We start from the raw sequence: 121,896 nt of genomic DNA on the forward strand, positions 1-121,896 counted from the left end.
ACCCAAGGTCACTCACGGTCAGTGGGTGCTGCGCTGTGACTAGGGGTTCTGAAGAAAATATATAAAATATGAGTACCATTTTACTTAGATCATTTCTCATTAGTTAAAACATACTGTCCTTTCTAATAAGCATTTTAATTTTCAAGACATTTAATAGACTACATGGCATGCACACATCTAAAACCCCCAGTTATCCACAACTAAAAAAACCCTAAAATTTCAGCCTGTGTAATATAAATTGAAAGCCAATCTAGCTAGCAGCAGTTCCACAAATTGTAACTACAGTTCTGTTAGATGGAGACTATTTTCCATAAGGCGAGCCTTACAGAATCTACAGAAAATTAGCCTCCAAATTTCTAAAATTTCCTAGAAATTATTTAAAAACTAACCATAAATGTGCTAAATGTCTTAAAGCATAGAGAACATATATTAGTCTTTATTTGATGACTTTGGTCTTGCCTATGAACATCTGTATGTACCCTACGCTGCCATACAGTGAGATTTCAGGGTTTGCGCCCCTATACCCTCACATACCCTCATACAAATGACTCCGATGGCTCCAGAACAATGCACTTGGCCCAGGACAAAGCAAACTAAGGTCATCAGCCAGCAAAGAGATGGATTCTCATAACGTTGAAAGTTTGATCAAAAGATGAGCTACTGAAACCTGGTGGATGAAAGGGAAGAATCAAGGGTTATTCCCAAGTGCCTGGCAAGAGTTACAGGGTGGAGAGGGGTGAAGGATGCCCTGTGCTAAGATGGTGAACTCGGAAGAGGGAGGTCGGCATACAGCACAAAAATAGTTCCATTTTAGACATACTAAATTTGGAAACCTTGTAAGGCATCCAAGCGGAGCTCTCGAGTTGGCCATTAGATCTAAGTTGTGAAGCTTAGACGTGGGGCCTGGGCTGGAAAGATGAATTTTAAAGTTTCCAGCATACTATGGCAATCATCAGATTTGAATGAGATCACCTACACAGGGGGCGTCCAGTGAGGAGAAAAAAGCCCTTAAGACTCGTCCTATCAGAGGGCCTGGGGAACTCCATTAAAGGCTGAGTAAAGGAGAATTGAGTCAATGAAGGAGACTGAGAAAAAATGGCCATAGAGGTAGAAGGAATACCAAGAGTGTATGGTATGAAAGCCAAAGACAGAAAGTGGTCAACTGTGTCAAATGCTACTAAGAGATGGAACAGGATAAGAGATGGAAAAGAATCCACTGGAGTAGGACCATGGAAATCATCGGTGACTCTAGCCAGAGCAGTTTCAATGGGGTAGTGCGATGGAAATTATATTACGGTAAGTTGACGCATAAAGGGGAGCCGGTTCTGGCCATGGCAGAGTATCTTGTACTGGATTAACGCTACGGCTGAGGCCATTAGGAGAACTGGATAAAATATACCAAACAACTGCTTGACGCTGAAGAACCAGCAATATAGGTGCTATAATCCTTGAGAGAAGGAAGCATAGAAGGTGAGCTCCACGTCCCCCCTGGATTTTCCTCTGAGGTAGTTTTCCACATTCAAGCATGGGGAAATAGGGCCTAAGTAGACAGTGGCCGTCTTGCAAGGGCAGGACAGAAACAGATTTCTGAGAGAGAAATTCAGAAAAGGATCCCAGCATGGGGTGGGACACAAACATTCACCCCATAACACCTGCTATGTGCACTGGGTAAGTAGAAGAGTTGAGCTTGAAGGACAGGTCTCTATGAGTCCAGAGTTTAATGACTGCTCTCTCTCCTGCACCATGCTGCATCCCCCCTCAGCTAATGCCCTTACCTCCAGAGCTAATATATTCCCTGTGCTCTATCATAAGGGAAAGCAAACTAGAGCCTGCGGCCCAAATCTAGCCCACCACTTGGTTCTGTAAATAAATGTTTTATGGAACCCGGCCGTGAATATCTGTTTACACATTATCTATTGCTGCTTTTGCACCACCGGGGCAGAGCTGAGTATGTGCAACAGACACCATACAGCCAGCAGAGCCAAAAGTATTTCCTCTTTGCCCCTTTACAGAAAAAAGTTTGCTGACCCACATCCTAGCTCATTGCAAAAAGAAATTTGACTGTGGCAATTTATGAAGCTCTCTTTGCTACTGACTTCTTCATCAACTGGTTAAGAACCGTTGACTTATCACTCCTTAATATAAAGTAAGTGACGGTGCTGGTGCTCTGGGAGGGAAGACAGTGGTTGGCTTGGAATCAGAAGCAGTACAGCTTCAGTCATAGTGACCGATGTACACAATTAATTTTAGACCTGTAGAGCAAAATGGGTCTCCTGGGATAGAATCTTTTAAGAACAGGTAGGTGAGTAGACTCACATAGTGGATCTTGTTCCTCAGAGTAAAACCCAAAGGTCTAGCTCCCTGTTATCTCCCTGAGGTAGTATCTTTTCCTCCCCCTTGCTCATTCTGCTCTGTGCACACCATTCTTGCTGCTTCCTACTGACTTCAAGGAATCTCCCATCTTAGAGCCTTTGTACTGACCACTCCCTTGGAACCACTATTTCTTCTGATATCATTTTAGCCAAGGACCTCATCTCCTCCAAGTTTTTGATCAAATATTACGTTTTGCATGAGACCTACTCAGATATCGTTGACAACGCATTCAATCTGCCTGCCCCCACTCCACTTACTATTATTTTTCCCAAAGTTGTTTTCACTTTCTCTACTTTGTAATATATTCAGTTATGTTTATTTTTATTGTGTGTCTATCCCCTAATAGGGCCTAAGCTCTAAGAGGGCAGGAATTATGAAGATTTTTTTGTTGTTCACTGATGTTTCCAAAATATCTAGAAGAAAGACTGAAGCATAGTTCCTGCATATCATATATTTATACACTTCTTGAATAAATGCACGTAATTCACATTTTGTTGCAGTGTCATGGAAATATTTTCAGGGCAATTAGGACCTATCATTTGGGGACTGGTCCATGTAAGTTTGACTGAGAAAATCATTTTTCCTTTCCTTCCTTGTCATAATTGTCCCTCTCTTTCCTACCCAACAAGTAGCAAGTGTCTCCCAGAGATTTCTGGTGAATGAGATTTTCATAAGTAAAGTCTTCTAAACAACTCAGTAACCAAAATATCAATACTTCAACAAAGCTTTTAATCCAAGTTCAAAGTTAGCCCCTAAAAGCTAGACATTGATGTCAAGCCCTTAGGGTTAACCTAGTAGTGTGGAACACTAACTTTCAATGCTATACTTACATCTAAACTCAAGTTACATTATAAAAAATTCACTACTTGATATCCCTCATTTGTGTCAGAACTGGTTGTTCATTCTAAATTAGTTTTTTTCCCTCCTTCCAGGGTATCATAATGTTCTTCATGCCTTATTTCTATTATAATAAAAATACATTAAGAGTAACCATACACAACTTCTTGGCGTCACACCAGGTCTGAAGGCAGAAACCGGCACCACACATCAGAACAATTACCAACAGCAAAGTCATTTTCAAAGTTCTTGACGTGTTTCCTTCTCACTACACAGAAGATTACACAACACAGAATTTTCTATGCTGTAATAAAATCACCCATTTTCAGCCTTTTAACTGATGGAGAAAATGTTTTGCTCGAAATGAAAATAGAAATTGTAAGTGCGAGTAGATTAATTCATATCTAATTATCCACTTCTCAGTTTGTAGAAAGGCAATCCCAGGATGTTTAAGTTGAAATATTCTGACTAGAAATCCATGTAATAGAAGCCTGATTTTTCTATAGAAAATATTTCTTATTGTTTTGAATTGTAATCCAAATTTCCAAGTATAGACCTATTGAATAAATTTCCACATCCATTCAATTTTATTATTTAAATATATCTCCAAGATGGGGAGGCGGGGACTCATCTTACAATAAAAATCTTGGGTTGACTCTTAGAACAACTAAATTCTTGCAGATATTAACTTAACGTGTTCCCTTTTCTAGCATTCAGATTTGAAACAACCTATCTGGTTTAGTGAAAAATAAGCGAGAATTGTTCAAAGCACCATGTAGGGTTCAGTCACATCTCGGATTATGGGTCTCCCAGAAACATCTCCTCTGGGATCTGCCCTGGCTCTTCAACCAACTAGATATGACCTACAGAGATGAGCTCTAGGGAAAAAAAACTAAGGAAATGCTATCAGACCCTTCTAAATTTGTATTCATAGAACTTCCATTATCATGCATGGTGTCCCAAGATGGCAGCACAGTGACTTGGGTATTAAGAAACTGGAGACAAATGGAGAAAGGACACAATGATCTGCATGAATTGCCTTTATGTAAGATGCTCTCCATTTGTAAAAGTCCATACAAAGTACAAACAACCACTAGGAGTCATAAAAACCATATACGTGCAATTGTTTAGTTCCCGCCAAGATAGAGAAATGGGGACCAGATTTACTTTTTTTGTTTTAAACAACAACAAACAAACAGATAAGCTATAGAAAAACAATGGTTTTCAGATACTGAACAATAGGCAGCACCAGACCACAATCCTTGACAGAGGAGAAACAGGTGAGGCAACTAAAAAAAAAAAAAAAAAAAATGCCTTTCCATCTGAATCTCTGACAAGTGGAAATAATTCACAAGCTCCAAGCAAATATCCTCAATCATTTTTCTTTCATTTTCCAGAATATGGAAAAGCATCCCCTCATACAACAAATAGGTATGGAGTCTCCAGTATGTTACAGTTACAAACACTGAGAGCTAGTAAGGGAGACAAGCAAGAAACAAGTAACAACGAAATAAGTAATAAAATTTCAGCTGATGAAGAGTATAAAGTAAAACATAAAATAGTAAATGCTTCATAGGGACCGAGGACAAAGCATGTGCCTGAATAGATGTGATAATCAGGAAAGTCATTCTTAAGAGGACATTTGAGCAGAGACCTGAAAAATAAGGCATGGAGAGCTAGAGAAAGAACATTCTAGATACAGAAAACATGACATATAAAGGCCGGGAGATGAGAATGCGAACGAGACAGAAAATATAGTGAGTGAAGGGAACCTAGCAGAAAATGAGTCTAGGATGGCAGGTTAGAGTCAGAGCATGGAAAGCCTTGGGGGCCATGAAAACCTTCGTATTTTATTCTCAATGAATCTGCTTTAAATCTAGGAAAGTTTTGAGCAGGTAAGCGACATGATTACATTTCTATTAAAAAAAAACTCACCCTGGCTTATCGCAACACCAACAAAATGACCGAAGTGGAAGCGAAGAATAAGCTGACCTTCCGCAAGTTCACCTTCCTCGGCGTGGACCTCGACCAGTTAGTTGCCGGACATCCGTCCCAGGAGCAGCGGATGCAGCTACGCAGCGCCCGCCACTGAGACCCGGCCTGCGGAGGAAGCCGCACTTGCTGCTGCAGCGCCTGCGCAGGCCAGGGAGGAGGCACCGCCCACGGAGAAGCCCCAGGTGGAGAAGACTCCCCTGCTCGGAGGTGATTATCTCGCCCGAGATGCGGGGCAGCATGGTGGGCGTTAACAACGGCCAGACCTTCAGCCAGGTGGAAATCAACCCTGAGATGATCAGCTTCTACCTAGGCGAGTTCTCCATCACCTACAAGCCCGTGAAGCTCGGCTGCCTGGCATCAGGGACCCCACTCCTCCCGCTTCATCCCCCTCACGCAGCCTGTGGGCCAATAAAGACAGAGTCCCCTTAAAAAAAAAAATCACCCTGACTTCTGTTGGAGAATGGATTGTATTGGGTTAAGAGTAAATACCTAGAGACCAAATGGAAGGCAGTTTTAGGAGGAGGGCCAGAAATGATGGTGCACCAAAGTGGCAGTTCTAGATGTGGGGAGAAGTAATTGAATTCAAAATAGATGTTCCCATTTATACTACAATATATGCTACATTGCAGATGCTGTTCTAAGTACTTTCACACAATGGCTCATTGATAACACAACTACCGTATAGGGTAGGCACTATAAATAGCCCCATTTTAGGAGATGAGGAAACTAAGGCACAGAGTAAAGTAACTTGTCAAATATTACAGGCTGTTAAGAGGCGAAACCTGGTTTTGACCTCAGGAATCCAGCTCTAGGACTCCTCTCTTAACCATCACAGATACTGTAGCACCTACAGGCGATAACTGCCAATTTCTCACTTCAGTCACTTGGGCTTGCTTTTGGTTTCTCAAATATGCCATGTGCTTTACTCCTTCAGGGTCTTCACATAAGATTTTCTTTCCCTGAAATGCCCTCCCCACCCCAGATTTATATTTTGCTTTCCTGGTTTTTTTCTCATCCTTCAGGCCTCCCCTCAGCTTAAATGTCACCTCCTCAGGGTGGTCTTCCCATTCCATTAAAAGTAAACACCCTCCCCCCTCTGTTATTCTTCCTCACAGTGCTCTGTTTCTTCCTTGGATGAAGTAGGAGGGAAGAACAGGGATTTGTATTTGGACATGTTAAATGTGAGATATCTATTAACATTCAAGTGGAGATGTAGGGTAGGCAATTGGCCATGTAAGTCTGGAATTCAAGAGAAATATCCAGGCTGAGTCATAAACATATATGGTCTTTACAGTCAGAAGACTGGATGAGATCAACAAGAGAAAGAGTATAAATAGAAAAGATGTGGAGGGACCAGCGAGGGAGATGCCCAAGGAGTAGAAGAAAACCAAGTTAATGTGATTCCTGGAAGTCAAGTGAATGAAGTGTTTACAGGAGGAGTTTAAATGACTGATCAACTGGATCAAATGTACCTGGCATAAAACAAAGCCGTTGTGTCTTCTGTGGCCAGAGGACCTTAGGAAAATCTTGCTTTTTTTTTTTGTAAGGATTGGACTAGGAAGAGATTTTGTTATTTATTTATTTGTTTATTTATTTATGGATTGCCAACAAGAAAGACCTGGGGTCAGAAAGGTCTGTAGTTTCTAGCTATATTTATAACTATACATATTTACACCTATGGTTAAGTTTGTTTTCATAACAAAGATAAGTAGCCTTAGAGATTGCTGCTCTTGTAGAAAACTAAATACTGATGGTTAGGGTTTTAAAGATCTCACAAAGATGGTACAATGGGCTAGAAGTGGATTTTACTGCCAGTGCCCCAAGTTGCAGGTAGGTGGCCGAGGAAGTCAGAGCTGTTATTTTCATAGCAGTATGGCGTAATTTGTACTGGAGAAATGCACGCTGCATGATTCTGGAGGCTTTTCTGCAATTCACAGTGGTACGTTCATGAATAGCTATTACTTTGACTGTCCTTTTTGAAATCTGCCCATTTCGTCTACTCTTTTACAAGCATCATTATAAGTGATGCTCCTGCAGGATCCAAAGTGTCAGATGGACAATTTCAGAAGCAAAGACCAGGAAGGAAATTAGATAGATACATATAGAGCTAGGTATTTTATATGTACATATTTATTATATATTATGTTCTGTATTATTTATATGTTACATATGTATTATATTCACTGTAGTGTGTGATATATAAACTACCGGTGATACACATCCCATTGTTCTAATGGGGCTTTTCTCCATTAAAAGAAACATCAAGTGATCAAATTTTATAAGATAATACTATTCCATTTGAAACTAAAATCTGCTTTCACATTCTTTCAAAAAGAGTCACCGTTTCCACTGAGGCGTGTATTGGCAACCTCGGAGTATTAATCCAGTAAAGAAGATTAAATATTAGTAGAAGTGTGGGATAGATCATTTTCTTTCTTTCTTGGATTTAGAGCTTTGTTCTGCTTTTCATTCTGAGTACATGAGGTGAATGTAGATGGGCCAAATAAAATTAGACATATTAGCATGTCATAATTAATATCAAATGATGAAAAATAATTTTGGCAGGCCAACTTGAAATGAGCTTTTTTGGACCCATGCTAATTATCTGTAGTTTCAGTTTTATTATGAACCAACAACTGCTGGAGATGACTTCAACTGGCTTCACTTGTGCTTTAAATAATTCGTGTTTAATAATGTATTATGCATTACACAGATATTCCTACAGAACCCGAGTTTCAATTACCTGTCACTTCAAATTACAGGCTCCCAGTAATTAGTTTCTGCCACATAACACATAATGGAACAGACCAAAGTTTATAGAAAGTGGGAGCAAATCTACTGAGCCAGTTTGGCATGAGTAGATTTCAAAATTAACCAATTTGTGTACCTTTTAATATATATCTCCGCAGGAATTAAAGAGTCGTCTGATTAACCTTTCTGAGTCTCCCTTATTTGTAAAAAAAAGAGATAGTGAAGATAGTGTCTGCCTCCTAGAGATTACTCATTCACCTTTCGAGATAAAGGCATGTAGTTCAGTCACCAGGATTTCATCAGTGATCTGCCTTCAAACACCTTTATATCCAGTCACAAATTATTTCTAAAAGCAGAGCCAACTAGTACATGGTATTATATTTAGAATAAAATCTGAAGCCTTTATGTGACCCATGAAGCCTTCTATCAACGGTTCTCCAACCTGAGTGCGCATTAGGATCACCCAGGGGGCTTTAGAACAGATTCTGTGAGAGCAGGGTTTGGAGAGGTGGAGAGGATTGGGAAGGGCGGAGGGCCTTGCCTGACTATGCTTTGTAAGTTTCCCAGCTATGACAGGTTTGAGAACCACTGCCGTACATGATCATGTCCAGAGCTACATTGCCTGTGAACTTATTAGAAATGCAAATTATCAGGCCCTACCCTGGATCAACTGAATTGGAAACTGGGAGCTGGGCACAACTATCTGTGTTTTAATAAGGACTCTGGCAGACTTTGATGCCCGCTAAAGTGTGAGAACCGGCGCTCCAAGCTCTTACTATTGAAAGTGTGTTTTATCTTCCAGCAAAATCAACATCACTTAGGAGCTTGTTAGAACCCCAGACCCATCTTGAACCTTCCGAAGCAGAATCTGCATTTTAACAAAGTCCCCAGGTGATTTGCAGGCACATTCAAGTTTGAGAAGCACGACTCTAAGACACTGGTTCCAGCCTTGGCTACAAGTCGGAAGCTTGGTGGAGCTGTAAAACAAATATATAGATACCTGGTGTGCTGAGCAGGCAGTTCCTGGTTTTCCCCCTTTTGACACAGAGAGCTCTTCTTTCATGGTTTGGAATAAGCTTTCACGGTAAGAAGGGCTCTTCTCCTACCAGTGGCCTCCTCTCCTGCCCTTTTCACCAGAACAGCTTCAGAGGGAATCACATTGGCTGAAATCGCTAAAATTGTCTGACTCCTGCCTCTGTCTATGCTCAGAGGGCCTCGCAACGTCCCTAGCTCCCAAAGTGGCCTCTGGTTCTTTTGGCGTGTCTCAACATTCCCACTGCTGCCTGGCCTGCAGCCACTCAACTTTCTCTGCTTTTCTCCCCCTAACTATGGGCTTGTTTTGTCCCTAAAGTACAGCACTGCATAAGCCTTGGTGTCAGAGTCTCTAATAAAAATAGAGCCTTCCTCTATGTCTCATGGGGTAGACATGGATGGGGTAGGTACCTGTCCTCTCACTTCCTCACCTGGAAAAAACAAAGAAAAAAATCTTTGCCTTAGTTTTCAGCAAAACCAAAATTCCCCGTAGAAATGTATTCATAAAACTTGATTCCTAAGAATAATCTCTTCATGGTGTATCAGACATCACCAAATCCTAAACACCAGTTAGGTACAGTTAGGAGCCAGCAACACTGTGTGAGCAAACTGAGTACCATAGGGACCAAGTCTCAAGAAGCCTCGTAGATGGTAGATGGAGGTGCTGGGGCCTGATCCTACGCCTTCTGATTTCAGGCAGATCTACTTTCTGCCACACCTAATCTGCCTCTAGTGCCTATGGTCCGATAATGACTCCTCCCCCTGACGTCACCCTCTGCAGGGTCAACTCAGGATCTTTCAGTGGCTTTCAGGATGTGCAGGGGGCTCCGCCATCCACTTGGAGCATAAGTATTCAGTTCCCAACTCCCAAACAATGAACTGGGAGACATAAGAACAGAAAGTTCAGCCCAAACATTGTTTGGCACCATGTCAGTACACTGTAAATCTCCTTACAATATGGCGGAAAACATGACTTTAAAAGAAATATCTGAAGCAATGTATTCAAGACAAAGGCCCTTATTTACCACAGAATTATTACAAACAACTTGTTGCTTAGATACAACTCTTCCTCCCTACCCCCAAACATTTATTCCCATTCTGAACTTACAGGCTATTTCTAGCTGCCAACACAGCTTGCTTTACTCTGAAACGTCTTTAATCCTGAGGCTGATCATATATATTTTCAGTGTGTCAGTATAGGTGTAGGATGTTCTCAATTTATTTCTGGAAAGCTGAAAATTTTCATTTGCCGGGAGTAACTTCTAAAAACCAGAAGAGCCTTGTGCTATTGTCAGAACAACATAATAAAGTCTGAAATGAATCTAAGAAATTAAATAGAATAGTTCCTGGAGTGTAGTTCCTGCTCAAAAAAATATCTGTTGAATGAATATAAAAGTGAGTGCACAAATGAATAAATGTGTACTTTTAAATCTGTACCCTAAATCTAATTAAATTTTTAAGGGTTATGAAAATTTGGAGCACATTATTTTCATGTTTTTTCTGCTACATCCTCTTTGAAGCAGTAAATTGGGTATTTTATTTAATCTCGACATTCACTTCAAAAATCTACATATTCACATACATACATGTGTCTCAGGACACATGATAAAACATACCAGTGACTACTCTGAATGCCGTAACATGGCTGTATCTGCAAATTTCGTACAATAATTTCTTGATCTCCAGGATCAAGTTAAATGGCTGCATGGAGATTTGTTCACATATTGCTGGAAAGCAACTTCTGGTTCTCTTCTAACGGCAAATATTTACTTTGGTTAAATAGGCAACAGTGAAGGTCACAATGGACTGACATCTAGCATGAAATGACACTGACATTCACTCTGACTCTGCATGACTCTGCAGACTTAGATAGATACAAATTGCAGCTGCGCTTTTCCAAACATTCACGTGATTTTCTAGAAATCCCAACAGCTTCTCATCTGCTAAACCATTCAGTCAGCCACTAACTTAGGTGACAGACAACAGTGGATGGCATATTTCTGGAGCAAAGAGTGGTGAGAGACAGAAAGAAACGGCTTCACGTTTTTCTTTTTCTGATGCTGCTGGTTAATAGAACTGCTCAATGAATATAACATAACAGGCTCTTGGTGGTACCTGAGGCAAGGAGACAAGGGATTTCTGTCTTGGTTTCAGTATGGTGTTGTTAACTCATCCCACTGACCTTAGTTTCAACAGGCTCCCCCTCTGTCTGAGGAGTATCTGCTAAATGTATTAATGAGCTCCTGAGTCAGGCTTTCTGGGTGCACATCCGAGAGTATGCGCTAGGAGACTTGGGGCTGTCAGTGTAATCTCCCTGGGCCTCTGTATCTCCACCAGGAAATAGGAATGACAGTAAAATCGACATGAATATTAAGAGAGGTGATTTAGTCATATTCATTTAGCAAATATTTATTGAGTACCTGCTGCATGCCAGGTACTATTGCAGGTGTTAGGAACATGGTGATGATCGAGACAGAGGAGTCCCTGTACTTACGGAGCTTACATTCTCATGAAAGAAGACAGATGGCAATTCGCTTATGAGAGTGACTGACACCCAGTAAATAGTACCTTCACCACATAGCTATTGAGCACTCTTTGGGGCGGTATGGGTAAAAAATAGTGACCTCAAGCAAATATTCTCTTGAACATTTATTTTCCTATTTGTGCTTTTCTGAATTTACCAATGCATTTACAATGAGCAGGGATTACTTAGGTAATAAATTAAGAACAATAAAAGAGCAATGACATAATTTAACAAATACCTAAAAAGTGTTTTCATGGCATCTAAAAATGAGAATTATGATTCAGGAAATGATTCAACAAACATTACTTGCCCACACGGTTTTCAGCCGGGATGCATATCTTCCAGCTTTTGCACAGCGGTCCTTTTATGCTGGGCAACTTCAGCATCTCTCATCCTTTGGTCTGGTCTCCATCCTGGGCCTCCTCCTTTGGATGGACAGGACTGGTATCTTTGTGTTCAAGGCCTCAGCTAATTAAAAATCCTTCTAAATGATTTCATTTTTCATTCTTACACAATCAGAAACCCCCAAGCAACTGATATTTGCCCATTGTTAGTGAGATTCAAATATAAACTGTCTTCTTTCTTTAGCGTGAATGCTTTGTAGCATTTCTACTTTCCCTAATGCTGTACTCAAAATGCTATAATTAATATTTTTCTTTTATCCTCTTTCATAATCAGAGCATCACCAAATCCCAATGCCTGCTTTTTAGTGACATGTTTTTTCTCTGCCTAGATTAGTACAACCTCCGAAGTCCCAGCAAGTCTTCTTCCTTTCCTAAATCCTTATCCAAAAGCATAGTATTGTTTTATTACTCTCATTCTTCTGGAATTACTTAGCTAATTTTCTTCTATTCATTTTACTGGGTTACTTTTTTTTCTTTCTTGCTTATGTGTTCATTTTTAAATTCCCAAATGACTCATTTTGCCCTACATATCCTTATACAAAATAAAAGAATCTGTTAATTCACCTCACATCTTAAGGTAGAAGAGACTCCACGGTAAAAGTATAAGTATTGCCACGTATGACACAATGATATTACTTACAAAAAAGCCTATGTAAACAGATGTTCCCACCTTTAGTTTTAAGAAATTGTACTTCCCTTTAGTGCTCAAACAATATTTCCAAGACCACTTGTTACTTGACAAAAAATTTAAACATTTTAGCAGATTCCTTCCAACAGATGTTCCCGGCACACTGCCCAGTCCCATAAATCCACCTGGCATGTCATTCTGACCCCAGCCAGCCTTCTGGTACCAGGCACATGACTCTAGATCCCATCACGCCATCTGTACTTGGCTTTCTAAGGCTGCTGCTGATCTCTTTACCTCTCCACTCTTCCCATAGGAGGGCTGGCCTATCCCTTAACTCTGAAAAGCTCAGTTAAGCCCTAACTTAAGAAAACTATGCTGAGGACGTGAGGAAATGTAAAGAATTCTAACACAGATAAATAACTCAGAACTGTGCGGTTTATCAACTACTTCCAGAGTTTACAGGCCCCTCCACAGGTGGAGACCTGTTTCTCTTAATTTCAGCACATCTACTCCCAGGTTGCTGAAACTAACTTCCCTCCTCGACACAGGAAGGCCCTTCTGCCAATAATTTTCCACTCCTTGGAATCAAGACCCTAGAGAAGGTAAACAGAATATTTCTCAAAGTAAAAATTTACTCTAAAAATACACCACTTTGCATGAGAAGATAACATCCACTTTATAATGCAGAGCGACTCAGCTGCTCCTTTTACCAATTCAGTCCAAAGTAGGAGCTTGGTCTTAAACTTGTGTAACTTACAGACCCCCCCTGGAATGGCTCCTCCAAAAACAAAGGGAGGAAAAAACTTCTCTGAAAGACAGAAGCAGACCTCTATCCAGAGAAACAAAATGGTCTGGCAACTTTAAAATACCAGTCTCCCTTCCTTTCTCTTCCCACTTTCCCCATGTGTGGTCATAAAACTTCTAAAATATTGGGGTTTTAATCTCACAATAAGCTATGCACATGTAAACCTTGACACCTACTCTTTTCTTTGCTCCTTATTATAAGACAAGTATTGATCACTGAACTTGACTGTGATTTCAAGCTGAGAAGTATCACATTTAACTTTGGAAATCAAGCCAGAGAACACAGCCTTAGGACCAAGCAGTCTGCAGCGTGGCTATGTTTATGCATAGCTGAGGCAGAAAAATGGCTGGCAGTTGCAACAAGCACATGTTTAGCTTTTAGTGGCTGTAAGGAAGGACTAAAGATATAACCTCACAATAAGATGCCATGAAAGAAACCAAGAGAACCAACGTGGTCGCTTCCAGACTGTAATGTAGCATGCCTGTCCTGTGATTGATAGGAACTGTGTTACTTCCATAATTTCCCTGAAGCACTGCATCTAAAAACACTTTGTCAGTCAGGAATCCAGTAGGAAACAGATGACACAATCAAACTGGGTAAGATGAAGAGAGTTTAACGAAAGGACTATTTAATATACAGATGGGTAGCTTAAGGAAATCACAATTTATAGTGCAGTACCCATGGACCAGTAATAGTGGAGAGCTCTTACTCCCTCAGTCCTGAAGGGTCAAGGTGAGAGAGCAGTAGAGAATAAGAGGTAGAGAGGGCTATGTCGAGATGGGTGTCAATCTCCCAGGGCACAAAGCAGGAGGAGAAGGGTAGAGAGTGTATCTGGAGGGGTAAACCCTCTGTCCCATTAAGTTAGAGAACATTTCTGGTCTTCCATTTTTACCTTGTACACAATCGCTACAAGGGGAACCTGACTTTTCATCAGAGACTGAACAGGAAGCCAGACTGATCTAATTAGAAGAAAAAAACTTAAATTTAATTGATTAAAACTTAAATTATTTAAATTTAATTGTTGATTTACTTAAGATTTCTAAATCAGTTCCTCCATTCTCAAGCACATAATACCTAGACAGTCTTTTTCCCCCAAAGCATTTTGCTATGCATGTAAAATTAATTTCATTTTGTAAACAATAGCTTCTGGAGAATTTTGAGCTGTAGAACACCAAGCTCTGATTGCACATTTGAAAAAGTACTCTGTAGTAGTTTAAAAGATCATTTTGAAAGTGATGCATCTAGAGACAGTAATACTATATGAGATTTGTGGACAGCTGGGATAGAGAGAAGATGGTAATATGAGAAACTTTTGGAGGTGGAATTAATAGAATTTGGTTCTTGATTGAATATGGGCATAACTTAGGAGTCCAGGATGACTCTTAGACTCCTAGTTTAAAAAAAAATGTGTAGACAATTAGTAGGATGGGTGGATAATATTTCAATTTGGGACATATAGAACTTAATGTACTGCTGAAACCCAACCAGCTGGATACATACCTTTCCCACAGAAGAAAGAGATATGGAAATTATAATGTAGGAGTGAGTTAAGGCCTATGGTTATGGTTGGAATCAGGTGAAGATGGAGAGCAGAGCAAAGAGATGACCAAAAATGGAGACTTTAGCAACAACATTTTGAGAATTCAGATCTCTTCCATCTTTAGTGCCATTGATAATCTTTCCCATCAGATAGTCAATTCCAGTGAGGAGAGGGACTTGGCCTATCTTGTTTATAACAGTAGCCCCGATATCTAGCAGAGTGCTTGACACATGGTAAGTCTCAATATACATTATTGAATGAATGATGAGTTCAATCTGGCTAATGGACATTGGAGAGGGTCATCTGATTTAGGAACTGGAGTTATTTATAGATCAATTCACTCTGAAGGATTCTCCCATCTAGACGTCTTTTAGGGCTCCCCACTGAATTTGAAGTTCCTTTTCTTGGCTAGCTACTGTTAGGAAGTTTTATCTTTTTTGCTTCTATTATTTCTCAGTTTTTAAATTTGTCTTAATTCTTTCATTTCAAGCTTTGTTTTAGGTCTGTCTGTTAAGAAATGATTATTTTTAACCATGCCTCTTTATTCAGCTTTCCCTGTAGTGAAAGCTTTTCTCACTTTTTTCTTGTATAACCAGAGGCCCATTCAATATTGGGAAAGCAATCACCAAACATGCTCACAAGTACAGATAGATAATGTACTAAAAATACTTTAAAGACTGTGTATCTTAAAGCAGTGGTCTCCAAATCAGGGTTGCTTGATCAGAACTTTGCTGATCTTAAGTGAATTTTCAATACAGGACAGGAAGTAGGAACCGGATTAGCCTTGAGCTAATTGTCCATAAGTCATGTATCATGCAAAATAAAGACTCTGGGGGGGTGGTGTACATGGGCACACAAAAGGAAGAAATTTCCATAACTTCAACGTTTTTGATATCATCTTCTTTATACCAGTTCTCATAAACTTTAGAATCATCCTGAGTGCTTGTGAAAACCCAGGTTGCTCTCCTCATTCCCCAACATTTCTATTTCAATACGGCAGGGCCTGAGGATTTGCATTTCTTACAAGTTCCTAGGTGATGTTAATGCTGTTGTTTCAGGAAACAAGCTTTGAAAACCGAAGGCTTTAGACTCCGACTTCATAAAAAACAACCACCATATCGAACACACCTTTCATCCATCCTGAGTCTTAGGATGCATTGACATGGGATGTAAAAATTATGAACAGAGAAAAGGACGAATCAAAATGAATGACTCTGGTGACAGTGTACAAATCAAAACCTTTTTTAAGTCAGGTGTTTACCAAAAAAATTTAAGAAGGACTTCATTGAGATGTCAACTGAAAGGTAATTGAAAGTAATTTTTGACAGACCACTATATGATTTTTGACATATAATTCAGAAAGAAGTTTAAAAATATTGAGTAGCTCTGCATAATAAAACTATCATTTCCATTTACTTATTTAAGTGAGAAAGTTTTCTCAATGTTTAAATCTGTAAGAATAAAATAGGAATAGAATTGATGCTAAGCCATGACACATTCTAGTCTTAGGTAATGTTTACTCATGGAAATGTGATTTGGGAAAAACAGCCCTAATCATCTCATTGAGATACATTTCTAATAAAATGTTACAATTTGTGTAATTAGCTTTCAAATTTTGTAAGAGTGTAATATTGCTTTGAGCAATTGTATATCTGTAAATTACAAGGATAACTTAATCCAGGAGAGGATTTTTAACTTTTATACCTTTACGTTTATGTTCATAAGACAAAATTAATTTTCCACTTGAAAGTACAAGTTTTGATGTATATATGGTGATAGCTTAATCAATAGAAGACTTTCAAGCACATAAACGTATAATATTTAGATACAATTCCATGGGGGAACTGAAATAAAAAAGCAAGTCCAAAAACAAAAACATAAAATATCTGACTATTAAAAGAGTATTTTTCTTCAAGTATTTTTTAGATGGATGATAGTGGGAATCAAACTATTACAGTATTTAGAATCCACTGAATATATTTAAGAGAGTGATGTTATGTGTTTATTTTAGAACAGCAATATTTAGAATATGCCAAAACTAAAATCCTTTACAATTGTTTTGCTTTATGATGAAAAACATTTTGGTTGACAACTTAAAATGTGATGGATACATAGTTTAACATTTTATTTTAGAATACACACTATCAAAAAATTACTTACGACTTACTGCCTTAAGGCAATCAACTTTTAATCTTCAGCAGGGATCATTTGATGGACTCAGACAGAACTGTGAATTTAAATTCCAATGAAAACCCAGGCTTTGCCTATTCTGTAAACATCTCAACAAAAACCATTCTTGTTCTTGTTTGGCATTTTCTCTTTCTTGTCCAGCTGGGATCCAAACACTCAGAAATGAGTAATAACGGGAAAAGATTATACACTCTTGAACGGCTCATTCAAAGACCTTTATAAACTTTGTATATAGACTTGTTTTAGAAAAGAATCATTTGGGTGAGTTCTGGTTTGTTTAGCAAATGGGAACCGCAGCACAGTTAAAAGAAAAAAGAAAGGATGTACAAATGGTACAAAACCATCACTGCAGGCCTTTTCCTTCAAAAACCACTTCCCTGCATTTGTAATACTGGGAAACATAAAAAGAAACACATTTAAAAATGTTGAAGTCATCACTGAGTCTTTAGCTTCTTGATAACATCTTTTGCTTTTATCTAAGATATATTTTCTCTTGGAGATTGTTTTCTTGGGAGACAGTCTTGCACAGGCATGCACAAAATCAACTCTGAACTTTTTGAAAACTATTTTATATTTTCTGTCCATTTTCAAACTCCACAACTTTATTTTGCATGATATATGACTCCTGCACAATTAGCTCAAGGCTAATCCAGTTCCTACTTCCTGTACCGTAATTGAAAATTCACTTAAGATCAGCAAAGTCCTACTTGCTATCACATTAAAATGATGTATTTCTCCCGATACAATCTCTCATACCTCTTTTCCATTTCAGCTACCCCATAAAACCACCTCTTCTTCCCCTGATAGGCAACCTAGCTTTTAGAAATGAATAGAAAACCACCTCTGGCTGACTTTGAGTAGTGCTGAGTCTCCTTAAACTTCTCACTCTGTTCCAGCATTGTGGGTAATGGAACATCCCATAGACTCTATTATTTGCACCTAGATCAGTAAAAATTTATCTGATGGATTTATAAACATCTAATAAGGGTGTATATGCACAAGTAATACAAATTCTTATATACGCCCTTGGGTAATTTCTATTTAAAGTTCTATATAAAGATATGACAGATTGCACATTAAAAGGACAAGCTAAGCAAGAAAAAGAATCTCTTCTGTATCTATTCATGCCTAACTTCCCATATATTTTTGACATTCCAAGAAAGAAACCTCAAAATAATTTTCCACTCACCTTTGTCCTTTATGATATCTTCTATACAACTGCAGAATATATAATGGATTTGTTCTTCCAAATTATCAATAAAGATATTGAATAGAATGGGCTGTAAAATAACTCCCATGGGATGCATCCAGTATAAAAATCTTACATTGGCAGAGACCTGTCTAGCTCATTTACTGTTGAATCTCCAGGGCCTAGTACAGTGCCTAATACATAGTAAGTACTTAGTAATAGTGAATGAATGAAAATAAAGTGATGGATGAATATCTGGATGGATAGGAACTTGGTGTTTTTGACATCTTCTGATCTTTTTTTTAGATATGATCTTCTAGCCAGTAAATTAACCTCCTAAATGTATAACAATTGAGAACATAACATTTTATGTTTTTATTGAGAGTATTATGCAGGTTCTGGAGATTACCTGCATCCACTACCAACAAACTATGTAACTTGGGACAAATGACTTGAATTCTCTGTGCTTGATCCCTCATCAATCAGACATTAACAGCCTCTCTCTTAGGCTTGTTGGGAGATGATATACATAAAACACTTGGCCTGGTTAATAGGAAGAATTCTGTAAGTGTGACCTGTCACTTTTCCTATTGCATGTTTCCTTCATGTTTGAGATTAATGCCTAAGAATGTATATGTAAACATTATCAGAATTACTATCTCAATTTTTGCAGGGACATTTATAATCACCTCTCTGCTAGCCATAAAATCATTTCATCCAAGCCAGCAGCTTGTACTTCATGATAGATCTAGAATGTAAAAATGTTCGTGCACATTAGGGTTTAAAGTTGTAAATAACCAGACCAGTCACAGTATAGTAAAAGAAGGATTTTAGGTTTCTTTGGCGAAACAAAAGCAGGTATAAAAAGTTACAAAGATTTTAGATTTTCATTCACAAAAAAAAAAAAACAGTCATTCACATTTTACACTATACACGGTATAATATAAATACAGGAACGTATTATGTGCATTGTAATGAAAGAGGAAAAACTAAAACCTAATAGGTAGACACAGAGTTGTTCTGTGCTCTAGAACACCCAAAGGTGGATCACATTTAACGCAGCAACCAAGGGAACTTGCCTAAAGACAGTGTGTATGATTGTGGCTACTGTGGTTCCTTCTAAGTCAAAAGAGGTTCTGTGAAAAAGAATCCATGTTGGGTCTGCTCTTCTTCTATTTGCATTTTATTTGTTGTCTTCTCAAGATCATTCTAACTAAAATTAGGGAAAGACTCCTAAATGCTTTCTTCCCATTACAGGGTTTTCTTTAAACATTAAATTAAGTGGATAATGATTCAGAGTCATCTTCAGCAGTCATTTTATTCAAATTAAGGGGAGAAAACAGGGTGGGAAGAGATAGGGAGAAATTTTAACACATACACTCCACCTAACAGGAAGCAAAGCCCACACTATTTCTATATATATGCTCCTTGCTTAGAATGGGCAAACATCATTTGCTGAAAGCTATACACTTTTCCACTCTTTTTATAATAAACACTTGATGCATTCTATCCATCACATTATTTCATCAGGGACAGAGTACCTAGATTATATTGTTCCAAACTGTGTGAGGGAAGTATAAAGGCTAACACTGAAAAATAACTAACATACTATGTCAATGTTCAGGTTTGGGGTAAAATAACATCCAATAAATTAAATCAGTATGGCTTACTTCATTTATTTATGTATGCTTCACAGCTGCAGCATTCATACATGAACATTCAAAACTTTATAAAAGATTAAAATGGTTATATATACAAAATTTCTTTCTTTGAATGTGTGTTGTTTTAACAAACCCCCTCCCTCCAGAGCCCTAGGTCTATATCCATTTGAAATGTTGTTGATCTGTAATCTTGCAAGTTAGTGTTATAAAAAGCCATTAAAAAGGAGACCCAGTTGAGTTAATAATTAGCACTTTGACCCCTAAAAAATGCTCCTAGTCATAGAAAAGTCCTCCATTCAGGCCTTTCTTGTAAGTGAAGAAAAAGTAATGCAGCAAAAAAAGAGTTCCACGTTGCAGTCTCTAGTTCCGTTGGGATCCCATTAGCCAGCCAGGCTTCAGCATCACATGGAAGCCGGTTGTACCTAGGGCAGAAATGGTGCAGCGACCTACAAAACTTTGTGTTTGTTAATTGTCCAGGAAAAGCCATCCTCCATCTTGCTGACAAAGGGCAAGGGAAACCATTTCCAGCCTAAACAAACTACCAAAAGCAGCCGAACAAATGATTAAAGACCTGTAAGGCTCCATAATCATCATTAAATATGCCCGAACTCAGTGTGACTTTTTATTTTATATACAGGATTAAAATCAACATTAAATCATCTTATTTACATTGCCATTGGTGCTGAAATGGAGCTTTTTAAATAGTACAGTAGGCTGGTATACATTATAAAATGGTCTGCACTGGAGGCAAATAGAAAACTAAAGAAATTAGATAGTCTGGAAATGGTTACATTCTGCCCTTATTTTCTTTCCTTCTGTTTGCTTTCTTTTTGAATGCCAATACTTTCATTTAAAATGTTTTCGAGCACAGCAACCCAAAATGACTGGACGGTGGTCCAAAAATCCAAACCAACTGATAATACTTCTCGAGGTGATAGGAAAGGCACAGGAAGTTAGGACTTTGGCTGAAATGATGAAAACACATGTTCGCCATTTTAGGGATCAGCGCCTTGATTCTTGCCACCTCCTGCTCCAACGGTGATCATGTTTTGATGTATTTATTGAATTGTCCTTTGCTGATGAGGAATTTTTAAAGTATTTCTTAGAATAAGTCCTTTGGTATGCAGATGCTACATGGAAGGAAAGAAAGAAAGAAAAGAAAACACAACAATATTACTTGCTCCATACCCTAAACTACCAATACCGTAGCCGTAAAATGAGGGTGTCTAGTAGTTGTTATAGCATGGTTGTCCATTCTTTCTAAAGGACCACTTACGGTTCAGGCAGGTAATTTTAGGCATAGCCCATCTTCCATTTCCTAGGCAACGGATGGTTGGAAGGTGGCGTTGAATGAAACCATCTTTGCAGTGATATCTAATCAGGGAGTTGATTTCATAACGAGGTTTCATCTTTCCAAAGGTCTTGGCATTTTCTACAACAGGGGGCTGGCCGCAAGCAACTAAAGAAAAGTAAATTGGGTTATTTCCAAATAATCTAAGTATTTCTATTGGCATGAGTTTCTCTTTTTTTTTTCTCTTTCCTTCTTTATTATACCCAATCAAGCACCTTCAGCAGTCATTTAGATTAAGAAATTGAATATTTTCAAGACAAAACTAAACAGTAAGCCTCTGGGCCTAGTTTGAATCTCCGATTCTGTATCTTGAATTGTGCTTTTTTTTTTTTTTTTTTTTTTAAAAAGAACCATAGGGCATATGGTCATACATTCATCTGTCCATTTGGAGGTGCTACTTTTCCAAAAAAAATTCTAAATTAAAAGGAATTTGGAATTTCCTGTCTCATGCCACCATGTGGCCTGTTGATGTTGTCTTCACCACCATCCCGATGTTTTTATTTATTACCCATCTTCACTTCAAATAAGATTTGTAATAATTAACTATTATTGTCACTTCCCCGAAAAAAACTTACAATCTATAATAACATCATAGCTTCAAAATGTGGACAAAATATGTCCAGAATATGGATAAAATATGGACCCTTCAGTATAAATATCTCCAGGTTCAATTATGTTTATTTGCTCTTTTCTGTCTTCTGTACAGAGACAGGAAGCAAGTCAGGACATAGTATTCATGCTTCAATTTCGTAATTACCTTATAAATATAAATTTCAACTCTTAAGCAGGGTAAGTAAAGGTAAATCTTGGAATATATAACCATCATTTTTAACCCACAATAAAAAATTCTGTATATCAACAAACTTAGTGATGGTAGAAATAGTAAAAAGGAAATAGTAGTAAAAGAAACCTCACAATTTTGAAATTCAAGAAGCTGGGAAAATTGGTTGAACTGAATTTGTATTAATTTGTAATTTTATTCAATATTAGTGTACTTGTTTTAAATGATATATTTTAAAAATTAACTTTTATTAAGTGATTGTGTTTTGCTATATATCTCTAATAAAAATATAACTTAACTTCAATATAATTTCCCTAAATGACATTTCCTATCAATAGTTTACTTTAAGAATGCCATCATGAGGCCCACCTGATAAGCATGTCATATTCTCTCACGAAATAATGCAAATCTTCAATGGGAGGATGATTACCAGAAACCTCGGTACCAAGATGTTTGGATGTCAAAAGTTCACGAATATTAAATTTATTTACATATTCAAAAGGCTGTTTATAACCATATTCTTTTGAAATGACAAATGTAGGTTTAACTTAAATATTTAGTTCCTTTAATTTACTTCTGCCTGACAAAACAGCTTAGAATGTATTGACCCATAGCAAACAAAACTGTCTTTAATGAAACACAATCCAAGCATATATTTTCGTTCACATAAGAAATTGTCACTCAGATAGACATAACCTAAAAATAGATTATAAAGTCCTACTATCTATAACTAAGAAATTAGAAACGTTTGTGTATGTATTTGATTTTTACAAATTCCTAGAGGATAAACTGAGATTTCTATAATAATATGTCATTTTCAATTAATAATCTACACTACGTATATAGTTCAATGAAAACCTGCATCTGGATATCTACACTTCTTTTATTGTAATATGGAAAGTCTATACTAGGGTCCAGATACTAGCAAGTATCAGATAGAATGAGATGGAAGTGATACGGAAGGTTAAAAATTATCAATTAGATAACTCATTATACTTGATTCTGACTAATTAAAAGTTGTCTTTAAATTTGAGAGGAAAGCAATATACAGATTTCTTCCAAAACTATAAATGAAGACTTATTATAAAGTTAAAATAATTCAGGGAGTGTGGTACTGGCAAGGACAGGCAAACAGACCAGAAATAGATCCACATATATATACTTGATATTTGACGGAAGCAACATGGCAGAGCAGTGGGGAGAAGGTAGTTTTTTCACTTGGACAATTGGGTATTCATATGGAAAAAAATATGTATTTGGTTCCCTACCTCAGAGAATCCATGGGAGATCAATTCTAGATGGTTTAAATATATAAATGTAAAAGACAAACTATAAAACATTTAAAAACAACATAGGATAGCTTTCTGACTTTAGGATAGGTAAAGATTTCTTAAGACACAAAAAGGTTTAAACCATAAAGGAAAATTCAACAAAATGAAGAACTCTGTTCATTAAAAAATGCCATGGGGAAAGACAAGCTACAAACTGGGAGTAGATATTTGCAACATATAATTGTCAAGGGATTAATAACCAGGACATTAAAAAAAACTCTCACAAATCAATATATAAAAGAGAAGCAATCAAGTTTTAAAAATACACAATAGACATGAACAGAAACCTTACAAAAGAAGAGCTATAAATAAAAGTATATGAAAAGATATCCAGGGAGAAGTATCCAAGACAACGCAAATTAAATCACAAGAGATAACATTTTATACCCACCAGATTGGCAAAAATTTCAAAGTCCGTTAATATCAAATGTTGGAGAAGATGTGGAGTAATGGGACCTTTCACACACTGCTGGTGGGAGTGACAATTGGTACAACCACTTTGGAAAATAATTTGGCATTTTCTAGTGAATTTGATAGTACCTGTATCCTATGACTCTGCACTTCACTCCTGGAAAAACACCCTATGGAAACTTGCAGAGATCTACCACAAACAAGTTCAAGAATATTCGTAGAAACATTGTTTATAATAGTGAAAACACTGAATGTAACCCAAATGTCCACTGGCAGGAGAACTGATAAATAAGATGTTATATAGTCATATACTGTAATACTACACAGCAGCCAAAATGAAGAAATACAGCTACATGCATCAACATGGATAAATCTCACAAATATAATGCTGAACAAAAAAAGCAATGCACAAAATACAAACAGTATGATTCTACTTAAAGTTCAAAAGTGTACAAAACTAAACAATTTGTTTACAGATACAAGCATATGTGATAATTCTAAAGAGAAAAGAAGGGGAATTAAGTCATTATCTATGGCTGGATTGGGGAAGTAAATGGATGGGATTGGAAGGAACCTGCAGGATGCCCCAAAGATGTGTAGATAGTATGCAACGAGGTGGTTTTTTTTTTTTTAAAAAAAGTCTTTTATATATAATATAATCCTCCTTTGCAAGTATTTAATTAAAATGACCTAGGTCTGTATGTTTAAAGATGTCTAAAATATCTGAAAGGAAAAATAAGTGTCATTTATAAAAGTCTTCAGACATTTATAAAATTCGTAACATTCCCCAGAGTACTGATTAACAAAGAATTAAGTCTACACAAATAAAAATCAGACAGTAGGGAGATAAAATATATGAATCATTTTGTTTTGTTTTATTTTTCTCCTTTAATGAGGTAGACCTAATGTTTTGTAAATTTTTCCCCATTGGTAAATGTCTACCATGATGTTACTTTTGTGAATCCTTTTTAGATAAGGCAGTGGTTCTCAACCTGGGGCAGTTTTCCTCCTCTCCCTCCTTTCCCAGGGATAGTTGGTGATGGCTAGAGACATGGATGGTTGTCACAAAGCAAAGGAGGATGTGGAGTGGAGGAGAATGTTACTGGCATTCAGTGCATAGAGGGCAGAGATGATGCTAAACATTCTGCAATGCACAGGACAGCCCCAACAAGTAAGAACTGTTTGGCCTAAAACGTTAATAGTGCTGCTGCTAATAAACCCTGGCATAGGAAAAAGCAACACGGGAAACAAAAGAATGTTTGGATCACAAAATGAAAAGCATGACTCCAGGGAACATTTGGAGATCTAAGAGGGCAAACACGACATTTGGATAAAGACAAACAGTTCTTTAAAGACTTCTTACACTAGAAACAGGGAAAAGAGCAAATAACTTGATTTGCTGTTTTCACAAGTTCCATCGCGTAAGTGCGGAAGTAACGTACATAGTCAGGAAAGCTGCTCACACATGAAAGATATTCAGAATAAATTCTGCTTTAGACAAGAGAATGGCAGAGTATAGTAGTCATGGATAACAGCTAAGTTTCATCTCAGCTTTGTGTATCTTACTGTTCTCTTTCTTTTGATAGAATTTCTCTAGTGGTGTTTGTCTTTCCTAAAATATCTGTAGAGTGTATTTTTAGTTTTATTATTTTTATATTCAAAAATAAGTCAAATGGATTTTGCATTTTGCATTTGTACTTTGTATGTTTAATTGAGGTGGGTAAAATCTGGGTATAGAGATTAAATACTCATGTTCTAACACCATTATCAATTGCAAATAGGTTTATAAATTTTTATGGAATTCCTATTTTTTAAAGGAAGAAGTCTATACAGTGTGCCTTAGAATTCAAACATATTGGTCAATGATAAACACTTTCAAAAATCAGCTTTCTTAATTTTATCTGTTTAATATCAACTAAGCAATTCTCATTATATTATTAACTTATAAACATATTATAAATGTTTTTATTGTATCATATTTTGAAGGTTTTCAACAATAGATATAGGGATGGCATTTTTGTTCTATGGTTTATGTGTACAGATGGAGCTTCTAAGGGAATGAGTGAAAAACTCAAATGTCTATAAAGACCAGGAACTTAACCAAAAAGGGCGAAAGGTCTGAATGAGGACTGCGATGAATTGGAGACCACAGTCCCACCAAGGGAGGGTGGTAGTTTTCAGCTGCAGTATATAAACCACTGATAAATGTGAACATGGGCCAGAGGGCACCAGGTGTTCTTTTTTTTTTTAAGTAAAAACTTCACATTATTTTATGATACATACCAGTTTTTTATTGTCGACAACTAATTAAAAATTTTTTTGTTTCTTTAAATTTTTTATTTATTTATTCTACAACTAATTTTTTTTTTTTAATGCTCTCCTCATGAAAATAAACAGGTTTATAGGCCCTTGGGCTGGCAATTGTTTTTCTTAAAAATACTGCCAGGTAGTTTTTCTACAAAAATGCTACATTGTTCTCTTAAGCACTTGAAATCTAAGGTGAACACATTACTGAAAACAAACTTTTCAATTATATTGAAAAATAAACCATTCCAGAGCAATAAGACATGCCATATGTGACATCCAGCTTATGTCTTAATGACATTTGGGCTTCCCTGGTGGCTCAGTGGTTGAGAGTCCGCCTGCCGATGCAGGGGACACGGGTTCGTGCCCTGGTCTGGGGAGATCCCACATGCCGCGGAGCGGCTGGCCCTGTGAGCCATGGCCGCTGAGCCTGCGCATCCGGAGCCTGTGCTCCGCAACGGGAGAGGCCACGGCAGTGAGAGGCCCGCGTACCGCGCAAAAAAAAAAAAAAACCAAAAGACCACAAAGAATGACATTTATTCTTCCTGAATTTGCTTGATAATTGAAATGCAGATTAAGTATACATTATTAATGGAGTAATCATTACCTGTTCCTTTCTTGCAGGTATAGGTGAGATGGTAATTGCAGGGAACATCATTCCACTGGCCATTCTCATGCCATATAATTACAACACAATCTTCTCCAGCAGAAAAGAAACTATCTGGCTGATTGGGCCTCCAGTTCTCATATTGCTGTAAAAATGGAGGGAGAAGATAACTATTGACAGTCAAAGAGAAGCATATTATAAAAGCGACAGTGTCATTACTGCACGATTAAATTAGAAGGGACTCAACAATTTCTGTTGGACCATCTGGCTGAAATAATTCTGGTGGTAAAGAAAAAGACTTTTACACTCTGAGTGGAAAATGTATATATCTCAAAGTCTCTCTTCAACAAATATATATATTTTTTCCTTTGGCGATGAGATATATCTAAGGAATCAATGCTCAATTTAAGAATTTTCACCATGTCATTATTATTAATTGTAACAGCATTAATGGAAGTGGAACAACTAGAGAAAAAAATTCATAATCTCGTCACTCTAATCTGTCATGTTTTCTTCCAAACCTTATGTGCACATATAATTTTATGTAGAGGTGATTATAGTGCAATAAAATGGTCATTCCTTCTTTTATATTTTTACCACTATAAAGTACCTTTGTCTTATTGAATGCAATTGTTTTCATCCAAATTCTTTGCTATGTTGATATATATATAAATTGATATATTTGCTATATTTATTTTTCTGTTTACCCGATATACCTATGCCCATCATTTTATATTCAACCTTTCTGAGTAATTCTGTTTTAGATACGATTCTTATGTGCACCATTCAGTTGTGTTTTGCTTTATGATCTAATCTGGAAGTTGTTTTAATAGGAACATTTATCACATTTATGCATATTAATATACAAGATAATGCTTTAAAAATGTCTTACTATAAATATATGTTTGCTTTTCTTTAATGTGTGTTCAGATAATTAAAAGGAATTTTATTGACCTGATGTTTTTCTACTGGTTACCTTTATATCTACATCTTTAGATGATACCTTTTGATTCCCTAGTTTGAGCAATGAGATTTAACCAGAAATACCTTTTGCCTTCCATCACAGTAATACATGTCTTTTATTCAGCACCAGTAATGAATGAAGCCCTCTTCTGGCACTTGGTATGCATTATCTCTTACAGTAATCCAGCAAGACTGGGAATAACTTGAAACTTAGCAATGTTAAACACCCAGGACTTTTAGGTTTACATTCAATTTTTTGTTGCCTTAAAATGTGACCTCCATATCAACCAATAATTATATGAAAAACATAGTCCTTATGCCTATTCAAAAATAACAAACTTTAGTGAGATGAAAATAATATTGGACCATAAGTAAGAGAGAAGCTTTCTAGCCTCTGGTCTCTTAATTAGAATGTGATATGGGACATGTTTGTTCATTGTCTCTCTGGCTCAACTTGGGTATCGCTTTCCCAATATGCTTTGCCTACTGTCATGTTTAAATCACATCTAATGCTGACCAGACTGGTGGAGACAAATTTCCTTCATATGAAAGAAATACGTATTCAGATTTATGTGACACACAGATTTATGTGACAATGAACTATGTGACAATTCAGATTTATGTGACTGTTTCTTCTGGGCCTACAGATCTATTAGTCTTTCCTTGAATTAAATTTAAAATAAGTCTGTGTGTAGAAAACAAACTTATGGTCATCAAGGGGGAAAGGGGGAGGAGGGATAAATTGGGAGGTTGGGATTGACATATACACACTACTATATGTAAAATAGAGAACTAATAAGGACCTACTGTATAGAACAGGGAACCCTACTCAATACTCTGTAATGACCAATATGGGAAAAGAAACTAAAAGAGTGGATACATGTGTATGTATAACTTATTCACTTTGCTGTACACATGAAACTAACACAACATTGTAAATCAACTATACTCCAATAAAAATTTAAAAAAAAAAAAGAACCAAGGGGGGGAAAAATGAGTCTGTGGTTGAAACAGTGAGTTAAGAGATTTTATTTGAAAAAGACAGAGTCAGAGAAGAAAGAACTGTATATGAGTTAAGGCAATTGTTTCCAATTCAGAGCACGCCAAAAAACAGTCCTGCTAGTTACTCCCAAAAGCACCATGGTTATCTTTATGTCTTTTAAAAATGTATAATAAATATACTAGAGAATGTCTCTAATGTTTCTTTCTTCTCAGAAAATAATGTGGTTTTTAAAGCTTTAAAATATGGTAAAAACCTAGATCTTTGATAAAATAATTTGTGAGAAGAAGACCTTAAGTTTGAAAACCTCAGGATTAAGAGACCTTCTACTTTTCCTTCAATCTCTTTGCTTAGCTTTGCTTTGAAATGCACCTCAATCATGCCAAAATTAAGATAGGAGACAAGAGACCTCTGCTATGTAAAGAAGAGTCTCTGAAAAGTGATAAAACTTCAAAGAACCAAGGGAAGCTTAATAAAGACTTTTTTTCCAAAACACAGAATTAAGGGTGTTTTTATTTCTCTGGTGGAAATCCAGAAATTATATGGATTTAAATTCAACTCTAGTAGCCTGAATGGTACCACTGAGCTACCCCCTAGGTGGCCCTGGGAAAGATGCTCAGAGGACCGTACTCACCAAAGCACTCTGTCTGGCAGGTCTCCCTGCGACTGGGAACTGACATTTGATCTGACCTGGGTTTCTAATTATTTCTTTATTTTCCTTTTCTTTGCTTATTTCCCTTTCCTTACCATCTCTTACCCTCCACCCACCAAGTCTTATTTTTTGCCTTTTTTTTTTTTTTCGGCTACCCTCCTTTAATAGATAACAGAAAAGGAAATGGAATAACAATGCAGATATAAATGTCACATTCAGCCTGCTGCTGCTGTATGACTAAGCCGTCTTTAACAGATGAATTAAAGCAGGATAAAATTAAAAATTAAATTAATAAAGAATAAGAATTCCTTAAAACTAACAAAGATATAAATTGAATACTTTTTATGGTGAGAGATCCCAGAGTTCCTCATATACTTAATTTGGATTTTGGAGCTCAATACTTTCTAGTTTACTTTCTAACTAACCTCTTTCAGGAAACCAGTGAATGTCCTCAAAGGTGGAAAATTTTCCAGCATCCCAATACCATGTGTAAACTGTGCAGTGCTCCCCTTTCCTTGGCCTTACCACACTATTCATCTCCCTTGTTTGCTTTATTTTTCTTCATAACACTTATTACCTTCTAATATCCTATGCATTTTACTTACTTATTATATTTTTTCTCCTTAGTAGAGTGTAAGCTCATTGAGGACAGGGATTTTGGCTTCTTTTGTTTACTCCTGTATCCTCAGTGCCAGGAGCTATGCCTGGCACATAGCGGTGTTGTTTAATAAATAATTTCATATTTAGAAATAATGAACCCCAGAGTGTGCTGCGCTCCTCCCTATCCATACTTGCCCCTGATCGAAGATGTTGTTTGCTGCTGGCAAACAGCAAGCAAGACAATCACAAAGTCAGCAGAAGTAAATAACCGGTCTGCAAAACAGTTGGCAATACATACCAAGAGCCTTAAAAAGTTCCTACCCTTGGGCTTCCCTGGTGGCGCAGTGGTTGAGAGTCCGCCTGCCGATGCAGGGGACACGGGTTTGTGCCCCGGTCCGGGAAGATCCCACATGCCACGGAGCGGCTGTGCCCGTGAGCCATGGCCGCTGAGCCTGCGCGTCCGGAGCCTGTGCTCCGCAACGGGAGAGGCCACAATAGTGAGAGGCCCGCGTACCGCCAAAAAAAAAAAAAAAAAGTTCCTACCCTTGGACTTCATAATTCTACTTCTAAAATGCTATCCTAAAAAATAATCAGAGATATGAACAACATTTTATCTAAAATATTACACTAGCAGTAAGTGGGAAAAATCTATAGAGCGAATATATATTCAATAAATCATGGTATAGCCAGACAAATGGGACATTATATAACCATCAAATATCTTGGCTTTGAGGACTATACAAGGAGATGGAAGATACTAAAAGAAGTGTTAAGTTAAATAAAAAGCAAAGTCCTAAAAATGTACAATAATCCGAATTTTACGCATACTCTCGATGCAGTTGTGTGTGTGTGTGTGTGTGTGTATGCAAAAGACCCAAAGAAAATGCAGTAAAATGTTATAAAGTTTATATCTAGTGATATGAGACTAAGGTAATATTTTATTCTATATATTCTTACAGATTTTCCAACTTCCCTTGAATGAGCATAAATTATTTTTCTAATCAGTAAAAATGAACATTATAACATGAGCTATGCAGCGTTCAGAAAGAACTTACCGATTTCTTAGCTAACACTTTTTAAATCTAACCTCAACAAACATCACTTCAAGTCATCCAAGTCCCTCGACTGCCATGTATTTTGCAGCTGACATTTCCTCCTGATCTGAACAATAACCATCTCATTTTCACACTGAAATGAGATTCTGATTCCATGCCACCAAAGTAATTCTCAGGCCTTAAGCTTCCCAGGCTCAGACCTCTGGTAAAAGATTTAATTGTTTTGGGTGGGAATTGCCTTTGGCTCGCAGCAGTGATCTGTGTTGTTGCTTGGCAGAACTGTGGCTTAATGGTGCAGGACCAAATTTTAAGTCTGTGGTTTTTGCAAGAATGTTTGATACCCACAGGCATGTCACACTATTACCTCATATCTGATTGCTCCATTGTGCAGATTTATTTTGGCTAGGATGCTTTGATTTTGCTCCATGTTACTGCCAAACTGACTTAGCAAAGGAAACTCCAGTTTTCTGAACAACTTTCTTTGTTTCCTCCTGAATTCTTATAGCCTTATTTAATATCACTTGCAGAGAAAAAGAGTAGAAAAAATAAATCATTGATTTTAGGTTCAATAATGTATTTTTTTCACTAAAGCTAAATGTTAGGAAGAGAGCTCTCCTCAGGAAATCAATTCTGAGCTATAAGAATGTAATCGAGCCTCTCTCACATAGACGGTGTCTCATACATACAGAAATGTAGACTCTTGGAATGAGCAGAGAAAAATTCTCTGCTCCCATCTGGATTTTTTTCTCCTCGCTGGAATTATAAGCAAACATCCTGGGTGATCTAGCCCAGGTCGACCCTCTTCTAGGGCTGGATGGGCAAACTAAAATTATTCCAAAAAGCCAGCATGGCTTGGGGAGAATCCATTTTAACACTGTTGACAAAAATAAATGCTGATTTAGCCTGTTTTTGTCTCAGAGACTCATGTTCTCAATTCCAGACCTTGAACTCTCGTTGTTTCCCCCAGAGACCAGAATTAGACCAATCCCATGTCTGAAAAGAAACCCCTAGATTACTGTGCATTTTTTGTTCTCTTTTGATGGCAGAGAAAATTATGACATAAAAGTCACATAGTTGATGTAAAGGAAAGCCAGCTCAGATGTAAACTTATCTACATGTTCTATAACAAACATGCATTTTATTAAGAGGTAATTTTTTATACCTAGTATGAACTGCTTAATGCTGTACACTATATGAAAAAGTTACTTGTAGTGTTCCAATTAAATGATTATCTCTCTGTATGTGTAAAAAAAAAAGTGCCCCAAAAGACAACCATTTCAACTAAACTGGATTTATTAACTTTTCAATTATTGTTTTCTCTTTCCTTTCCCCCCAATCAGATTCAAGCAAGTTAGCTGCCAAAAGCATAAAATGATTTTTAAAATCCTGGCCAAAATCTAACAGCTAAGTACCATTCTCTTGAATGAAAATTGTCTCCACAAACCAGAGAATTCATTTTGAACCAATCCTAATATGGAGAGGACAAAGTCGGAGCAGACTGAAGTTATTCATTACAATCTATCAAACTTTACAAATGCTTAGATTATTTTATTCCAAATAATCTGTATTTTATTGTCAAAAATTTACTTCTGTCTTATATTAACATAAAAGCGGAGAATTATCCTGCAGGTCTTCTGGAGCACACGGGACTCCCCTGCCTGCCAATATTCCCCACTCTCGGAGAGTGACCTCAGTTCCACAGATCTAAGACAAACTTGACTTAGGTGTCTCAAACAGAATGGCTGAAGAGTTATTCTCTCCTTCCCAGCTCTTTGCAAAGTCTCCAACTTAATTCAGTCAACATACCGGGAGGGAAAAGGTGTGTGTTGTGTTTGGGGATGGGGGTAGGGTCTCTGCTTTTGAAAGTTACCAGCAATCTACTAAAGTCAGACAGGGTTTACATCCTTTCAAGGAGACTCTGATTATATAGTATTTAGGAGTCCCAACTGTCATTCAGAGATATCAGATGATCTTTTATCTTTAAAATACACACCACCATGATCCATGGCCCTGAATCTCAGCAGATAACTAGTATCACAAGCATGTACAAAACAAATGGAAGAGAAAACTCTAATGTACTTGAACTAGAGGTGGATCACTGTCTTTTTTCTAAGGTGAAAGAAGTGTTGTTTCATAGACTCGCAGACATAGAAAAGAAACTTATGGTTACCAAAGGGGAAAGGGCGGGGAGGGATAAATTAGGAGTTTGGGATTAAGAGATATACACTACTGTATATAAAATAAAGAGCAAGGACCTACTGTATAGCACAGGGTACTATGTTCACTACCTTGTAATAACCTATAATGGAAAAGAATCTGAAAAAGAATACACACACACACACACATATAACTGAGTTATTTTGCTGTACGCTTGAAAGTAACACAACATTGTAAATCAACTATACTTTGGTTTTTAAAAAAGCATTATTTTGGAAATACACAAGATTTAAAAATAAATCAGGTACTTTGCTTTGCTTTACAAAAGGAGTTTGCTTGGTTCAGCTTTGAGCACTGCTTTCAGTTCAAGAAAGGAAACGAGACCAACCAGTATTAGTCAGTTAACTGCTGTGACAGTCACGTCCCAGCTGGTCCTTTATATGATACATATATAAGCAAATCGATTTATGAGGAAATATGCAAGCAGCTGGATGGTGAAAAGAAAAGGCTGGATCATGGAAGGCTCTTGAACCGTAGAATGACTTACCCTTCATGCAACATTCCAAAATAGTATTTGCTTTTCCACATCAAGATTTTTTTTGTCTTTAGAAGATAATGTCAATTCAAAATTCAAAACCCTGAAGATAATAAGGTCATGCTTCAACCTCTAGTAGAGAAAGAATTCCCGGAACATGAAAGAGTTTTGTTTTTAAATCCCTTTTATCAGAATTTAAAACTAAGAAGTTTTCAGAGCAACTGGACTTATCAAAACTTAGTTGATAACTAGCCCTTCTCCATAATATTTGACCCATTTCAAATTCTTTTCATTGAGATTTTACGATTTAATTTGGTCAAATAGCTATAAAGGATAATCGATGGGCACTAACTAGTTCTAAACAGTTAGACACTCTGTTTAGAATCTCTTGGTTTCTTTTCCTCTCTAATAAAAAGAAAATGGAATTTTCACACACTAGATAAAATTTAAGTTCATCTTTTTGTGGGACACAAATTTGAGATTTACTACCATCACACACACATACACACCCCCCTACAAATACAGTATCTCTTGGCAACAGGGAAGGATATATCTAGGATAGACCTTTGGGAATGCCCTTGTTCACACAGACCTGTGTAGCAGAGAGGTCCCCACCATAAATACGATAGAGAAGGTCCAAAATGGTTAAATAGTTAGTAGAATAAACATCAACAGACCCCTAGAGATGGGAAAACTGAGCTGTCCATTGGACAAACTTGCCAGCTAACTGAACGATTTTTACATACTAGCCAGCCATTGGGTACAGTCCAAATTTGTGCCTGAGCAAAAAGTACGAAATATTTCATATCTGTGGATCTTCAGGGTCTCTCACGTATATTTGAATCTTGAACCTGCATCTGCCAGGGGCCTACTCTATCATCGACCTTGTACCTACCCACATATTTACCTATAGTTTTTCAGCTTAGATTGAGTCACCTTTTATTCTTTAAAATTCACTGTAATTTAGATGATCTTAAATTGCCAATTAAAGGCTTTATGTTTTAGAACTATTATGAGTGTTGCCAAGTATGTTTAAACAATTAACCGCACACATTCCATTGATAAAAACCGCTCTCGACATTTGTCCAGTAAAGCCATGCTCTGACATAATATATTATGGTAATTGTTGGGAGAATTTAAGGCTTCAAGCTATAATTTGGAGTTTTTTTCCATGAACAGTCCAGTCTCTGCTTTCTACCTACTCTCTATTCCCCCAAACACTGCTGATTTAATTCACTGTAAAAAAAATTTTCATAAGAAAACCAAAAATGTCCTCTAGGTTCACATGCCAAGGGAACCAGCCAAGGAAAACTTTCCACTGCTATTACTGTGTATAAAGTGAAGATACGGGAAAGATTGGTCCCAATGCTTACCTCAGTTGCTAGGATTTTACTAAGCATGTGACTCCATGTATTAGCTTTACGCTGCATTTGAAAAATCATCTCATTTCACATTTAACTTTCTGGTTCATGATATAATGCAATTCATACTAGAATTTTAAAACCCAAAGCTATAGGGACTTAATTCACAGAGAATATTATTCCTGCAGAGACCTAAGCAGAGTTCTGGGAATGTGAAGTTTTGAAACGCAAAATACTATATGGCCACTAGGTGGTGATATCCATCCATCATTAGATTTTGAATTACCAACTAAGTCACCGTTAACAAAGCAATGTAGACGTCCCCCCCACCCCCGCCCCACCCCAAACCATGATTATTTCCTCCATATGGAAAAAAAGATTAAAGGATTATCTGTGATAGGTTCCCTCAGTTTTGTGAGGAAAAGTAAGAAGAGAACACTTTGCTAAAAGATAGACCTCAGCTAAACAGTATTTACCAATCCCATTCTATTTAGCTACAGGCCAATGTAGCTATAATCTGAATTTTCTAGTTGACTAAAACGTTCGACTACAATATTTATTTTTTTCTATTTGTCCTTTTAAAATTATCAGATGATTTGCATCAACAGTGAAGCTGCATCAGAAGCAAAGCCTATAATAGCCACCTAAAATCCTCAGGACAGGGCAGATCGTAAATAAACACCAATGCACACAGTTAATGTCTGCATGTGATTCAGTCTGTTTGTAGGTAAAAACTTATGTAGATTAGCTATAAAAACATGACACCTGTACTAAAAGCTGACTTCTCTGTGTTCAAACTCCTTTTATCACCTGGAACTGGTAGCGCCACTGCTGTACTCACATGGCCACAAATAACATCCAAATGCAGTCGATGCCAGGGGTAAGCAGATAACCACCAAAGGATAAAAGCAAACTCCAAATAGAAAACACAGCCCCTAGAGGACGGCTTACCCTTTTGAAACATATGCTGATAAGAAACCACCTTTGCACTAAATAAAGAACTCAGAATAACCACTCTGGGTTTATCCCCCGGCCCTCACCTTTCAGAACACAGGTCAAACAGTTATCTGCCGGGAGCTTAGAAGGACTGCTTATTAGAGAAATCAAAACATGTGTTAACTTTAAAATGCCTTTTTTCCCTCGATGGCTGTGGTCACAAGAGGCATTTGTTTGCAGTCTGTGGGGGATTATATTTAATGTTGTTTTCTTTAAATTGTTGGGGCAAATGACCTCACTGCAAGGTAGAAATATACCCTCCTCTGATCTGCGTACTTGCTGCGGGTTACTCTGGTCTGGGTCCTTGTTTATTTATGTTTTAAAGGAGGTTATGGTTTGGCTGTTGTCTTTTAGTTGAACAACCAAAAGGAAAAGAGCAGCTTTGTTTTAAAGGAGAAAGAGACGTTTGTTTTGGTGTCACTGCCCAAGGCTGGCAGCCTGGAGTGGGATCCTACAAACATGAATATGTCGAAGGGAAAAAAAACTAACTCGGGGTCTCCTGATAGCTGTGAAAGTGGCAATATGCCCACTATTTTCCTAGCTGGCAAATCTCTGTGCGGGAGAGAGAATCTGCCAGCTCTGGAGCACAGCACTAATCTTGTGTAATAGCATGAGCTCACTGCTCTACAAAGTAGTAATTATCCACAGCAGTTTCCAAAGGATGTGAGTTCCTCCCACTCTGAGAGCACTTGGAGACGGGGTCCCAGGCACAGCCCCACTAAGCCACTTGCATTTAATCCCCACCATGAATGGTGCCAGTGGGTTCCTTCGCCCCAAGTTTGTTTGTACAGGTCTTCAGTCAGGAAGTATTCACGATCCAAATGCAACTTGAAACTGCCAAACCCATTCAACATTTTCTTGGCCTTTTCCATGGCTATGCATTGCCTTAAACTAATTAGCAATTAAATTTAAATAACCATGTGTGATTTTTAAGGTTTCACAGAGCACTGTTGGAAAAGCATCTGTGAAAAGGAACTACCACGTTGATAAATGCTTCTTTTTTTCAAGGAGAATCTTGTCAAATATGAAATGATTTTCCAGTGGTGGGTAAATATTGTTCTTCCAGCTGTTTGCCCGTCAATAGCCATCTGCACTCAAGGAAGGGAAAGGCGGAGAGGAGGGTTTTGTATTCTAGAACTACACTATGGCTCGATAGATTTTATGTGAAGAATCAGAAGAACCAGTTCTTGGTTTCAAATCAAACTGAACTGCAACACAAGTAAAAATGTTCACTAAGAGCTCAATGGTCTTTCAGAAAAGAAACTGAAAATTCTTCTACTGGTGAGTAATGTGCTAAAGAATGAAGAAACAGCATATGTTTTCCTTGGCTTTTAGATTAATCTAATGAAGCCTGTGAGATTTAACATAATTAAATTAATGTTGATATGCAGTGTGACTTGCTCACAGAGAAGTGGCATTTGACTTGGAGCTAAAACCACAGCACAGCCAACACACACCCATCTGCAAACACTTTACAGGAAGTCTTCTAAGATTTTCAGGTAGAAAAAGTAAAACTTAAGGTTTTGGTTTTGTTTTTTTTGTTTTTTTCTTGTGGTACGTGGGCCTGTCACCGTTGTGGCCTCTCCCGTTGTGGAGCACAGGCTCCGGACGCACAGGCTCAGCGGCCATGGCTCACGGGCCCAGCCGCTCCGAGGCATGTGGGATCTTCCCGGACAGGGGCACGAACCCGTGTCCCCTGCATCGGCAGGCGGACTCTCAACCACTGCGCCACCAGGGAAGCCCCGGGGGTTTTGTTTTGCATCATTATTTTCTGCCAAATCATTCGCAATCCTTCAAACCTACAAACCAGCTTAGAAAACACAGGGAATTAGTTAATACTCTTGATTCTCTTTTCAATGTCCAAGACATCTGGGAGAGGGAGGAGGATATGAACCTTTGTGTCTATGAAAGGGTAATAATAATACATTCCTGCAGAAAAAAGAATAATGGTTTATGGCCTGCGAGTTACTCCTTTTTAGGTGTCTCTTCCTGGGTTAAGGGCTATTTCTTTATTGTTTCTACCTTTTTAAAAGCTGGTTTTTTTCTCACCATACTTTGCTTGACAGACTAACATGTTTATTTATGAAAGGAGAAAATGGGTCTCTGGATTTAAAGTCAATTCCACATCCAATTTGGCTATTTTCCTTCATTAACTCTGCAGCATAACCAGGAGGGCAAGTGGGTGTCCCAAATTCTAGGTGTGGCAGTTTGCCAATGCTCGACCATGTTTATCAAAGTGAAAAAAAAAATAAAAGCCAAATTCAGTTATCTTCCAGAAATATTTTTTTCAAGTAGCATTTTTTAAGCACAAAAGGCTATCAGTTAGCCTTTTGGAATCTATATCCTAACTAACAAGGGGCAAGATAAGTTGGTTAGAGCTAGAAAATAAGACATTTAAGGATCTGTGAATTAGTAACTTGTTTGAGAACTTTCTGACTAGATCCAGAAAGTGTGCAGAGGAAAGGAAGTCTCTGTTTTCTCCAAACAGGACATTGGAGAGTGAGAAGGCCGTGACTACTTCCCAGGAAGCTGACAAGCCAGCAGCCTTGCATAGGTTGACACTGAGTGCTGACAAAATAGAGTTGACAGATGGAAAATGTAAAAGAGATGTAGAAAATGTTCTTTTTAATGTATAAGGATAAAGTCAGAGGGTTTTTTGGTTGTTTTTTTCCTTACAAATCAAACTTTCCTAAAGCTCCTCAACATTTTAAAAAGAGAACTGGATTGTCAGTTCTACTCAATCCTCAACCTCTGGACAATGCAACCTAAGGTGACATTTTCCTTTGAAGTAACTTCATCTGATCCACTGAAGCGTCCGACCCCCAGTGGTGAGGGTTGAGCTTTGAGGTGCTCCGGGAGCTCACTACAGAGCACACAGAAGGGAGCAATACAGACCTCGGGAGAATTGCCACTGCGAGAATCTTATTCCTGGGGCTCAGGGAGAGGAGGGGGCAAGACGGTAACAGTTTTAAATCTCTGAGGTCCACAGCTTGATTTTAAACCATTGGTTAGGGAGTCATGTTATAAAAAGTAGTGAGATTAAGGCACCTACCGGTTTCCAATATTTCCCTAACTGTGCTGTCCATGGACACACCACAGTCTGTAGTTGAAAAGCAAGTTGTAAAAATGACCTTGCCAGGGCTTCCCTGGTGGCGCAGTGGTTGAGAGTCTGCCTGCCGATGCAGGGGACGCGGGTTCGTGCCCCTGTCCGGGAAGATCCCACATGCCGCGGAGCGGCTGGGCCCGTGAGCCATGGCCGCTGAGCTTGCGCGTCCGGAGCCTGTGCTCCGCAACGGGAGAGGCCACAACAGTGAGAGGCCCGCGTACCGCAAAAAAAAAAGATTTTGCCAGGGTGTATATAGGTGGAGAAACATAAATGATTCCATAGTGTTCCCTGATGTCTGGCTCCCTCTGTGCTTGAAAGAATGGACTCAGATAGTGGATAAATAAAGGAAGACCTGTCCAACCTTAGGCAACCAAGTCATCCTTGGTCAAGCAACCTATAAAAAATGAAATGAGCTGAGAACACTTAGGAGTGAGATTTCCTTCTGCTTGTTTCACTACATTTTGGATTGGGATAATAAGGTTTTTTAAAGTCAAAGTTTTGAGTAATTGTCAGTTTCCTAAAACTTCATGGAAAATCTGCCCTGATATAACTTAAAAACCTTTGAAACGTTTGCTTTCCGTCTCCTCTTCCCAGAGCTTATGTATTCTTGGGACAACCATGGACAAAACTGTCATCATTTCCAGTAGGAACATCTGTTTTCCTTTGGGTTAATAACTTTTGTAAGATGCGTTATGCTCAGCTACATACTTCTGTTTCTGAGAAACATTTGTTTTCTTTTCATCATATTTGAAGTACCACCTATTATGTTTTAATGTTTTTCATAATGATACAACTTTAAATAAAATATTTAATTTAGATAAACAAGAATTGTCATATAGAGATTCAGCCAAAAGACTTAATTGGTCCTTTCAGGATTGAAAAGATAACAAAGTGAATTGGTTGAGCAATGTATGGATATTGATTATCATTCAAATGTCTATTTTTGTCAACCACTCTGCTAGGTGCAGAAAAAATAGAGATGAAAGTTAATCCCTGCCTCAGAAAGCTCAGTGTCAGGAAATTAACACTATAGAGGCCAGTGGTAGGATGGGAAGAGGGTACAAAGGGCTTCTAGAACACAGAGAAGGAGCTCTTAGTCACACCCAGCTAGGAAGGCTTCCTGGAAGAAGGTGACTCTTGGTTAAGCAAGGTATTCAAACATTTATCAAATGAAATTAGGACAAGAGGTGAGAACATTCTAAGCACGAGGGCAAGTGGATGCAAAGACCAGCAGAAGTGAGATGTCATGGCTTATTCCTGGAACTGTGGGTATTTTGAGATGAGACAGCTTAGGAAGTAGCAGATGGAGTAAGTGGGCTTGGTATGCCTTGATAATAATTACAGAATTTTATACTGAAGGCAAGAGGAAGACATTTGCTGAATTAAAAAGGGCGTAACAAGAGTTCAGAGCAAGGGGAGAGGAAGGTCACAGGCACTGAAAAACAGATCTAGGGGAAAACACTTCAGACTAGTCATTCATTTAACAATAGGTTAAAGAAAGAACTTAAAAGTCAGCTAATAGTACAGAAGCTAGATAAGAAATGTTTGTTCAAGTTCGCCAGGTTTAATGTGTATTTAACTTGGATGGTTTAACTTAGTGTCTTTGAAGACATTACTTGGGTGACAAGTAAAGTAATTCATTATTGAAGTTATTTGTCAGGCTTTCTAATAAGCACTTGGGGCATTTTGCTGTTAGAAATCTATAGTCAAGTTAAAGAATGACCGGTGAGTAGAAAACCAAAGGACAAACTGAAATGTGACTGCTTAGTAGGAAATCAAGTGACAAAGTGAAAACTGAAATGTGTTAAGAGAAAATAACCTTAATAGAAATCACAAGGGTAAGGCTAGAACCAATTTTGTTCATGAGTATACTTTTGTGAAATTTACTGGGTAAACACCCCAAATAAAGAATAAAAAAGATTTTAAAGATCCAATAAAAGCAAGAATTTGGCATTTTATTAGTGATATCAACATCCTATTATAGAAACCAATAATGTGGGATGAATCCATCAGAATCTGAAGAATAAGGGCAAAGTAGATAACTTGGCCAAATAAAATTATTAATTTAGTATAAGCATATAAATTGAATTAGTCTAGCTATAAAGGATAATCGTATTAAATACGATACACTACAAATTTATTGGAAGCAAAGTTTAATTATTTCAAGAAAAGAACTGATTGAAATTGAGACCTAATATTAACTCATTTATTTTTACTCTAAGACTGAATAACAAAAGATAACATACAGTAAATATCAAAGGTTCTTTTTGTATTAATACTGCTCTACCTCCCAAGAAGGATAAGCTCTAATAAACCTTTCAAACAAAAAATGGGGGTGGAGGGGAGAGGGGAGAAATCACTCTAAAACATAAACAAAGTTCTTGAAATTGCACGCAGTCAAGTTAACACCATTTCCAATTGTAAGCAGATACTGCTTTTCCCGATGAAGAGTTTACTATTAGGGATATTTTCAAAAGCAAGACACTTGGAGTAAACAGCGAAACAAAGGAGAACTATTTTATTCAAAGGCCTGAGCACATATGGAACCTGTTAAGGGGATGGTGGCTGCAGAGAGAACTACAAACAAGTTTAAGAGACACCTAGGCTGTCTCTGAAAGCAAGGGATGGAGGCAAGCGTGGTTAGAAAAGCAGAAAGTGGGCCAGAGATCAGTCAAATGGGAGGGAGACAGGCTGTTGGGCAGATGGTCTCTTCTGTTCCAAAATATTCAAAGTTAAGGACACTCCTTAGCACACTTTTATTTTACACAAAGAGTGAATTAAGAAGAAACCAAGGGTCCGTCAGAGTTTTTCCTGGATTTACTTGTGTCCTTTCTTTGATAAACTTTGCCTTGTGTATGTAATTCATTTGCTGCCCTCTTCACATTGAGGCCCTTCCTTGGTGCTCTCACCATAACCCTTAGGTTCCAATTAGAAAATGTGAATTAATTAAGGGTAAGTTTCTTGTTTATGTTGTATAGTTATCTATCTTAGGTTATGTTATCTTCCTCTGAAAATCTCATAGGAAGATCAATATTTCTCCTTCGACAAAGTGCAATGCCCACTTATTTACCAAATTTAGGACCAGTCTAGACTATGGAAATTGTAATTAAGTTCTTTTTTTCACAGTATATTTCACAGCACAGTCCATTAAAAATTAATGGACACAGACAAAATAATGAGTTGAGTTGGCTTGCTTCAGCATAGTGGAATAATGACATGTGATGAAATCAAGCACACCCGGATGGCACCTGCCAGGCAAGATACATTCCCGAAGATAATTTACAGACCTCACTCATCTGCCAGCTATAAGCCAATATTCAGTCCCATTAACCAAGCTCACAGGGGGCATAGGGCCTTATCCTACACACCTTCTGAAATAAAAATCAGGCAAGAGAACCACTTCTCTGAAGAGCTGAATTGCTACTGGAGAGACCAGAATAGACATCTAGTAAAACAGAAAAACGCTGAGAATGAAAATATACAAATCAATTCTATATAACCAAGGACAGACTGGAAACAGTCAGGGACTTGGCCTATCAGGTCAGTATGTTGCAAATGACAGACTTTACATTCACTTCACTGTGGCAAATGCAACTATTTTAGGCTCATGGCAGGACCATACAGGCACCCAGCCAACAGTTACACTTTGAGATAAGTCGTGGTCCAGGTCTGCAAGGCACAAGGAAGTAGCAACTGCAACTGGCCACCTGAGTCCTTGGCATTCTAGCTTCTGCACCACAGCTCACAAGAGCCTGTACTTTTACTGGACCACTTATAAGGGAAAGTCTTTGGGAGGAAGACTTAATATTGGGTATCCTAGACCTAATTTCTCCCACAGGAATGAAGCCTCCATTCAACAAGGGAAAACTGACTAAATGCCTATACTTTATAATATACATTAATAAAATTATAAAAAGTCTTAACTATCTGTAATATAAAGGAAAAAACCCTTTTAATTTTTATGTTCACTTATAAATTAAATTAGTAAAAACAAAATTTTCTATCTTCAATGAAAATGAATACATAAGAAGTCATGCTATACCAACCACTACTAATCTGACCAAGTTATCTCCCTGAAATTATTATTCATTTCAGCAAAATGAAAACATACAGATACAACAATTGCAGATATATCATCCACCCAGGACAATTAGAAGAAAATGAGACTATTGATGTAGGAGATGTAATCCTATACCTTACGGGGAATATATTTTATGAACAATCTACCTTCCCTACTTCTTCTGCATCTTGCCAAATAATCTACTTATGCACACAAATGACAAACAGTGCTGACTGAACATAAGGAGTGATGACAGAGAAAGGGCAAGCCAGCCTTTATTTTAGGGTTCCTAAAGGCAAAATGTGATAAGGGATACCCTTTTTAAAGTCAAGGAGGTACCAGCTAGGAGAAAGCCTACGGCTTCACCACTTATAGCGTTGTGACTGTGGGCAAATAGCTTAGCCTAACTGACCATCCCTTGCCTTACCTACAAAACGCTTAATGCCTCTCTTAAAGTTACTGTGGAGAATAAATGAGTGCGAAGCACTGAGTACAAGGAGTGACACAGACATAAACTGAGGGGCACGTCCAGGAGAGCACAGAGAAGCTTTCCTGAACAGGCAGAGCAGAACTTCTGAAAATTATTCGTTTGGCCTCTGTTCTAGAATGAACTTTACGTTTTGCCAAACTCATTAAATCCAGATGAATGGCAGTAATGAATGAAACTTAATTTTTAAACTCTTCTTGTGTATGCTTATTTTCAAGTCTTCCTCTTGTTTATCTCAGTTAGAATTGAATTTACACCTGTCTAGCCCAGTGGATCCCAACTCTGTCTGCATTTTAGAATCACACAGGGAACACTTAGAAAATATAGCTGCCAGAGGTTTTGCTTTAATGAATTTGAGCTGAGGCCTAGACACCAGTTTTTTAATTATGCTCCCCAGGTGATTCTAATGCACAGCCCGAGCCCAGAACCACCACTATAGCTAACCACACTTGAACTAGTTCTAAAGAATTAGACTTGTGTATTTACTAGTAGTGACTCAAAACAGCTTCACCCATCCTGACTTAAGAACCTTATGGCAGCTTACTCAAGGATGTGGGTATCAAATCACTCCTTTCTTCAAGAAGTAGAAAAAGCTAAAAAACCACATAATTAGTCAGCAGAGTGAATGGAAATTTACAAGATCATAATTCAACAATCTTTTTTAAGATGTAAAAAATGAGCATGTTTGCTTGGATAAAAATGAGCCATGCTTTATAGCAGACTTCCAGGGCAATTATGTAAGAAGAAAAGGTATTTTTTAAAGGACCTTTTCTCTTATGTGTATTATTTTCCTTTTCGCTTTGAAGCTATACAAAACAAAGATAACCATCTGAAATACAGACCTGAGGCAATTCTGCTAAGCCTGCGGTTTTCGGGTTCAATGGAAATCGGATACACTATTCTTTTAAGAGAGCCACCTTGATTGGAGCCCTGGTAGATGGATCAGTTGTCAGGGAACTACCTCTATTTTTAACCCCCGTCTAGTTCACCGAGTGACCCTGAGCAAGATATTTAACTGGTCTCCAGTCTAACGGTGCCTCTGCAATCAACACACAGTACCAAGTTCTAGAATCAGTGTCATTTTCATCAGTAACTTACCAGTGTGCTGCCATCGGTCCAACGGAAGTCATGTTCAAACATCTTGTCATTGAGGCCTATCCACTGATAATCATGGCCCACACCTGAGAAGGGGAACAACACAGACATTTTATTATCTTTCCCACATATGGACGAAATGTATCAAAGCAAACTATTTTTGGCATGAATCATGCATCCTCTTTTCTGGCTGGATTTCTGTTTAGTTGCTCATAAAAATCTTTCATGGTCTTACTATCTTTTGTTCTTCTGCCCAATGTGTTTTAAACCAAAAAGCTAGTTTGCAAATATCGTGAAACATTAAAATATCAGACGTGGACAAGTATTTCCCTAGCAGTGCACGACAATTAAGCATTTTTTTCCATCTTTACTCATGATACAAACTTTCCACTTACTTTTTTATTAAACTGTGCAATTGGCAAAAATTCAGTGAACCAATAAAATGTGACAGATCTCACCCATGCTAGCCTCATTTTGGAAGCCACATGTTTCTTCTCAAAGCATTTTTAATGGTGAACACCTAGACTGGACAGATCTGCAAAACTTCCTCAAAAATAATTACTTTCCCCATGAAATGAGTCACAGGCAAAGACACCATGAAAAAAAGTTAAATGAACCTCTACTGAGATTGCAAATTAACAAACTTCTAAGAGATAGCAGGCATCACGAGAACATATTTAATAGAGCATCAAACAATGCTTCATGAGCAAAAAATTTCTACATATTTTCTACATAAAAGCTAGCTGCCCTCCTCTCTTTGCTATAGTCTAAGGAGTTACTAAACAGCTCTGTTAATAAGTTTCATTAGCTTTCAGTCTCCCTCAATTCATGTTCTTAATATGAGGCCCACTTTCTATGGTCTAAAATAATTAGAAACTTGGATGAGAACCAATTATGCACAGAGGATAAGATTAGGGTGCTATTTATAATTCAATTTTAATTACTGGGATAAAAATAACTGAACGCAATTTTCTCTTTTACTTTAGACAGCATATGTACATATTCAAAACAGAGACCAAAAGCCTGGCAAGAATTAGACTGGAAACATAAGAGGTGGTCATTTCTTTAAGTCAAAATATGATCAAATAGTAATTTCATATGATTTGACCTATAGCATGCTGTTTCAACTATTACTGCTGGCAAACCGTGAAATGCCTTTCTATGTTACAGTTGAATGTTTTTCAAAGTAGGGGGCTCATGTAGTAGAGATGATTTTAGTTCACAGATGAAGGATTTAATAAGTTGAGTAACAACGGAGAAAGCTATTTGTTTTCAGTTAGATACAGGAAAAACTAAGAAGGTGGTAAGAATGAATGAAGCTTCAGAAAACCCATGTATATTTGGTACATACGATTCACAAACATTTGTTCTTCATGAGACAGAATGCTTGTGAGATGGGCGCCCTGCAGACGGCATTCCCGTTCAGCTGCATCCCACGTACGTCGATGGGCAAAGTACTTGTAGCACTGTCCTTGAAATTTGTGCCAGCCATAGTCACATGTCTCCGTGTCTGGGAAGAAACAAGGCAGGGGCTTATTAAACTCATCTATGTCATTCAGACTTGATTCACCCATCCAAAAGTTCACAGAAGACCCAAGCCAATATCAATGCAATGTCCTCGAAGCAAGGGATTCACAAATTTTGGTCATGATGACAAAGAAATTATGATAAAGGGAGCCCAAATTATTCCTGCCAAGTGGGTGGCAATACATCTTAGGACTGGAAAGGCACTATCAAACTGCTCTTTCCCTGATGAAAGCCAGTTTCAGCAGGAGAAAAACTGGAAAAGGGGCCATTCAAAACCTCCTAAGACTGCAGTGTCTACTGACTCACTTGTGAAGCAATTGGGGCTAATTCCTTGCCAACACAACTTTTCTAAAGAGCATCATTCAAGTGATAAGATAAGAATTCTGGTTAAAAGGATTATGAATGCTCTATTTGCTTAAGGACTTCAAAGGCTCTGGAAATAGTCCTTTCCCACTTCCGGAAGAGAGAGCTGGATGGCCACAGCCTCTTGTAAGATTTACTAAGAGAAGAAAAAAATTCTTCATCAGTCGGCAGCTTCTGGGATATAGCTAAGGACTGTGAGCCTTTTTCCCAAAATGAGAGGGAATATAGGTAACTCCCAGTGCAAAAGCATCGGGATTTGAAGTTTATCAAGAATGACTTTAATTTAGTACCCCTCATCCCATCACACCATATACACATATGCATATGTGTATGTGTATATAAATATATATTTTTCTCTTTTGCAACAAGCACACTGTAACCAGTATCCTGGTGAGATAAAAACACTTTTCAAATATGTCTAAATTTTGCACTGGCAGTAAGCTTCAGCTATAATTTCTAGATTGCCAGTTTTTAAGTATTTCATAGGAAAGCTGTCTTGCTCATAAAACTGCATTCTCTCTTTTTTTTTTTTTTTTTTTTGCCGTGCCACACGGCATGCAGGATCTTAGTTCCCTGACCAGGGATCAAACCCGTGCCCCTGGCAGTGGAAGCGTGGAGTCTTAACCACTGGACCACCAGGGAAGTCCCTAGAACTGCATTCTCATTGGCAATCTTCCCTTGGACATGCCCACTCACAGGTGAGATTAAACTGTATGTTAGTAATCAATAGAAACAATCTTAACTTTCACGAAACATCTCACAAAGATACTGAACTAGTTACGTGTAAAAACTAACAAAACTGCGAAGTTTATGAAATTGGAGACACTGTGAAAACTCCAGGTTATCTCATGATCATCCTCCCCTCCCCTAATTTTACTGGTTGATGAAGATAAAACTCTACTAGATGAAATGAATGCTCGTTTTATATGTCTGACTTGGTGGTCAAGTTGAAAGTCATATTGTCTCCTGATTCTCACTGCATTTCCTCCTCGTCCTGTAATTCTGGGAAAGCTTGCATGGTGAGAGAGTTAATTTTTTCCTGGCTTCAGTGATTTAGACCATAATCATACAACAGATGCAGCTTATCTCTGAGAGCAGTCTTTATTTCAGTTTAGTCTATCAGGCCTGTTGCTTAGTTAGAGCCAGCTGACTAATTGATTTAAACAATGTGCACCGGAAGTTTTGAGTTATATTACAGAGTTGTTTGGACACCACCAAATTTCACAGGAAAGGACTCAAGACACAGTTAGGTGGTTTGGTATCACAGTAGCACTTGGCACCCAAGAGTGAAGCCTATTTTGGCTACTTGGATGTAGTGATTTTTTTTTGGGGGGGGGGGGGAGTTCCCATGGAAGATTTCAGAAGTGAGGTGGGAAGAGTGGGGAGGAAACAGATCTTCACATATGAAGGGGTTAGTTTATAGGGGAGGAGAGTTGGAAAATTTTTTAGACTACCCTTACTGACAAAGTCAATGATATGATATTGTAATAGCATAGCTTCCCTTAACCTTGGAAATGATCATTTGTTTGAAGACACGCAGTTTAAGCTTCTGGAGGAGCCGTAACTTACTGAATAATATATCAGAAAAAAATTATTCTATACACTCTTATCCTCTATTAACCCAAATGGTTTTAGTCTGGTTTTCTTTCTTTGTCTTTTATCACTGAGATAGATTAAGTATTTTTCCTCTCACACACAAAACACCAAAGGATCCTAAAATTTAGACGCATGACAACGACATTGTTATAATGCCTTCCTCAATTAACAGGTGTGTATATTCCTATCAGGACATGGGTCCAAAACATAGAGGCAGTGGTTCTGCTAAAACCAAATAGGGACAGATTATTTATCTGTACTCTCATAACTTCCCAATGATTGTAAATAATGTGCAAATCATACAACAGACGAGTTTTTATTTTTTAAAAAAGCCAAATATCCACACTGATTCACCTAATTTTTGCTATTCATGAATTCATCACATATGTAATTAAGGACTATGTATCAAGCAGCATCTTCTAGGAGGCTATTCTGAAAGGAGAATTTCAGAAGCAGTCTGTTTTTTCCAACTTACCTAAAAATAATGTGACATACATATCATCTATTAAAAGGCAACTCTTTTGGATTGATGTTTTCTTAAGTGTTATCCTACATTGGGAAATATTTCTTATACTTTAAAACTCACATAGCGCATAGGTTACATTACAAAGTCCCAGATTTAGTTTTGCCTGTGTGTTTCGGGGGAGGTGGGGAAGGGTACGACAACACTTGTTTGTGACCACAGAAGCTGAAACTGTCACTCTTAAACAATCTCACTAAAAATCTATTCTCTTTATGCTATATAGGTAATGTTTTCAACACTTCTGACATGTAGCCCTCAAGCCTAAAGAAACTGTCAACACTTCAGCACTTCTGGCTGGCAAGCTGTATCTTGACTTTGGGGGCAAACTGTACAGAACTGTCTCTCCAATGTTCTAAGACCTTCTTCTAGATATTAAGATCTGTTATCATTCCACCAAATGTGTCCCCTATTTCAGAGTTATTGGGAGTTGTGAAGTTTCTAAAGCAGAGAACAGAATAGGTCAGCTGAAGAAACAACACAGTCATCACCGAAATTTGGATAGAAAACTGTTTAGACAACAATACTGCTGTTAATGAAGAAAACATTTGTTCTTAGGCAACCTGGAAAGAGGAAAAAAAAATCAGTGTCCTGGCAATAAATCACAGGAGCACAGCTGCATCTGGTAAACAGACTGGGATAGCTGTTTCTCAGCAAATAATGTGGATGAAAGTTAAACTTGCTTTAAGATAAAATAGAATATACCTGACAGTTAGGTGGTACCAGAAATGGAGAAAAAAATTAAAATTTTCCCTTTAATATTCTTTTAAAGAGAAGAAAAAGGTAATTGGTCCCAAACTCCCTTCCAAGGATGTTGCTGCTGAATCTATCAGATTCACATCTAAATAAAATGCTTATATTTAAAAGTTACTTTAGAAGAATGAAGATACTGAGAAAAAACTGGGCTTTCCAAGGCTACTTAGGTTCATTTTGCCCACTGTCTAATTTACTAGCTGTGTGACTTTGAACACATCACTTTTCCTTCCTGAGCCTCAATTTCTGGCCCACTTAACCCACGGAAATACTGCTGTTAACCAAAGGAAATGGTGTACCCTGGAGGCATATGGTAAATTATAAAGTATCCAACAAATACTATCTCTTTTTATTCCCTGCCAAGAATTATGCTGGGTTAGGAAGATCAGAGACATTGTTTTATTCAGAGCTCTATCGCCAGTGCCCAGAACAGTGCCTGGCAGACAGTAGGTTCTCAATAAACACTTGTTGAACAAATGATTTTTTGAATCACTCCTTATACTTGGAACTAAGCGAAGCCAGAATCGTTTTTATCAATAAGATATATGAATGTCTCAAGTATCTCACCCTTTTGTTTTCTTCAACAAATAGCATCTTTCTCACTGTTTTTCTTAAAGAAGAGGATCTTGTCTGGTCAATTATCATATTTACCTTTTAAAATTCTGAAACAGACCCATCCTATGCAATAAAGAAAAAGAAGAAAAAACAACCCTAAAAAACCCAAGCATCGCCCATCCCCTTCCACTGGCAATTCAATGCATGCTCCTTTTACTTTTGCTTTAATTGTGGTGCCATCCAGATTAATGCTGCAAAGCTGAATGTGAAGCCAGACCCAACGTGCCTGAGTTATTAGACACTCATTTTCGTTTTGTCTGGTGGAATGGAAGTTTGGCATTAAGCACTTTTGTCAAAGCCAAACCACCGTATGACTTTAAGTAGAGGAAATCGATGGTCCAAAACTGAGTGTGCTGTTACCATTAACCACCCAAGGGCTTCCCTGGTGGCGCAGTGGTTGAGAGTCCGCCTGCCGATGCAGGGGACACGAGTTCGTGCCCGTGTCCGGGAAGATCCCACATGCCGCGGAGCGGCTGGGCCCGTGAGCCATGGCCGCTGCGCCTGCGTGTCCGGAGCCTGTGCTCCACAACGGGAGAGGCCGCAACAGTGAGAGGCCCGCGTACCGCAAAAAAAAAAAACAAAAACAAAAACAAAAAACCACCCAAAATACATCTCATGTTGGCCATAAAATGCAAATTACAGGGATCACACGATTCAAGCCATCATGAATTTAAGCCTTTCTTTCGTTCAGAAAAAGTAGATGTTTCTTCAGTAGGAAAGAAACCTGGTTCACAATATCTTTTCTGTATTATTTGCCAAGCCAAGACGAACGTATTCACACAACTGTATTAACTCATTCTCCAGAGATGATTGACTATGAACAATAAGCCCATTGAGTCTCATGTGCTTAGGGGGAGAAAATAAAGGCAACTAACATTGAATTCAATACTCCTTGGTACAAGCCACATACATGGATTAAAATCAATGCCTAATTTGTCCCCAGGAGGAATACATACAACAACATTCCTTTAGGTGGACAGATGTCCTTAAATTCAGCTCAGTGTGCCTGTCTGCAATTCCATTCTATCAGTAAAGCAACAATGATCAAATCAACACTGTTGTTCAGATGTTGTGAGCTACGAACACATCAGGAAACTAATGTATTTAGGCAACCTACGAATTTCCTCTGCAAAAAAGAATTTGCAACATGGCCAAAATTGCTCAAAAAAAAAAAAAGGGCTGTCTAGAATTAACAGTTGAAGTATCAACCTGTTCATCATACAAATGTTGCAAGAGCTCTTACCTTGCTCGCAAAGTGCACCAACGTAGCTTGGAAGGCAGAGACACCTGAAGGTATTAAACCCATCGACACACGTGGCTCCATTGCGACAAGGATTAGAGTGACATTCATCAAAATCTGAAACAAAATCATAAAAGGCCACAAAAGTACTTTCAAAACAGGTCAAAGGATCTTATTTAGTATAAGATTGCCAGGTGAAATACAGGATAGCCAGTTAAATTTTAATTTCTGATTAAAAAAGGAGAAACTTTAGTATGTCACATGCTTTATTTAGGGCATACTTATACTAAAAAAAAATCTTTTTTTATCCAAAATTCAAATTTAACTGATCTTCTAATATTTTTATTTGCTACATCTGGCAACCCGAAGAAAATTTCAAATATATTCAGAGTAGGGTCATTATCTCCATTGCTTTTAGATGAGTCACATGAGTCCTAAAACCAATAAAGAATCCCCCTAGCCTTCCCACTCCCTACCCCAGCTCACACTCTGATAACCTCACATGTGGAACACTGAAAATGCTTAACGGAGCATAGCCTCTGGGCTCTTCCCTCTCCAATATATACTTCACTCTGCTGCCTGTCATCTTCTTTAGACACAATCAAGATAATTTTACTCATTGGCTTCTAAACATTCCAAGGGCCCCAATTATCCAGGGCAGTGGTCCTCAAAGTGTGGCCCCTGGACCAGCAGTATCAGCATCACCTGAGATTAGAAATGCATGTCCCCAGGCCCACCCCAGACCTCCCGAATCTGATACTGTGGAGGATGGGAACAACACACTGTAGTTTACCAAGCCCTATAAGGGATTCTCACGCATGCTAAAGTCTCAGAATCACTTGACTAGAGGATGAAGTAAACCTCTTCAGTACATTGGATCCAGGACCTTCCTAGACCTATCTAGATCCAACCTGCTTTCCAATACTCTTTCCCAATGTTTCTCTCTCACAAACCCCTAGGTAGGCATCCTGAATACTCGTAGCCCCTCGGATGCATTCTGCAGTTTGTGGTCTCTGTGCTTTTGTTTGCTGCGTTGAGTCCCCCTCTCCCACTTATCAAAATCTTCCCCAACTTCAATCTGTATCAAATGCAACCTTTCTAACATAGACCTCTATGATCTCTTGTGATGAAATGAATGCCTTTATTCCATAGCATTTTGTAATTCCACCAAAAATTTAATTAATCTTTATATTAAGTATTAAAAATGAATATACAAAGTAAATTAAATTTCTAAGAGGTATATACTGTATTCTTTCCTAAAGAAATGGCCTTAGGAAAAATATTATATAATAATGCTGGCAAATACTTTTATAGTGTTCACGAAGTGCCCACACTGATCTAACAGCTTCACATATAATAACTCATTAAATTATTTTTAACTGATTGTAATGTGAAAAAGAATGGGGGCAACAGAAATGTTTTTATACACATATATGTAAATTTGATATTTAAAATATAATTACTTCTTAAATGTTATCTATTGCGATCTCTATATCCTCACTGATTAGTACACAAATTGAGCTTACTAGCTCTGTTGATTTTTTTTTTTTTTAAAGATAAGTATTCTTTTAACATGAATGCTGGGGGTTTTATCTCAATACTGCTGTGTAATCTAAAGTGTAATCCATGGGCCTTCCTTATTTGATCATTATGAGTAAACCATTATGGTGCTGCCGGAAGGAGCACCTAGTCGGTTGATCCCATCATTTCTTTTCTAGAGTCAACATCTATATTCAACCAAATCAAAACTGGGGTCCTTTTTAAAAGAATTTTTTAAGGAAAAGGAAACCTAAATAAGAATGGGAGTAAAAGGAGCTGATTTAGTAAAGAGACAGTGATATTCTTTGGAACCCAAAAGAGAGGAGGAAGACAACAATGTCACAAGGTCTTGAGGAAGAGGTGGGTGAGGCTGGTCTCTGGGGACAGCCAGAGAAGAAGCTTTCCTTTTCCACATGACAGCAACAAGTTATCTCAAAACAGAAAAACTCCCTATTTTTTAAATAGAGCTTTCTTACAAAATTTGTATTTAAATTGATAATTTATTGATATGCAGATGTGGGGACAGATCAACATATTTGTCAATACTTAACACTACTTTACATTTGTAAAGTCTATGTGTAAAAAACACACAAAGACACAGCTGACCCCAGTAAGCTTCACTGAGTCTTGGGTATATCAACAAAATTCAGTAAATATCTATCCCTCTTTCCCACACCCTACTTAACTTACTCTAAGATTTTAATTTCACTTAACATGTAATTCATCTACACATAGGTTTCTCCGAAATCCTCTGATTGATTCAAGCAATATAAATTCTCCCCCAGTACATCTTCTGGAAAAGCGCTACAGTCTTTCACGCGAGAACATCTTACCAAGTTCACACTGGTCTCCACTGTATCCTGGCACACAGGTGCACACATAGGAAGTTTCAGTAGGATAACAGGTGCCCCCATTAAGGCACGGGTTCGTTTTGCAACGATCAGGTCCTACCATGTTCAGGAAAGAAAGAAAAGCAATTAGGCTCATCTCTACATTTCAACATATTTTAGCATAAAATGCCACTTCTCGCTACCATAACATAAGCTTTACCATAGCAATTTAGAGATACTACACATTCAAAATTAACATTAACTTTTCTCTCTGGAGTGTTTCTTGGCATTATAACTAATTATTACAAATTGCATCTATTCATTTCCGGGATTCAACCATCATTATTTTAAACAATATTTTATTAAACAGTATCTGGCAACTAATACATTCTACTGCAGATTTAGTTGGCATGATAATGGCAATTGATTTTAGTCAAAATGATTACACGTATGTGCACGGTGAATGGAAAATGTATTCTTTTAAACGAGGTTAGTTCATGTGAAATGGCTGGATACACAGAACATGCATTCTTTTTAGCATTGGCTTGTTACCATCATTTGAATTATTATTGCCTTTTACCACTTAATGCTCAGAAACTTTTTCTTCGAAAGTGTGCACTGAAGTCTCTTCTGCTACATTAATATGCTTTTTCCAAAAACACGTTCCAAATGTACTCCTTTAAACTATACTTGAAGAAAAGCAACACATGGATTAAACTCTACTGTATAAAAACAAACCCGAATACAAAAACCTCACCTTAAATGAAACCCCAAATTTTTATTACAATTTTCTTATTAAAACACAAAATTGACACTCCTAGCGGATCACTATAAAGGCCAGAGATACAAATTTATGAGGTGAAAATGGTTTAATACGTATTTTCTAAATGCAAGTACTTTTACACTATATATTATTCTGTAATATATTATTATTATTCTGTAATATATATATTATTACATATGTTATTGTGTAATATATATATTATTCTGTAATACTGCATGGATAACTTTATTTACATTAATAGCTTATATATATTATTTGAATACTTTTCCATAATTGCTTGTTTCAGATGTTTAAGAATCCAAATGAGAGTTAAATGTTTTACAAAAGAATTGAAATAAATAGGTCATATATGGAATAAAAATCATATTGTCAAAAATTGAAGTCCTGAAAGAATGTACACGAAGAAAAGATGTCTACTTATGAAACATGAATATTTGGATAAACAGGTACTGCTATAGAAGATAACTGAGCCTTTCCCACCCAGGAAAGTCAAACTCACACTTTCTGAGTGTTAAGAAAATTCTGGACTACTAGAAAGACTTGATAGATACACATTCGCATGTGTGGGTTCAACATGATAATTAGGTTAATTCAGATGGTTGCAACTATTTCTTCAAAAGCGACCCCAATTTTGCTAAGACTCTCCTATAGTTCTAAAGATATTTAAAATCGCCCTGGCCATTTTAGCCTTCTGCTTTTGAAAGCACACTGCCTAGATGACAAGGCTATGGTCAACAGCATATCTACATGCCGCTCTTAGTGCAAAATCCAAACGACATTTAAGTGAAAGGGCTTGGTAAAGTGCTATGTGCTACACAAATGTGAGGTACAGCATTATTCCCGCCACAGACATGAGACACCATGCGAGAGTATGGGACAAGGACTTGACAAGGAAGGGGGCTGTGAAGTTAAAGTAGTTTAGATTAGAATAGTTTTGTTTTTGTGCATTTTATTCTCCCCTAAACACTCTGTAGTCATCTCTGAAAGCTGAAACTGCAACAGATAGACCAGGCAATCCAACAGGAGCTACTGTTTACTGAATTAGCCTAAAGTGACAGTGTGTTTTGCAATGAAGACGCAAGCTCTGATTCTAGGTAAACATTGTGGACTGGATAACTGGTATACATTTCTCATTCATTTGTCAAATCTAACTCTCTCTCTATATATAGTTATTACCAGTGATTTCTATATCGTATTTTATCTAACCTGAAGTATATTTCAACTAAATTACAAAAGAATAAATATTGGCCAGATTACTAGGTTATCATTTACAGATTAAAGAAGGAGTGACAACAAAAAAATCCATCAGCCACCTTTGATCAATTTTATTCACGAAATACTTCAAGTCATTTATGAAAGTTACACTTTATGACTATTTCACTCTAACTGAAGCACAACAAACTGAAGCATTAGTAGCACAAAAGATAAGTTTGAAACAATCAGAAGAATAATTCTAAGTACAGCCATGCTGTAAAACATATTCATTAAAATATTTTCATATATTTGATATCATATAAATATGATATCAAAATATCATATTTTTGGGGCTTCCCTGGTGGCGCAGTGGTTGAGAGTCCGCCTGCCGATGCAGGGGACGCGGGTTCGTGCCCCGGTCCGGGAGGATCCCACATGCCGCGGAGCAGCTAGGCCCGTGAGCCATGGCCGCTGAGCCTGTGCGTCCGGAGCCTGTGCTCCGCAACGGGAGACGCCACAACAGCGAGAGGCCCGCGTACCGCAAAAAAAAAAAAAAAAAAAAATCATATTTTCAACCAACACAGTCCTAGAAGTACTGATTTTTTTTTTTTCTAGGTAGCAACTAGGTGGTGATAGCTACTTGTGGATTCCACTGACATTGTTATTTCCATTGTTCTTGGAAAACACCATTAAAGTGAACTTTTCAACATTATCAAGCTAGAGTAAAAGGAAAATAAATTCTACACAGTAAACATTCCAAGATTTCTGACTTACATATCATTAAATATCAATTATTCATTTTTATACCACCAAAGACCAGTAGAAAAAACCACCTACTTTGGAGTGGGGCTGATTTGGGTTCAAATCCCACTTTTGCCATGACGTGTGTGGCTACAACCCCGGGCAAATTACAGAACTTCTCTGAACCTCCACGTCCTACCCTTTTAAATGGGGATAATAACGTGTGCATTGTAGCCTTTTTGTGAAGCTTAAATGATATAGTCTATATGAACCAGCATCAAATTCGTGCTTCCTGTCCATTCAGTAAAAAAAAAACAGAAATTTCTCTCAACAGGCAGAGCTTGAATATATGCTGGATGAATACTCCCTATGGCTAGGCACTGTGTTAGAAGCATTATGTAGAGCACGGGAGCACGGGAGCACGGGAATTACACAAAAGTATGAACTGATAACCAATATTGCATGAACTATGTGAAGTGTTTATTAAAGTTATTTACTAGTCTCATTTTTAAAGACCTGACAGATTTTGATATTGCCATAATTGCACCCATTCATGAGAGATTTTTCAAAAATAAGATGCTTTTCCTGTTTTTAAAACTAAGATGTATAACTACGGGATATAAGACAAAGCAATACTTTAGTTGTGGGTAAAACCAAATTGAATTTTTATACCATTAACAATTTCAATTTTTCCATGTTGCAACTGTATGTTGTTTCTTACACCCAGAAAAATACAAAGCATATCTTTAAAGCCCCCAAATAGTCTATACTTACTTTCATTGCATCTCATTATGGAATCAGTACTATGGCCTGTCCTGCTGTTACATGAACAATACAAAAACCTTCACTGATTTTAACATCACAACAAAAATTATATACACATCTCTGTTAGGACCAAGGGACTGTTTCCAAGCTGGGAAACAGATTTATCAGTGTTGTGCCCTTACCTGGTAAATAGATTGCTGTGCCTTCCACTGACTCTTCATTAATGCCAATCAGGAAACTGGTTTCATTAGAAGTTTCCAGAAGGGAAAATGATGGTGTTGCAAGCTCAGTATTTAACTCTGCGGTGCTTAGTGTCGCCTGATTATTAGAATCAAGAATCCTCGCCGATACTTGCTGTTCTGGTGCTGCTACTGTGGAATCCTCCCCTCTGATCAAAGCTGCTTGTGTTTCAGGGTTTATTTCCGGAGGAGAAGGGACGGTGGGCCTCTCAGAAGTCTGTGGGCTGGCCTGAGGCACCACACCTGCCTCGACCCCATAAATCACAGAAGCAGAAGTAGAATGTGGCCACAGTGTAGCACCTTCTAACACCATTTCACTTACAGCTGTGACAACAGTCCCAGCCTCAGGTGTTTCAATACTGGGAAATACCTTGACTGTGTCTCCAGAAAGTTGAACACTGGTTTTGTTTTGAGAGTCTTGGGAAATCTCAGTTTCTTCTTGAGCAATGAATTCTGTGGCAGAAGCCTCCATTTGTTCTAATAATTTAGGTTTACTTTCATCTTCTGAAGGCTCTGTGTCAGGAGATATGGATGGAGGCTCAGTTATGTGAAAGTCCTCTTCACTTGAGGGTTTGAAAGTCACTTCAATATTTGCAAGTTTTCCTGGGGGTACTGGGGATGTGCTGGCGTCTGTACTTGGCAGAGCTCTTGGCTGGGGGTCCTCTGTGTGCTCAGAGGCTCCTCTGCCTAAGTGGACACTGAGTGGAGGAGATGATGGTGTCCGAGAGAACAGCTTTGCAACAGCTAAAACTGCTGATGTATCCGTGGATGCTGGGGGCTTGGATCCTTCCATCACATCAGGTGCCTCTGTTAAACTCTGAGCCGTAAGGTAGGCAGTACCAATACTTACGTAGCGGGTAGGATCTATCAGTGCCTCCTCAGCCCCGGAAGAGAATTCTGGTTGAAGAGAGGGACCCACGTGTTTCTTTTCTTCATCCTCATTCTGTGTCCTTTCCAAATGGCTCAATGTTGATATTATTTCACTTTGGTCCGCAATAGCTTGACCGTCAGACAAAGTGCTTGATTCAAAGATGTCATCCAGGGTTTTTGCTTCAATTTTTGGTTCGTCAATCTCTGGATTAACTGTGGCAGACTTACTAGGAATGGGCAGGGATGTTGCTGTGGGAAGCAAAACATCTAATTCTGTTTCTGGGCTAGGGATGGGTATCCCAGGTGTGAAGATAAAGCCCACGTGATCTAACTGACTTCTGTTTTCAGGAGGCATCGATTCGTTACGTGTTGCCTGAGTGTAATTAGCCAGAAGAGTATCACCAGAGGCCTCAAAGTTTTCCTCAGTTGAAGAGAGGTTAACAGCTGCCTCAGACTTCTCTAGAACTTGAGTGCTGTCTTCATTACTGCCAGGTGGCCCTGAGGGTACCTCTGCATCTAAGTCCGTTTGCATTCCAAGGATGTCTTCATATATAGGTTTAGTGTGATCAATATCTATGATAGTATTTTTATCTGATGTCAGCTCAGGTAGAATTTCAAGGATGGTACTCTCTGTAATTGTCAATATTAAATCCTTGTCCTCTTTGTCCAGATCTATAATAATATTTTCAGTGGCTTTTCTTCTGTCAGGTTTTAATGTGGAATCCTCAAATCCCCCAAAATGGTCTTGGAAACTGTCTGCAGCACCTTCTGTGGACATTTCATAGGACATTGTACTTGACAGTGTGCTAGTTGGACCAGGGGAGCTTTCATTCTGCTCTGAATGAAGAAGCAGCACCATTGAAGCTGTTGGGAATCCATCAACAGTGACAGCTTCAGCACTTGGAACCTCAGAATGTTTTTCCAGGGATCTATCAGAAACAAATGTGGTGCTGCCTTGCCTAGTTGCCTGAGTAGTTCCAGAAGTGTGGACTAAATCAACCACATCCAATTCCCCAGATCCTTCTCCAGAATGTTCATCAAACCAGTCAGATGGTTTTGGTGTTGATGTAACAAATCCTTTTGCCATTTCAGGACCATAAGTTCTAGCCAGAAAATCAGTGGAAGAGGTTGCTGTTTCTTTAGTTTCTGCTGTTGAAGTATTCTCATTAGAGACTTGATCAGTCGTAGGCTGTGGTCTCCTAGTCTGGATTTCTTCTGCCCGACTGTGTGTCTGATTTTGAGGATGTTCCATGTCTGCAGAGAAAGTGAGAGTTGCTGTGAAGGGTCCTTCTGTTGTGGTGTCACTTAAAATTTCTAGTAAGGTTGTGCTGGATGCTGTCTCATTGGCTTCGAACATGCTGTCTATTTTGGAAATGAGTGGTCTGATTTCATTTGCCACATTTCCCATTCCCTCATAGTCTCCAGTTGTGTCATTTAAGATGCTGGTTTCTAAACTTTGCACTTGAGAAGTCTGGGGATATAATGTGCTAATGACCTGTTCTATTTCAGTAAAATTCACTGATACTGTAGTAGGCAGAACTTCTTCTCCTGATCCCAGTCCAGAGAATAAAAGATCCGTATCTGACTCTTCAATTATTGGTCTCATAACTTTGGGAAAGGGTTTTATACTTTCTTTCTCTTTGATTGTTGAACCTGTAATTACACTTTCAGCTGGTATTGATTCAGTCACTGAGGCAGTAGCTAAGAAAATATGGGATTTTTCAGTAACTTCAGGGAGAGTAGTATACGACTCTAAGCCCTCTGAATCCAGGTTTGGAGTAGACACGTCAACTGAGGAAATGCCTTCCCCCTCCATTTTCTTATTGTTACTGTAAGTTTTCTTTGTTGTTAGTGTAGAATAATCTGTGGTTCGGAGTCCAGTTTCAGGAAATGTTTGTGAATCGAAAGTTGTTTGTTCTGGTGCAACAGATCTTTGAGGGGGTTCAGAAGACTTTTGTTCTTGAATCTTTTCCTCTGACACTATTTGACTTTCAATTCCTTGCCTTACAGGGTTGACTTCTTTCCTGGGCCATAATTTGTCTGGCTCCATAGTTGGAGGAAAGTCCATTGAAACTGTCCCATTGACCTTCACTTCCTCCTCTTCCTTTGAAGCTTTAGTACTTTCAGCTTCTTCTGTTGGCAGGATGGTCGATCTTTTATCAGTTTCACTGATATCACCTTCTTCACCCAATCTTTGGTCAATAAATGGGGAATCGGTCCCAGAGACTTTTCCCACAGCCCTGGGAAACACTTGGTCAACAGAGCTGCTTACTGAGACCAATTGCTCACCTGAGCCCTCAGCTGAGGCTGTGAACTCTTCCCAAGGGAAGGCTGAAGTGCTGACCAAGGTGCTACTAGGCTCTTCTGAGTCAGCTGTGTGATTACTGTGGTCTGAGGTAGGTATTACAGATGGTGACATCTGGGTATCCTTAAATGCTGCATCCCCAGAGCCTTCCGTTATTAGCGTTTCTTCTTTTGTTATGGGATGAGATACTGTCGAGTATTCTTTGAAGTCACCACTGAAATCTTCCTCCAAAGGAAAATCTGTAGAAAAGCCTTTTATTTCTGCCCCATGAGTTGGCTCTCCTGAGATCTCTGAAATCATGTTTCCCTTGGATGTTTGGCTTTTAATTTCAGCAACCTCTCTGTCCATTACAGTACTCAAAACTAGTCCAGTTGGCTCAAAAGGGAATACAATTTCCACATGTGGAGACAAAGTGCCAGCTGCTTCCTTTCTGGCTTGAATTTCAGGCTCTAAATTTAATGAAGAAACGGTGGTGGTTTCTGGGTCGGCAGCATCTTCTCCAGAGCCCTGCTCCATAAAGACAGAGACGGGGCTACCTGGGACGGTGGGCGGCACTTCCCGAACCCCAGGTTGACTGCTAAGGCTGGGCTCAGCAGTCTGTGCCCCCAGATGGTCTAAAATGTTTGTTTCTGTAAAGACAAGAGTAGAATTTGCTGTTTCCGTTTCAGACTGTGTGGGTGTCATCCAGGACATAAAACTCTTCCTGGTACCAGATACTGAATCACTAGATGTAGTTTCATTTGAGTTTTCTAATTCAGAGGGTAAAGTTAATTGATCTGATCTCTGCGTGGGCTCATGTACCTCAGCTGTAGAAGCCGTACCTGTAGTTCCCTTCTCCTCATCTTTCCTTGTCTTTCCCTCAAGAGATGTACTGAAAGCCCACTCAGAAGTGTCTGTCTCCCTTGCAGATTTGGTAGGCACTACTGCAGAAGATTGTTCAGAAACCGAATATACGGTGGTTGCAGGAACATCCAAAAGGCTCTCTGTGATCATTATCTTGCTAGTGTCTAAAGTAACGAGAGAATCTGTAGTATTGTTCTGTGATAAATCAGTTACCATGGCAAACATTTTATCTTCTTCTGCTTCCCCAGAGCCTTCTGGAATCGGAATTGAAGGACTTCCTGAGAACTCTACAATTTGTCTAGGGGTTATTTCCACCCAGCTTTCTACTGTGGACAGCGGCTCATCAGGCCGTGGAGTCCCTGTTAAGGTAAATGATACATCCTCTGAAACATGCGCTGATACAGAACTTGCAACTATACTTGGAGTATATGTGGTAGAAGTACTTTTTTCTGCCTCTTCACCAATTGTTCCTTCTGTAGCCCTTGAAAAGACCATTTTTTGAGATTCTTGGTCAATGGCGGCATCTCCTGAAGACTCTTCAGGAAACAGAGGTACTGATTCAGTACGTTCATGTACCAGATTATCAAGGTCGGGATTTTTCTCTGTGATTGATTCTGGCCCCTCTGTGGCTTCTCCCTCACGGCCTGGGGCTGTGGGGAAAATATCAAGCTCACCACTTGAAAAATGCTCTGGTGTTTCAGGGTAAATCTCAGGTCTCCATGTAATTTCAAGGGATTCAGTTGTTTCTTTAGACTCATTAGGTTGCATGGCAGTAGGCATTCCAGTTTTGGTGATTACAAACTGATGACTATCACTTTCACTGCTGTCTGAAAAATTTTGAGAAGGTGCAACACTTTCGAACTGGCCACGCCTAGCTTCTGCCGCTTCTGGGTCCTTGGGCACAGTGGTAACTAGATGCTTTCCATTTATGTACTGCACAGATGGGGTGGTCGTGACGTCAGTAGCATTGGCACACTCCTCGTCTTCCCCTTCATCCTCTTCACTGTGGTATAGATCAATTTCAATTAGCTCAGGTAAAATTTCAGCAATTAGATCATGCTCTGGATCTGTTTCTTCACTACAAGGCTCATCTTCTTTAGATTCTGAATCTATTGGATGACCAAATACCCTCAAATCACTCATTCGACCTGAAAAAAACAAAGAGTTTTCACAATACTTAAATAGAAGATTTGGCAGTGTACGACAGAAGAAATCGATAGCTAGGCTGGCTGATCACAGTCTCACACAAAAAGGATTCAAATCTTTTCACATTAAGAGCAATCACCCTTCTATACATGGTTCTCAGTCTTCGAATTTGCTGTTTGATATTAGCAATGGGAAAAATAAATCTAATTTAAGATTGTAGCAACGGGTTATGAAAACTCTTCAACATGTTTAACACAGCAATGTCCTTAAAATGGAACAAGGAATCACATACACACATTGTAATCATGAAATATAGGAATTCATCTTTGTGTGACCTGAAAAAAAGTTAAAAGTTAAGACCACTTCACCAGATCATACAGAAAAAGTAACTGATTGCTGTCCTTAATGTAGGAGGACGCTTAGATGCGCTCTATTCAATAAGGAAATGAGAAGCGATTCCTTCTGGCCTCTTGTCATAATTTGTCCTAGAAGACTGTTTTTAGAAAAGCAAAAGAGAGATTTCTTTATAGCCCTTTCACAGTGTGATGACAACCCCACCCCAGTGCAACAGTGAGACAAGACTTAGCTGCATAGGTTGCAGGCACACCCCATACACAAGGGCAGGAAGCCCTGGAGGGAGAGGGGGGTCTCCATGCAGGGATGGCTCACTGAAAGCACCAGGAAAGAAGAGCCCTCCACACCTTTACACCTTTATCCTTCATGAGAGGTGACCTGGATTCGGTCAGTTATCATTCTTTTTATTAACCTTTTCTCCAAAGGAAGTTCAGAAGTCACAGCTAAACATTAGAACTAGCATACTTTAAATAACACTTATCCTCAGAACGTTTCCTAGATTGTAGATTGCCACAGGGTACCAACCACTAAGCCCAATTGCCTTTTCTGTCTCCAGATATCCACCAGCAAAGCTCCTTGTCCAAACGCCAGGAGGGAGGCCATTCTGCACCCTCACTTTCATCACGGAGGAATTCAGTCATCCTAAGAGAGGGTCCTGTCACTGCAGCTGTCCTAGTCTCAGTGTCACGGCAGTGCAAAAAGGTACCTGTGGGTGTGCTAACCCAGGAAGAAGACAAAGAGAAGCACGGGGGATGGCCCCAGGAACACTGTCACAGAGTTAACTTTCAGCCTAGCCCTGATCCATGCCACACACACTTAGGCTGAACCTGAGAACTTAGAGGGGGAATAATTACGACGGAGGCACCCCTGCCCCCCATCGGTAGGGAGATGGCTCCTGTTGTAAGAAGCTGCTCCCGGGATGCCCCTGGTGGGACAGCAGTCAAGACATGGCGCTCCCAAGGCAGGGGCCTGGGTTCCATCCCTGGTCAGGGAACTAGAGCCCACATGCCACAACGAAAGTTGGGGCATGCCGCCACAACAAAGGCTGGGCGCAGACAAATAAATAAATCAAATAAATAAGACAAATAAATAAATAAAATAAATAAATTTTTTTAAAAAAAAAAATCCGCACCCTTCCACGCGTGAAAGGATCAGTATCTAGCATTTACCGATGTCAAAAAAGAAAAATACTCTATTGAGAAGGTAGCAATATTGTTTATATTCTTTATGTCAACATAAATATATAAGAAGTATATGAACTATCAATAAAAACTTTACGGGGCTTCCCTGGTGGTGCAGCGGTTAAGAATCCACCTGCCAATGCAGGGGACACAGGTTCAATCCCTGGTCCGGGAAGATCCCACATGCCACGGAGCAACTGAGCCCGGGCACCACAGCTACTGATCCTGAGATCTAGAGCCCGTGTGCCACAACTACTGAGCCCACTTGCCTAGAACCCATGCCCCACAACAAGAGAAGCCACTGCAATAAGAAGCCCGAGCACCACAAGGAAGAGTAGCCCCCGCTCGCCACAACTAGAGAAAGCCCGCGCACAGCAACGAAGACGCAACACAGCCAAAAAACAAGGTAACTTAAAAAAAAAAAAAAAAAAAAAAAACAGAAACTTTACGGAGCTCCTTCTCTTTTTAACCATGGTTTGCTAAAAGAAAACCCCAAAGACCACAAGACTTTTATGTAACTGGAAAATATACCATATTTACATTTATCCCTTTCACTCTAATAAAAACAAAAAAGAAAACTCTTTTTTTTTTCTGTATCCCATTTGCATGTGTTGTCTCCATAAAACACTATTTGTGTTGGAGTGGGATACTCTTCCCTATATATCTATATCTATATCTATATCTATATCTATATCTATATCTATATCCATCCTATTTAACTTTTACACACTACAAATCATTCCTTATATCTCCACCCCATACATTCAGCCTTTCAACTATGTAAAAAAAGGAGTATAGGTATTCAAATGAATGAAAAATATTTCTACCATAAAGAGAAATGAGGTCAATACATAACTCCAGTATATTATAAAAATATAAAATGAATACAGATGATTTCTGCCACTGATGTTACAACTACACCTAACTGCCAAACTTAAGGAAATGGCTAAATGCCTCACCTTTTTTTTCCCAAACAGAGTAAGTTCGTTCAATATTAGATCACTGAAGTTGTTACTGTAATCTTATATTGCCTCATGGTGTATATATTTTAAAAGAAAACATCTTCAGATGATAAACACCTTTTAATATGGCTTGTGTTGAAGGCTACCTTTCACTAAGAAAAAAGAATGTGAGAGACTATATATGCATGTGCATATATAGGTATATGAGAGAATACATCTTTAAATGCTTTCTGTACAAATGAATCTCTTGAAATATCACATTGGAGTCTTATCTAATCACCAAATCGAGTAATCTCTCATTGTTAATACTACTTGAACATAGTAGAATTAAGCCACACTCAGTTAAACTATTCTGTTCAACTCTGTAGGATTTAACAGGAACTTCAAAAATACGCTTATCTTAAATTGCTTATAGTGTCGTTTTACATACAACCCTTTTCATTAGGTTTCACTAGGTGTAAATGAGAATTCACTATTAAGAATTATCACAGGGCTTCCCTGGTGGCACAGTGGTTGAGAGTGTGCCTGCCGATGCAGGGGACGCGGGTTTGGGCCCTGGTCTGGGAGGATCCCACATGCCGCGGAGCAACTGAGCCCATGAGCCACAACTACTGAGCCTGCGCGTCTGGAGCCTGTGCTCCACAACAAGAGAGGCCGCGATAGTGAGAGGCCCGCGCACCGCGATGAAGAGTGGCCCCCGCTTGCCGCAACTAGAGAAAGCCCTCGCACAGAAACGAAGACCCAACACAGCCAAAAATAAATAAATAAATATTAAAAAAAAAAAGAAAAGAATTATCACACATACAGTTGCTAAATTCCCACAGCATCTTGTATTTAAATACAGAAAGACTTTCAATAAGAAGCATGGGTCTGTGTCAAAAATATAAAAAATCCCCACCACATTTTGTGCCTTTTTACAAATAGTGGAGATTAAACTAACCATTCAGCCAAGCTTCTCCAGCCAAACACAAGGATTAATAAGGAAATAACTGCTTGGTGTTCTTTAGTTATAAACTCGTAGGCTAGGAATAGGGTAAAAATACTCAATGTTATTATAGATTTATATGGATTTCTAAATAAATTCCTTACTTTTTTAGAAAACAAAACTGACATAAACATATCCTATGATCTTCTTAGTGAATAATTATAGATAGAGGTTTCATTAAGTATCATGTTGGTAGCTCTAAAAATAAGTGGGGTGGAATAAAGCAGAAAGAGAAAAGACACAGAGGCATGTCAGTGTGTCAAATGTCAGCATGTCAAAGGAACTGACACCCTGATGCTCACTTACATGTTTTACAAAGGAATGAATAATTTTGAAATAAAATGTTTTTCTAGCAAAGAAAACAAAGAAGTCATTGTAAATCAACAATTTATATAGTAATTTCATTGACTATCAACTCTTATTGTCTACTTAATTCAATTAATTAATGTCCCTGACATTCACTATATATTCTCTAGTTTTAGTTCAATGAACAAAGGATAATATTCTTTTAGTCCATTTTCCACTTGGGTAAGGAACTCTGACATTTCTTATTGCTCATAAATCTATGAGGACTTCTTAGTATTTTAGACCATTGTATTAGAAAATTTCACCAAAAGACTCAAATGTTAGATGGAATACATTTTCTAACCTAAATAAATATCACAATATTTCAATCACAGCCATACAAACACAGCAGAGAGTGGTCTTTGCATATACTTCACAACACAGCTCGGCATCATACTGGTTTTTGCACGCAAAATTAAACGTATCACCACAAACATGCATGGCACCCAAACATGTTATCTCCGCAGGACCAACTGATTGCACAAAATTTACTGAGTACCTATTATCTATGAGACTATATGGCAGACACATGTTTACCAACTTTACAGAGACCTAAGACCTCCAAGGGTATCTTCTAAATCTCTCTCTTTTCTCTCTGAAACAAATACTCTTGCCAATAGGTTAGAGAAATGACCTTACTATAACTCTTTTCTCCCTATTTTTTTTTAAAAAGGACACTTTTTCAGTGTACATATTGAGAATGTACCAATCATTAAATTAAAATTAGGATTCCTTTTTCCACTTGCCTTACAAGCATCTGATCTGACTTGCCTCAGAATGGTAGAAAACACAGAAATACTTTAAGCTGTTTCATCTTATGCTTCTCATGGTACCTTGAAGCTGGCACTGACCAAAGAACTATCAGCACATCGTAATAAACAGTGATTTTAAAAGTGCTCATTGGATATGTACTGTAAAAATATTTCACTAAATGAGAATTCTTAAATAAAACGAAGATATGAAATGTGAGTTGGAATTAGTTTCCTTTTTCTGAAGGAAGATTCCCAAGGAATCTTCTCACAGTTAAGTTACTAGTATTTATTATTAAAATAAGTTGTGTTCCAAATGGTTTCTTCCATTTTCTTAGTATTGGTTTGAGGGTGACGAAAATATTCATTGCCCAGGGCTTTGAAGATAATTTTTTCTGCCAACAGATTCTCTACAGATAAATCTACATTTCATTCTCAGCGTGGCTAGTTTGTTTCCATATTTTTTAAATTTCATTTAACCTACCTAGTATAGATAGGTGAATTCTTTCCTACCACTGCCACCTACATCTCACCCATATTCCTATTTGTTTATTTAGTTTCTGAAATTACTTCTTCATCCCCCTTTCTTGTCACCACCATCACCCACCACGCATGCTATGAGAGAGTTGCAAGAGCTATAATTATTGCAAACCAGAAAAGTTTCTTTGTAGGGTGTGGCAGGGGGACACCTGTGCTATTGTGAAAGCAGGTATTTCATTACAAAGTTGTGATCTGCTCTACTTTGTACCAACAGTGCAACCTCAGGGAGTAATTAATATTCCCAGCTCTTAGATGAACAAGTCCTTAAAAAAGATGGCTCTATTTTAGAATTTTATTCTAAGGGTGATATAACTTTTATTTGGATTGCAAGAGTCAAACCGCAAAACTCCACAAGGTGTATATATAATCTTTTCTATGTTTACATGAATGTATTTTAACAGCTTGACTTGAATATACCGGTACCACGGTTAATAGATTTTTATAAATGGCATTTCACACAAAGCTTTACTGCTAGCAGACCTCAAATTATTCACCAAGTATTTTTAAGTACTTCATGGCAGAGTTTTGTAGACATAGCACAAGTCTTCCAGTCTTACTGTTAGCAGACACAAAACATAGTTGCTAAGATGCAGAGGCAGCTGGCTAAAGTTCATGTTCTCTATAGGGAATTTTACAATTTAAGAGCTTTTAATTAAATGTAATTATATACAAATCTACTCAGCAGAGAGATATTAGGATCACATTTCTTTATTAAAATAGTTTTCATCTTAATGTGCATCAAAAAATATTTTGGTTCTTTATTAAAAAAATACAATAGACAGCCATACTGAAGTATTTAAGAAACACTTATAGAACTAAAATAGAGAAAACTGGAAGTTCTCTAAGATGTTTAAGCTTTCTGACACATACCTATGAATCTAATAACCAGACATAAGCAAATGCTTCAATTTCATTCACCTTTTGATATGTTCTTAATTAAAATAAAATGCCAACTGGCACCTTATAAAGCAAAGAAAACCACCTAATGTGCATTTCAACTAGATTGTCTCAGACATCCTAAATTCCCCATCATTTTCAAAATTTGAGGCACTAAAAATGGTGCCAACTCAGGATGTTGAAAAAAGAATTGACATTAGTGATCAAGATATAAACATCCTCCCCAAATCTTGTCAGTTGTTTTTGCGTACTTAATTACATTAATAATTGAAAAATCACGTGATATTTATATCAATACCCAATTCCTCCAGAAGTGAGAGATTACGCTAGAGGCTGGGAGATCAAGATTGGATTCTGTCGGGCTTCCCTGGTGGCGCAGTGGTTGAGAGTCCGCCTGCCGATGCAGGGGACACAGGTTCGTGCCCCGGTACGGGAAGATCCCACATGCCACAGAGCGGCTGGGCCCGTGAGCCATGGCCGCTGAGCCTGCGCGTCCGGAGCCTGTGCTCCGCAGCGGGAGAGGCCACAACAGTGAGAGGCCCACGTACCGCAAAAAGAAAAAAGAAAAAAAAAAAGATTGGATGCTGTGATTTGCATCTCCCTATTAGCTCTGCTAGCTGAGGTTCATTTGGTGCACCACCCAAGCATGCTATCTTACACTGACAGCTCCCTCTTGCTGAGCGAGGAGCTCCATATTTTTCAATTCATGAATTTTACACCCAGAAAGGGTAATAAACAATATAAGTGTTTCTGATGGCCTCACTTTTGAGGCAGACATGATATGGGGATGATAAATGGGAATCAACTCTTTTCCCAAATTCAGATAATCCTCTAATAATGCTGTTGTTTCAAGTGGAAAGAATGTGTTTAGATACAGTCATCTGGTCTAAGTGCGCTTAAGGAGTTATCACTGAGTGTGGGCTTTTCTTGCTTATAGAAGAGGCCCAAGGGACTTCCTAACTTCCAATTTTTAAAGAGTAAGGGTTTTCCTGGAGAGCTTAATCAAGTAATTTTGGGCCCTTCAAGCATTTTTGAACAATAAGATAAAGAGCTATATGAAAGAAAATCCAGGTTATTTTGGTTTCTAAGTGTTTCTTTGAAAGCAGAACAAATAAACAAAAACCAACCATACCGCAGTACTTTTCTTATCTTTTTCATGTTAGTTCTCTAAGGTTGTCAAAGCTTTTCATAGATAAATAGATGCTAGAGAGATAGATAATAGACAAATAATTACCAGATGTCCTAACACCAGAAAAGTACTTTGGTCGAAATCAAGGATTTAAAATTTAAGTAAAAAAACTTTGACTAAAGTAAAACAAATGCCTCTCATAAATACATACATACATACATATATACATTTATATGTGTGTGTGTGTGTGTATATATATATATATATATATATATATATATATATATACACTTCCTTTTAAGCCCCCATATTATAGCTACTAAACTTACCAAACACCATTTTATTTTAATTACACCATCCCTTCTTCAAAAGTCATCTCTGTCACCTGACCTCTTCAATAGGGTGTTCAAACAGCTCCATCACTGTACACACATTTATCCTCTGCCTTTTTTCTCTGTTCTCATTCTCTGCACCTCTAAGTTGGATGCAGAGAATCCATGCCCCCATCTCAAGATCCTCCTCATTCCCAACTCACGCTTCTGTTCAACAAGAACACTCCTGCCCCCAACTTGGAATCTTCATAAACCCTCCTTTGAACTTCATCCCTGCATTTATGAATGATCCAGCAGAAGCCCCTAGATATCTCTTCACTAAAACTCATCAGCCCAAATTGGCTGTATCTTTAATTTGTATGCCATAGGACTTATGTCATATTATTCTTATTTATAACTTCTCAGTTGTTACTATATACTTGTTTCACCTTCCTTACTAACTTCTATATTCCATAATTAAAGTGAAGGGATCCTTTAATATGTAATGTTCTCCTTACACTAGCCACTTAGCCCTTCTTTTGGGAATTTAGTTGGATGAATGTCTACACATTTATTTATCACCAAGAATGGAAAATTTGGGGCTTCCCTGGTAGTGCAGTGGTTAAGAATCTGCCTGCCAATGCAGGGGACACAGGTTCGAGCCCTGGTCTGGGAAGATCCCACATGCTGTGGAGCAACTAAGCCTGTGCGCCACAACTACTGAGCCTGGGCTCTAGAGCCCATGAGCCACAACTACTGAAGCCCTCGTGTCACAACTACTGAAGGCTGCACACCCCAACTACTGAAGCCCATGAGCCACAACTGCTGAAGCCTGCATGCCTAGAGCCTGTGCTCTGCAATGAGAAGCCTGTGCACCACAAGAAGGAGTAGCCCCTGCTCGCCGCAACTAGAGAAAGCCCATGTGCAGCAACAAAGACCCAATGCAGCCAAAAATAAATTAATTAATTATAAAAAAAGAATGGAAAAGTTTACATTTACTACTTTTTGATACTTCCTTTGAAAGACTTGCCTTTTTTTTTGGACTGAAAAATTGTTGTTTTTTGGCTGCAATAATAACTCACATTCTGAGATACAACTAAAAGAGCATACAGATAACTCAAATACTAAAGACTTTTATGGTTATAAAAATCAGATAATGTAAATATGCAGGCACAGTCTCAATATTCTTTTCATCATTCTTTTTCTTTCCAAATCTAGAAGCTGTATAGGCTTATCACACTGTTTTTCTCGAATGTAAATATATAATGAACAAATTCACTTTGGCAGTATAGCCAAAAGGGTCCTTAAGCTATAAGCATATTTATTTCCTTTTAATTTCCAGGTTGATAGAGAGAAGGTAATATGGGTACAGCAAAGTGAGGTATGCAGTTCCAGGTAATTCCAGATGTATTCTCCACTCTTCCCTATCACTTTTGATTCAATTACAATTATTCTGAGACTTAAAGAAACATATATTTCAATGATAGTTAATTCTACTTTCTTCCTTACTTACAGATGCCAAGGTTCGTCTAACATTTGTGAGAAAAGCTACACTTCTCAAAACATGATCAAAGACCACAGTTTCACTCAGGGGAGACTAAATTAAGCATATTTTTTTTCCTCCTTAAAAATGTTAAAATACAATTTAAACTTCAGAGGCTTAAAGCAGCCCCTTCCCCAGGAATGTCTATATTTCAGCCTCTGTCTGAGGTCAGAAAGCCTTTACTTTACCAGTAGAGTTCAACATTCTCTAGGCATCAAAATCACATGCATTTAACAATACAGATACCTAATATTAAAAAAAATTAAATAAAGCAAATTTAAGAAAAGAAACCAAAAAAAAGTACAAAGGCCTAAGCCTTATCACTAGAAATTCAGATTCAAATTATCTGGTGGAGGATGGGGTAGTGGATATTTTTATCTGGAGGCTCCCTGGTGATTCTGATATAGAGCCAAGGTTGAGAAGCAGTGTGAGCAATATTTATGCCCTGGGAGATTTCTTGGTGCTCCTCAAACTCCTATACAGAATGGCATCATTGTTGGTCAGCTGGCTGATGCCTGGTTGGTGCTACTCTGGGTCCTCCTGAGTAAAATGGATGGCTGCTCAGTGAGGGGATAAATGCCCAGAGTTTCCTGTGAGGTCAATTCTGAGACTTTGCCTGCTAAAAGGTGCCGCTTATATTAACTTACTTCATATTACCTCTATTTTTCCTTCTATTAAAGCAACCAACTAGTCTTTATTGCATACTCTTGTTGCTTACTAATTATTTCAAGTTGCCTTCCCAACTAAGCTAATGATGACATTATTTTCTTTCCCCCAGCCACAGAGTAGCTTGATTGAACGACTTTATTTCAACAAGCCTTTAAAGTATTTCCTGGAGGTGAGTGTGAAGAGATGGGCAGAGAATGTTTTATCTGCGGAGAGTAAAATTGTTCCCCTACAGAGCAGAGCAAGATAAGATCACAACATAATAAAAAATGATAATTCTAGTATATTCCATTGTACTCTACAAAAGCATACATTAGTATATTTTCTTTTCCCTTTCTCAACTTAGAAAAACCAAAACCTACTATGCGCAGCATACGGCCAAAGAAACTAACTCACCCTGTGAGACGCCAGGAATACTGTGGTATTAAAATGAAAAGATAAAGTCACTAGAAGCCAGTCAAGGTAGTGTGTGCTGATTATATACTGGGGGCAAGCAAGTCCGGGTATAGTACTGTGACACAATACGTCAAACTTTCATAGACACAGATGCTGAAATACAGTTAAACTTTTCCTCTCACTCCACAGATCCTTTCTTTCCAGTTTCAGATCTCCTACTTAGACTTCAAATTATTTACGGAAAAATGCTTTATATATTATCACAATAATTCTAGCAAGTATTTAGAAGGTTCACCATAATTTATTTTCCTCCCCCAAATCAAACCACTCTTTTTAAGAATAATTACAGCCTTCATGCCAACAGATCAATGTTTCCCTCCTGATCCATACTCAAAGTCTAAACACTGGCATATCTCTCTAAGGAGCACACTTTCTAATGCAATAAAATAGGTTCTCAATTGTCCATATGATGCCCTAGGTTGAAAGAATATTCTACCTTTTCTAATGCCTCAATTATGTTATTAAAAAAAAATCAAAGTACTTCCATACAAATGAAAAAAATTATACAACAGTCTTCACTAAAACACATCCCCACGCCCTCAACCAGGGCCCCATTCTTGGAATCCTTCTATCAATAAAGCCACTTATTCACCAGCTTTTCCATTTGTACGTGACAAACTGGTCTCACTGAGGTGCAATGTTATAAATTTTGTAAACTGACAAAAATAGGTAATGCCTTTTTCAATATAAAATATTCACTTTAACTCATTAAAATGGAACCTCACAAAGTATTTCTTTTTCTATTTCTTTTATCCCTATTTCTCCTCTCACCACACATCTCTCCCCTTGGCTACGCCCCTCCCCCACCCCCCCAAAGTTCTGAACACTGTCTGGGCCCGTGAATACATTTTTTATTCATTGCACAAATGAATGATCTAAGAGCTATTAAGAAAGAAGAATGTAATCCCTGTGTAGAGAACTGGGGGGTTTCCTTGACAACAACAAAAAGACAGCAGGGAATGCCCATGTTTTCTATGAATATGCAAGAAGAGGCCTGGCCCAGCACCTGGAAAAATTTGTAAAGAATTCGTAAAAAGATCTTTTCTTTGAAACAAAATTAAATTGGTAGTTATTAAAAATCACGAGCCCAATCTTCACACATGAAAAAGAGCAGAAAGTTAATGAATTCTACGTGTAGATACTATAGAATCAATACTATAACTATATTTAAATTTTAAATAAGGGCTGCAGCTGCTTCTGATTTGCACTCAAAATGGCATCATCCTAGACAAACACAATCCATAGAAGATTAAAATTTTAACAAGCTCTTGCAGTTAAGCAGATACTATAGTATAATTATATTTGGCTCCCTGGTATAAATCATCTTGAATTTTAAGATAATTCCATTTTTAACCTATTTAGTACAAAACCGTCTAAATCTTCCTACATTTAGAAGTTCAGAATGAAATAAGTGCTGAAGCTGAGAGGGAATTAATTTGTACTAAGTCATTGCCACGTGCCAGGCACTGTGCTTGGTGTTTTCAAGTCACTTAAGGAGCGTTAAATGTGCAATGTGTCTGCCACCGTGACTGGCAAGCCCTGGAAGAGATCCTTTCTCCTTTAAGCAATCTGGTGAGTTTGTAGTATTAGCATGTATTTTTAATGATATAACAACTGAGGTCTATGGAGATCAAGCAATTTACTCAAGACCAAACAGGTCACAAATAACAATGTTGACCATGAACCCAGGTCTGTTTCCAAAGGTTCTTTCCACTACATCAACTGAGTCTTCCATGTATCCCATGGAGCAAACCAACTACTTATCCATGGTCGTTCAGAATATCACAGACAGAGTGTGCTTCAAAAATCCAGTTCTAGCGTAGTACTTAGTGTACGGCAATTATCTGACTATTTGTTGAATACGTGTATATTATATATATGTTTGGATACATACATGTGTTTATATATATATAATCATCTTTTTATTTCATAATCCCTGTGGTTTGGAAAAAAGAGTATGGGTCAGAATTTAGGAAATATTATTCTTTTTATACAATAATCACCACTACATCCATTTTACTGGCAAAAAATTCTGACAGAAAATTTGAGAAATTCCTGGGGTCCGCATTGCGGAGAATCAAAGGAGAGACTGACTCTAGATTCCCCAATTTACAGCACCTGCTTCTGTAATATTAGTGATTCAAATTTCACTTGAATTAAGATATCATAAACCTATAGATCACCGTTTAAAACGTGCAGCCCACTCTTTAAAAAGTAGTTTTCTGTCATTTAACTTTACAAGTGTGTAACTCTGAACCGTGATACTTCATAGGGATGTATTTTGAAAAGTTCAATGTATTTAACTTACAGAAGACACTATCTTTATCAAACAGTATCAATCATTAAAAAACAGAAAAATGTGAGAACAATCCCTCCTGAGGAAGTTGCCTGAATATCTCTGGTATCCATGAATCTGTATAGGTTTCTAGGTGAATCCTAACAAGGCATTCATCTTCTGAAGGAGGGACGCCCACTCTGTCATCCCAGCCCTATCTGGAAAAATGCCTGATTGTACTTGGGGCTCCTTAGCCCCACTGGTGAGCCTCTGTTGGGAAGCAATTGGCTAATAACCAGTTTCTGGTAATTTATTTTTGATCTACCCCTCCAACAAGGACTAACTTATATATCTTCCTCCTCATGAACTATTCTCTGAATCCCCTGCCTTCATTGATTCCTTCTTTGCTGACCTCATCTGCCATTCACAATTAGTACCTCATACCAAGTGCGTAATTATGTGTTTCTGTACTGCAATTATATTTGATTGTGTTAATACTGGCTCCCCAAAATGCACTTAAAATCCTTGGGAGCAGGGACTATGGTTTATGTTTATTTTGTGCCCCTTTTAATTCTGTTAAAGAACAAGGTATGTTGTAGCTTTACCTGAAGAGACCCCTTGATTGACTGCACTCTGCTGGAAGACAGTGTATGCCTTTCTCTAGAGGTCACTGCCAATAAGAACTAAGTGGTATCTGCCTTTGGTTAACGCCCTACCTCAGTAGTAGTTTTGATAATAGCAACTTATAATTGCAAATGCCATTTTCAGAAAGAATAGACATTGGTTCACGTTAGGAAGAAGACAACAAGTTCCTTGTAGCTATCTATGGAACATCTCTTTTATTAGTAAAACTCAACCTGTGAGAAATACAATTTCAATTTCTTAAATTTTTCCTTGAGATTAGTGGGTTAATAAAATATTTATAGAGCACTTAAAAATTTGAGAGTCGGGCTTCCCTGGTGGTTCAGTGGTTAAGAATCCGCCTGCCAATGCAGGGGACACGGGTTCGAGCCCTGGTCTGGGAAGATCCCACATGCTGCGGAGCAACTAAGCCCGTGCGCCACAACTACTGAGCCTGCACTCTAGAGCTCGAGAGCCACAACTACTGAGCCCGCGAGCCACAACTACTGAAGCCTGCGCACCTAGAGCCCGTGCTCCGCAACAAGAGAAGCCACCGCAATGAGAAGCCTGCGCACCGCAACAAAGAGTAGCCCCTGCTCGCGGCAACTAGAGAAAGCTCGGGTGCAGCAACAAAGACCCAACACAGCCAAAAATAAATTAAATAAAATAAACTTTTTTTAAAAAAAGCTTTAAAAAATTCAGACTCTATGTATGTTTGTATGTGTGTCTCTATGGGACCGTATGTGTTATACATACAAAATATTTCACTTAGAAGGACTTTGTAAAAAGGTAACTTTTGGTCTGTAGTGCAGTGTTAAGCTCATTAATAATTTAGAAACATTAAGGTCAATTCTGTTTTTCCTACTATAGAAGCGAAAGGAAGATAGACAGTCTCTTCTTTTTTCACTATTTGACTAATAGAAGAACTCAATCCTTTTCTAGACAGCCAAGAAGAAATGGGGGAAGCCATCCTAATTCCCTGCAGAAAAAAATGTGCTTCTCTGGAAGGGAGCCACAGCTGGAGCCCAGCAAAGGGAACCACTCAAATGTGCAGGCACCCGCCCCATCCATCCACTTTCAGGGAAGTGCTCCAAAATTCTGCAGGAGAGAAACAGCCCAGAATCAGAGCTACTGATTTCAGCATGCTGTTCTCTTGCCATAGCAGGTATCTGAATAGCATACACAGTGTCCCATATTAGCAGCAAACTAAATATAAGCCATCTGCTTTAAAACCAATAGAATGCCAGCGAGAAGCCAGTCTTTCCAGAGTCTATGTTCTTTCAGAAATTGATGGACAGGCTGGCACCTGAGCCAATAGAGTCATTATTCCTGTGAGTTCATCAGGGGAGAGAATTGCCTCACTGCAAAAATGCTCCAAGGAGCGCCAAGACATAGACCAGTGCCAAAGTGTCAGACCCAGTGTGCCTCCGTTTGCCCATCTGCGATACTTTCCCTACTTGCCTCACAAATTATCTCTGAGGTTTAAACATGATAAAATATGTAAAAAGTGGTCTGAAAGTATCAAGCTCTAAGTGTGTGCTTGATGACTTTGCTCTGCACATACTCTGACATGTAATTATCTATGATTTTGATTACACATAGTTATCAATAAGATTGAAGCTAGATTTGCTTAATTTATTTTATACGGGATCATACAGAGTTATTCAAAGGTAAAAGTTAATAAATGTGTATCATTATAGTGATAGATGGATAATTAGGCCAATTTAGAAAATGTTTTTACTTAAAAAAATCAATTCATTCAGGAATTAAATGTTGCTGCTTATTTTGAATTACCTACATGTTATCATTCTCTTTCTAGCTGTGTTCTGAGGTACATGTTACTTTAGAAACTGTCACTGGGGGTGAGGGAGAGGTCCCAAGAAAGTGGACCTCCTGATACCCTCCTCAAACACTAACCGGAACAGCCACTCTTTTTATCTACTCAAAATATAGAGGCCCTGAATAACATTTTATTTGAAGAAAGGAATCTGATCCTGTAATTAAAACTCTGAAAATAATTTTCCTACATAATAAATTCTATAAAAATGAAAAATGTGATTTTAAAAAATTATATGAGGCTATCTTGGGCTAATATTACCTTTTAAAACATGACGACCGTACAATCAATGGTATAAATATCGGCGTTTACCCAGATATCCCCTGTTCTCAGAACTAACGTCCCTTATTCTTTACCCTCTCCTCAACAGCATCATATTCAGAAAATAAATCTTTATCTCTATATACATTTCTCAAGTGTACAAACAAAAATGCAGATGGGATTAATCATATGGGAATTATTTCTGAATGATGTCAGCAATAAAATACCATAATTCTCAACAAGGAAACAGAGTAAAATGAACTCTAATTTAGAGGCCAAAATTATTCTTCTCAAAATCTCATTAATCTTTAATGCCATTTCATTAATAATTTTATCAATATTTAATATATATTTACCATTTTAGTTTAATATTGGCTTAATACCTGTCTTACACTTAGATTTGGATAGATATACATTATAAAACTAGCAGAAAGGAACACTTGGCAAGAAAATAATAACAAGCAGGCCTGAGAAATAGTATGTAGTATACACTTGTTTAAAACTTGTTTAAAAAAACTAATAAGCCACCTATTTTAAGGTTATAACCATGAACATTTGCATAATAATGTTAAATTTAATATCTGTACACTTCCACATTATTCTCTGAGTTAAAGGTACAGTATATCAGTTTTTAAAAACATTCAGAATCCTGTTACACTAACTTGTGACATTTCAGATGATTTCGAGAAGCATTCTTTAAAAAAAAGGAAAAAAAGTCCAGAATTGATAAAACTCTTCCTATGCCTTTAAACTCTATAGACTTCATATATGTTCACAAAGAAAACCTTTCAATAATTTTTCAAATGCAGGTGTGCAAATTACTCCTGAAATAGACAGGAGTCATATTTCCAGTATCCCCTGAACCACTGTTAAACCCACCCTATAGCATTTTTCAGCTCATAAAAGTTTTATGAGCTGAAAAGTTCCTTCAGATTTTGTTTAACTGCTAACTACAGTTGCTCTCTAGCAATAGCACCCTAAGTTGCTATTAAGATCCACTGGAACAATTATAACATAAACATGTCCTGCATAGCATGTTTTGTTTCATAATAGTAAAATTTTTTCTAAAAAATCAAGATATATGTGAGCGGCTGAGTGCAGCAAAAAAATTATGAATGCCTTGGTTCAGTGTAGCATGCGTGGCATTTTTGCTTACTTGAATATACAGTATGTGTAGAGTTCAATTTTATGTTTATGAATAGATTTATATAAATTTGTACATGTACCAAGGATTTTCCAGTTTGGAAAAATGTGCCTTAATACATAAAAAGGTTGGTTTTCCAGGCACATATGTATTTTTCCTTATTAATGTACACCTGCCCTAAAACTCATTAATTTAACATCTGCTTTAGGGTTTGCCCTTGTCAAAATGAAAAATCCTTGAAAAATCAAATTTTTCATAGGAAACAAATGAGTATAAGTAAAGCAGTTGGATCTGAATCAACCTCATTGTCTTATCAAGACAATAAACAGTGTTTTTATTCTTAAGGAGAATGGCATGTATAAAGCACACGGAAAAGCCAGGTAGATGAGGGGGCTGGGGTGGTGGGAAAGAGAGAGAGATGGAGGGAGGGAACTAGATAGAGACATGTCCTATCCTCACCCCCAGACCCTGCACCACTCACTGGAACCCCGTGCCGAAGGAGATAACCAAGTATTCCCTTTCCACAGTTTTCTGACCCATTGTTATAAACGCTGAACGAAAATTAGTTTGAAGGGAAATCATGGTCACATGTTTTAAAAGTGGAAGAAAGAGGAGGAAACACCTAGTTGTGTTTCCCAGACCCAGCTGAATTAAGCTGACAATTCAGATAAAAATACATGCTTTGTATAAATGGTTTCTGAGTTAGGTTACTCAGACCCTCCATTTCAAGTAAGCATTTATAAACTTAGATTTTGTTTTTCCCTGATGACTGCCAATTCTTCCACGGAGATTGACTTTCACTTTTTCCATTTTGTAATTTGATCACCCTCACCTGAACGCAGTTTCCCATTTAGAAGAGTTTTTAAATGCGGTACATTTTTTTACTATTTTCTATATCATTTGATTCAATGTAGTATCTACACTAACAAGAGAGTAATCTAAATTGGGGAAAACTTCTGTATAGTTAGTCATTCAAGTATTATTTTTTTAATTCTCAAATTAAGCGTTCATAGTAATCCCTATGCTTCTCTTCAATTCTTTCTTTTTCACAGTAATATCTTCTTGTCACTTTTCCAACCCTACTAACAGGAATCCTCATTCCCACTACTAGGCAGCTCGCCTCCTCTCTCCAACTCCAGCTCCAAGAGGCGGAAGAGGAATGTAAGAGGGAAGAAATATGTTATGGTTTCCAAGAAACAGCATTATTAGCAGGAAAATAATGCTCCAATCCTGGCCTGGTTCAACGGTATTGGGAAGTGGAGATTAATGTCAATATTCTGGGAGTGTATTCTCTCCTCTACTGTTCACTGCCCCACATGAACTTTTACACTGAGAAAGTTCTGGGTGATAGAAGCCAAGTTACCATCTAACAGCACTGGAAGCCAGCTGACTTGACATTAGAGCCACCTGTGTTCCCAACAGGTGCACCCCTGAGCAGGCTAATGAGGGTAGCATCCCTCTTAAGAAAAATGACACCTTGAGGGGTATAGCCCAACATTAAGAGAGAAAACCTGCTCAAGATCATTCTTCTAGCCTGACTTCTCAGAGCCAGGTCAAGGAAAAATGAGTATTTATTCCTTTAATCCACATATTAAAACTAAAACACAGCAACTTAACTAAAATCAATGATCTTCTAAATTAAAAAAAGACAAACAAACCTGAATAGATCTACTGTATTGCATACACTATGTATTTGCAATTCAGCTTACTGAATTTAGAAGATACCGTTGACTGACCTTTAGGCAGGAATAAGTTATGTTTGTTGATAAAAATTGCAAGTATTAATCAATGTAAAGAAACAGCTTTTAAGAAATTTGCCAGAGAGATATATAAAATATTTGAACAGAATAGAAGGCACTGTGAATATTCCTAGAGATAAAATAACTAAATCATAAAATAAATAAAATTACAGCCTGGTTTTTAGGGAACAGAGGTAATGCTGACATATCCACTTTCTGAAATTATATTTGACACAATAGATGACAGCATTTCCTAGAACTGAGCTAGACTGTATTTGTTGTAAATATGTAAAGCCTCATTAAAATACCCAAAGACTACAGCTTGAAAATATATTGAACTTTCTTTAAAATAACATTTAAACTACAGACCCACATTACCCACCCTAAAAGTTGTATGATAAACCTGCAAATCATGGAAGAGAAAACCCAAAACAAACCTTTAGATGTCTTTTTATCAGCCCTAGGCATATGCAATACGGTTTTAGCTGTCCACAGTGTAAGTACTGAAGGTTAATAGTTAAAGACCAATGGAATGTTAACACAGTCTAGTACTACACTTGAGTAGTAACACATGGAAAGACACTGAAATTAAAACATTTTGTTCTGCATGTTCTGAAGTGATGTAACAGTGATGATTTGGTTATATTAGATGACAAAGCAGGGCTTCTTATGACTTTTAAAATAAAATAATATCTAACATTCTTCCAATTGTTTAACATATTCTTCCAATTCTTGTACAAATACATGAAGCTAAAACAGAATTTTTTCACACTCCAGTTATCTTCTACTGGCAGCATTTGGCATGTTGATATTTTTTTTCCAAAAGTAATTTTCAAGATAAAATGCTGGTTGCCTTGACTGGTATGTCTAGAAAGCAAAGACTTACCTGTCTTGTTTTCTCTGACCTCTATAATATAAACATTTATGTCAGGGTGGAATTTTGTCCCTGCTGAGGGTTCTGGAGTGGAAAGTGCCTGTGGTCTGAAGGCTTCTTTGCCTTCCACAGTGGGTGGTCTTGTTGGCTGTGTGGCAGAAGGAGTACTTGAAGTTGTGAAATATTCTCTATCAATATCTGTTTCTGTTTCCTTGGCTACAATATCCTCAAGGGTAGTGGGAGGAACACGAGATGTTGATTCTCCAATGATTACCATGTCACTGGTTGTTTCTTCATCAGGTTCTCTGTCAATGAGAGGCGGCTTCTCAGTGGATGCTGAAGATGTGTGAAGTCTGTCGACTGAACTGAAAACAGTAGTGATATCACTTGGAACCGTGGCTTTAACTGTTGAAAATTCTGGGAGTTCTGTGGCCTTGGGCTTTTCGAATAATCCTGAGCCTAAATCTGTATAATCTAGGGATGTTTTCTCTATTTTCTCAGTAGTGGTTTCTTCTATAAGCTGGGTAACACTGGTGCTAAAAGGTGATACAAATCCCCTTGGACTGGTACCTTCTGTTTCATATTTTTGTTCAGGCCCTGGGCTTAAAGATACCTTTGGCCCCATGCTTGGTATTAGTGTTACCACACCATCTGTTTTTGCTTTGGGCTCAGTGACAGCACCAGGTGGATAAGACATACTCTGCTCAATTTTTCCAGTTGGAGTTGTTTCTAAAACTGGGACTCCCTCAGAACCTAGCACCAATCTGTCTTCAAAGCCTGTATATGCTGACCCATTGCTCTCTTGTTCATCCAAGGATGTTGTTGTCTCCTTGGCTGTGTCAGCTGTAGAACTGGGAGGAGGAACTGGTTTCTCTGGAGTCTCTTCTTTCCATGGAAATTCTTCCTGAGTTGTTTCCTGTGCAATTTCTGTTGTTGTTCTTATAGTTTCAGGATAAATAGTAGCCTCAAAGTGAGTCTGATCAGTGACATGTATGTCTTGAGAGGGTTCACCTAGAACTTCACCTTCTGATGGAATGGAAGGTACCAACACTCCCCATTCTGTCTTGGGAATTACAGAAAGAGGAATGGTATGGGAAGTGTCTACATAAGTAGTAGGCTCCTGAGTGCTACTATAATTAAAAAATGCCGATCCTTCCACATCTGAAGTGTATGTAAATTGGGGGACAGTAGATACAGGCTTAGAGACATCCATATCTTCTCCTTCATCCAAAGCACTTCCCTCTATGGTTGCATGAACAACTTGGCCTTCCATGCTTGTGATAGGAGAAACTCTTTCTTCAGTCGTAGAATCTCTCAAAGTTGACTTTTCTGTGATGCCAATTGATGTAGTTGGCCAAAATCTGACTGTGAATTTTTTATGGTCTGTTGTGTCTTCCTCAGTAAGCTCTAATGGCTTTTGAGTACTATCTGGGATACGAGCGAACTCATCTCTTCCATCTTCAGTAAAACCTGGGATTTCTTTATCCTTTCCACTCACTCCCATAGTGGTGAGTAAGGCAGGGGGCAATTTTGGAGAGCCTGCATGTTCTGTGGACCCTAAAGGCTTTGATGCTGTATTATCTTCATCCAATGACCATTTTGATACAGTAACCACCTCCACATTTAAAGTGCTTTGAGTCAAATGCACTGTTGTAATACCCTCATCATACTTTGTGGTATCTTGATAGCCATCTGTTTCTAATCCATTTGGAGTTGTCGTAAAGTCTTTCTCCACACCTGTTGCCTCCGCCGGTACCACACTTAGCTTTGTTGTTGTCAGGGCTGGGGAATCAAAAGATTTGGTCATTCCCACTGAATACACTGTATGATGAATTTGCTCTGAAGAAGCTGTAGGGAACTTCATTCCAGAGAAGCTTTCTTCCTCTATTTTTTCTATAAATGAATCTTCGGTGATCTTTTCCTGTATTTCATCATCTGTATAAGTAACTGTTCTCATCTCTGGTCTTAGTGTTTCTGTTCTTTCTCTTCCTGTTTGTGGAGAGGGATAAATAACTGTGGATGTTCCCTCAACTAGTCTTTTATCACCAGAATAAGGAAACAATTCTACTTCAGTATGATGGTGTGATGGGAAAGGTGTGGTGGACATATACTGGTCAAGAAAATCTTCAGCTATCCTACCATTAGTTTGTTTCTCTTCCCAGTGGTCCATGGATGACCCATCACTGTTGGGCATAGTTACAGGTGAAAAAATCGTCGATGCTGAGACTGACTCCACCTCCTCTAGCTGAGTGCGGATGGTGTCTTCTGAAGTCTTTGATACTGTAATGACTTCAGGTATTTGGCTAAAGACCGAGGTACTCTGACCAGATCTAACTGTAGATGTTCTGTCTTCACCATCATCTTCTCCCAAGGTGAACCCATAGTGGCTTGTGGTCACTGATTCAGAGACTGTGCTTACTGCTTTCTTTTTAGTTTTGGATTCCGGGGTCATGGTTGTAGATAAAAATGGCGTTTCAGGTACAGTGAATTCCTTGGAAGGAATGTGCTTTGAGATTTCCATTGATGTTACCAAGGGACCCACTTCTATTTGTTCAATTTGTGTAACTGATTCTCGCATTTGTATATCTTCCTTGACACCATCCCATGAATCAGTAGCATGATGGAAGATGACAGTTGTACTTTGGGGCACTTCCTCCTTAATTTCAGATATGTCTGGCTTTCCAAGAGGTCCTGAAGCAGAAGGTGAGTAATAGTCCATATCCCAAGGCTTCTTAGTACTCTCATCAGGTGCGGGTGATTCTGTGGCTATTCTGTGTGTGATAGTTAGAGGTTGAACTGTGGCTTTCTGTTCAAAATTGGCTATATTTCCCACAGGAGGGAACTTTGTTGTAATGACAGGTAATTCAGTGATTAAAGGGACGATTGGTGTAGTTCTGTCGGGTCCCATTTGTAGTTCTTCCGATAAAGTGGGTGAGGCAGTTTCTGCAAGCGTATTCAGTTCGGTGGTTGTAGCCTCTGATATATTCTGTTTAGCTAGAAAAATAATTTCAAAGAGTTGATTAGACAAGTCACTAATAAAAAGTTGTACGTCCAGTGTGTTTGTTAAGTGCTGTTGTGTACTTTGGGGCAACCCCAAAGTGTTTTCTGATGGAGAGGAGTCTAAAAACTATACGTAAATTAATCTGAAGACAGACAATTGAACATCTAATCATCACAAATTGATCACTTGTTTTATATTGAAAGGGTTAACACTGGTTTTACCCATAGGTATGAATGACTGTTCTTGGCTAAGGGAAGTGAATACTATGTAGTTTTAAGATAAGGAGAAGTTAAACATAAATAAATAAATAAATGCAGAGTTTGTAAACAGTAGGTATGTTATTTATCAGAAACTACAGCACCAACTTGAAGTCTAGTAGGAGAACTTAGTGCTACTATTCTGGAGGCTTCTGTCTCTAGCTACATAATGTCTCTGGGGAGAGGGAGTGCCTCAGATTGCAAAACAACAAAAAAGCCACATCAAATGTACCCGAGTTACATATCAATGATTACATTGTCCATAATGTGGAGGCTTTCATAAAAACAGGATATTAACACCACTATTCACTTGATCCCCGGTGTTGGACATTTGTCTTCATATTCCTTTCAAATCTGCAGAGTAGCCTTGTTTATAATAAATAATAAAATGCCTCTGGCCGAGGCTGCTTGGCATTTGTTGTAGTTCTATATCTTGCTCTATGTTCTACACATTATGTTTGTAACTCTTAAGGGTCTTAGTTCCAGCCTTACTTTTAGCAGGAAATGCAAACATAGAACAGGAAGTAAAGTACCCACATGATATATTTTAGCTCTGTAATTACAAATCACTGGAAACAACCCTGAGCATCAGAAAGAATGGGCTCAGGCAATATAAAGTAACATGTCATCATAAAATGCTACATTATAATGCCTCCAGATTTACAGAGAATGGCCTGGCCTGTTTAAAGAAATTTAAGTTGTGTATAAAAGTGACAGTGTTGTAGATAAGATTCCATCTCAACATAAAGAAAATGCAGCAGCTTAGCACATAAAGATTTTGTTATTCTTTTTTTTAAATTCAGATTTTCAAAAATCAAAAACGGATTGCTACTAGACTCAGAAGGAACTGATCTGAGGAAATCTGTAGTCATTGTTTTGCTACATCCTGTATGATTTAAAACTAGTTGTATGGGTAATGTCTGTTCCCCTGATAAAAGTTGTAATATCTGTAGTATCTGTAATATCTTGTGGCTTACTCTTAATAATCCCCAAACCAGAGTCCTTGGAAAACAAAACTGGATACTTTTGATCTCCAGCTACTCCATCAAAACTTAATGATATCAGGGCACTGAAACTGCTCTGTATGATACTAGAATGGCAAATACATGTCATTATATATTTGTCCAAACTCAGATCGTACAACACAAAGAGTGAACCCTAGTGTAAACTATGGACTTCGAGTGATTATGTTGTGTCCATGTGGGTTCCTCAGTTGTAACAAACAGACCACTCTGATGGGGGATGTTGATAATGGGGGTGGCTGTGCATGAATGGGGACAGGGAATATATGGGAAATCTCTGCATCTTCCACTCAATTTTACTGTGAACCTAAAACTGCTCTAATAAATAAAGTCTATTTTAAAAATTTAATGATAAAATGATGTGATTTTGTTGTAAATCAGACTTGAGCTGTAACAGATTCCTCATTTTTTGTCTGGTATGAGCTGTTATTAGCTGTTGTCATTTCCCAGACCATTTTAAAGCCCAGATTCATCAATTTTATAACAAAAACTTGGGGGCCATTTCATTATAATGTAGTTAAAAATTCTTTAGTCTGCCACTTTTTATCCCTTTGTATTAAAACAAAACTAAACAACAGAACAAAAAAGAATCGCACTCATCAAAAACATGTTAAATAACTTTTTTTTTCCTTTTTTTTAAGAAAGCTTTTTCTGCATTCATTTCCTGGAGGAAGCTTTTGTTATTTTGATTGACATGAACAACTTAAGGAACCTAAGTGAGGTTGACTATTTTTCTTTTCATTCAATTCTCTATCCTCTGAATTCCATAACTGTTACCTCATTTAACTGCCAAATATCATGTTTGTTTTATAACTGCATTCTTTGGGGAAACAGTAAAATGTACATATAGAGAAAGTTCCCATGGAAACATAATATAAACACTTAGCACACTGCACATTAGAGAAAATTTAATCATATTATTATTAACAAAAACAAAAAAGCTAATTTTGCTTTTTCCCTCTGAGTAGTTCCATAGCTGATGAAATTCACTTAAAAGGAGGTGATAACTGCAGTAGGGCCAAAAAAGGGCCTGTGAATCAGGTCTTCCTATGCTCCAACCCAAGTTCTACGTTAACAACTTTCCACAGTGCTATGAAAATACTTCTATAGCATTTTAAAAATGAACGACTCAGATTTCAAAAACTACGTAACTGCCTGTCATTATCAATTATTACCGAACTGTTTGGTGTTGCCTTCCTCTAGGCCCGGAACACAGTAATATGACAGTAGTATGTCTCAGAGAATCTCCTTTACAAAGCTAGGATCTATGTGACTTTGTTTTCAAAACCAAGGGTTTTCAATAATTTGAGAGCCCTGTTTAAAAGTCTGCTTATAATTAAGTTGATTAATTCTACTATTTGGAATGGAAAACCTCAGACTTCCTTTTGGGGTTGGGTTGCTTTTTCATCAACTTAACAGCTGATTTCCATCACAAATCAGTATATCTGAGCATCTGCACCATTTGCTTCAACCATTCCAAAACAAAGGAACTAATTTTAAAAAACACAAATATCTACAAAGAAATATCTTAAGAATAAATGCCAGTGTATTAATGATGACTATTACAAAGGTGAAAGCACAACTCCAGATTATTCTAAAAGTGTCTCTCCAGAAGGAGGATTCACATGGAGAAACTTTTGCCCTGGAAAACTACCAGTGTCCCTTCAACTCCATTATCGAGGAAGCCAACAGAAAGCAGCAGGATTCTTTTCCCACAAAAGCTCCCTTCCAACATTTGCAGCTGTCTGCCACACAGATGTTTCACATCACTGTACTTTATGGTATTTTATATCCTATGGACTATCTTCTCCAGTGCTTCTGTTGTGAGACATGAGGCAGATTTTCCTAATAAAAGATAAAAACCCTATTAGCAGCATGATGGTTGATTTAACTTATACCCATACTGCCTACATTATAGGGAAATCACTGGATATTCAATAAGTTGATTCCGGGTTCATGGTTGAGGAAAGAGTAAAGTTTGGAACAATGAGATTAGAATTCAAATTAACTTTTCAAGTTTTACGAGTGATTGAATGCTAACCAATTCAATTCAATAAACAGAGACATTTAAAAAAATACCAGTTCGGGAAGGATAAGTTTTGACACTATGGTCAGATTATGATCTAGGGCACAAAAAATATAATATACTGACCATAGGTTAGAAGGGCAGGTCAATTGTAAAAGTGGACAAATATATAAGAAAGATGGCATAGGATGTGGTGGGTACTTACTTAGCCTTCTCTAGACCACTATCTCTAGCTCCAAGTTTAATCCAACAGAAGGATGTGAAAAACAATGAGGGTTCAAAGCAAGATGGCATAGGTGATTAGAGGCCTCGAAATTAAAATTTCAGAACAAGGAAATTGTTTCAACTGAGGGAGACACTGAGGGACAACCGAACAGTTGTTTTCAATAGTAGAAATGCTGTAATTTAGATTTTGGTCTCCAACTTAAGAAGGAAAGATGAACTCAAATTCTAATGCAAAGGATTTAGATAATTGGAAAAACTGAGAGTGATAGTAATAGGATATTGGAATGGGTTTTCTAGGAAACATTCCCTATCTCCCTCTCCTGGAGATCTTTAATAACATTAAATGAGAGGTTATTATGAGTCATCAATAGTTTTGATTCACTTAAATTGGGGAGTATGGATGATCCTTCAAAGCCCTGCATAACTATTTCATAGAACTTGCTTAACTCTGAGGTCAAAGAAAAATGAAAAGTGCACAATTTAACCATCAAGGGGAAATGTACAGGAAAACTTTATTTCATAAGGACATTAATTTACTTGTTTTTCAGATTCTAATTATATTTATCATCAGCCATTGTTAATGTTCTATTCAGTGATTTTAAAAGGAAAAGAGAATTAGAGCAAAGTGAGATTTGGTATTGTTTATTCACCATGAAGTGGCCTTAAAAACACTGTCTACTTTTGGTAAAAGCAAACAAGAAAAATATCCTTATATTTCTAAATTCTTCTACTTAACCAGCCAGCTGTACATCTCTGAAATCACTTTTGGAATTGTCCTTAAGGCCATAACTCTTACCAACTTTAACTACATAAATTTAGTCACTACTCAACTATGTGGGAAACTGGACAGCAGGCAAGTCATTTTGAGAATATTTTTCAAAGTAAAAAATTGTATATTTTAAAAGAATCTCTGAAAAACGAATTAGAAATTTGGGGAGGCTGTTGGCATTGTGTGTGGTTGAAGGAAGGCTTTTATGTATGACTAAACTGTCTTAAACTTTTATATGCTGAATAAATTTTGAGTATGGTAGAGTCTTACAGAAGGACTAAATAAGAATCTAGCCTTTAGCTTAGATGGGGAGAAAAATGAAAATTTGAATCCATTATATTTGCCAGTTATATATTTCTAAGTTATATAGATTCAGATGAATTAGGAAGAAAAAAATGGACCTAAACTTTCAAATTTTATTCATATTTTATATAGATTTTTACTAGGTGGTTATTTTATTTGAATCTAACTACATTGTTATTTTGTACATTCATGTGAATTCCTTATTTAAATAAATAATTTAAAACACATCAGGATGAATTCTTTGCGGCTACAGACAGGCTTTGGCTTAAATTTATTCTCAAGGAGAACAAAAATGTTTAAAAGTTTTCTAGTGCCACGTTTATAATGCACAAGAAAATAAAATCAAACAAGGTAGTCATGCTGGATAATTCAACTCCTTCCTTACTTTAACCTCTCTAACCCACCTGTCCCCATCCCCTCTCCAACACACACACACAGATTTGATTTTCTTCCTTAATCACATCAGTCACTTAGTGTAAAACTGATTTTAAAGCTTAAACTACTTGAAAATATACCCATAACCCATTATGGGTATATGGCTTAAAGGAATGATATCTTTCTACTTCTAGGGATAAGGTTTTGTTACTATTGTTGATGTTTGTTTGTTTTCCTAAAAATGATTAAGACCTTTTCTGTAGTTTTGGGGCCTGGGAAAAAAAACTAATATTTTCAATGGCTTTTCATGGCCAGCTTGTATCACACTGATACACAACACGTGGCTTTAACACTCAGAAAGTTGAGTTTACAGGAAGAGATCCAAACAGAAGTATCTTAGCTGGGAAATAGCAGTATGTGAAACCATACCTTTCTGTTGCACTAACATCTATTCTCCTGACTACTCAAGACATCCCAGTTCTGTGTCTTTTTGGTTGATGAAGAATGTCTGTATATTTCACTTCAGAAACCAATTACAAAATAAGCTAGTGTATTTTCTACTCATTTCATTTACAGTTGACCCTCCATATCCATGGGTTCCACATCCGAGGATTCAACCAACTTCTGATTAAAAAAAGTAAAAAGTTCCAAAAACTCCAGAAAGTTCCAAAAAGCAAGACTTGAAATTGTTGTGTGCCAGCAACTATTTACATAGTTGGTATTATATACTATTACATAGTATAGGTATTATAAGTAATCTAGAGATGATTTAAAGTATACAGGAGGGTGTGTGTAGGTTATATGCAATTATTACTTTATATAAGGGACTTGAGCACCTGCGGATTTTGGTATTCCCAAGGTCCTGGAACCAATCTCTCATGGATACCAAGGGATGACTGTATGTATCGCTATAACAATCTATATTGGAAACTTAGTAAAAAGTTCTCACTGTATTTCAATATAACGTGGCTCTATCTTGAACATACTCAAGGTCACCAAAAATTCTAGGAGATATTTGTTTTGCTGGCACAATACAGATCCTACTAAATATCACAGTGAGACTCTGGATTACTCGCTTGTTTAATTAAGCATTCTACAAGCACTATAGCATGTGACGACTAGTGCTAAGATAATTTAAGGACATCTGAAGAATTAAAATAATTATATCATGAATATTGAGAAATGTTACTTAAAATCCATTTTAAGTAGTAAACCTGACTGAAGATAGCCTATTTATGTTAAGGCTTGCAAAAAACATATACTGTACTTCAATGTGATACTAGAGAATTAAGCATTAGAAGGCACATATTTCCATTATTTGAAATAAAATGAGATAAAATAAGATTTTTATTTATAGCATGGTTCATTTTTAGGTGTTATCCACGTCAGCTCCAAGTACTCACCTGCAATTACTGAAATTTAAATCCTCCGCCACTTAAAAGAAAGGGTGACAGCAAACAAAGACGAAATAAACAGAATTCAAGGATTCAACTCAGCCACAGTTGGTCCCAGCATTATAGCGTCAACAATCTAATTGTATTCAAGGACTGCAATTAATGTAAAATAAGTACGCAGAAACATGTTCTATGGTTCTAAGTGCAATGCATCACAGTTAAGGCCTTCACCTGACATTTCCTCATCCTCTCTAAAAACACCATTTGTCAAATTTCTTGTTTTAACCGTATCACTGCTGTTGCATTTCCTTGGTTTTGAAAGTCACTGAACTGTTTCCATTCCGTGCACACACTGCAAGACATGGAATCATTCCGATGGCTAGTTGAACATCAATTGCACGGCTTCGCAGTATTTTTTTAAAAATCTGTAATGTTTAAAAAGGTACCAAACACTTACGTTTAAAGCAGTAGGCATCAAATCTGCTATCAGGGAGAGGGAAGCCTGTCTGGTTCTCAAAACGATACAGGGTTCTCACCCCAAGTAAACCACCTCCACACTGGGCCCTGGCCACAGTCACAGGGTGGCGAACGCTGGCGTCCGACAGCCACCCGTAATCACACTGGTCGAAGCCGCTCCTCCACGCCGCTTGGAGCTCCCCCACTGTTGCCAGGCGGGCATCTCGGTTTTCACACCCTTCTCCAGCTTCCTCAAAGGTGAATTTATTGGGAGCAGTGATGTGGAACACATCACCTGCAATCAGAAGAGGAAAAAGGGTCTAAATTGTACTATTCAGTCCCTTTCTGTTTATGGGAGATGGGGAAAAGCACGTAATTCTTTTTTTCATGGCAAGGTAGCAGCTTCTATACTTTAAAGCAGAAAACTCAATGTTACCTCATTTTGTTATTACTAGTGATAAGAAATAACACAATAAAAAAAGAGAACACACGCCAGAAAAGTTTCATTTTATATACATATATTCCCATAGGCCGTAGAAGCAGTCATTTGATAATAAAGTTACAATCAGTTCTTTAAAATGAACAAACTTTTCCAAATGATTCTTTGGTTTACCAGACAGGAAACGGGTTTTCTCTTGAATGTAAAAGGCTATGAGGTACTTATTAACATTGCATGTTGGAAAGAGAAAGTTGCATTGAAATGTCACTGAGGTTATTTTTCTTTGTCTACCCTAAAATCAACTAGTAATTCTCTGACTCTCTCATCTATCTCTACCATCAAAATGGATTAACTCCCATCAAAGCAAACAACAAAACAAGAAGACCTCCAGGGTTTGAAGAGGGGGACGGGAAAGAGGCAGAATGGAATGCTGTTTTCTGCCTTCCTGTCCTAGACACAGGGCTGCCTTGATAGTTATGCAGGTCATGGCCTACACTTGGGCAGGGCTGAGAGTGTACAGGGGCCAGTATCCCATTCAACCAGCCAAAGGTACCAAAGCCTCCGTGGAGGAAGGGGCACCCTTTTTCTGCTTGCTCTGCCCAGAGTGGATACCTTTTGCAATCTGTCTGCCCAGAAGGAGCGCCCTTTGTGGTTCTCACAAAGTTACTGTATGTGCTAGCAGGGGCTCTAACTAGGTTGGAGAGACTCTTACATTTGCTTATTGATGAACAAAGAAAGGCAGGACATTTACTTTGTTCATCGCCAGGCTCAATTAGACCCAAGTAGTATGTTCATTATCACTTAACATGTCACAATAAAGTATTCTGGAAATGCCAGAGAGTTTGTTAAATTGGAATTTTACTTGGGTAACTAACATAACAACTTGCTGAAATAAATGCAATGTGAATTAAATGATGCTTTTCACACATGAGCACATAAGTGGCTAAAGGAGACAGAATTAGAGAATACCTAAGCAGATATAGCAGGCATGGGGAGGAGTATAAAATGAGGTAGAGAGGAAGCTAACACATTGATAGCCCATTATTACAGCAGCTGTGGGTCCTGTTTCTATCTCACTGAGGCCACTCTCTGATTCTATGAGACATTAGACAGCTGGGATGCAGAGCTCTCATGATTTGGATCTTCACCTAACTAAATCCATATGTAACAAGGGATTGTTTAAAATGTGTAGAGCCATTACTCTCTGTGCGTGTATCCTAGCTTTATAACACAAGAAAAATCAGTCGGGGGAAAAAGGCCAAATCACCCATATCAGCTCTTCTCACTGCAAATCTAAAAATGCTACCAACGAAACTAGGCCAAATCCCAATAAGAGTTATTTGAAGAAGAGAAAGAAAAATGACTTTTACCTGACTGAAAAAAGCAAGGTAGAGGTGAGAATGGGTTTTTGTCCTTAATTACCTAGGCTGGCAAAGGACAGTAATCTCACATCCAAAAATATACTATAAGAACAAAGATTCCCCCTCTCCATTCCTAGCATGTCTCCCTTCCTGCTAAGTTTTAAAAGCTTAAGGGTCACAGGACCAGTTGCATAGTATGTACTTAATAATTTGTTAAATGAATGGCATTTCAAGTTCTTGTTCAGAAACAAGGGGCCCTTTTTCTTCCATCCTTCCCAAGCAGCACATTAAAGAGCACTAACTCTGCTGCAGAGCTTTGGGTAGCTGCTGTCTGGGACAGGCGATTCACTCACCTATGGATTTGGCTCAAAGCAACCTGGGGACAGGCAGACAAGAGAGACTGCGTCACCCCAAGCAGCCTCAGCAGCCCCGTTCACCTCAGCATTACACTTGCATTTGGCCTGAAAGGAATGTAAGTGTGGAAGAGGGCAGCAGGCCAGCACGCTTCCTTCCAAGGTGGAACACTTGGATTTGTTATTACAGCTGGAGTATCAGTTTTGTTGCCTCCGTTTTCTGCATTGTGAGGTACTTCTACAATGAGGCAAGAGTACTGTTCCTTTCCAGTAACAAGAGTGATCAGCCAACCAGAGCAAGGCAGAGAAATATAATTAACTGAGGAAAACTCTGCTTCTCCAAACAGCAATTTTAGTCCATATGATGGAAGAAATCAACTTCTCCAAACGCCATACCAAAGGGCCAATGAAGAAAAATGACGGCATGATTTTCTGGGTAACTGGTTTCCCTATCTTAAATAGCAAACATGTTTGGGGTATTAAAGGAAAGAAAGGCTTCAGTAGGTGCTGGCAGGTTAAAAGAGAGTACCCTTATTATTATTAAATCAATAAAGAACTACTTATAGAACTTTTCATATAAAAACTCTTGTTAAATCTGACTTTATATCAAAACAGTGATTTAATTCACTTGTTTGGAGGATACAATTTCCATCTATCCAATCTCCAAAAAATAATTATTTTACTTATTTAACTAAATTCTGTTATCCCCAAGGTCACCTATTTTCCTTTTCATTTATATGTAAAATTTTATCAAACATTGCAAATAAAATTTTAAAAGCTTATTGAAAGAGATATCACCATTGGGTTTCATGTAACTCAGATGAAAAAAGGAATATTTAACTGGCATTAATTGAGTTTCCCCTAAGGTGAGAATGAAACCAATTCATCTCTAAAGATAATGTGTGGCCTGTCATCATATATGTCATAATTGTTGTTTCATTTCAAAATAATGAGAAAAGGAAAAGAAAAACATTTACTTTAACTCTGTTCCAAAAAAAAAAAAAAGGTCTAAGCCTTCCTAAATCATAACTGTTTAACATAAACATTACCTTGTCCACTTCAAAAATCTAATCATATAGTGAAGCATCCACACTATGGAATTCTCTTACTGAGTCTTAAAGCTTTTAGAATTGACACTCAATCTCTACCAAAAGCAATAAGTTGAATGTCTAAACTTTGCCCTTCCTATGTTTCAACCTCAAATTATTAAGGCCAGACATCTTGTACTTTTCTCAAATATGCCAGAATATCCTGGCATCAGTTTCATACCAAAACCAGAAAGAAAAAAAAAAAAGTGAATTAATAGGTAATACACAGATAGCAATAACTGAACTAATTCATATTACTGTGTCCTTGATTTTTTACATTTTATTGACAAAATTAAAATAACCTCCTGTCAAGTACTTTTTGATTCATTTGTTGCCTGGTTTTAAATAGATAATCCTTTGACGTTATATATTTTTTATCTAACATAATACAAATGTAAGGAGATCTGCTGTTTAAATCAGAATTAACCTGTTAAAAGCTTACTGTTGAAGATGTGGATGGAAAAGGTTATTAACTTATGGTTCAAGTTCTAAGAATATAATTTCCAAAAATGTCTTCTACAGAAAACTGGTGATCCTTGAGACATGAGTAGGTATTCCAAAGAAAAGAGGTTTCGTGGACATTGGCATTTAGGAAACAAATACAAGTCATCTGACAGGTCTTCGTTTCTGTGAGACTTCTCAGAGTAGTTAATATTATAGTATTTATTTGGGAGTGCCCACAAAGAACTTAGGATTTTTAAGCCATTTGACCAGAGTAATCTCCTTTTCTCATAGAAGACTAATTAACAGTCCATGGATCTGTTTCATGGAATAGTTTGGAAAACACTGCTCTAGAGACATGTATGTTTCAATCAGGAAAAGGAATCTCAATTGAGCCATAACAAAGATAACGTAGTATTAAGTTTCTGGTAGCCTATGTGTTAACCTGCTGGAGATAGAAGCAGACTGCGTAGACCAGGTAATCAGACAGAATCAAAGCAGGAACCAAAAAACAAAGCAAAGGGCATATGAAGTCCATTGCCTCCCAGGGGTGTACCAGAGACTGCAAGGGAGCAAAGGAATCTGGCGCAGAGCAGGGACCCTGATAAAGTGTCCAAGACCATATGTAAGCTGAACACAGAAGTGTCTCATTTCTTAAAAAGAAGCTTTTGCAAAAAGTCAAGCAAGGTAGAGCAGACAAAAGTAGCAGTCTTTCTCCTTAGTCACTAACTGTAGGCGCAAGTCTTTCAATCCCATATCCCATAGAAAAATGCAGGTTTTAGGCTAAACACTGTCCACTTTTACACTGAGAAAAGCAGTCAAGATGTTAAGATTTTCAAAGATTTTATTGATCTACTCTCAGTTTTAAAATCTATAGTCAGGAATTATTTATAGGTCAAATTATATGTTCTAAACTCTAACACCAGTCATTCATAGCATTAACGACATTAGACAGAAATTAAGTCTGGGCCAGTAACAGGAATGTAAACCTAAGCTTGGTCCAAAAATGAATGATCATATGAGGATATACCAAGAGATAAAATCTAAAGTCCAGAGGCAAAGCCAAACCAGGAACCAAAGGAACAGAGAAAGAGAGAGCAAACATGGGAAATCAAACAAAGCAACTCAGGGCATTTGCTTAGCTTCTCTCTCTCCAACAGGACTTCGTTGGTCAGGTTGTATAAGTTCCTACCCTGAGGGTATCTTAAAGGCACCTTTTGGCCTCTGATGTAAGTAATAAAAGTTCCTTCTGAATTTTATCACAGTATCACCTTAAGAGTGAGAGGAGAGAGCAAAGCCTTCCCTGAGAGAGAAAACGCCTATTATTAGCATCAGACAAGGCCGTGTTCTAGCTCTACTCTTGAATACTGTGACTGAACAATTGAATGTGTTTTAGCTTTACTGGATATATGCCTTCCTGGAAGACAAGCATCACTTTTATAAGTTAACAAGGAGTCTACTATTCAGTTCCAGAAGTTGCCTCATCAAAGCAGTTACATCTATAGGACATTTATTATCAAATTTGTAACAAGAACAGAGATTTGAAACATGTTTCTAAATGTTATCTATCTATGAGATAATTGTATCTCTCATAGATTATTATAGATAATAAATAATTATCTATGATATAATATAATTAAATGATAAAAATTATCTAGCAATTTTTCGCTGATTAAGGAGAGCAAATAAAGTGTCAGGAAAGAAATGCGCAAAATATCCTTTATACACAAAACGATGCATGACTTAAGGTAAAATGCCAAGCTGACTTAAGTTGTAAGTAAGAATTTACTGACATGTATACACATATATTTGCATTAGTACACACATAAACTATAATGCAGAACAGAGGATTTCACACTCAGGATAATTTGCATGTTCATATGGAAAACATATATAACCTCTAATTTTCCAAAATTTCAAGTTAAATGATCTGGCTTTGAATTATTCCTGTTATTCCAACTTTCCAGGGATGTCCTAGAAGAAACTGGAAGACATTGCTGGTGAGACTTTAATATGTGGTGACATTCTACAAACTAAATTCGTCTTAATCATAGGAATTAACATCATCAGAAATATTAAGAAAAAAATACTTAAATTTGACAAGTAACTGCTAAAAGACTCCCTGGAAAGTGGACCGTGCATGTTATTTTTCCACACTTCTGATTGCTAAATGGAAAAGCTATTTCTTAGAAGACTTTAAAATGACAGATACTAAAATGGCAAGCAATGATGAAAACAAATCAAAACATTAAGATGACCTACACTGTTCAAAAGCTAGACTTTACACTCAGGAGTAGCTCAGAAAAATTATGAAAGAGCCTGGGTCCAGAGCAAAGCTAAGGGAGGATATGTTTCTTCTACTGAAAATTCCCTGAGATCACCAAGGTGAAACGGGGAATTGGCATCAGCAGATCACAGATAATTATTCAATTCTTTCCTGGACTGCAGCTGATGGGCCGCTGTCTGTGGTAGTCAAAGCTGATATATCACCACAATTATCTAGATGCGTCTATTTTCTGGGTTGTGTGATCAATGTTTATATTTATTCTGTTTATTTGTGCTCATAACCTTTCTATCCTGAACTGTCTGGTCTGAAAATCAATTCTTATAAACTAATCATGAGTCCCTTTGCCCATCTGAGAACAGAACTTCCTGATTTTTTGTTCACTGTAAGGAAGTTCAAGATTTGTGATTGTTACTACATTTCATTGCAATGTGGGCCAAAATGGTATATGAGTAATAAATGTGTGCAAAAGTAGATATGGTGTGTGAACTGGAAAGAGTCACATGAAATGCCCATAGGATAAAACCACTTAGAGTATATGGCAAGTATTATGGTGATAAAGACAATTCAACATAATTATTACTAGGTTTAAAGTTTTTGACTTTTTTTTTTTTCAAAGGAAGCTTCTTCTCTTTTCTCTCTGTCTTTCTCTTTCTTTTTTGCCCATGTCTATATATACAAGATCAAAGCAATAAAGACTAATACTCATTATCCTGGATCACAAAATCCATCAGCTGTACGTGGTTGGTTAACAGCTAACCTACACTACTATATAATCTCTTGACAGCCAATATTTGTAGGTAATTCAAAAGCATGTCAATTCCCCCTAAGATCTGATCCTTTAACCTGTACAGAAACAAACCTTCTGTTAACAGTGACAAGAAAACTTCTGGGGCTGCCAAGGTAACTTCATCCAATTCTAGTGTTAGGCTGGCAATGTTTCTCATTTGAGGGGTAATGAGACTGGAAAGCCAGGTCAGCACCTTTCAAATTTCTCACTTGTTTTAGGCTGAAGTAGACGCATAATGTGGCTTAAAGCATAGACACTGGGTTTTGAAAATTTTAACCTCTAATTAATTTTAGAGAATTGTCATCAGTCAGCTGTGATAGTCAGTTAACATTCTCTAAATCAGATCATATTCATGGGAAAGGGAATCCACATATTTGTCAATGTGTTATTACACAAGATCTTATATATGTCATTTGAAAGGTTTAAAGACACAGGAAATCCCACTAAAATTTAAACATATTTTTATGGTTTGCAGGATGTCGGATCTCATTCTTTCCCAATGACAGAGCAGTAAGATTTTAATTAGAGTGAGAAAGAGGTTCTAAAACATTTCTGGATGTCTGAGTCTTCAAAATATATGAGATTGAATGTGTTATTTGGTTTGACAGGCTCAGTATGGCTGCAGGTCAACACAGGAGAATCAGCCTAGTTTTTTTTTTACTTTTCACAGCTGAGAGTTAAATGGCCACTGTATTTCCAAAGAAGCTCTTCCGATTTAGAATTCCAGAAATTGATATCAAAACCTTAAAACAAATGACTGTCACATGTTTCAAGGGTTTTATGTCAAGACATTTCTACTTTCTACTTATTTAAGGTAACATTATAAAATAAAAGGGACTGTATATAGAAAATCCTAAGGATTCCATTAAAAAAACTATTAGAACTAATAAGCAATTTCAGCAAGGTTGTAGGATACAATATATAAGACCAATATAAAAAAATCAATTATATTTCTATACGCTTCCAATGAACAATCAGAAAAAGAAATAAAGAAAATTCCATTTGCATTTGCATCAAAAAGAATAAAATATTTAGGATTAAATTTAACAAAAGTACAGCAAAACTTATACTCTGAAAGCTGTAAAAGCTATAAAACATCGTTGAAAGTAAAGAATCTAAAAAAAGATGGAAAAAAAATCACATGTTTATGGATCAGAAGACTTAATATTGTTAAGATGACAATAAACCTCAAATGATCTGGAGATTCGGTTCACGCTCACCTGGCTTCTTTGTAGAAACTGACAAGCTGATCTTAAAAATCATATGGGAACTCAAGGTACCCAGAAGAGGCAAAAAAATTTTGAAAAAGAAGAACACAGTTGGAGGTCTCAAATTTTCCAATTTCAAAATTTACTACAAAGCAATAGTATTCAACACAATGTGGTACTGACATAAGTATAGACATATAGATCAATGAGAGTCCAGAAATAAAACCATATATCTACGATCAGCTGATTTTTCAACAGGGTGCCAAGGCCCTTAAATGAGGAAAGAATAGTCTTTTTAACAAATAGTTCTGGAATAACTGAAAATCCACATACCAAAGAATGGATTTGGACTCTTACCTTACGCCATATACAAAAAATAACTCAAAATAGATAAAAGTAAAACTTAAAACTACAATTCTTAGAAGCAAACACAGAAGTAAGTCTTCATGACTCGGGATTTGGTAATGTGTTCTTAGATATGGCGCCAAAGGCACAAACTATCAAAGAAAAAGTAGATATTGGACTTCATCAAAATTAAAATCTTTGTGTGTCAAAGGATCCCATCGAAAAAGTAAAAATACAGATCGGCAAATGGGAGAAAATATTTACAAATCATGTATCTGAATAGGCTCCCTTGAATCCAGAGTATACAAAGAACTCTTACAACTCAATAACAAAAAGACAAATACCCAGTTTAAAATGGGCAAAGGTTCTGAATAGGTATTTCTCCAAGAAAATATGTAAACGGCCAATAGTCATAAAGGAAAAGTTGCTCAACATAATTAGCTATCAGGGAAATACAAATCAAAACCACAATGAGATAGCATTATACACACATTAGGATGGTTATAATCAAAAAGTCAGGTGAAAACAAATGTTGGCAAGAATGAAAGAATCAGGACCCTAATGTACTGCTGGTAAGAATTTTAAAACAGTTCCTCAAAAAGTTAAAGATAGAGTTATCATTTAACCCAGCAATTCCAATCATGCAATCCAAACAGGAATGCAATCATTACTCAAATAAGAATTAGGATATTTTTATGTGAGAAATCAGAGATTTGGGGGAGCTTTAAGAGCACTTTGATCCTCTTGGTTTGTAAGACTACCTGTTGCTCTACTGGGGAATCTTTGGTGGTCCTGAAAAGTTACTACGGTAGAACAGGAAAAAGGGTGCATATCCAGTCACTTAACCTCTGTGCCTTAGTTTCCTTATGTGTAAAAATAAAGGTTTTAAATAAACGCCTGTCAAGGTTTTTGTGAGAATTAAGTTAAATGGCAATGCAACCACATACAATAAATAGTTTCTTTCCTTACCCTACGGAGCTACCTCACAGTTAATCTATTCAAGTCACCATACTGAATGAGGACACGTTTTCCATAGGTGCTGCAGGGTGCCATGCCTGGTCACCTTCCTCAGTGGCTCTTAGCTAGACCATTCAAACACTTAAACAAAAACAACTCCAAGTTGAGTTTCGAATCCTTAGCAAGGTGTGTTAATATCTAAAGTCTATTTGGGAACCCACAGCTATAGCTGTGATCTATGATTCTGTGAGTTCTACAGAGAATAACTAAAAAGTTTCAGCATCTTCTAGCACCAACCTCAACCAATGTGGAGAGGTTCTATAATCCAAAATCAATATTTGAACCCATCTGCTGAACCAGGGTGTGCAGGAAGCTATTCTAACTGACGTGGGGCTTTTTAACTGAATAAACCCAGTTATCACTAATTCTTAAATAACTCCCATTGGTGAAGTACTCTGTAGATTACATGCTGTAAATTCCATCAAAATTAAGTCAATCTGAGCATCCCCAGGCAGGAACTCACACAGTTTCCAGATTTGATATATCTGATTTTGATCCTATCAAAGACGCTAAAGAAGCTGGAACTAAGCCTTGCTCTAAGACCTGTTTAATGACATTCAGGCTTTTACCTAAATGTTTAGCTTTTCATATCTAAAGGAGCTCATTAAGAGAAAAACGAAAGGTTGTTTTTGGTTCTAGGTCAGACACAAGCATGACCTGGAGGCATTAGACAAGTCATAGAGGTGATAGAGCTATCCTGGATTTTGACATGAGGAAGCAGTAGAAAAATAAACCTGTAATTTGTGAATAGGGACAAAGGAACCGATGCCAGAGAGGACAGTTGGCTGGGAATGCAAGAAAGGGCCATGACTGTGAGAGGCTGGAAAGGAGAAAAGAGTGTCTCTAGGAAGGAATTATTTCTAAGAGACACCACAGAAAAGAGTGAGAGGAGAAATTCAAAGAGAAAAAACTAGTATCATGGTGATCCAATTTAAAAAAAAAAAAGATGTTTAGTAAGTTTGGTGGACAAAGCTTGGCATTTTTTTCAAGTACTGTAGAAAAGGTAGCATGGTGGAGACAGCCTCTGAAAGAGACAAAGTCTGGAGAAATACTACAATTACCACCAAGTAGTTCTTGAGTAACTATGATGTGTCTATTACTGGAATAGGTTCTTCATTGTGGTTGGGAAAGTTACAGAAGATGACTATGGCCTTATCTCTATCAGGAGCTTACAGAAGTTTTTCAGAAATAAAAATAACAGGTAATAGTTTGTGTCTGATGAACATAAAGCAACCAGAGAAGAATTAAACACCAGATATGTGGAACTAACTCTAAGAAAAGTGGGAGTTCAGAATCAGGAAATGTCAGTGTGAGCTGGAAGAGGCAAAGATGGGCTCTTGGAGGCAGTCTGTTCATAGGCAGAGGGAAGAGTAGAATGCTGGAAAGGGGAGAGGCTTGTGTTTTCAGAGAGGATCCAAGCAGAGCTGCTGGCAGGAGGTAGCAGAGGGTCTGTGGATGATTGGTGCACATATGTGGCATCATATTGGAGAGAGGGAAACACAGTTGAATAGGTTACTCCCAAGCCAGGATTGAGGGGCTTTGCAGGTCCTCAAGGAGGAAGGAAGGCAACAGGAAATTCACACTACACAATGCTGAGTAGGGGAATGATAATGGCCATGGTGTTTACATGCTTTGATGGTCATAAAACAGGTCCCCTGAAGAACTGTTAAAGGCTTGGGGATTATTTGTGAGATAAAACAGAAAACCAGAGATGAGACACACACATGATTCACAGGGACGTCCCTGGTGGCACAGTGGTTAAGAATCTGCATGCCAATGCAGGGGACACAGGCTCGAGCCTTGGTCCGGGAAGATCCCACATGCCGCGGAGCAACTAAGCCCATGTGCCACAACTACTGAGCCTGTGCTCTAGAGCCCCAGAGCCACAACTACTGAGCTCACGTGCCACAACTACTGAAGCCCATGCACCTAGAGCCCGTGCTCCGCAACAAGAGAGGCCACTGCGATGAGAAGCCCGCGCACTGCAACAAAGAGTAGCCCTGCTTGCCCCAACTAGAGAAAAGCCCTTGCGTGGCAACAAAGACCCAGTGCAGCCAAAAATAATAATAATAAATAAATAATTTTTTGAAAAATGATTCGCAAACTAGAACTGTGGGTATGGAATTCAGAAGAGAGTTCAGGGCTAGACATGCAAAACTAAAACTTATCATTTTTCTTTTTTTTTTGTTTGTTTGGTGTCTCTTTGTGTCCTATTCATCCCACAAGGCATTTGACTTATTTACACACAAAAGAGCAAAAGTGAAATTAAATGAACCAGTAAGGACATTGGAGCAATGAAAAACTGGGAAGTAGAATTGTGATGAAGCCCGGAGATGTGTGAAGTTATCCAAAGGGCAAGTGTAAAGCGATGTGAGTATAGTGGGCACTTAGTTTGGAGGTTAATTTATTAATTCACTCATTTTATTCAACTCCATCTATGGAGCACCTACTATGTGCCAAGGACATAGTGGGGATACACATGATTCCTTCCCTCCCAGAATCCATGGTCTAGTAGGAGAGATGGAGGAATAAGCAAACATTTGCAGGAGGGTGATTATAGTCACACATTCAAAGATTGAGAATGGTAAAGGTGAGAGAGACCAACTAGGACTTAAGAAGGGGATAAGGGATCAGTGTGACAGCCCATAGTACAGACACATCCAAGTGTTGGGAAGCTTGTGTGAAGGTCAGGGAATTGGAATAGTAGGGTGGTAGTTGTTCCAGGTGAAAGAACAGCCAAAGGGTAGGGCTAACATGGAAAATATAGGCCAGAGAAGGAGAGGCGATAGGTTCCCAAGGTTGCCCATGTCAGGGCGTCTTGTTACTCTGCTGACACAAATTTCAGCCAGTGCTTGAATTCCTATTTATACTTATTCTTTTATCTTTTTCTTCCAGCTGTTATGTGATAGGACAAAAAAGTTCAAATTCTGTTGTTTTGGTATAAATACTCCAACTAAAGTTATGCTATATTATACATTACAAGTTTTCAATTATCAAATATGTAGAACAATTATCCCAAATAAATATACAACTGTATGAAATACAGTTGGGTTACACTGGAGGAGAGACTGGTTTGACCAATACCAGTTGCCCTAGAAGTGGCGATATTTATGGAGGTGGAGAAGAATTCCTGTATGACTAATAAATCCTTCTCATTGTGGTGTACGCATACATCCTCAGAATGACTCTTCTGACAGAGTTCAATTTTCCGTGAACACTAGTTTTGATCCTCTGAACAGATTTTGGGAAGCCAGCTCTCAATGGGTACAATGTGGCTAGGAATCCTTGGTAGGGCTTTTACCACCAAGACCTGTCAAAAGTATCTCACACAGAATTTGTACAGGACATGGAATTTCTGGAACTTCTGCAGAAGCAAAAAGTCCTCTGGCCTTCAGAGAAGTTAGGGATTCTGCAGCCTTAGAGACTGGGGTTTCAGTAGCTCCATCAGGATAAGACTGAAGAAGAGACATGCAGAGGGGCCCCTAGGTGCTCCTTCCGGGTGCATTGTAAATACTTAAGCCTGTCTTTCCATCAAGGAGTCTGGCTTGTGATGCTTATTCACATTGGGATCAAATTGGCCACGGATTTATACTTGAAAACCACATTTCAATGATATTTAGTAAAGATCTTTTAGGTAATTAGAAGTTATGTATACTTTTTCAAAAACTATCTCTGGTTTAGTTCCAGCATTATCAGTGTTCCAGAAATTTTTATGACTATCACTCTAATAGATATTATTCCAAAGGAGAACCACAGTGATAAAACAAATTCCACCTTAGTGAATTTGAATACAAATTTCCATCTTACTGAGATAGCAATAACCAAATTTATTTCCTAGAACCAGAATCCCCTACCGACCATCTCCTATGCTATGAAAAAAGTTAACTAAATTTAAAATAAAATTAAATTTAAAGGAAGGAGCTAAGCTATATCTATCTATCTATATCTCATAGCATGGATTTTATATATCTTTTCCCTTTGTCCTTGTAAAAAATGGAAATTGTTAGTATCAAAGTTACGGTTTAGAAAACACATCTATCAGTCTTAAATAATAGTTATAATAAGAATGTTAAGATGCTAGAGAACCACACTTAGCAGCTTTCTTGGAAGCAGGCCATCCTATTCAAATTTAGGGCATTAGGCAAATATAAGCTGCTTATTTTCTAGCTTTCAGTCTCTGTGGTTATTTTTTCAATTCATAGAATCATAGAATTTTAATGTTGGAAGGGACTATGGAAGTTATCTAGTCCTACTTCCTTATTTTACACATAAGAAAATTGAGTTCATTCTTTTCTTGGGGAGCCAGCCAAAATTAAAAGTATAACTCAATGCAATACTTCTTTTTATATATTTAGGCTTCTAAGATACCTGTTGCTACAAATGAAATTCCACTTCAAAAGTCACTGAAATTTCTATTCTTATAATAAAACTGCATTGTGTCCTTAGATAACATCACCACAAGAGAACTCAAACTTGTCTCTAAGAATCTAACTCATGCTAAGTGAGAAATGATAGTGCCAGAATCAATCAGACTCTAAGCATCTCCAAAGCGAGGCTTATATCTTACTTGGCTTCATAGTCCTAACTACGAGCAGAGTACCTATCACACAGTAGGTGTTTTCTTTTAATGTGTTCATTGGTTGAATGAATGAATGATTGCTCTAAATATTAGTGTAGCAAAGTGAACACAAGGAGAAGCAAACCATGAAAATCCTTCCCGGGCTAGTTTGCCTGACTCAGCTGCACTTCAGGGTGTTTATCAGCACTTGGATTCACAGTGGTTTGTCATCACAGGATTTTACCTGAAGTTCTTACAAGAATAGGTACCACCCTTACAGGTTTCTATTCTTAATGCTCTAAAAGTGTATTGGAAACAGTCCAATGGCAGCATGACTGAAAGCAAACCTGCCATTAACTAAAGACATTTCAAACCTACATAACCATTTACACAGCCCTCGTTCTCTTTCCACTTTAATTTAAGCTTATTTCACCACAGAATCATACGGTTATTTAAACTAAATGTTGCTGTTTGGAATCTAAACAAGCATGAAGACTTGCTCTATCCCCACGTGCTCCCAGTCTTTCCTCAATTTTCTTAGGTCAAATGAAGCTATAGAAATTTGAACATCTTACCGTCCAGATGGTCCACGTAACAATACACATCATAAGTTTCATGAGTAGCACGGAGCCCATAGGTCCTGACTCCTTCCTTCCCCATCTTATCTCCATAACAGCCTTCTCGGGGAGTCCGGATGGGATACCTGGGGAAATAAAGGACTAGTAGGTAGCACTTTATTCTCGCTCCAAATAGATGAATTAAACCTGGTGGCCCCCAGACCGCTCACCTAACACTCTGATCAGACAGCCAGCCTGCATCACATTGCTCAAATCCATCTTCATAGGCGGCATATAGTTGCTCTGGGGTTGCTATGACAGCCCCAACATCCAAACAAGCCTTCCGAGCCATCTCAAAATTCAGAGTGTACCTGCTGGTCGCTGCTCTGTAGTGAAACACAACCCCTGCAAAGATAGCAGCAAACAATTATGGGCAAGTTCAAGTCTCCCACCATACTGTGCAGTTTCTCATTGGAGTAATTTGTCAAATTACTTGCTAACTCAGTAATAACATCATGATACTTCTTTATGTTTACTTTATTTTATGTAGCATTATACAAAATTATGGTGATCTGAGGAGCCCCAGAAATGTTGTTCACTTAGGTGTCCTATTCTGCTCCATTAGAGAGTTTCAAGAATTTTCTGTTCCCATGTAAACAATCTAAAAAGAAAGATTTAAGCCACTAAATCCCAAATGGTGACTAGTTGTCCTAATTGCAGGTAGTATTCAGGCTATTATGGGAACCTTGGACAATTAAATGGAGTAGGTGCTGCAAGAGATACAAAGAGTTAAGGGGGCCACAAGATCAACTTCTCCTACTTCATGTTTTTACTCAGGGCCAACTCAATAGAAGCACATGGAGCCTTCACCAGTACCACTTCCTACAAACATGAAACATTGTAATATTTACTTCCAGAGACAATATACTAAAATGGAAAAGACGCTGGAGTAGGTATGAGTGAGAAGGCCTGTTCCAATCCCTAATTTGCTCCTTAATCATATATAAGTCTTAATTTTCCCCTTCATAAAGTATAACTAATATTGCTTAGGTTATTTGATTGATAAGAAGGTCAAATTTTAAAATGTCAGATAGACTGCTGTGATAAAAGTTTATCATATTCATAATTTAGGGTCTCCACTTTGACAGGTAAGATGTATGATTTTTATCCCAAAGGAGGCCTGAAATAAAATTCTCCAGACTCCCATGGGCAGAAGCCAGGCATCCTGATATGTGCCTCAAATTCCACTTCATTGTATTTTAGGAGTTACATAAACTTGTGGTTCTTGAACTGTGTTTCAGGGCTCAAAGAATTGTCAAAGGCCTGAAGAAAGAGCAGCTGAGGGGGTGGAGCTTTGGTCCTCTTCTCCTACTTTAGCAAGAGCATCTCCATTTATAACTGGAGTAAATATGATGACTCATTTTCATAAAAGAGCAAAGTGAGTCAAGCAAATGTGCCTAGGAAGTCACTGGAAAATAGAAATTGGGGTAATTGGGTCTTACGGATGAGATTTTATTGAGTTATATCATTTAAGACCACTGTTTTGTTAGGCGGAATTAATTTTGGTTTCCAAGATATCTTCCACTCTCCTTTTATTCCTAGTAATTTCCTGGAGTTGACAACAAGTCTCTCTCTCTCTCTCTCTCTCTCTTTCTCTCTCTCTCTTACAGCCTGACTTCTCGCTATAAGACTGTCTCCCACATGCCTATCCTTAGATTGTCTCTCTCTTCCAAAATAGGTATGTGCCAATAAAGTATCTAAAGGGAACAGACTAGCCATGTCATAAATAAGCACCTCTGATCAGTGTCAATACAGAAAGATCTGCAGAGGCACCAAGTAGATGCATTGACAACTAACATTCATTTTCCCATTTCTGATATTGCAAAGAAAAAACTGATCAAATGCGTTTCATAAAATCTGTAGCTTTGTAGAATGACTCTAAAAGTACCAGGAAGTATATATGGTGCTATCTAGTAAGTATGAAAGATAGTTTATAATGATCTCTAAGGCTTAAGGCAGACTTTGAATGGTTTTAAATTAGTCTTATGTTGATCAAAGCTTCAAATAGCCTTCTTGGTAATTAAAAATCTTCCATGTGCCCTGAAGATTGGCAGTAAGGGGGCACAAAGGGGCCTCCTTGGGAATACCAGGCTGTAGAAGTATCTGCAATTGCTGGGATAATTTGAAGACCTCATGGGGCTAAGGAGATTAAGTGGAGGATTTTCATTGTTTCAAAGGGGGCAAGGGGCAAATCCACTGCTAATTCTTTAATGATGAAAATTGTAAGAAGTTGTAAACTTCTTGTGGGATTTTAAAAACATATATGTATATATAAATTTATATGCAATGTTTATCTAACACCATATATATATATATATATATATATATATATATATATATAGTGTATGTTACATTATACAAAAAGAGGAAGAGAGAGATCAGTAGAAAAAACAATACTAGACAAACCAAAGTAAATGATAAAAAGGTTAAAAGAGCAAAGAGCCCAGGGTGTTTAGTGGATGCCTGGAAAACATAAAAATAGATTTATAGAAGGGAGCAATAGAATCTGAATGGAAAAGGATGTTCAGAAAATTAATCTGTCACATCTGAAATTCAAAATATTTCCTTTTGGCTACACAAGAAAGAGTTTTAATAAAACCCTTTGTATATATTTCTGAAAGGTAAATATTTTATAGGGAAGTGGAGGATTGGAAGAAAAATCTGTTCCATCATGTCTGGGTATTAGAATTTTGCTTAATAACTTGCCAAAATATTTTTCTTCCAAGAGCTATGGCATTATGTGTGTACCCAATTAAAGCAATTTTTCTTTGCTTTGTCTCCTAACTTAAATTCAAATGACATACAAACCACCGCTCAACGTGGGCTAAAACTAAAATGTCTCATTGCAAGACAGTGGACAACAACCAGTGCATTGACCTTAAAAAAAATTCACTGAGTTCTTGTTTTGATCCAATTCAAATGTTTATTGAGTCCTAGCTTTTTCAAAGCACTGTGATATATACCATGGTACTTATTAGGTGCCTTATTTCTTCAATGTAAGTTAAGATATAATTTATATTTCTTAAAAGCAAATTCAAAGATTTTAATAATCATGCTAGGAGAGTGAGAAAAAGAAGGAAAGGGGTTTTTTCCTGTGTGTGTGTATGTATATATCTATATGTGTATATATGTATATGCACATATACGCATATGTTAAAATTAAAACAAAATGTAGAACAGCCTTTACAGTATTAAAAAATAACCACTGATAGGTCTCAATAATGAAGTAATGATTCTTGAGCTATAAACCATGTCTTGAAGTATTCATTATACCTAGTATAAAGTCACCTTCCTTGATTCCTGAACAAATAACAGTTCATTTTTGGTGAAAGACGTAGACTGTTGTGTTGATTAATGTTTTACCCCTTGTCCAAACCCTGAGCAATGGCTACTTTTGAATATTGTTTCACCACATTTCTGAACCAGGTATCGTGTTATACTACCTTCTTCTAGATTCCCAAAGCCTTACCCTCCACAGCCAAAGACACTGTGTCCTGTGTGTCTTCAATCCCATACATGACGTCGCAGCGGTAGAGGCCTGCATCACTGGCCAGCAGTTTGACCATGGTGAGTGAGGCATCGCCCACGTCCTCGGGATGTGTAGGCACCGACACTCTCCCTTTGTAGCCCTGACCAATCTTGATATTCCCATTTTGGGCCACGAGAACAGTAGTCTCCTTTAAATCTTTTCCATTCTTGTCCAATTCAATCTTAGACCATTTGATTCGGAGAAATTCGCTGGTGGTGTTGTAAGTGGGTGGTAAGGTAGGCATGGTTGAAAAATGACAAGGTAGGTTGACTTTTCCAGAGAGGGAGCCCTTAACAGGTGGGCTTTTTTCCACTTTGACTAGAGGAAAGAGAAAATACTAAATTAACAAACTGAGTCTATTAAATATGTGAATGGATAAGAACCATTATAGGCGGTTGCTTATATCCTCAATATGTGAAATAATTAGAATGATTTTATATACAGAGAATAGTACACAATTTCAGTAATGTTTTATAACAAAGACAGGGATTAATAATGCTTATTTTTTTATGTGCTAAAAATATGGCATTCATTTTAAAGTATTTGTAACTTAGTGTTTAACATGAACAAAATAAGTGATAAAATAAGGCAAGTGTAGGAAGACAAACAATCAAGGGCAAGAGAAGACTAGACTTAAGCAATGCAGGTTTAAAAGACTGGACCAATGTTAGGAAGAATAGTTAAAAAACAAATTTAAGTCTACAGGTCAGAAGAAGAAAAATGATTAAGATAACTGCCACATTACCTTAGAGGAAATGAAAACAACTCAAAGGGGAAGTGAAAACTTTAAAACATACTTCAGTAGACTGGAACAGGGGGAAGCCCAGCACTTGAAGAATGCTCTTTGGTTCAGTGTTTGAACCAAAGACTTTCATTGTAATGAGAAATCCAGCTGCAATCACTTTGCAGTGAAACATTACCTCTAGATTATATCCTGGGGGTGGGTGGGGGTGGGGAGGGGGAGTTAGCATCTGTTCACCTAACCTTCTAAAGTATTAATCTACAGAATGCCTTTCTGTTTAAGCCCTTAAACTTTTAATGAGAAAGAACACATTGACCACAATTTAATACCATTACATGCAAAAAACCCACATTCTTTCACGCTTATAGGAATCTATACCTCTCCTCTCCCTTTTTCCCCCATCTTCCAGTCTCTACTAGTTGGGTAGACAATGTGTTGGTAATAAGAATAGAAATTATCATTAGTGCACAAGGAACTCCCAGGTCATGCAAATATGATGAATAGTAATAGTAGCCTCTAGGTGGAGTGAAATAACGTTAATCAACAAAATGATATGTATCTAACACTTGGTGTATTAGTACTTAAAGGCATTAGTAACACACATCTCAAAATGGACATGCATTAGAAATGATACAGATGCTAAGGAATGAAACTTAACTTCAGAAAGATTAGATCCCATTAGGGAGATGAAGACAACAAAAAGATATTTTGTACTTTTTTGCCAAGAAAAGGGGTCCTGAGAAGGGAAGGGGTGAAAATTTTATGAACTAAAAATCTCCTAATTTATATTCATCATATGTTCTAGGAAATCCCATCTTCCTTCCTGAAGAATTATAGATCATTAACTTCACAAATAAAAGATTGCTTTTTAAATGGAGAATAAACATCTTTACCATCAACATCAATTATGATATAAATTATAAGACCCTTGGGCTTCCCAGGTGGCGCGGTGGTTGAGAGTCTGCCTACCGATGCAGGGGACACGGGTTCGTGCCCCGGTCCGGGAAGATCCCACATGCCGCAGAGCGGCTGGGCCCGTAAGCCATGGCTGCTGAGCCTGCGCGTCCAGAGCCTGTGCTCCGCAATGGGAGAGGCCACAACAGTGAGAGGCCCGTGTACCGGTAAAACAACAACAACAACAACAAACTATAAGGCCCTTTATGATTTCCTTTAAAATGAGTTTAAGATAAATGACTTTCAATTCCTTAATATTTATTACTAAATTACAGTTCTTTTCACAGTTTTAGAGGTATAGGGGCAGATATGAGATTCACCTCTATCTATCTGATTGGGAGGTTTCTGACACTTAGAGCATTACTCAATAACTGTGCTGTAATGAAAAAATATATTAGAACAAACTTACACCAACAGGCAATTTCCCAGGGGTTATTTATTGTTCTGGGTGTTTACAGATACAAGAAAATTAAAAGCTTCAGTTGGATGTAAATAAATATTCATGTAGAATCCAGTCTTAACAACAGGATGAACAAGAAGCTGTGTGGCCAAGTCTTTTGTGTATGAAACCTTGGGTCGTAAGGCACTGGGGGGTAACAAGAACTAAGTTTACCAAATCTAAATATTTTAAGAGAGAAATTTAGTAGTTCAGAGGATAATGTTTACTGACTATGCATGCTAAAAAACAAAACAAAACAAAAAATCCCTGCTACCTGCAAGAACTTGTCTGAAACTCTGATAATGCAAGAAATAAAAATGAATGCTAACAAAAATTCACTATTCCTGGAGAGATTGGTTCAAGATGGCGGAGTAGAAGGACGTGCTCTCACTCCCTCTTACAAGAACACCAGAATCACAACTAACTGCTGAACAATTATCGACAGGAAGATACTGGAACTCACCAAAAAATATACCCCACTCCAAAGACAAAGGAGAAGACACAATGAAACGGTAGGAGGAGAGCAATCACGATAAAATCAAAGCCCATGACTGCTGGGTGGGTGACTCACAGACTGGAGAACACTTATACCACAGAAGTCCACCCACTGGAGTGAAGGTTCTGAGCCCCACGTCAGGCTTCCCAACCTGGGGGTCCAGCAACGGGAGGAGGAATTCCTAGAGAATCAGACTTTGAAGGCTAGTGGGATTTGATTGCAGGACTGTGACAGGACTGGGGGAAACAGAGACTCCACTCTTGGAGGACACACAAAAAGTAGTGTGAGCATCAGGACCCAGGGGAAGGAGCAGTGACCCCGGGGGAGACTGAACCAGACCTACCTGCTACTGTGGGAGGGTCTCCTGCAGAGGCAGGGGGTGGTTCTGTTTCACCATGGGGACAAGGACACTGGCAGCAGAAGTTCTGGGAAGTACACCTTGGTGTGAGCCCTCCCAGAGTCTGCCATTAGCCCCATCAAACAGCCCAGGTAGGCTCCAGTGTTGGGTTGCCTCAGGCGAAACAACCAACAGGGAGGGAACCCAGCCCCACCCATCAACAGTCAAGTGGATTAAAGTTTTACTGAGCTCTGCTCACCAAAGCAACAGCCAGCTCTACCCACCACCAGTCCCCCCCATCAGGAAACTTGCACAAGCCTCTTAGATAGCTTCATCCACCAGAGGGCAGACAGCAGAAGCAAGAAGAACTACAATCCTGCAGCCTGTGGAACAAAAACCACATTCACAGAAAGACAGACAAGATGAAAAGGCAGACAGCTATGTACTGGATGAAGGAAAAAGATAAAACCCAAGAAAAACAACTAAATGAAGTGGAGATGGGCAACCTTCCAGAAAAAGAATTCAGAATACCGATAGTGAAGATGATCCAGGACCTCGGAAAAAGAATGTAGGCAAAGATCAAGAAGATGCAAGAAATGTTTAAAAAAGAGCTGAAGAATTAAAGAAGAAATGAACAGAGATGAACAACACAACTGAAATGAAAAATACACTACAAGGAATCAATAGCAGAATAACTAAGGCAGAAGAATGGATAAGTGACCTGGAAGACAGAATGGTGGAATCCACTGCTGCAGAACAGATTAAAGAAAAAAAAAATGAAAAGAAATGGAGACAGCCTAAGAGACCTCTGGGACAACATTAAACACAACAACATTCTCATTATAGGGGTCCCAGAAGGAGTAGAGAGAGAGAAAGGGCCCGAGAAAATATTTGAAGAGATTATAGTCGAAAACTTCCCTAACATGGAAAAGGAAATAGCCACCCAAGTCCAGGAAGTGCAGAGAGTCCCATACAGGATAAACCCAAAGAGAAACACTCCAAAACACATAGTAATCAAATTGGCAAAAATTAAAGACAAACAAAAATTATTGAAAGCAGCAAGGGAAAAATGACAAATAACATAAAAGGGAACTCCCATAAGGTTAACAGCTGATTTCTCAGCAGAAACTCTACAAGCAGGAAGGGAGTGGCATGATATACCTAGAGTAATGAAAGGGAAGCACCTACAACCAAGATTACTCTAGCTGGCAAGGGTCTCATTCAGATTCGATGGAGAAATCAAAAGCTTTACAAACAAGCAAAAGCTAAGAGAATTCAGCACCACCAAACCAGCTCTACAACAAATGCTAAAGGAACTTCTCTAAGTGGGAAACACAAGAGAAGAAAAGAACCTACAAAAACAAATCCAAAACAATTAAGAAAATGGTAAAAGGAACATACATATCAATAATTACCTTAAACGTGGATTAAATGCCACAATCAAAAGACACAGGCTTGCTGAATGGATACAAAAACAAGACCCATACATATGCTGTCTACAAGAGACCCATTTCAGACCTAGGGACACATACAGACTGAAAGTGAGGGGATGGAAAAAGATATTCCATGAAAATGGAAACCAAAAGAAAGCTGGAGTAGTAATACTCACATCCGATAAAATAGACTTTAAAATAAAGAATGTTACAAGAGACAAGGAAGGACACTACATAATGATCAAGGGATCAATCCAAGAAGAAGATACAACAATTATAAATATACATGCACACAACATAGGAGCACCTCAATACATAAGGCAACTGCTAAGAGCTCTAAAAGAGGAAATTGACAGTAACACAATAATAGTGGGGGACTTTAACACCTCACTTACACCAATGGACAGAAAATTAATCAGGAAACACAAGCTTTGAATGACACAATAGGCCAGATAGATTTAATTGATATTTATATGACATTCCATCCAAAAAAAGCAGTTTACACTTTCTTCTCAAGGGCACACGGAACATTCTCCAGGATAGATCACATCTTGGGTCACAAATCAAGCCTCAGGAAATTTAAGAAAATTGAAATCATATCAAGCATCTTTTCTGACCACAACACTATGAGAAGAGAAATGAATTACAGGGAAAAAACCATAAAAAAACACAAACACATGGAGGGTAAACAATACGTTACTAAATAACCAAGAGATCACTTAAGAAATCAAAGAGGAAATCAGAAAATACCTAGAGACAAATGACAATGAAAACACGACAACCTAAAACCTATGGGATGCAGCAAAAGCAGTTCTAAGAGGGAAGTTTATAGCTATACAAGCCTACCTCAAGAAAGAAGAAAAATCCCAAATAAACAATCTAACCTTACACCTAAAAGAAGTAGAGAAAGAAGAACAAACAAAACCTGAAGTTAGCAGAAGGAAAGAAATCATAAAGATCAGAACAGAAATAAATGAAATAGAAACAAAGAAAACAATAGCAAAGATCAATAAAACTAAAAGCTGGTTCTTTGAGAAGATAAACAAAATTGATAAACCTTTACCCAGACTCATCAAGAAAAAGAGGGAGAGGACTCAAATCAATAAAATTAGAAATGAAAAAGGAGAAGTTACAACAGACACCACAGAAATTCAAAGCATCCTAAGAGACTACTACAAGGAAATCTATGCCAATAAAATGGACAACCTGGAAGAAATGGACAAATTCTTAGAAAGGTATAACCTTCCAAGACTGAACCAGGAAGAAACAGAAAATATGAACAGAACAATCACAAGTAATGAAATTGAAACTGTGGTTAAAAATCTTCCAACAAACAAAAGTCCAGGACCAGATAGTTTCACAGGTGAATTCTATCAAACATTTAGAGAAAAGCTAACACCCATCCTTCTCAAACTCTTCCAAAAAATTGCAGAGGAAGGAACACTCCCAAACTCATTCTATGAGGCCACTATCACCCTGATACCAAAACCAGACAAAGATACCACAAAAAAAGAAAATTACAGACCAATATCATTGATGAATATAGATGCAAAAATCCTCAACAAAATACTAGCAAACAAAATCCAACAACACATTAAAAGGATCATACACCATGATCAAGTGGGATTTATCCCAGGGATGCAAGGATTCTTCAATATATGCAAATCAAACAATGTGATACACCACATTAACAAATTGAAGAAGAAAAACCATATGATCATCTCAATAGATGCAGAAAAAGCTTTTGACAAAATTTAACACCCATTTATGATAAAAACTCTCCAGAAAGTGGGCATAGAGGGGACTACCTCAACATAATAAAGGCCATATACAACAAACCCACAGCAAACATCATTCTCAATCATGAAAAACTGAAAGCATTTCCTCTAAGATCAGGAACAAGACAAGGATGTCCACTCTCTCCACTATTATTCAACATAGTTTTGGAAGTCCTAGCCATGGCAATCAGAGAAGAAGTAGAAATAAATGGAATACAAATTGGAAAAGAATAATTAAAACTGTTATTGTTTGCAGATGACATGATATTATACGTAGAGAATCCTACGGATGCCACCAGAAAACTACTAGAGCTAATCAATGAATTTGGTAAAATTGCAGGATATAAAATTAATGCACAGAAATCTCTTGCATTCCTATACACGAATGATGAAAAATCTGAAAGAGAAATTAAGGAAACACTCCCATTTACCATTGCAACAAAAAGAATAAAATACCTAGGAATAAACCTACCTAGGGAGAGAAAAGACCTGTATGCAGAAAACTATAAGACACTGCTGAAAGAAATTAAAGATGATACCAACAGATGGAGAGATATACCATGTTCTTGGATTGGAAGAATCAATATTGTGAAAATGACTATACTACCCAAAGCAAACTACAGATTCAATGCAATCCCTATTAAATTATCAATGGCATTTTTTACAGAACTAGAACAGAAAATCTTAAAATTTGTATGGAGACACAAAAGACCCCAAATAGCCAAAGCAATCTTGATGGAAAAAAACGGAGCTGGATGACTCAGACTCCCTGACCTCAGACTATACCACAAAGCTACAGTAATCAAGACAATATGGTACTGGCACAACAACAGAAATATAGATCAATGGAGCAGGATATAAAGCCCAGAGATAAACCCACACACCTATGGTCAACTAATCTATGACAAAGGAGGCAGGGATATACAATGGAGAAAAGACAGCCTCTTCAATAAGTGGTGCTGGGAAAACTGGTCAGCAACATGTAAAAGAATGAAATTAGAACACTCTCTAACACCATACACAAAAATAAACTCAAAATGGATTAGAGATGTAAATGTAAGACCGGACACTATAAAACTCTTAGAGGAAAACATAGGAAGAACATTCTTTGACATAAATCTCAGCAAGATCTTTTTTGATCCCCCTCCTAGAGTAATGGAAATAAAAACAAAAATAAACAAATGGAACGTAATGAAACTTCAAAGCTTTTGCAAAGCAAAGGAAACTATAAACAAGACGAAAAGACAACCCTCAGAATGGGAGAAATTATTTGCCAATGAATCAACGGACAAAGGATTAATCTCCAAAATATATAAACAGCTCATGCAGCTCAATATTTAAAAGACAAAAAATGCAATCAAAAAATGGGCAGATGACCTAAATAGACATTTCTCCAAAGAGGACATACAGATGGCCAAGAGACACATGAAAAGCTGCTCAACATCACTAATTATTAGAGAAATGCAAATCAAAACTACACTGAGGTATCACTTCACACCAGTTAGAATGGACATCATCAGAAAATCTACAAACAACAAATGCTGGAGAGGGTGTGGAGAAAAAGGAACCCTCTTGCACTGTTGGTGGGAATGTAAATTGATACAGCCACTATGGAGAACAGTATGGAGGTTCCTTAAAAAGCTAAAAATAGAATTACTATATGACCCAACAATCCCACTACTGGGCATATACCCAGAGAAAACCATAATTCAAAAAGACATATGCACTCCAATGTTCATTGCTGCGCTATTTACAATAGCCAGGTCATGGATGCAACTTTAATGCCCATCAATGGACGGATGGATAAAGAAAATGTGGTACATATATGCAATGGAATATTACTCAGCCATAAAAAGGAACGAAACTGGGTCATTTGTAGAGACATGGATGGATCTAGAGACTGTCATACAGAGTGAAGTAAGTCAGAAAGAGAAAAACAAATACCGTATATTAACGCATATATGTGGAATCTAGAAAAATGGTACAGATGAACCAGTTTTCAGGGCAGAAATAGAGACACAGATGTAGAGAACAAACATATGGACACTAAGGGGGGAAAGCAGTGGTGGGTGGGGGTGGGGGTGTGATTAATTGGGAGATTGGGATTGACATGTATACACTGATGTGTATAAAATTGATGACTAATAAGAACCTGCTGTATAAAAAAATAAATAAAATAAAATTCAAAAAAAATTGCTTTAAAAAAAATTCACTATTCCCACCAGATAGTTTGTGGTCTAAATGAATACAGTAAGGGAGAAATCTCTGAACAATGAATGATCAGTTATGTTTCATTCTCTGCCAATAAATTCTGCAGAGCAAGGATGATGCAAATTCTATCTACACAATTTGAACAAACACACACACAGACCTTGGCCAAATCATTGTCAGAGTGAGTATAGGGGAATTTATCACCCTCTCAAGTATTAATGTCACTCTCTTGTTCATTTATTTACTAATAACTGTGCATGGCTGCATTTATTAATATTAGAGGAATATCCAAATAACTGGGTCAATGCTAGATAATCAATATAAAGGGTATTTTTAAAGCAAAGAATTCTTCAGGCATTAAAATAAATCCAGAAACCAATAGACAGTGTTCATTAGTTATTGACCTTTTGCGTGCGTAGACATAAACAGAGAAAACCTTAAGATAAGAGTGCTTGTGTTGACTCAACTAGTTACTGCTCTGTGATTCACTATGAACTTGGCAAGTCTGTTTCATATGGATCTTACATTTTCAATTTTTACCCCTCACATGAAAAAGTAAAAATTCTTCTGAAATTAGCCCCAAACTAATGACATCTCTTAACAGTGATTACAGATTTGCAAAGAACTTGATGCTTGGGATAAAGTACAATACAGTGGTTGAGAGCATGGACTGTGGAGCCAGACTGCCTGGGTTCACCTACAGGCTCAATCACTAAATTGATGTATAATCGTCTACATTAGCTATGTCTCTAAATCTTTTGGTATTGCAGTTTCCTCGTTTGCCAAATGGGGAAAATAAAAGCATGTGTCTCATCGGAGAGCTAAGATTAAAAAGGGATAACAAAGTAAAATACTAAGAATGAGGTGTAACGTAGAAATCACTCAATACTGTTAGCTATTATTACTATTTTAAAATACCATCAAGGAGCTATACCATAAGTGTTTGTTTGTTTCCCTACTGTTGTATGAGTTCTTTCTTTGTTTTAAGTGGAGGGTGAGTTGCCCTGTTCCTCAAGGTTCTCCCACTACTTTCTCTATAATTCCCTCCTAGTACTTCCCACCCAAACCAACTCCTTTTCTCTATCTCCTTTCTATGTCTTCCCTCTTTACTGGATGCCGTTGTCCTTTCCTCTCTGTGACCTTCAACCTTTACTTCCTGAAAATGCTGAAAAGGACAGCACCTGGGCTCTTGGATTGGTGGAGCCTAGACTCTGACAGCCATCCAGGTCATTCACTGTGGTATTCACACATTGTTTATTTATTCATTCACTTATTCACTCAACACATAAATTGATTAAGTGCTAGCAGTGTGTCAGGAACTCTGCTAGAAAATAAAAAACAGCTCTCTTGAAGCTACACTCCCCTTGGGAAGAAAAATGAAGCATAACTTATCATAGCGAGTGGTATGGGCTATAACAGATGTCACAGCACAGGGGACAATGGGAACATAGAGAAAGGCCTTTTAAATTGGCTGGAAAGGGGAATGAGAGCCATGTCCGAAGTCAGCTCGTCCTTGATTCCTCTCTTGCCCTCACCACACCACATCCAATCCATTTGTTGGTCTGAATCCTCCATCTCCATGTTGGAGAGATGAGAATTCACTTCTCTCCAGCTCTTCTGCCACGCCCCATTTCACACACAGGTGACCACAATAACCTCCTAAATGATCTCCCTGCTGCCACTCTTGCTCTCCTACAATCAAATCTACATAGAATAGCAAACATGGAACTTTGAAAACATTCATCTACTCACGTCTTTCACCTGCTGAAACCCTTCAGCGCTTCCTTCAGTGCTTCCTGGAAATAAAATCTAGTCATTTCTAAAGCTACAATGCCCTATATAGATAAGAAACGTAACAGAGGTAAAGCTCACACACACCTGGGACAGCCTTGGTTTATCTCCCAGTTCTGCTACTTACTGGTTGTGTGGCTTTGAGCAAGTCTCTTAGGTTCTCAGTTTCCTCTATGGATAATGAATGTTTCAATAAGCTAATGTTAAGCTGTTCTTGGCTCATAGGAAGCTCTTTTCTAAGTATTAGATATTGTTACTATTTATATGAAGTGACCTCTGACTATCTCTCTGTCTGTATCTCCTACTTTCTTCTTGATCACTGCTCTCCAACTACAGTGAACTTTCTGTTGTTCAAACACACTACCTAACTTGGGCCAAATCTTAGCTGGCTGGCTCTTCCTCAACATTCCCACATCAGTTTAAGTATGACTTTCTCAAAGACGCTTTATCACCCCCCCTGCCCCCCACCCTATGCCATTTCCTATGATGTCATTCTGCTTTATATTCATCTATTCGGAAGTACTTGGATTGTTTGTTTACTTGTTTATCGCTTACCTCATGTAACTAAGGAGATTAGGTTTAATGAAATCCAAGACAATGTATGACTCATCCACTGATATATCCCTGGAGACCCAGACTAACATGTAGCACATAGAATGTATTCAAACAATACTGTCAACGGATGGATAAATGAGTGGATAGGTGGAAGGATGGATGGATGAATAGACGGAATGATACTTAAATTTTGAGTCTTAAGAATGAACTGAAGTGGAACTGTAGAGAACAAGAGAAGGGACTGTCAAGCAGAAGGAACTGCATGCAAATAAAAGGGAATAAGAAGGTCTATGAATGCAATTGTAAATTCTTGCAGAGACTAGAAGCATAGAGTGAGTATGAGAAAGAAGTGGAAGCTGAGTCTGGAGAGACCCTTGATGGGAGCAGATCACTGAAACTCAGCACAGTATCTTTTTTCATAGACCAGAGTCCACAAATTTGGAATCACAGAACACTCATTAGATGGATATATAATTTACAGCTAACAAAAACAGTGGATGTATACTTATCCAGTTACTAGAAAGGGGGTGGGGAGAAGAGAAGGGAAGGGAAGGGGAGGAAAGGGAAGGGAAGGGAAGGGAAGGGGAGGAAAGGGAAAGGAAGGGATGGGAAGGGATGGGAAGGGAAGGGAAGGGAAGGGGAGGGGAGGGGAGGGAAGGAAAAAAGAAATGGAGGTGGGGGAAAAAGTTGGCTATCAGCCCTCTCTCTATCTTCTTTACTTTTTTCAAACTCTGTCCTCCTGAATGTTTAATAGTCTTCTTTTTTTAATATAGAAAATTTTTGAGCAGTGTTGAAGAAAGCAGAAGTTAAAAATATGCCCAGCCCCACATGTGAGCCTTTTTGCACAGTCTGAAAGTAATCTGGGAAGTTACTGAAAGCCCACTTGCTTCTTTAGCACTTGGTTCATTATTTTGTTATGATTGATTTCTTTTAAACCACTGTTTTCAACCTAATAATATTTTAGCTAAAAGTGTTCAGCAATGAATAGATTAAAACTTCATCCTCTTTTTTTTTTTTTTTTTTCTTTTTTTGCGGTATGCAGGCCTCTCACTGTTGTGGCCTCTCCCGTTGCGGAGCACAGGCTCCGGACTCGCAGGCTCAACGGCCATGGCTCACGGGCCCAGCCGCTCCGCGGCATGTGGGATCCTCCTGGACCAGGGCACGAACCCGTGTCCCCTGCATCAGCAGGCGGACTCTCAACCACTGTGCCACCAGGGAAGCCCCATCCTTTATTTTAATGATTCCATAATCCCATTCCATGCCCCAGTACTTCAATTTTTATTTCAATTAGTCCTAAAAAAATTGTTACCACACTCACCTTTCTGTAGTGCATGGGTTGCTATTAAGGTAGAGCACATCCATAAGATGCTCTTTATATTTATCAACATCTTGTCCTAGAAAGAAAAGAAGAAAAACACAAAGTAAATCATAAGCATTCAGGTTTGTGGGAGGCCATACATCACATTCTGTTTGTGCATTATAGGTAATAAGAGTACAAGAAGCAGCTCCTCTTGGATTGTAAAAACAGGAGGAGACTTGCAATAGGAGAAGTTGTCCCAACACTTTAAATTATTAGTTTGACTCTCACCCAATGTGGTAGTTACCAAAATAATCCCAGAACCCAAACTGGGGACATATAACAATGTGGATGTGTGGGGCAACCACAACAGGGTAGGCTGTTGGAAGAACAATATAGACCACAGCCTAAGTAACTAGTGGCTAGGAGCTGGCACAAGGAGGGAGGGGCGACCACAAAATCTATTTAGAAACAGGAAGTTGGTC

At 37.9% G+C, this 121,896-nt stretch overlaps 1 protein-coding gene across 4 annotated transcripts; it reads right to left on the bottom strand.

Annotated features, from left to right (window-relative positions):
* Window positions 1–20,931: 20,931 nt before the first annotated feature.
* VCAN (versican) lies at window positions 20,932–121,502 on the bottom strand (the record flags this gene model as incomplete). Of its 4 annotated transcripts, XM_082836356.1 has the most annotated exons (14): window positions 20,932–21,059; window positions 21,206–21,388; window positions 26,715–26,859; window positions 44,785–44,867; window positions 46,133–46,291; window positions 51,399–51,512; window positions 53,768–53,881; window positions 57,431–62,653; window positions 81,533–84,514; window positions 91,350–91,643; window positions 105,808–105,935; window positions 106,020–106,194; window positions 109,319–109,696; window positions 121,433–121,502. In XM_082836356.1, 14 exons carry the CDS (start codon window positions 121,500–121,502, stop codon window positions 20,932–20,934), a joined length of 10,176 nt encoding a protein of 3,391 aa, XP_082692482.1. The 4 variants fall into 4 exon arrangements, with proteins under 4 accessions (XP_082692482.1, XP_082692483.1, XP_082692484.1 ...); XM_082836357.1 differs by lacking the exon at window positions 81,533–84,514; XM_082836358.1 differs by lacking the exon at window positions 57,431–62,653.
* Between the last annotated feature and the right edge of the window lie 394 nt (window positions 121,503–121,896).

This window comes from Leucopleurus acutus (genome assembly GCF_964270905.1).
Source record: "Leucopleurus acutus genome assembly, chromosome: 3".
Lineage (NCBI taxonomy): Eukaryota > Metazoa > Chordata > Mammalia > Artiodactyla > Delphinidae > Leucopleurus > Leucopleurus acutus.